The sequence below is a fragment of the Rattus norvegicus genome, chromosome 3, assembly GCF_021556685.1.
Source record: "Rattus norvegicus strain SHRSP/BbbUtx chromosome 3, alternate assembly SHRSP_T2T, whole genome shotgun sequence".
Taxonomy (NCBI): domain Eukaryota; kingdom Metazoa; phylum Chordata; class Mammalia; order Rodentia; family Muridae; genus Rattus; species Rattus norvegicus.
Window position 1 is genome coordinate 161,736,910 of NC_141536.1, and position 141,880 is coordinate 161,878,789.

A 141,880-nucleotide genomic window follows, 5' to 3' on the forward strand; every position below is an offset into this window, starting at 1 on the left:
CTATGGGTGTGACTAGCTGCTTTAATTTCCTGCCTTGACTTCCCCTCAATGAGGAACTGCAACCTAGATTTGTAAGCTGAAGCAAACGTCTTCATCCTCTAAGTTGTTTTTTTGTCAGAGCATTTTCTCACACCAACGGAAATGAGACAGGGCAGAAGTGGTACTGAGGAAGTGGAGTTATTGATGTAATTAATCTGAATTTTTAAAGAAGCTTTATGGGGCTGGAGAGAGGGCTCAGAGGTTAAGAGCACTGACTGCTCTCCCAGAGGTCCTGGGTTCAAATCCCAGCAACCACATGGTGACTCACAACCATCTGTAATGGAATCCAATGCCCTCTTCTGGTGTGTCTGAAGACAGCAACCATGTACTCAAATACATAAAATAAATATTTTTTAAAAAAGAAGCTTTATTTATTTATTTGTATGTGCGTGCTGTGTTGCCTACGTGTATTTTTATGCGCCATGTGCATGCAGTGCCTGGGGCAGCCAGAAGAGGGCGCCAGATCTTCTTGAATTGGAGCTAAAGATGTCAACTTTCGAGTAGGTGCTGGGAACTGAGCCCAATTTCTCTGCAAGAACTCTTAACCATATTTCCAGCCCTCCCTAGGTATCTATCTTGAGGGGAGGAATATGGAAGACTTAGGGGTGGAAAAGCCATGGGATTCTGTGGGCAGGGAGTTTAATGCCTTTTCTGCCAGACCATGGTAGTCAGGAGTACTGACAGTGTTGCACACAGGGGAAGCCCAACTTATGAGGTTTTAGAGGGGAATGAAGCTGGAAGTCATTTGTGTGATGTTTTAACTAAGATCTGTGCGTGTTGATCTGCTGGGGCTGAAAAGACATCTGTGATCATCAGGGAGATTAGCACCAGTGAAGTGAAACTTTGGGCGTTTCATCAGGACAATAGGGTCCAACTAGTCTCTATGTATCCACCCATCCATCCACCCACTCACCAACCCATCATCTACCCATCCATCCATCCACCTACTCACCCACCTACCCACCCATCCATCCACCCACTCACCCACCCACTCACCCATTCATCCATCCACCCACCCATCCACCCAATCATCCATCTACCTATCCATCTATCTATCCATCCATCCATCTATCCATCCATCCATCTATCCATCTACCTATCCATCTACCTATCCATCTACCTATCCATCTATCTATCCATCCATCCACCCACTCACCCACCCAACCAACCAACCAACCATCCACTCACCTACATGAATGCATCCACCCCCTGTCCCCATCCCAGTGTCCATATTCCCTCCACCCTATAAAAGGTGAGTGCTCTTGGTGGCTGGAGATGTTGGGGTAAAACAGGGAAACACACCTGAAAGTTCTGAAAGTCTGGGAGGGGTGAGTGCCAGGGTGCAAGTGAGTGTGGTGGGAGTAAAGTGGGGGAACTTTGGGAAAATGACCTCACTTTAGGCTCGGGAAGGTCTTTTCTTTTTCTAGAGCCAGGGTCTCACTCGGTAGCTCATGCTGGCTCTCCATGCGCCTGCCTGCCCCAGGCTCTGATACAGTCCACCTAGTCAGCTTCTGAGTGCTGGAATTACAAGTAAGAACCACCCCCTCTGGCTCTGGGGAGGTGATCTTGAGCAGGGGACATGCTACTGAGCTTGGACCTAGGGTGTGTCAAGTGCCAGGGGCGAGTGCTACCTTCACATCCACCAGCAAATGCTGTTTGTCCCCCTTGCTGCTGTTAGCCTCATTGGTGTGGGGGGCGGTGACCATAGCATGATCTGTCACCTAGTCCTTGGACTCTGAGCCTGCTGCTGCTGCTCTACAAGCACAGGTGGCTTCTCTGACCCCTCACAGCTGCCAAGGACAGTGGCAGACCCTCAGTTCTGCTGAAGCAACTTTCGCCTCCTAGTAACCAAGCTGTGTCCTGTGCTGCTCCCGGTGCCTCGAGGGGCATGAAGCAGCAGGTCTCCCCACTCCCCTTTCCTCCTAGCTCCCCATCTTTGTTGGGCCTTCCACAACAACAAAGATGTTGACTTTGCCCACTGAAGCCTCTCAAAGATCCTGAAATGCGATTCGCATTTCAGGATCACACAGGAAGTGGTAGAATCAGGGTTTGACCCCCCCAAACAGTCTGGCTCCCTAGCCTGTGCTGCAACTACCTGTGACTTTGGTTTCCGACTGGAAGTCAAGATGGCGCTCAGTGTGCACAGACCAACAGACGAAGTAGCAGCTGGTGGGAACCCGAGGGGAGCTTGGGAAACCTAGCGGACTTGGGAAGGAAACCTTGGGCATAGGATCTCCCTCCTGGACAGGACTTTGGTGAAGACGAAGGACTTGGTATTTGTAGGTCATGGGGAGACAGCAGGGGTGGCTGTGCTGCAGGAAGGGACTTTAGGGGGACAGGACTAACTCAGACCACATGCTGGAGGCTCTACCCACAGATCTGGAGACAGGCAGAAAGCTAGGTGAGAAGGAGAGGCTGGGAGGGCCACAAGGTTTTCTTGGCCTTTGCTACCAGTGGGCCCAGGTTCCAGTAGGTCTCTGGGGTGCATATAGAGCCCAGTGGTTAGGCTTCTCTGTGGGTGCCTCGAATCTTCCAAAACAAAGATCTCTCTGGAAGACCATCTGCCCTAGAGCACAAAGCTCACCCTGAGGATCTCAGATGGGGGGGTGTGTGTTCATGCCAGAGTCCAGCATCTAACTCCTGGCCCATGAAAGGGTGGAATTCTGCCCAGGACCTCTGCTCCCAGCAGGGGCAATCTGGTTAGGGCTGGCCCATTCCAACTGCTGTGTTGTCCTAACTGGGCAGTATCCTGTGCTCAGAGAATAGCAAATGTCCTGAGAGGGTTGAAGACCCAGGGCTGAACTCAGAAGCCACATTTTAGCTTTGCAGCAAGTTGCTCACATTGCAGAATCTTCTGGGAGAGCCACCTGCTGGCTGTCCTGTGACACATGGACTGAAGCAACCGTGAGTGTCCACGCTAGCGGGTGGATTTGTCCTTAGGTTTTGATTAAAATGCTATTGTTATTATCATTGTTGACGAGGTTTGCTATGTATCCCTGGCTCAACTGGTACTCATTCTGCAGCCCAGGGTGACTTTCAACTTACGGTAATCCTCCTGCTTCAGCCTCCTGAATGCCAGGATCAGGAACATGTACTACCATGCCTGGCTTCAAGTGATCTGATTATGCTTTTAAAACATGCTCCAGGTGGCAGAGTGGTTAGGAACACTGGCTGTCCTTCCAGAAGACCGGGGTTAAGTTTCCAGCACTCACTTGGTGGTCCACTATCTTCTGGAACTCCAGTTCCAGGGGATCTGTCACCCTCTTCTGGCTTCTTCAAGCACTAGGCGTGCAAGCGGTGCACAGACATTCAGGCAAAACCCATAAAATAAAATATGCAAAACCCATAATGTAAAATAAAATAGGCAAAACCCATAATACAATATAAATAAAATTATAAAATAAAATATGCAAACCCCATAATATAATATAAATAAAATATGAAAACCCATACTTTAAATAAAATATGCAAAACCCATAATGTAAAATAAAAATATTCTTTAAAAAGTCATTTTGTGGATGGAGGGTACTAGTCAGACACCCACACATGCCACCTTCAGTCCTACGCCCTGACCAGTGTAGGCAGTGAAGAGAGAGGAGGGATGGGACGGGGAGGAGTGAGGAGAAGCTGCAGGCTGGAGATAGAGAAGGCTGGCCACCAGGGTCAGGAGGGATGGTTCCTGTTGCCTGAGTACAGGGTAGGTCTGCCCATGAGTGTAGAGAGATGTGGCCCTGCTGGGGTGCACAGGCATGCGAGTCTTGGGGCAGCTGGTGGCGAGGCTGGTGTGAGGTACCTTAGGAAACATCTGAGCTTGTGTTAATTGACTAAACTTCGTGGGCACATTGACATCTGGTGACAGAGCATGCCCCCTGCTCACAGGGCATGCACCTGTGGTTTGCAGACCCTTCTCAGTGGCCTGGAGGGCCAGAGAGGGACAGGATCTGCCAAGGTCACATGAGGCAGACAGACCTCCAGACTGCCTGCTCCGTGGTAGCCCTTGCAGGGGAACTTCTCAGGGACCTACTTCTGGACCCTGGGCCTCTTGACATTTTTGCAGGCAGCAGAGTGAGTTTTAGGCAGAGAAGGGTAGCCCGTCTTCTCCATGGATTCTTCTAGAAAAGACATATTCTAGCTGCTAGTATAACTTAGGTTTTGGGAAAAAAAAAACTTTCTTTTTTATCTTCCACCGAAACCATTTCTCAGTGTGGGGCAGAATGTGAGAGAGAGGGTAGAGGTTTACGCTGGTCCTCTGGAGTCTGTGCTGTGTCCACAGTAGGCATGGATGAAGTCAGGCAAAAGGAAGGGCCTGCAGTCAGGGCAATTCCGCTGGGGCTACAGCTGGCTCAATAGGAGGGTGACACACAAGGCATTGGGAGAGAGAGAGTCACCGCGTACAAGCACCTCTTCTCTTGAGACACCCTTATGGACACAGATGCACTTTCTGCCTTGGCAGGCTTGGACCTCCAGGCTGGCCCTGTAGACCCTGGTGCATCCTGGAGAAAGCCAACAGAAACAGGCTGCATGCACAGCACTCCCTCCCCACTCGCTGAGGGGCTCTCGGTCACTGCGTTTCTGATACTCCTGCAGCTGTCTCAGAGGACCTAGCTAAGTCCAGAGATACCACGTGACAGACACAGGAAGAGGCCTCGTACCTGGTAAGCTGACAGGCTCAACAGATGGGGAAACTGAGGCCCGAGAGAATTAAGAAATGAAGCTTAGATTTAGGACAGAGTTTCTGAACCTGGTCTAGGGTTCCTCAGAGCTGAGTCCCAGGTACCCTGGTTCCTGCGCAGTCCAACGGAGGTGGTTAAGTGAAGTTCCACACTTCCAGAGGCATCTAGAACTCTCCCTAACATGAGGAAAATGGGCATTGTCTTCTTGACACACACAGGGTCAGCTTGACTCAGGAGACCGGACACCGCCTGGGGCTGGGGAAGGAGGTGGGAATTGAACTCAGTTCTCATACAGCAGTGCACTCATCCCCACAACCACACAGTACCATCCATGCCATGCTGCTCTTCTCTGTGGCAGACGTCAGCCACCCACCCAGGCAGGCTTCCAAGGGTGCATTCTCTGCTGACAGACCTAAAAGTGGCCCTGGGTTAGACCATGTCACCAAGAGTGGGCTTCGGAGTGCTGATGGGAAAACCCATGACTGCTTTCATGTTGTGTGACCAGGACCAGTGGTCTGCTGTCTCTGGGCCCTGCGTAGGGGGTAGTGGAGCAGTACAATGCTTCAAGGGAGCCCCTTAGGAGGCCCAGGCAGGCTAGTCAGAGAAGGATGTGTGAGCCAAGACCTCAGAGGCCTGTGACCCACAGTCGGGTAGAGAAATCACAAGAGGCTGGGAGACAGGACCTAGACAGGTGTGGGGGAGGCAGGTCCTGGTCAGGTGTGTCCGGATCTGGCTGAAGCAGTGTGGCCAGCCCACCCAGGCTGAGATAGAATCAAACGAGAGGGTGATGGCTGGATCTGCACAGCTGGAGGCCCAGTTTAGGGTCTTAGGGGGTCTGGTCTAGATCCAAGAGGTCATAGGTGGTTAAAGAGAGAAAGTGACTAGATCTGAATTCCTGGCTCCCTGGTTGCTGGGCAGAGAGTGAAAAGAGAGGAGAAGAAGGATGAGGAGGGCAATGGAGGCTGCCTCAGGGAGACAGTGGTGGCCTGGTCAGTGTGCTGCTTCAAGCTGGGGGAGGGGGAGTCCGAGGACTGCAAGGGGGGGAGGGGGATGTCCAGACCATGTGATCTGAGGATAGCCTGAGGTCTTCTTACCTCCCCAGGAGAGAGCCAGGTTCCCCTGAGATACAGGAAGATCGTGGAAGGGGGGGTCAGCACCCTGTTTTCCCAAGAGAGGCAAGCTGGGGCTGAGGGAGGGTGCACAGGCTGGGCTGAAGCTTCTGAGACAGAGGTGAGGAGCAGTTTGCCAGGAAGATAGGAGTCAGGGGATGCCACCCCATCCCACCCCATCCCACCTACCCACCCACCCCACCTACCCACCCACCCCACCCCACCCCATCTACTCCATCCCATCCCATCCCACGTCCTTTCATTTCAGGCAAAAAAATCTGGAGGTGGCGGGATCCCATCCACCTGTGACCTCTGGCTTTTGTCACCGGGGCTGCCCTGAGTCAGAATGGGCCAGAAAAGTTAATGCTTAACCCGGAGGTTCTGAGAGAGCCGCTGGCCACTACGTCAGCACTCCGAGGGGACTCGGGTCATCGCAGACAACCAGCCCTGGTTCAAAGTCCGGAGTCCCCACGAGGTTGCCTGCCAGTGGGAGAGTGAGTTTAGGGACTGTGGGTTTGCAGGGTGCTGTGTTCTTGACAGACACAACAGTGGCCTGGGGTCCTGGCTGAAATGTCTCCCCAGGGATCGCAGTGGGTGCTGGGGATGGGAAGGAAGTGGGGAGTCCTGCTGGGACGAGAGTGAGAAGGAAAGGACTCGCTCCCTCCAGGATGAAGGGAGACCCAGAGCTAAGGGATTGGGTTTCACGCTGCAGACTTACAGAGAGGAAGCTGGTAAGGAGCAAAGTGTCCCCTGGTCCGTCTACTGAGGCCCAAAGCCAGGAGGACGGAAACCCCCAGTAGAGACAAGAGAACTAAAATGGGGGTTCAAAGCAGCTCCTGGCAAACAGACAGCAGAGCGGGGTGTGGCCAGGTAAGCCACTACTGCAGGCTCACCACCTCCACCCAGTGCAGTTAGCTTTCTGCAGGCTAACTTCCTGCCCATCAGACACTGTTTGGCTTCTGGGTCAGGCCCCCTAGAGTCCCACACCTCCCTGCATCGTCAGCACCAACATGAAGCCAGGCGCTGAGGGAGTGGGCACTTGCTTAGGTTCACACAGTCTAGGGGAGGACTTGGGTCTCCCAGGCAGCTATGGTGCATGGTGGACCAGGGGGCTTTCACTTACTCTTGAGTAGCAGGCCCCTGCAAAGGTCAAGGACAAAACCCGCCCCTTTGTCCCCTAACTCACCCCCAGCTTCAGGTGGGTCAGATGACACCTGCATTAGGAACTCTGGTGGTATTGGGAAGTCTAGGACATGCCCCCTGCTGGGCAGTGTTATGGCGTGGACTGAGGGGACCCTGTCATGTCCTTTGACAGATGCTGGTGTTGATGCCCCAGAACTTGAGGACTGTGGTTCCAGAATGCTGACCATGGTGGGCAGCTACAGCCTCAGGCTGAACCTGTGGGTGACCGTGTGGCTGGTATCCATGGGACAGGTCCATGCTGACTCAGGCAAGAGCTAGGGTATCATCATAGATGAAGGGTGGTGGAGGCCAGGCCTCATGGTGGGAGGTTGAGGGCGGAAAGGAAGGATGCCCAGGGGAGAAGTCACTGCCCAAGTTGGGCCAAGATGCCACTTGGAACTTTCTGAATGAAGACCATGGATCCTGGGAGAACATGAGGAACAGATGAGAGAGAGAGAGAGAGGCCATGGGTGAAGTTGGCCGGGCTTCTGGATCCATCAGATGTCATGGTCACCTGCAAACGTCATTCTTTTAGTAGCTTCTGAGTGACCACTGGTGGGGCAGGTCCTCTTGGCATTGGAACAGGCTAAACCAATAGAGTGATGCTCACAGGGTAGCTAACGATGTGTGGGGAGAGGGGTATTCAGGAAGCCCCAACCGGTACAGTGCACGGAGCCCCAAGAGATGAGCCAGAGGAAGCTGAGGAGGAAGGGCAGGTGACGTCCCTGCAAAGGTCCCCAGGCAGGAGAACTTAGGAGAGGCTGAGGGGCCTGGGCCTGGGGCTGAAGATGGAAAGACGCCAGGGAGAGGGCACAGCCAGCGGGGTCTGGGAGAGAGCGAGGTCTCGGGCTGGTGAGATGGTTTCGCAGGTAAAGGTACCTCTTGGACAGGATCGACAACCAGAGGGTGGTGGTCCAGCACTCAGGAGGCAGAGGAAGGTGGAGCTCTCTGACTCAAGGGTGGCTTCGTCTACAGAGTGAGTTCCAGGACAGCCAGGACTACAGAGAAAGCATGTCTTGTTGGGTGGGGAGAGATTGACAACCTGAGTTCTATCTTGGGGACCCACATGGTGAAAGGAGATCTCTGGTCTACACACACACACACACACACACACACACACACACACACACACACACACACACACACACACACACACACAGTGGGGTGAGGGGTGGGTATGGGTTGCAGAGCTGACCTAGAGTCTGGGGAAGAAATCACAGCAAGTCACCGGCCCCATGTGATCTTGTGGCACAGACAGACCCCTGCTGGTAGCCTCTGCAGGGCCAGGGGCATAGGCAAACCTCACTTCAAGGCAGCAGCACGTCAGGCGGAACTCACAGCAGAGCACGCACCCTTGCTCCACAGAGAGCTCTCAGAGCTCTTGGGAACCCTCCTGGCCTGGGCCCTGGGCTAGTCTGACCTTTGCCCACCTGTTAGCCTCGTCCGAAGTTGAACCATCTGTTTAAAAATAGATCAGGGGCGCCACCTGGTGGCCGGAGTCTCAGCCATGGAAGCCTCGGACCAGACCTCTGTCCAGGTGTGCCAGTGTCCCGGGTGGGCTCAAAAGACACTCAGGTACGCTTCCCAGTTAGCACAGGTGACACAGGAAGCCGAGGGACCCTAAAGAAATCCACACGGGGCTGGAGTTTCACGCCCAGTACCAGCCTCTCTTCCCACACACTTCGGTTTCCTTCCAGACTTTTCTCCACACACCCAGGTACTTGCTAATGTAAAAAGTGAGTTGCAGCCCACAGAATCAGGAAGCTGATGGGCTCCCACGCACTTCAAGATGGGGGGGTTCTCCCTCTCTGTCAGCTGAGATTTCTTCTGGTGGGCAGAGAGTGGCGGCGAGATAACACCAGACGGGGGTGTGACCAGGAGCCAGGTGAGCTTCTAGACGTCTCCTCCCCCCCTTGTTCTCCCTCCACTGAGGAAGATGAGGAAGACGGAATGACCACAGACCTCACCAAGGGGATAGGGAGTGGGACTGGGGGCAGATGTCACCCTACAGAGTTCCTTCTGTCCACAAAGGTGGCATCTCACGACAACCACCGGCCTTTGCCTGTCCCAGGGCTCCTTGACCTGTGGTCTGCCTGTTTGCCTGCTGGAGGTGGGAATGTGGTAGCCAAGACAGAGCAGATCCACCTGGAGGCACCTCAGCCCCAGGGACTGTCAGCGGGTATCTGCTGTGCTTCCCCTGGGATGTGCTTCTCAGTGGGGGCTCCCTGGCCACTTGTCCTGTTCTCTGATTCAGAGGGCTTCGGAGCACAGAGGCCACTTCCACATCGTTGGCCGGGGGAATGAAGCAACTTCACAGCGACCTGTCTGCTCTTGTCACTTGTGGAAGAGGCGAGGCGAGGACCTGGTGGGAGGTCATTGTCACACCAGGCGTACCTACCCATTGCTTCCGTGAGACTAACTTTGAGGGGACCACGACATCCCGACAGCCTACGGCCCCTTCCAAGGACACCCTGGGATTCATTTAAGCTTCCGTTTTCCAGATGGGGAAACTGAGGCTTGGGGAGGGGAACAACAAATAGAGCTGCACATATGCTGAGTGTCCAAGGACCCCGTCAGTCACTTTCCGCTCGGGAAAGTTAGGGGTGGGGGTGGGGGCTCTCCCTGGCTGTGTGACTCGTGGTTCCTGGGCTAGTGTGTAACATGTCACTGGTGCAGCTGTCTGTGTGGAGACGTTTCCCCACCCCAGGTGCTGCTGTGTTGTGAGTTGGGCTGGAGTACAAGACGGGCCATTCAGGGTGTCACAGCCCAGAATGCAAACTGACTGGAGGACAGCCAGCACTAACCAGGGCCTACTGAGTTCTGTTCCATAAGTCCTGTGTGACTGTCACACTCAAACCAGGTGTGGGCTGGGAAGGAGGGAGGGCAGGGGAGGAAGGAGGCTCCCTGCCAGTCCTGGGTCAGGTTTGGTGACAGTAGATCGTTAGGATGATTATAGCCAGTCACCTGGCTAGACATTTTCTCATCTTGTCCTAAAAACAAACCCCCAGAGGGAGGAAGGTAATGGCCCTATCTAACAGATATGGAAATAGAGGCGCAGAGACTAGGAGTCCAAGGTCACACTATCTTCCTTGTGGGCTGGTTGTGTGCCCTGGGACCCCACTCTCAGCTGGTCCCTCCTCATCTTTGTCCCTCCCCCTCATCCCGGAGGTATTTCCACAGTACAGGGGGCTTTTTCCTACCCACGGGGGTTGTGTATCCTTGCTCCTGGGTGTAATCTTGGCGGGCTTTTTGCAGGCCGTGTTACCCCTGGCAAATAGTTCAACTTCCCCGAGCTCCTTGAAACGGACAGTTCTTCACACATAGCCATGGTGGGTAAGCTGGTCTGATGCTGTCAGCAACTACCGGACAAGCTGTGCGCTCCAGGAAGGAGCAAGCAGGTCTTGCGTGGGTGGGAGCTCTTTACAAACACGTTGCAGGGTTGTCCCGGAAAGGGCGCAGGTCCTTCAACTTTGAGCATGGGTGTCCGTTGGAGAAAGCTCGCGTAAGGAGAAACCTAGCTTGAAATGTCTTTATAGGTTTGGTGTCGTGATGCAAGACTCCAGGAACCTACTGGATGCCTAGCCGCACGAGTGCAGGGCACAGGAGTCCTCTGCCTGGCCCACCTGAGACCCTGAAGTTCACTGGGTAAGATGACTGTGTGGGGCGGTGGCCAGACATTACGTGCCAGCAGAGGGCGCTCGGCCCAAGGCTGTGAATCTGTAGAGCCAGGACACCATCGAGGTGGCCACGGACAGTTGTAGCCAGGAGAACTATGGTCCCTCAGTGCTCTCAGCGTGCAGAGCTGGTGGGAGCGGGGGCGGCTGAGACATTTCAGCTCTGGGGTTGGGGAGTGGGCAAGGATGTAGCAACCCTTCCTACCCATACAGTCAAGCCTGTATCTTGTTTCCCCCTACCCCGTCCCTGCCCTGGTTCTGGGTGTCTGCCCTCACTCCCCCCAGAGTGGACTATGTGACGAAGGCATTGTCCTCACCTTTGTCCCACTTTACCAAAGGGTCAGAGGAGATGGGCAGGGTCCCCCTCGAGTCCCCTAGACTCTGAGACACAGTCTACCTCCCTGGGCACGGGACTGTACTAGGCTGTGGGCCACAAGTGGCTGTCCAGGGAGCCTCAAATCAGGGGCCTCCTGTGGGAGGAAGATTGTTTTCAGGGAGTGCAAGACTCCTCTCAGTTCTCTACTGCACACTGGAGCCCTCCACTCTCCTCAGTAGGGCCCAGTGGAGGGGCAAGGCTCAGGCCTGGGTAGTGGGATGGCCAGGGGGCAGGTTCAGGTCTGAATTGAGGGTTGGCCATGGGGAGAGCTCAGGCCTGGGTGGGGGTTTGGCCAGGGGCAGGGCTCAGGCCTGGGTGGGGGGATGGCCAGGGGCAGGGCTCAGGCCTGGGTGGGGTTTGTCCAGGGAGACAGGAACATCTCACCCCACCTGCCAGCAGTTCACTGGTTTTTCCTTTGTATTTAAGAGAGCTAATTTTATATAGTATGTTCCGATCTGTTTCCCCTCCCTCGTCTCTTCCCGTACCCCCCCCCCCCAACTCCATGCCTCTTTTTCCTCTGTCTTTGGAAAACAGACAGGCAAATTAAAAAGGCAAAGGAAATAACAAATGAAGGGAAAGACCATGAGAAATGCACATCACACACATACACGCTCACACACGCATGAATGCACACACATGTACACATGTGCATGCGTGCACAGACACACACAAAATTGGAAACCATAATATAGAAGTAAAAGACCAGTAAAGTTTTTTATGAAGTCCAAATAAAACAACACAAGATAATAATAATAATAATAATAATAATAATAATAATAATCTCCAAAAATACCTTTGAATAATTTTGTGCTGGCCATCTACCTCTGGGCATGGGGCCTACCGTTCAGTGTGGTTTGAATACCTAGTGAGACTCCCTTGGAGAAACTCATTTTTCCCTTGAAACAGGTTGTCAGTTGGGGATGGCTTCTTGGTTAGGGGTGGGAGATCGTGTCCATTGCCCCACCACAGCACTGGAACCCCATCTGGTTCAAACCTGTGTAGGCCCTGTGTGCGATGCCACAGTCCCTGTGAGTTCACTGTACATCACTGGTCCTGTGGTGTCTGGAGACCATTTCCTTGGTGTCTGCCATCCCCCCCGTCCCTTATAATCATTCTCCCTCCTCTTCCCCAGAATCCCCGAGCCCTGGAGGGAGGGGGTTGATGGAGACACCCTGTTTAGGACTATAACTTCCAAGAGCTCTCACTCACTGTGCCTTGCCCAGAGAGTAGGCTCTGTTCATTCCCCTCTACTGCAAGAGGAAAGAAGCTTGTCTGACGCAGGCTGACCTATGAGTGTACCATAGGAGACATCTATGAGTGTCATCAGGAGTCATTTTATCGCCGTGTTCCTTTAGCGGAACAATAATAGTATTTCTTCTTCCCATAGGCCCACAGCCTATCTGGTCCCAGATTCTTGACCGTGCGAGCAAAGTCAGGTGTGGGTTTCAGCTCACAGAGTGGCCCTTAAATCCACTCAGACAGCGGCTGGTTACTTCCACAACCTCTTTGCCACGATTACGCCTGTGTATCGTGTCTGCAGGTCAACCTTGCAGATCAAAGGTTTGGTAAAGGGCGTAGTATTCGTGTCCCTCCTCTGGCCGTGTGCAGAGTCCCGTCCAGTACCATGAGCACTAGTCAGTAGCACTACAGGCTTTGGGCCAGGCACCAGCTCGCCTTCTGCATTCAGTGAATGGTGTACGTGTTGCTTCAGCAACAGGGCTTTGCCGTCCTATCGTGCGAAGCCACCAATAGCCAAGGCAATTCCCTGGGATGTTTTGGAGTTCCCACGGGACCCTTTGACCAGCCACTCAGTTAGATGTAATCCATTCGTTGTTCTGGATTTCACTTGGTGGCAAGAGACATCTAGCTGAGACTTCCCTTTTACATAGAGGTCGTATTTAGATTTGCTTCAGGCTTGTATATATTCTTAAAGGCATCGACTATAGTAGGTTTCTATGATTCTTCAACTGCCCCTTGGTGTTGGCTCTCCCTCCCCATACTCCTACCTTACTCTGATCTTCCCTGTCATTCCCTGTAACCCTCTCATTCACATATAAAATATAATATAGAATATAATATAGACTAAATTATATGCTACAAAACTTTACAAAACCTTACCAATACCTAATACTAACCTTTGGGGTTAATCAGACGTCAGCACAAATATCAAGTAACTTGAAAGCTAACATCCACGTATCAAAGAATACATACCAGAGTTGTCTTATGGGGTCTGGGTTACCTCATTCAGGATAACTTTTTTTCTAGCTACATCCATTTGCCTGTAAATTTCATGATTTTAATAAAGAGCTGAATAGTATTCCATTGTGTAAGTGTACCACACTTTCCTGACCCATTCATCTGTTCACAGGCATTGAGCTGTTTCCAGTTCCTGGCTCTTATGACTAGGGCAGCAGTGAACACGGCGGGGCAAGTGTCTCTGTGGTAGGATGAACAGCCCTTTGGGTACCTGCCCTGGCGAGGTGTAGCTGGATCTCAAAGCATGAGGAACCTCCTCCATGGATTTTCACAGAGTTTGTACTCACACCAGCACTGGAGGAGTGTCCCCTACCCCCACATCCTCATCACCACGAGCTGTCGTCTGTTTTATTGCCCTTGGCCAATTCTGACTGGTGTGAGACTACATTTTGAAGTAGTTTTGATTTGGATTTCCCTGATGGCAAAGACGTTGAACATTAAACAAAAAACTTTGTCAGACACCGGTGTTTAATCTGAGAATTTTCGGCTTAGATCTGTATGCTGCATATATATCCGTTTTCCTTAGGTCCTGTTTTTCGAGTTCTTTGCATAAGCTGGATAGTATCAGATGCATAGGTGCTAAACATCTTTCCCGTTCCACAGGCTGTCGCCGTGTCCGAATGCTGGCGTCCTCGGCCTCAGTAGCTTTCCACTGCGCTCAGGTCCGTTTATCAAATGTTGACCTCAGCACCTGCTGATGGCGGTCTGTTCAGAAAGTCTCCTCCTGGGCCAACGCGTGCAAGGCACCCCCATCTTCTCTTTATCAGACTCTGTATCTGGCTTTGTGTTGACTTTTGGATCCATTTGGGGTCGAGTTCTGTGCAGGGTCATAAGTATCTGCCTTCTTCCACATGCGGACAAGTTTGGCCAGCACCATTTATTGAAGATGCTGTCTTTTTTTCCCCCAGTGTGTATTTCTGGCTTTTTTTTTTTTTTTTTATTTTTAAATCAAAGATCAGGTATCTATAGGTGTGTGGACTTATGTCTGGGTCTTCAATTCAATTTCACTGATCAATGGGTGTTTTTAATGCCAATGCGATGTGGTTTTTATCACTATAGCTCTTTGGTACAGCTTGAAATCGGGAATGGGGAGATCTCCATCCACCTACTTATCATGCAGGATTGTTTTAGAAATCTTAGATTTTTTTTCTCCATATGAAACTGGGAGCTGTCCTTTCAAGTGATGGGGATTGCATGGAATCTGTAGATTGCTTTTGGTAGGAAGGCCACGTTTGCTATGTCAGCCCTACCCATCCATGAGCTTGGGAGATGTTTCCAACTTCTGATGTCTTCTCCAATTTCCTTTTTCAAAGACTTGAATTCTTTTACTTGCTTGATACTTGATATGATCTGAAGCTATTGTGAAAGGCCTTGTTTCCCTGATTTCTTTGTCGTTCGTATGTAGGGGGGCAACTAATGTTTTGTGAGTTGGTTTTGTACCAGCTACTTTGCTCGAAGTGTTTCTCGGCTGTAGGAGTTCCTTGGTAGAATTTTTAGGGTCGCTTATGTATACCGTCCTACCATCTGCAAATAGCGATACTTTGACGTCGTCCTTTCCAACCTGCACCCCCTTGGTCTGCTTCAGTTGTTTTATTGCCCTGGCTAAAACCTCAAGCACTGGATTGTACATATGGAGACTGTGGACAACTCTGTCTTCTTTCTGATTTTAGTGGGATCACTTCGAGTTTCTTTCCGTCTACGCCGAGGCTGTCTACGGGCTGCTGTAAATCGCCTTTATTATGTATAAGTGTCTTCTTTGTATCCCTGATCTCTCGGAGACTTTTATAATGTCTTATGTTATTAAACTTTCGAGATGTAATACAATCCCAGCTGCACAAAGAAACTTAATTCCATTGACCTCAACTCAGGGCGCATGTCATCTCTTCCAGGAAGGTTCTAGAGAAACCATACCTGTATTAGCTTAAGGGTCTAAGGGTCTAGCCTGGTCTCTGTCAGACAGATAGGGTAGAGGTCATTTGAGCCACCTCTTGTAGGCATAAATTTTTTGCAACCTACTTTTTTTTTTTAACTAACTTGAGTATTTCTTATTTACATTTCGAGTGTTATTCCCTTTCCCGGTTTCCGGGCCAACATCCCCCTAACCCCGCCCCCTCCCCTTCTTTATGGGTGTTCCCCTCCCAATCCTCCCCCCATTACCACCCTCCCCTCAACAATCACGTTCACTGGGGGTTCAGTCTTAGCAGGACCAAGGGCTTCCCCTTCCACTGGTGCTCTTACTAGGATATTCATTGCTACCTATGAGGTTGGAGCCCAGGGTCAGTTCATGTATAGTCTTTGGGTAGTGGCTTAGTCCCTGGAAGCTCTGGTTGCTTGGCATTGTTGTTCATATGGGGTCTCAAGCCCCTTCAAGCTCTTCCAGTCCTTTCTCTGATTCCTTCAACGGGGGTCCTGTTCTCAGTTCAGTGGTTTGCTGCTTGCATTCGTATGTATTTGCTGTATTCTGGCTGTGTCTCTCAGGAGAGATCTACATCCGTTTCCTGTCGGCCTGCACTTCTTTGCTTCATCCATCTTGTCTAATTGGGTGGCTGTGTAAGTATGGGCCACATGTGGGGCAGGCTCTGAATGGGTGTTCCTTCTGTCTCTATTTTAATCTTTGCCTCCCTATTTCCTGCCAAGGGTATTCTTGTTCCCCTTTTAAAGAAGGAGCGAAGCATTCGCATTTTGGTCATCCTTCTTGAGTTTCATGTGTTCTGTGCATCTAGGGTAATTCAAGCATTTGGGCTAATAGCCACTTATCAATGAGTCCATACCATGTGTGTTTTTCTGTGATTGGGTTACCTCACTCAGGATGATATTTTCCAGTTCCATCCATTTGCCTATGAATTTCGTAAAGTCATTGTTTTTGATAGCTGAGTAATATTCCATTGTGTATATGTACCCATTTTCTGTATCCATTCCTCTGTTGAAGGGCATCTGGGTTCTTTCTAGCTTCTGGCTATTATAAATAAGGCTGCTATGAACATAGTGGAGCATGTTTCTTTGTTATAGTTGGGGCATCTTTTGGTTATATGCCCAAGAGAGGTATAGCTGGGTCCTCAGGTAGTACAATGCCCAATTTTCTGAGGAACCTCCAGACTGACTTCCAGAATGGTTGTACCAGTCTGCAATCCCACCAACAATGGAGGAGTGTTCCTCTTTCTCCACATCCTTGCCAGCATTTGCTGTCACCTGAGTTTTTGATCTTAGCCATTCTCACTGGTGTGAGGTGAAATCTCAGGGTTGTTTTGATTTGCATTTCCCTTATGACTAAAGATGTTGAACATTTCTTTAGGTGTTTCTCAGCCATTCGGCATTCCTCAGCTGTGAATTCTTTGTTTAGCTCTGAACCCTATTTTTTTAATAGGGTTATTTGTCTCCCTGCAGTCTAACTTCTTGAGTTCTTTGTATATTTTGGATATAAGGCCTCTATCTGTTGTAGGATTGGTAAAGATCTTTTCCCAATCTGTTGGTTGCCGTTTTGTCCTAACCACAGTGTCCTTTGCCTTACAGAAACTTTGCAGTTTTATGAGATCCCATTTGTCGATTCTTGATCTTAGAGCATAAGCTCTAAGTGTTTTGTTCAGGAAATTTTTTCCAGTGCCCATGTGTTCGAGATGCTTCCCCAGTTTTTCTTCTATTAGTTTGAGTGTATCTGGTTTGATGTGGAGGTCCTTGATCCACTTGGACTTAAGCTTTGTACAGGGTGATAAGCATGGATCGATCTGCATTCTTCTACATGTTGACCTCCAGTTGAACCAGCACCATTTGCTGAAAATGCTATTCCATTGGATGGTTTTGGCTCCTTTGTCAAAAATCAAGTGACCATAGGTGTGTGGGTTCATTTCTGGGTCTTCAATTCTATTCCATTGGTCTATCTGTCTGTCTCTGTACCAATACCATCCAGTTTTTATCACTATTGCTCTGTAATACTGCTTGAGTTCAGGGATAGTGATTCCCCCAGAAGTCCTTTTATTGTTGAGGATAGTTTTAGCTATCCTGGGTTTTTTGTTATTCCAGATGTATTTGCAAATTTTTCTGTCTAACTCTCCGAAGAATTGGATTGGTATTTTGATGGGGATTGCATTGAATCTGTAGATCGCTTTTGGTAAAATGGCCATTTTTACTATATTAATCCTGCCAATCCATGAGCATGGGAGATCTTTCCATCTTCTGAGATCTTCTTAAATTTCTTTCTTCAGTGGCTTGAAGTTCTTATTGTACAGATCTTTTACTTGCTTGGTTAAAGTCACACCGAGATACTTTATATTATTTGGGACCATTATGAAGGGTGTCGTTTCCCTAATTTCTTTCTCGGCTTGTTTCTCTTTTGTGTAGAGGAAGGCTACTGATTTATTTGAATTAATTTTATACCCAGCCACTTTGCTGAAGTTGTTTATCAGCTTTAGTAGTTCTCTGGTGGAACTTTTGGGATCACTTAAATATACTATCATATCATCTGTAAATAGTGATATTTTGACTTCTTCTTTTCCAATCTGTATCCCCTTGATTTCCTTTTGTTGTGTGATTGCTCTGGCTAGAACTTCAAGAACTATATTGAATAAGTAGGGAGAGAGTGGGCAGCCTTGTCTAGTCCCTGATTTTAGTGGGATTGCTTCAAGTTTCTCTCCATTTAGTTTAATGTTAGCGACTGGTTTGCTGTATATGGCTTTTACTATGTTCAGGTATGGGCCTTGAATTCCTATTCCTTCCAGGACTTTTATCATGAAGGGGTGTTGAATTTTGTCAAATGCTTTCTCAGCATCTAATGAAATGATCATGTGGGTTTGTTCTTTCAGTTTGTTTATATAATGGATCACGTTGATGGTTTTCCGTATATTAAACCATCCCTGCATGCCTGGGATCAAGCCTACTTGATCATGGTGGATGATTGTTTTGATGTACTCTTGGATTCAGTTTGCCAGAATTTTATTGAGTATTTTTGCGTCGATATTCATAAGGGAAATTGGTTTGAAGTTCTCTTTCTTTGTTGTGTCTTTTTGTGGTTTAGGTATAAGAGTAGTTGTGGCTTCATAGAAGGAATTCGGGAGTGATCCATCTTTTTCAATTTTGTGGAATAGTTTGGGTAGTCATGGTATGAGGTCTTCTATGAAGGTCTGATAGAATTCTGCACTAAACCCGCCTGGACCTGGGCTCTTTTTGGTTGGGAGACCTTTAATGACTGCTTCTATTTCCTTAGGAGTTATGGGGTTGTTTAACTGGTTTATCTGTTCCTGATTTAACTTCGGTACCTGGTATCTATCTAGGAAATTGTCCATTTCCTTCAGATTTTCAAGTTTTGTTGAATATAGGCTTTTGTAGTAAGATCTGATGATTTTTTGAATTTCCTCTGATTCTGTAGTTATGTCTCCCCATTCATTTCTGATTTTGTTAATTTGGACACATTCTCTGTGTCCTCTCGTTAGTCTGCCTAAGGGTTTATCTATCTTGTTGATTTTTCTCAAAGAACCAACTTTTGGTTCTGTTGATTCTTTCTATGGTCCTTTTTGTTTCTACTTGGTTGACTTCAGCTCTGAGTTTGATTATTTCCTGCCTTCTACTCCTCCTGGGTGTATTTGCTTCTTTTGGTTCTAGAGCTTTTAGGTGTGCTGTCAAGCTGGTGACATATGCTCTCTCCTGTTTCTTTCTGCAGGCACTCAGAGAGCTATGAGTTTTCCTCTTAGCACAGCTTTCATTGTGTCCCATAAGTTTGGGTATGTTGTACCTTCATTTTCATTAAATTCTAAGAAGTCTTTAATATCTTTCTTTATTTCTTCCTTGACCAGGTTATCATTGAGTAGAGCATTGTTCAACTTCCATGTATATGTGGGCGTTCTTCCCTTATTGTTTAGCCCGTGGTGGTCTGATAGGATGCATGGGATTATTTCTATCTTTCTGTATCTGTTGAGGCCTGTTTTATGACCAATTATATGGTCAATTTTGGAGAAAGTACCATGAGGTGCTGAGAAGAATGTATATCCTTTTGCTTTAGGATAGAATGTTCTATAAATATCTGTTAAGTCCATTTGGTTCATGACTTCTCTTAGTCTGTCTATGTCTTTGTTTAATTTCTGTTTCCATGACCTGTCCATTGATGAGAGTGGGGTGTTGAAATCTCCTACTATTATTGTGTGAGGTGCAATATGTGTTGTGAGCTTTAGTAAGGTTTCTTTTATGTATGTAGGTGCCTTTGTATTTGGAGCATAGATATTTAGGATTGAGAGTTCATCTTGGTGGATTTTTCCTTTGATGAATATGAAGTATCCTTCCTTATCTTTTTTGATGACTTTTAGTTGAAAATTGATTTTATTCGATATTAGAATGGCAACTCCAGCTTGCTTCTTCTGACCATTTGCTTGGAAAGTTGTTTTCCAGCCTTTCACTCTGAGGTAGTGTCTGTCTTTGTCTCTGAGGTGTGTTTCCTGTAGGCACCAGAATGCAGGGTCCTCATTGTGTATCCAGTTTGTTAATCTATGTCTTTTTATTGGGGAGTTGAGACCATTGATGTTGAGAGATATTAAGGAATAGTGATTATTGCTTCCTGTTATATTCATATTTGGATGTGAGGTTATGTTTGTGTGCTTTACTTCTCTTTGTTTTGTTGCCAAGATGATTAGTTTCTTGCTTTTTCTAGGGTGAAGCTTGCCTTCTTATGTTGGGCTTTACCATTTATTATCCTTTGTAGCGCTGGATTTGTAGAAAGATATTGTGAAAATTTGGTTTTGTCATGGAATATCTTGGTTTCTCCATCTATGTTAATTGAGAGTTTTGCAGGATACAGTGACCTGGGATGGCATTTGTGTTCTCTTAGGGTCTGTATGACATCTGTCCAGGATCTTCTGGCTTTCATAGTGTCTGGTGAGAAGTCTGGTGTGATTTTGATAGGTCTGCCTTTATATGTTACTTGACCTTTTTCCCTTACTGCTTTTAATATTCTTTCTTTATTTTGTGCATTTGGTGTTTTGACTATTATGTGATGGGAGGAGTTTCTTTTCTGGTCCAATCTATTTGGAGTTCTGTAGGCTTCTTGTATGTTTATGGGCATCTCTTTCTTTAGGTTAGGGAAGTTTTCTTCTATGATTTTGTTGAGGATATTTACTGGTCCTTTGAGCTGGGAGTCTTCAATCTCTTCTATACCTCTTATCCTTAGGTTTGATCTTCTCATTGAGTCCTGGATTTCCTGTATGTTTTGGACCAGTAGCTTTTTCTGCTTTACATTATCTTTGACAGTTGTGTCGATGATTTCTATGGAATCTTCTGCTCCTGAGATTCTCTGTTCTATCTCTTGTATTCTGTTGGTGATGCTTGTATCTACGGCTCCTTGTCTCTTCCTTTGGTTTTCTATGTCCAGGGTTGTTTCCCTGTGTTCTTTCTTGATTGCTTCTATTTCCATTTTTAATTCCTTCAACTGTTTGATTGTGTTTTCCTGGAATTCTTTCAGGGATTTTTGTGATTTCTCTCTATAGGCTTCTACTTGTTTATTTATGTTTTCCTGCATTTCTCTAAGGAAGTTCTTCATGTCTTTCTTGAAGTCCTCCAGCATCATGATCAAATATGATTTTAAATCTAGGTCTTGCTTTTCTGGTGTGTTTGGATATTCAGTGTTTTCTTTGGTGGGAGAATTGGTCTCTGATGATGCCATGTAGTCTTGGTTTCTGTTGCTTGGGTTCCTGTGCTTGCCTCTCGCCATCAGATTATCTCTGGTGTTACTTTGTTCTGCTATTTCTGACAGTGGCTAGACTGTCCTATAAGCCTGTGTGTCAGGAGTGCTGTAGACCTGTTTTCCTGTTTTCTTTCAGCCAGTTATGGGAACACAGTGTTGTGCTTTCGGGTGTGTAGTTTTTCCTCTCTACAGGTCTTAAGCTGTTCCTGTGGGCCTGTGTCCTGAGTTCACCAGGCAGGCCACTTGGAGCAGAAAAGTTGGTCTTACCTGTGGTCCCGAGGCTCAAGTTTGCTTGTGGGGTGTTGCTTATGAGCTCTCCGAGAATGCAGCAACCAGGAGGACCTGCGTCGCCCTTTCCAGGAGCCCCCATGCACCAGGGTCCCAGATGGTGTTTGGTGTTTTCCTCTGGAGTCAGAAATGTGGGCAGAGTGTAGTCTCTTCTGGCTTCTCAGGCATGTCTGCCTTTCTGAAGGTTTAGCTCTCCCTCCCACGGGATTTGGGTGCAGAGAACTGTTGATCTGGTCAGTCCCTTCAGGTTCCGGCGGTGTCTCAGGCGCAGGGAACCTACCTGCAGCTCCAGTGCCCTTATCTACTGGATCCCAGAGGCCGTATACAGTTTCCTCTTGGGCCAGGGATGTGGGCAAGGGTGGGCAGTGTTGGTGGTCTCTCCTGCTCTACAGTCTCAGGAGTGCCCACCTGTCCAGGTGGTGAGCTCTCTCTCCCACAGGGTTTGGGAGCAGTGAGCTGTGGGCGCAACTTATTTTTAATAAGGGTTCAATCTCTCCTCTAGTCCCCGCCCCAAGCAGAGGTAGTGAAAGAGAAAAGTTATTAGGATATGGGGGAAATGGACCTGTTTATCAATAGTTCTTTGGGGGTGAGCTTGATCTTCCTTGGCAGCAGTTCAGTCCCATGGCAAACACCAAATACAACTCAGCAGCTGCAGACAGATCTAGGCAGGCAAACACCAGGCATGAACCAGCAGCTATAGTCCAGTCCTATCTGTAGGTAGACACCAGGCATGAACCAGCATTTGCAGGTAGACACCAGGTGTAGTTCAAAACTGAAAAGACCACCAGGCTCACCCACTGGCCTGAGCTGAGGCCAAGGAAGCAGCAAGCTACCGCAGGAGCCTCACGAGCAGTTCTTAGGCGAGCTGACGGCGTTACCACAAGTTGAGCTCAACCATGCTATGTAAGGCAAACCGATCATGGGTGTTATCGAAGAAAAGCAAGGTGGAACAAACCAAACCAATGCTCAGTGCTTGTCTCCCCCTGTCTGTGGGCTCATGTTTATACTTCTCTATCAAGTGTCCTTTCATGTGTCTGCTCTCTCCAAACAGCCTTTCACCTGCGTGTGCTTCAGGAGAACAGTCTTTCACATGTCTGCTTCAGCAAGACATGCTTTCACCTGTGTGCCCCTGCGAAACATCATTTGACATAACTGACATTCTAAGGAAACTACAAGTTTCCACTTCGACCTCTGGTCCTGGTTGTGGGAGCTGGGGGAACCTGTGCCAATAAGAGTCGATTAGATTAGTAGGTATCTTCAATCCTAGTTGTAGGAGTGTGATATGCCTGACCCAATAGATAATGCAGATCACTGGATCACCAGGCCATTAGCCAATTCCCAGCTTTCTGGATGGAAAAATAGGCCTTTCCTCTTTCCCACTGGAAGCACAATCCTGTGCGTCTAATGTTGCTGGTTTCCCTGGAGATCTGTGGGCACAAGGACCTCCATGCTATGCTCCCAACAGATCACACTAACTTATTATCATATGTTGAACCATCCCTGCATTTCTGGGATGAAGTCTACTTGACCATGGTGGATGATCTTTTTGATGTGTTCTTGGAGTCGGTTTGCAAGGATTTTATTGAGTGTTTTTGCATCAGTGTTCATAATGGAGATTGGTCTGTAATTCTTTCTTTGTTGGGTTTTTATGTAGTTTGGGTATCAGGGTAATTATGGCCTCATAAAATGAATTGGGGGGCTGGAGAGATGGCTCAGTGGTAAGAGCACTGACTGCTCTTCCAGAGATCCTGAGTTCAAATCCCAGCAACCACATGGTGACTCACAACCATCTGTAATGGAATCCTCTCCTTGTGTGTTAAAGACAGTGACAGTGTACTCATAAAATAAATAAACAATAAAAAATGTTTGAAGTTTAAAAAAATCTCTCTCTCTCTCTCTCTCTCTCTCTCTCTCTCACACACACACACACACACAAACGCTGTAATAAAATCAGTGTGACTTCATGATCAAACTTCTATAGTCAATAGGATTAGAGAGAACACATGTCTGTAAAATAAAAAGCAGAACCTTTTAAAAAAATAAATAAAATTAATTGGGCACTGTTCCTTCTGTTACTATTTTGTGGGGTAGTTTGAGAAGGATTGGTCTTCCCTCTTCTTCGAAAGTCTGGTAGAATTCTGCATTAAAATCATCTGGCCGTGGCCCTTTTTGTGGTGGGGAGATTTTTTAACAACTGCTTCTAGTACTAGGGGTTTTAGGTCTCTTTAAATTGTTTATCTGGCCTGAATTTAATTTTCATAAGTTGTACCGATAGAGAAATGTATTTGTTTCTTTTAGATTTTGCAATTTGGTGGACTATAGATTATTTTTAAAGTACATCCTTATGATACTCTGGACTCCCTTGTTGTCTGTTGTTGTATCCCCCTTTTAGTTCCTGATTTTGTTAATTTGAATATACTCTCTCTACCATTAATTAATTTGAAGAAGGTTTTGTCTTCTTACTGCCTTCATTTTTATTGACTTGTAGGAGGTCTTTAATTTCTTTATTTCTGTCTTGACTTATTTGTTCTTATTCAATAAAGTTCTTCAGTTTCCTAGGAGCTTAAGGTTTTTTTTTTTTGTTATTATTTCTGTCATTGTTGATAACCAGCTTTAATCTGTGGTGGTCTGATAGGATGCAGGGGGTTGTTTCAATTTTCTTGTATCTGTTGAGACTTGCGTTGTGTCCGAGTATGTGGTCCATTTTGAAGAAAGTTCTGTGAGGTACACAGAAGAATGTATATACTTTCGTGTTTGGGTGAAGTGTTCTATAAATATCTGTCAGCACCGTTTGGTTTATGATGTCATCTCTCTCCAGCATTCCTCTGTCTAATTTTTGTTTGGATGGCCTGTCTACTGGTGAGAGTGGGGCATTTGAAACCTCCCACCTTAAGAGTGTGAGGGTCAGTATGTGATTTAAACTGTAGTAGTGTTTCTTTTACACACTTTGGCGTCCTTGTGTTTGGGGCATAGAAGTTAAGAATTAAAATGTCATCTTGGTGTATTTTTCCTTTGATGAATATGTGACATCCTTCACTGTGGTGGTTTGAATAGGATTGGTCCCCATACATTCATGTATTTCAATGCTTGGCCTTGGGGAGTGGTACAACTGGGAGGTGTGGCCTTTATTGGAAGAGGTGTGGCCCTATTGGAGGAAGTGTGTCACTGTATAGGTGGGATTTTAGGACTCCTATGTTCAGACTCTGCCCAGTGTGGAAGAGTACCTCCTTCTGGCTGTCTGTGGAAGACAGTCCCCTTCTGCTGCCTCTGGATCCAGATGTAAAACTCTTGGCTCCTCCTGTACCATGTCTGCCTGCATGCTCCCACCTTGATGATAATGGACTGAACCTCTGAACCTGTAAGCCAGCCCCATTTAAATGTGGCCCCTTATAAGAGTTGTCTTGGTCACGGTGTCTCTTCACCATAATGGAGACCCTAACTAAGACTTCCCTATCTCGGTTTTGATTTGAAGTCTGTTTTGTTGGGTATTAAAATGGCTATACCGGCTTGCTTCCATAGGTCCATTTGCTTGGAACATCTTTTCCAAACCTTTTACTCTGAGGTAATGTCTATCCTTGAACGTTGAGGTGCGCTCCTCTAAAGCAGCAGAAGGATGGAGCCTGTGTTCCCAGGATCCTGTTTTCCCATCCATTCTGCTAGACTGTGTCTTTTTATTAGAAAATTGAGATCATTGATTTTGGGAGATATCAATGACCCATGATCACTGGTTTCTGTTTTTGTTTTTGTTGTTTTTGTTGTTGTTGTTGTTGTTGGTGTGTGTGTGTGTGTGTGTGTGTGTGCATGTGTGTTGCCTGCCCTGTCCTTCTTTTGATTTTGCTGGTTTGATATTGTTTATTCCCTGTGTATTCATGGTTATAGTTAACCTTCTTGGGTTGGAGTTTTCCTTCTAGCACCTTCTACAGGACTAGAGTTATAGATAAATATTGCTTAAATTTGTCTTTTATCTATGAATATCTTATTTTCTCCATCTGTGGTGATTGAAAGCTTTGCTGGGTACAGTAGCTTGGCCCAGCATCTGTGGTCTCTTCGAGTCTGTAGCACAGCTGTCCAGGCCCTTCTGGCTTCTAGAGTCTCCATTGAGAAGACAGATGAGATTCTGATGGATCTGCCTTAGTAGCTGACTAGCCTTGTCCCCTTGTAACTTTTGATATTTTTTTCTGTGTTCTCTACGTTTAGTGTTTTTATTATGTGCTTTCTTTTCTTGTCACCTATTTGGTGTTCTGCATGCTTATGGTACCTTGATAGGCATCTCCTTCTTTAGGTTAGGGAAATCTTCTATAATTCTGTTCAAAAATATTTGATCTGGGATTCTTCTCCTTCCTCTGTTTCTATTACTCTTAGATTTGGACTTTTTCGTGGTGTTCCAGATTCCCTGGATGTTTTTTTGTCAGGAACTTTTTCCATTTAACATTTTCTTTGACTGATGTATCTATTTCTTCCATTGTATCGTCAACACCTGGGCGTCTCCCTTCCATGTCTTCTGTTCTGTGGGTGTGGCTTGCCTCTTTAATTTCTTGTTGAATTCCTAAAATTTTTATTTACAGATTTTTTTTCTGGTTTGGATTTTCTTGATTGACCCTATTTCAATTCTTGGGCTGAACAGTATCCTTCCTCCCTTTACACTGTCCGTGTTTTTATAGATTTCTTTAAGGGATGTATTCACTCCCTCTTCAAGGACCTCTATGATCTTCGTATGGGAGGTTTTTAATTTTTTCCTTGAACTTCAGCTGTGTTGGACCTGATGTGGTAGAGTTGCTGGGCTGTGGTGGAGACGCGCTGTCCTGGGTGTTATTGATTGTGTTGACGTCTGCCATCTGGGATTGGATGACTGCAGGTCTAGGTCCTGATATGTGGGTCCTGATCTGTGCTTTTGTCTTTGTTGGGTACATGTTTTGCTTCTTGGTTTTTGTTTCTTCTGTGGATTTCAGGCAAGTACGGTGTGCTGCCCGGTAGGGAATCTGCTGTGGGCTTGTTTTCCTAGCCTGCTCAGTTGCTATGCTCCTTAGGAATGCCTGATGGTGTTGGAGGGTGGGATAAATGGGTGAGTGGGAGAAGGGAGTGGAGGGAAGCTATTTGTGATCCCTTGGGGATGGTGTCAAGAGAGGAAGGGGAGGTCAGTCCGGGTTTTCTGCTGCACAGTCAGGGAAGAGGCAGGACATTGGATCAGAGGAGAGGAGAAGATCTTTAGTCATCCTACCTGCTTCCCTGGCGGGACTGGTAGGGTTTAAAACATTTAAATTATATTTTAGCTTTTTTGTTCTGGGAGGCAGACATGTGGAGGTCAGAGGACAGTCTGTGGGTTCTGGGGGTCAAATGCAGGCTGACGAGCTCCTTTACTTGTGAAGCCATCTTGTCTACCCCAATCGAGATGGTTAAAATTACATCCAGGTGCTTTTAAAAACAAGCCAGAGTTCTGCTCGGTGGGAAGGACTTTGGAATTAAGACGCAGAAGAAGTATTTTTTTTTTTTTTGCCAGTGTTTCTGTTTGACTGTTGTTGTTGTTGTTGATGATGATGATGATGGTGGTGATGGTGATGATGGTGATGATGATGGTGGTGGTGGTGGTGATGATGGTGGTGATGATGGTGGTGGTGGTAATAGTGATGATGGTGGTGATGATGATGATGTTGTTTGGGAAAAAGCTTTTCTCTTTGTGTGGCTTGACAGCTCTCAGGTGCTACACGGAGTCCTTCTAACCACAGAGTTCTGCCCTTCAGGGAGCACAGTGACTGTGCTCTACAGTCCCACAGAAGGCAATGCATCTTCAAAAACTAACTCAGAATCATTAACTCTAGTAGGCCCTGGGTGAGAATCAGTAGCTATGACCAGTCCGGAACCCACCACACATGGGACATTTTCTTTGAAACCATCAAGCACAGGAGAAACCTGAGGCTGAAAGTGGATAAACTGGAGTGGGGACTCCTGGCCTGGACTCAGGGAGGTGATTCTACACTCTATCCTGCCCATGACTTCTACCTCTCCACTCTCCTACCCAGCCCTGTAGCTGACACAGCAGGGGCCTCCTCTCCCCCATACTGCCATTCCCAGGGGACTCCTCTAACCCTTGTTTGGAGGACCCAGCTCCCTGCTTCCAATTCCTTTGTGTCAGGGACAATACCTAGAAACACTTTCTACCCCAGGCCCCAGGTGGTCACACCTACAGGGCCTCAGGTCTGTGAATCACACTTTCCTTCATCTCCTCCATTAAGATGTCTTCATCCTTCTCAGCCTAGTAACAACCTTCTTTTCTATGCCTTCTTCTCGCTTCAGCTCCATTCCCTGGAGACTCACTCAGCCTTTTCATTGTCTCCAAGCAATGCATCGCCTGACTGGCAGGAGCCCCTCTTTCTACCACACCTCCAACTCCCTGGGGACCCACTTCTACTTGTGAACACAATCCACTTAGCGTTTCCTGAGGCCCCTCTCGGCCTTTTCTCCTAGTCCGCCTCTATTGCTCTCTGTACCCACCAGCCAGCAGAAGCACTCCCTACAGAGCAACCCACAACCATCACAGTTTCCTAAGATCCAGAGAACATAACTGAAACCAAGGAACAGAACACCCACCCAACAGAGACAAGACCAGACATCAACATCCAAAATGACCTCCGTTGTCCCAAGTCCATAAAAACACAATAACAGCCAGGACAATGTGCTTCCTGTAGAGTCCAACAACCCTACTACAGCAGGCCCTGAGTAATACAGCTGAAGCACAGGACGAACACTTCAAAATAGCTATTAGGAGATGACTGAGGACCTTAAAGAGGGTAAGAATGCATCCCTAAATGAAGTCTGTGAAAGAACAAACTGTGGAATGAAATTGTGAAAACAGTTCAACACACAGAAATAAAAGAGGAATCATTAAAGAAAGCCAAGGTGAAACTGGAAATGAAAACCTTAGGAAGTCAAACAAAAACTCCAAAGGAAAGCCTCACCAGTCCAGTACAAGACAGGGAAGAAAGGATCTCAGATGTTCAAGACAAGGTAGAATAAATGAATACCTCAGTCAAAGAAAATGTTAAACAGACAGACAAACAAGCAAGCAAACAAACAAAAATCTCCAAAAACAAAAAAAAACAAAAAACAAAAACAAGACAAATGACAATGACAACAATAACAACAAAACTATCCAGGACACTATGAAAAGACTAATCTATGAATAATAGGAATAGAGGAATGAGAAGAAACTCAGGTAAAGGCATAGAAAATTTCAACGAAATCGTAGAAGAAAATTTCTTTAACCTAAAGAAAAAGACACCTATCAAGGTACAGGAAGCACATGGAACACGAAATAGACTCAACCAGAAGAAAAATTCCCCATGGCATGTAATAAAACAATGACCATACTGAACAAAGAATATTGAAAGCTGCAAAGAAAAAAAGACCAAATGGCATATAAAGGCAGATCCATTAGAATAACACCCAATTTCTGATTGGAGACTCTAATCCAGAAGGGTCTGGATAGATATTCTATGAACTCTAAGAGATCACAGATGCCACCCCAGCCTACTATACCCAGCCAAACTATCAACCACAATAGACAGAGAAGGAAAAACATCCCATGATGGAACCAAATTGAAGCAGCATCTGTCTACCAGCTGTACAGAAAGCACTAGAAGAAAAACTTCAGTATGACCAGGTTAACTTCACTCAAGAAAACACACAGAATAACCCCAGACCAGTAAATCAGGGTGGGGGACACACCATAAACAACAAATTAACAGGAGTCAATAAACACTATCATTGTTAATTCTCAATATTAATGTTCTCAACTCTCCAACAAAAAGATAGAAACAAACAGATTGGATCAGGAAACAGGACCCATCTTTCCACTGCATCCAAGAAACAAACCTTTCCAGTAATGATAGGGATTACACTTTAGAATAAAAGGGTGGATGAAGATATTCTAAGCAACCAGACAAAAACTTAACCAAGAAGGCGGGAGGGAGCTAAAGGATGTTGTAAACCAAATGGACCTAGCAGATATTTATAAGACATTTCACTCAAACAAAAATGAATATCCTTCTTCTCAGCAGGTCATGGACCCTTCTCCAAAACTGGCCACATACTTGAACACAAAGCAAGTTTCAGCAGATACAAGAAAGTTGAAATAACACCTGGCATCCTTTCTGACCTTTATGGATCAAAGCTGGTTAACAACAACAATAGAAAATGTACAAATTCATGGGAATGTAACAACTTGTTATTGAACAAAAAATGAGTCAAGATAAAAATTAAGAAGGAAAATAAAAAAAACATTTTAGAGTTGAATGAAAATGTAAATGGAACATGGAAAAGCTTATGGGGTGCAGTGAAGGCAGTTCATAACACCAAGCAGAGATTGCATACTAGTAAATGAGGAACACACTTGAAAGGACTAGAAAAAAAGAGGGGATGGCAACCAGTAAGAGTGGAAGGCAAAAAATACACAAGAAATAATCAACCACAGGGTTGATACCAATGAAATAGAAACAGCATCAAAAAGACAAAGAATCAATAAAACAGTTTGTTGTTTGAGAAAGTCAGTAAGATCAATAAACTCTTAGACAATTTGACTAAAAGGTAGAAAACAATCCAAATTAATAAAATTAGAGATGTAAAGGGAGACACAACAAGAGATACTGAGGAAATCCTAAGAATCATAGCACATGCTTTTCAAACCTGTCTTCCACCAAACTTGAAAACCTAAAAGAAATGGATATATATATATATATATATATATATATATATATATATATATATATATATACACATACATACATACACATACACATACACACACTAACTTAACAAAGTTAAATCAAGGTCAGATAAATCCCTTAAACAGGCCCATAACCCAAGTGAAATAGAAACAGTAATTAAAAGTGTACCAACCAACCAACCAACCAACCCCCCCCCAAAAATAAAGCCCAGAGCCAAATAGATTTCAGCACAGTATGCAAGAAAGAATTATTGCCAATACTCTTCAAATTATTTTGCAAAATATAAACAGAAAGGATATTGCCCAGTTTGTTTCAAGAGACATAGTTACCCTGATTCCTAAATCACACAAAGACCCACCAAAGAAAGAGAATCACAGATTAATTTTCCTTTCAACAATGGATGCAAAAGTTTACAACAAAATACTTGGAGTCCAAGAACTCATAAAAAAGATTATCCTCCATGATCAAGTAGGCTTCATCCCAAAAATGCAAGCATGGTTCAATATGCATTAAGCAACAAATGTAATCTACCACATAAACACACTGAAAGACAAAAGCTACATGATCATCTCATTAGATGCAGAACAAACTTTTGACAAAATCCAACACCCTTTTCTGATAATAAGTACCGGAGAGTTTAGAGATACAAGGAGCATACCTCAATATAATAAAGGTGATTTAAAGCAAGCTTATAGCCAACATCATCTTAAATGGAGAGAAACTTCAAGCAGTTCCACTAAAATCAGAAACAAGTCAAAGTTGCCCACTCTCCCAATATCTATTCAATATCGTCCTTGATTCTTAGCTATAGCAGTAAGAAAACTGAAGGATATCAGTTAGGAAAGGGAGAAGTCAAAGTATCTTCATTTGCAGATGATATGACTTTATACATGAATGACTAGGAGAACCCTACTAGGAAACTTCTACATCTGAAAACGCTCTCAGCAAAATAGCAGAATGCAAGGTGAACCCACCAAAATGAGTAGCCTTCCTCCATACAAACGACAAATGGACTGAGAAAGAAATCAGGGAAACAATGCCTTTCACAATTGCCTCAAAAAAAGGAAAAATCTTAGGATAACTCTAACCAAGGAAGTGAAAGGCTTGTGTAATGAAAACTTCAAGACATTGAAGAAAGAAATTGAAGAAGACATCAGAAGATGGAAAGATCTCCCATGCTCATGGATCAGTAGGATTAACATTGACAAGTGGCCATCCTACCAAAAGCACTCTAAAGATTCAATGTAATCCTCATCAAAATCCCACGTGCTTCTCAGAACTGGAAAGGACAACCAACAGTCAGCTTTCATATGGAAACACAGAAAATCCAGCATAGCTAAAGCAATCCTGAATAACCAAAGAGGTGATAGAAGTGTTACCACCTCCGACCTCAGATTAGACTACAGAGCTATAGTAATAAAACCTACATGGCATTGGCATAAAAACACAGACCCGCTGATCAACCAAACTGAACCGAAGACCCAGACAGACAGAAGTCCACACACCTATGGACATCTGACTTTTGACAAAGGAGCGAAAAATGCATACTGGAAAAAGGACAGCTTGTCAAACAAACAATGTGGGTGAGGTGGATGGCTGCGTGTAGCAGAACACAAAGAGATCCGTATTCATCGCCCCGCATAGAAAACTCAACTCTAAATGGATCAAAGACTCAATGCAAAACCAGATGCACAGAGCCTGGTGGAAGAGAAAGCGGAGGATCGCCTTGAACACATTGGCACAGGAGACTTTCTGCACAGAACACTGAAGTATTAGGCACAAAAATCAACAATTAATAAATTAATCATGAAACTATAAAGCCTCTGTATTGCAAGGGGCACCATCATTTGGACAAAGCGGCGGCTTACAGAATGGGAAAAGATTTCTAAACAACTCCATATATGATAGGGGGTTAATATCTGGACTATATAAAGACCTCAAGAAATTAAATATCAAACAACAACAACAACAACAACAACAAAAACAAAAACAACAACAGAAGCAACAAATCCAATTAAAAATGGAGCATGGATAGAAACAGGCTGCTCAGTAGCGGAAACTCAAATGGCTGAGAAACACTTAAAGAAATGCTCAGCACCCTTTGCCTATCAGGGAAACACAAATCAAAACAGGTCAGACTCTATCTTGTACCAGATCAAAACCACTTGTGACAGCTCGTGCTGGGGAGGATGTGGAGCAAGGGGACCACTCCTCCATGCCTGGTGGGAGTGCAATCTTGTACAACCACTGTGGAAATCATTATGGCACTTCTCAGAAAGATGGGAATCGACCTTCCTCAAGACCCATCTATACTACTCTCGGACATTATACCCAAAGAGGACTCCATTCTACCAAAGAGCCCTCGTTCAGCTTTGTTCAGTGTTGCTCTATTCGTAATAACCAGGCGTTGGAAGCAACCCAGATGTCTCTCAAGAGAAGACTGGAAAAAGAAAATGTGGTTCATTCACACTATGGAGTAGTACTCATCTGTTTTGAAAAAAAAAATGACACCATGAAATTTGCAGCCAAATGGATGGAGCTAGAAAAAAATCACCCTGAGTGAGGTATTTGCTGGTATGTGGGTATTCACCACTAAATAAATGATAAGCAAGTGTGGTGGTTTGAATGAAAATGGCCTCCATAAGAGGCGGCACTATTAGGAGGTACGTTCTCATTGGAGTAGGTGTGCCCTTGTTGGAGGAAGTGTGTCACCGGGGATTGACTTTGAGGTTTCAGAAGTGGCTCACTCTTTTCCTGCTGCCTGTTGATGACGTAGAACTCTTAACTACCTCTCCAGCACCATGTCTGCCTGCACTCTGCCGTGCTTCCTGCCATGATGATAGTGGACTAAACCCCTGAACTGTAAGCCGATTGCCCAGTTAGACATTTTCCTTTATCAGAGTTGTGTGGTCATAGTGTCGAGAAATTCACAGCAAGAGAAATCCTAAGACACCAATCTCCAGTTTATAAACTCATAGAGGTTACTGTAGAGGAAGGAACTGTGAGAGACACATGGATCTACCTGGGAGGGAGAAATAGAATAGATTTTATGGGTGGACTGGGGCAGGAAGTGGAGGATCAAGTGGGGATGGGGAGGGGAGATGGGTTGAGGGAGGGGATGTGAGGAGGGACAGCTAGAGTTGAGGGGTATTTGAGGGGTGGTATGGAAAACTAGTGCAGTGGAAACTTTCTAAAGTATGTGAGGGAATCCTAATACAGTCGTCAAATAATGAGGGGGAGAGAGAGTCCCAAATGGCCATCTCTTGTCATTAAACAAAACTTCCAGCACCAGAACTGGGTTACATCCAATAGAGTTGTTGGCCAATAGATTACTCTTCACAAACTGACAAGGCCCCGTGACTGAAGACAACACCCACACATTGAACACGGAGGGGTCAAGTTGGTGTCTACATACGTTTTTACCCCCATGCTCTAGCGTCTTTGGTATGGGAAAGTACTCTGCAGGTTACCGAAAGAGAGCCATAAACACCAACCCAGTCACCAACCCTCTGCTCTACAATCTAAGCTGCCCGTGTGTTATGCTAGCGCAATGGTAGTACAAAGCTCGTGGGAGTGACCAATGTCTGATTCAACTTTCTACTCTGCTTGGGTGACCAGGAGTTAGAGCCTAGACAGTTCAAAGACCTGGGGTAAAACCAAATACTAGTGGTATAAAAATAGTAATAATAAAAGGACTCCTAATGATACTCATAGATCAGATGTCTTACTCAGCCATCACCAGAGAAGCTTCCTCCTGCAGAGAAGGGAACAAATACAGTTAGGAAATCTGGAGAGAGTGAGAGACCTTGGGACACACAGAGCTTAATGGGATGCCTCCATCAAATCCCTCCTCTCAGAGCTCAGGGAACCTTGTGAAAGAGGAGGTTGGATGTGTAAGGGCCAGAGGGGACAGGGGGCACCAGGAGAGCAAGGCCCTCTGAGTCAATGGAGCAAGCCTCATGTGAGCTGACAGAGACTGACGTGCAAGCCCAGGGCAGGCAGGTGTCTTCACCAGGGCCTCTGCATTTATATCATGGCTTTCAGGTTAGTATCTTCATGGGACTCCTTTGTGTGTAAACGAGTGGGTCTCTGATTTTTGTGCCTTCTCTTTGGGGCCAATGTTTCTTCTGTTTGTTTGTTTGGTTTTGTTTTTGTTTTGTTTTGTTTTTTGCCTTGATCAACTTTGCTGCGATGGTTTTGTTTCATCTTATTTTATTTTATTATAAAAAAATAAACAAACACATTGTACTGGCTGGTTTTGTGTATCCACTTGACACAAGCTGGAGTTATTACAGAGAAAGGAGCCTCCCTTGAGGAAGTGCCTCCATGAGATCCAGCTGTAAGGCATTTTCTCAACTAGTGATCAAGGTGGGAGGGGCCAGCCCATTGTGGGTGGTGCCATCCCCTAGGCTGGTGGTCCTGGGAGAGCAAGCTGAGCAACAGTAAGCAGCACTCTCCATGGCCTCTGCATCAGCTCCTGCTTCCTGACCTGCTTGAGTCCCAGTCCTGACTTCCTTTGGTGATGAACAGCAATGTGGAAGTGTAAGCTGAATAAACCCTTTCCTCCCCAACTTGTTTCTTGGTCACGATGTTTTGTGCAGGGATAGAAACCTTGGCTAAGACAAACATGTACAAAAACAAAAACAAAAATACCATTAAAAAAAAAACCCACCAAAACAAAGCAACCCACAAAGCTTAAACTATTGGCTTCCATTTTCCTGCTTGAAAAATGGAGAAAGCTTCTGTCCTAGCTTGCTTCCCGTGGCTGTGATAAGGGCCACGACCTAAAACAACCTAAGGAGAGGAGGGAGGGCTGGTTCACAGGTTACTGTCCGTCATCCAGCGAAGTTGGGTAAGAACTTAAGACAAGAACCTGGAGGCAGGAAGTGAAGCAGAGGTCACAGATGAACGCTCTTGCTCCCCATGGCTTGTTCAGCCTGCTTTCCTATACATCCCAAGGCTGACTGGCCCAGGCTGGGCCCTCCCACGTCAGTCACCAGGTAAGAGAATGCCCCACTGGCTTTCCTACAGTCCAGTCTGAGGGAGGCAGTTCCTTACTTGAGGCTCCCTCTTCCCAGGTGGCTCTAGTTTATAACAAGCTGACAAACAGAGCAGCACGCCTGTCGCCCCACATTCCCCGTCACCTCAGCAACCACCTTTCTGATTCTCCACACAGCACCTGCCTTCCCACGTGGCGCCTTCCTTCTGCTCCAGACTCTCTCCAGGACAGGAACAGAGCGGAACAGCCCTCATAAAGCATCTGGATCTCACTTCCAGTCCTGTCTCCAGCCCTCTGCAGGGAAGCCCGTGGCACCATGTGTCTGCAGAGCCATACTATGCCATTTGAATTCCAGAACTTTCTTGCGCATGACCATTTTTGTGTGCCTGAAGTCTTTTCTAAATGACGATTTATTTTAGTTTATGTGTATGGGTTTGCTTGCATGTATGTCTGTGTGTCGTGTGCATGCCGGGTGCCTGTAGAGGTCAGAAGAAGGCATAGGATCCCCTGGAACTGGGTTTATGGGTGGTTCTTAGGAGACCTGTGGGTGCTGTGTAGTAGATTCTAGTTCTTCATAGGAGCAACAAGTGCTCTTAATCACCAAGCCACCTCTCCAGCCTAACTCTTCCTCATCTCTGGTTTTGTGGTTCACCCAACCCGGGGCTACGTTGCCCCGAAGAGCTGAAGAGCAGAGAGACTTGCTAAGTAGAACACTGTTGGAAAATGTCCCTCCAAAGGTTCTGATTGGTCAAGCATGGGTCACATGCTGATCTTTGAAACAATCAGAGGGTAGAGTTTTTCCCTCTAGAAATATGAGCATCCCAATTGGAGAAATAAAATATCTTTTAAAGTATAATTCACAAGTTTCCAACTTTCCACATTGTGTTTAAGAGACCTAGAAACCTAAGTTCTTAGAAACTTCACACACACACATACACACACGTGCACACACACGCGCGCACACACACACACACACACACACACACACACACACACACATTCACTCACCCATCTCCACCCTCACCCATTTGTATCCATCTTGCAAGTAAAACTTTACCATCTGATCTATTTCTCTACCATGACAAAGTACCCTAAAAACAATTTAGGGGGAAAGAGGATTTATAGGATGTCATACAGGTGAAGGCAGGTACAAGATAGAACGAGGCCTGTCATTGGATGAGAAGGAAGGATGGGCGGGAGAAAAGTTTTAGAGAGAGGAGGAGACTGGAGCGAGAGGGAGAGGCAGCTGAGAGAGCGTGGAGGCAGATGTTAAGATTCCTCTCTGCACATTTACAGGTTGTTATGAATATTCTCAAGGGATGGATGTGTACAGAGCTTTGAATGTCTATGTGGGCAATTATATCTTATCAATTGGGTCAGAGGTTATTGTGTTGTGTGTTCTTTCGTGTGGTGATTTAAGTTCAAGAGAGTGTGTGGCGGCTGGAGACACTAGGCTGCCACGGAATTGGGATGTGTATGTCTGGCATGATGGCAACCTGCCTTGGGAACTAGATAGGTAGAGAGATGGCTGCCAGGCTCAGAGAGTAGCCATCAGCAGTGTGATATGGGATGGAGCAGAGCAGGTGAGACGCTTTGCTGACTGAGATGAAGATAGCTATCAGATATCTTGGGGCATGGAGGTGCTGGACCTAGTGGGGTAAAAGATATATATATAATTTTACAGCAACAAGAATTTATTCACCTCACCATTCCAGATTATAATCCATCATTGTGGGAAAGTCAAGTCAGGGACTGGAAGCAATTGGTGATGTCACATCCAAAGCCACAAGCAGAGAGAAGTGAAAGCATGTTGGCCTGCTTGCTTGTGCTCAGTTAGATTTCTCTACTCTCACACAGTTCAACTTGCCGTGCTTAGGGAATGGTGCTGCTCACAGTGGGCTGGGATTTCTATTAACTCAATCAAGACAATCCCCTAGAGACATGCTCCCAGGTCAACCTGACCTAGGCAAATCTCACTGAGACTCTCTTCCCTGGTGAATCTAGGCTTTATGGAGATGACAGTTCAAGTATCCAGGGTACTGTCTGACAAACCTTTTGTGAGCCATTGCTTCCAGCCCTTATGTCACACTGAAAATGTTTCCTCTTCTGCACTGTGACAGGCAGGCTTCCATCCTTCCCCTCTGGGCATTCTGTGCCAGCCTGACTGCCTGTTTCAGGGGGTTAACCTCCCCAAAGGGTGCTGACACAAGAGCTCAGAAGCCACTGCACCTCCCTCATTCCTCTTTCCAAAATCTTAACTTTGCCTCTGCCCTTCATATTTCGAGTTTTTCTAAAAACTCCTTTTTAGAGAGATACTCTAAGGGGAGTAGGGTTTTCTGCAATTTTTGGGCCACTTACCCCAACTCCCACTGTGCACACAGCCCAGTGCAAAACTTCAGTTAAACATCAGAGTTACACCCCTAGCATGCACAAGTGCCAATGTGGAAAGCAAACCCTCCCCCAAATGTCCGGTCTGTCATCACAACCCCCAGAGTTCTGCAGAAGATACATAAGATGAAGCTCTGGTGTGGGACAAGAAGTGCGAGAGACTGAGGGAGGGCCCTGTCACAGGAAGCTGTTCTCTGAGCTACTGTCTCTGGCACCTGTTGTCTCAATGGAAGGCTGATGACCCTCCCCTCAGAGCAGCTATCCTGAAGCCTGGGCCAGCAGGGAGGCCTCAGCTGACTCTGAATCTGCTTTCAAGCCTGCTCAGAGCGCCTCACATCCCCACTGCTTTCAAGTAAAGATGTTTCCCCTTGCTTTAGGAAGAACCACAGTATCAACCAACCAGACACCTCAGAGCTCCCAGGACTAAACCATCAACCAAAGAATACACATGGAGGGACTGATGGCTCCAGTTGCGTATGTAGCAGAGGATGGCATTGTCAGGCATTAATGGGAGGAGAGGCCCTTGATCCTGTGAAGGCTCGATGCCCCAGTGTAGGGGAATGCTAGGGCAGGGAGGTGGGAGGGAGATATTGGGTGAGTGGGGGAGTATCCTCATAGAAGCAGGGGGAGGGGGGCATAGGATAGGGGACTTCCGGGGGGGGGAACCGGGAAAGGGGATAACATTTGAAATGTAAATAAAGAAAATATCCAATAAAAGAAAAAATAAAGCTAAAAAGAAAGAAAGGAAGGAAGGAAGGAAGGAAGAAACGTTTTCCTTATTCTGTGGGCTTCTAGAAACATCCACAGCTGTACGGAGAATGGGTCCTGGTTTCTGTCAGTCTAAAATTGCTTTCCTCTTTCCTGGGACACACTCCACAAGGAAATCTCACCTCTCACTACCATTAGGGAGTGAATTTGGCGTCACAGGAATCATGATTGGTTCAAGAATCAGCATGTGACCTGTTCTCAACCAATCAGAATTCGCCGTGGGACATTTTCCTGGTATTTTTCTATTTGAAGTCTCTGCTAACAGGCGGGACTCTGCCGTAGGTGGCTGGCAGTCACACGGAAGGCGAGCTGTTGATAAAGAAGGCCTGGGTGCCTGGATACAGCCATTCTTGAAATCCTGCATCCTACGACCTCTGGGATACCTAATTTTACCCATTTCCCCAAAGCAACAGGATCCCGGATGAACTCCCCGTTCCCTTCCCTACGCTCAGCTTCCCGTGTTAGCTGTTTCCACCCAAAGCACAGGTGAAAGGCCCCTTCAGTGCCCAGGCTGAGTGGATGGCACACCCCCAACCAAAGGCCAAATTCTCTCCTCACCCTGAGGGAGGGGCAGGTGGGCTGAGGATCGCTGACTCAATCACTTCTTGCTTTTAATGGCGCCTCGTTAATTTCCTCTCCTGAGAGATGGCTTCGCCCTTCACCTCCAGCCTCCATTAGCCGCGCAGCACTTTATCAGCGCATTTATGAGAAATTAATTGCAGAGGGGGAACCGGCGCTGGGCAGCAAGGCCTCTGCTTGGGCAAGCTCAGGAGCTCAGTTTGTTCCCCATAGACACTGGGCTGGCTTCACTGTGGACCTCAGGCTGGCTCTGAGATCTGCCTCTGGCTTTCAGCTGGGTGGAGAAGGAAGATGAGACCAGCCACCTGCACTTAGCTTTCGTTGACAATGGGATGCCCCAAGGCAACATGCTTTCCAGACTGTCTGTGACCACAGTGACCAAGAAGACTGTGCCGTGGTACAGGATCCCTGTCCACAGCGAGCCCCACGGCCCAGCTTCCAGGGAACACATTTGCGGGTAAGCTGGCTTATGGCTAAGACTTGTACAAACAACCTCTGGCCTTGACTCCTTTGTCCACCGACTTTCTATCTCGGTTTCCTTTGCTCTTGACTTTCTTTCATCCCCAAGTGCCCCCTTATCTCTGTTGCCTTCCTTAGAGTCCGATCAGGTCTCAGACTTCCTCACCTGACCTCAGAGACCAGAACTTAGAGTCCTCAGCTCCCCAGCGCTGCTCTGAGGCTCAGAGGCTGCGGGCCAATTATTCATTGCAACCATCCCCTCTGAGGTGTGCCATTGACATCCAGCTCTTGGTTGCCACGGTTCCCTCTCTAGCCTCAGGGCCCAATGCAGCCTGCAAAGTCCCCAGAGGCCCCAGGGGATTGAGAGTGAGAAAACCAGGCTACGGGCCATGGTTTCTCCACCCAAGTGTCTCCTGAGCCTCTTGTCTGCGTAGCAACTCTTTCCTGAATGCTTCAGAGATCTGCCCATACACCCTTGGCCCATCCCTGCCCTCCACCTTCCCACAGCCTTGACTTCTCTGACAGTTTCTGTGACAGCTTCTCTCTGGCTCTGGGGGTAGCCTTTTAACACTAGAGGCCAATCAAGGAAGTGTCTTATTGCTCTGGCCCACGACTAGTTAGGGGGTGGCTTTCAGCTGGGTGGAGAAGGAAATCAGAGCTGTCATATGCACTGACAGTCATACTGGGGCCAAGGGCCATCTTCACTAGTACGGGAGAAGCAGAATGAAAGGAGGCGGGGGTTGGGTCAGCCAGAGCCCCTGGATGCAAATATTCCTGAAGCAGGACTTAAGCCTGGAACAATCTACAGCTCATCCCTTGTGCAGGCACACACAATCCAGCTTTCTGTCATCAACAAGCAAGCCAGTCTGCTCATCTGTAGAGGTGAGTGGTAGGCCTGGCTGGAGGAGAGTAGACAAGGATGGAGAGAGAGCCTGCAGGGTGGGTGGGGCCAGAGAGAGTACGCAGGATGGGTGGGGCCAGAAAGTGAACGTACTGGGTGGGTGGGGCCGGAAGAGAGCGTGCAGGGTGGGTGGGGCTAGAGAGAGTATGATGGGTAGGTGGTGCTGGAAGAGAGCAGTGTTGGTGGAAACAGAATAGTGCACGGAATGGATGAAGGTGGCCAGAGGTTTCAAAGGCCTTTCTGAGCTCAGAAGCTTTTGGTGAACAGAAGGTTCTGGGTGTGTGGGAGAGAAGAGAGGAGCTGCACCGGCTGTCCCAGCTCCAGCGCTAAGGGAACCACTGGGTTTTTTGACAAGTGCAGGACTAATCTCTGGTTCAGGGGTAGCTGGAATCACCAGACACCACATCCCAGCACTCCCTGCAGGAACAGGCTATCCCACTGGAGTGCTGTATGGATGCCTAAGATCCTTCTTAGGTATGGCTAAGGCTGGGGAGCCTTAGGATGGCTGGGCTGAGGACACCAAGAGTCCCTCTGAGACCCTGTGCTGAGTGAGCTGCACCAACACACACACCAAGACAGACGGACCCGGGGACATAGCTTCTAGGTACAACAGCCTACACCTCACACGAGAGGTAGAGCAAAGGGGGAGAAAGCACGCGGCACTGGGAGGCTGCACATGACCTGCACACACTAAGAGTCACTTGGTTCCACTCGGGAGCTGCCTTCCTGGCTAGCTGATTCTTCCTTTTTTTTTTTTTCCCGTTCATTTCAAAGCTCCATTACCCTTCCCCCAGCACTCAGAACCCCAAGGTTTTGGAAAACGTTAGCTATCTGGCATACGGTAAATGATTCCTGTCTGTTGACTGGCCAAGGCTGGTTGATTGACACATGGGCCAGCGAATCACTGCTACAGGGCCAAGGATTGAGGCGAGCCTTGCCTGTTTAGGCTGCTATGATCAAGCACCCTGAGCTGGGTGGGTTATGATGGTAAGAAAGTTGTTCGCGGCATGTGGATCCTGGAGAACTAAGGTCACCATGGCAGGTTCAGGGTCTAGTGAGGCACTCTCCTTAAAGCGATGCCTCATAGCCTCCTAGTGGAAGGCCGAGGAGACTAACGAGGCCCTCAGCTTTGTGTATGGCATCAACTGGGTGCAGTAGGCTGCCCTGGTCATGGGGCTTGGGAGGCAAGAGCCTTTACTTCTGAGCCGTCTCGCCCGCCCCTGGTTTAATTCTTTAAATCCGTTATCTGAGTGGCCTGACGCTCTTTAGTTTCAGAGGCACACCTTTGTACGAAAGTGCATCGCATTCATTCGGCCGTGAACCCCCACGACTGTGATACCCCCACAGCCATGAACCACTTTGGCCATGATCTCCCTTCCACCGTGAACCCCATGGCTGTGATCCCTTCTCACCCATGACCCCTCCTCGGCCTTGCCCCCCTCAACTGTGACCCCCCCCTTACCTGTGACCCCAATTGGCTGTGATCTCCCCTTGGCCATGACCCCCCTCAGCTGTGACACCCCTCCTTTGGACTTTACCCCCTTGGGCTATGACCCTGCCTCTCTCTCCCCCCATCCTCCTGTTGGTCCCTTCATTCCCTGGCTGGTGTCACGTGTACTTTAATGTCACATCTGTGTATGATTCCAGGAATCTATCATAAAGTCCAGGAGCCACAAAAGAGAGGAAGACGTGACCGTTGTCATTCTAAGATGGCTTTCATTCACTTAACGTGGTGGTCTCTGGTGTCATCTTCTTCCAGCCAATGACAACCTCAGTATTTTTCATGGCTGTGTGCTACTCCACATTCGCCCATCTTTTACTGCGGGACAGCAAGGTTGGTTCCATCTCTTATCTGCTGGGAACAGGACCACCGTCTGCATGGATATGCAGACGTCTCTCTGTGTTGACTTTTCCCTTCCGGTGAACACCCAGGAGTGGTACAACTGGCTCATATGGTTGACTGATCGATGTATTGATTGATTCATTGATCTTGAGGCAGGAAAGGTTGGTTTGGCTCATGGTGGCAGAGAGGTCTATGGTCTTGTGGCTCCATTGCTTTCTGGCCTATGGTAGGGCAGAAGGGCATGACAGGAAGAGATGACTGAGAGACTTGAAGGGGCATGACCCAGGCTGGAACTGGGGCTGCATGGGTAGAGCCTGTGAGGCATGCATGAAGCACTTCATGGGTAGAGCCTTGTGAGGCATACATGAAGCACTTCATGGGTAGAGCTTTGTGAGGCATGCATACATGAAGCACTTCATGGGTAGAGCCTTGTGAGGCATGCATACATGAAGCACTTCATGGGTAGAGCCTTGTGAGGCATGCATGCATGAAGCCCTACATTGGTAGAGCCTGTAAGGTATGCATGAAGCCTGCATGGGTAGAGCCTGTGAGGCATGCATGAAGCCTGCATAGGTAGAGCTTGTGAGGTATGCATGAAGTCCTGTATACACGGAGTTTCCTCCTTAGCATCTCATAAACTGGACTTGGTGGTCCATGCCTATGATCCCAGCACTCAGGAATTGGAGGCCAGGAGATCAGAAATTCAAGGTCACCCTTGGTGACATGGTGGATCAAAGCCGGTCTGGACTGAATGCACTGATTGTCTTCATTGACTCATTTTCTTTGCCCTCCCAAAGTCTCTACCCCAGCCCAATAACCTCATGAGGCAGCGAGCGAATCCATCTAGAGACTGTGTGTGGATGACTTTGCAGCCAGGACAGGACCAAGTTGTCAATACAGTGTGAGAATATCACATCTGGGTCACACACACACACACACACACACACACACACACACACACACACACACACACACATCTAGTCCAGGCCCTGTGTGCAGCCACAAACAGCCCCACAGGCCTCTCCACCTGTGCCTGTGCCCTCGCCACCTCCCTCCTCTCACCTCAGTCCTGCGTCTGACAGGTTTCTGCGGCCTGCACTTCATCCTCTCTAAGCATAGATTCTGTGATCTGGGGGCTGCCATCTCCCAGAGCCATAGCTGTCAGCTCAGAGGTGAGCAGGGTGGAGTCGCTGGGTGTGTGCAAGCAGCTTCTGGGTGGCGTGGCTTCAGAACTTGCACCTAGGGGACAGGGAGAAGAGGAAGGCATCCTTCAGACTCTTGAGAAGTATTTATCTGGCAACCACTGTGATGGGTTTCTGCTTGCCCGTGTGTTCCCATAGGACAGTTTGGAGCACAAATTTGACAGTTTGTTCCCAAACTGCCAAAATCCCCCGCCCCACACACATGGATTCATTCATTCATTCATTCATTCATTCATTCATTCACGAGTCTGTGTGTGTCTCTCTGCCTGTCTGTGTGTCTCTGAAGTCAGAGGACAATGGGTGGGCTCTCTCCTTCCACCGTGTGGGCCGTGGGGAGTGCAACTCAGGTCCTCAGACTTGGCAGCAAGTGCGTGCACCCACGGAGCCATCTTGCTGGCCCAGGAAGACTTAAATACTACACTGCACACATGCCTTCAGGCTCTGAAAGACTGGGCAGGCATCCACTACGGGTTTTAGGCTCCTGGGTCCCTCCCATTTCCCAGACTCCCGCCCCGTGCTGCTCCACCTCTCCCCTCAGGGTCTTGGCGCCTGCCTTTTTGTCACTCGTAACCCTTCTGCAGGACTTGTTGGCTCCTTATCTCCCACAGAGCTTCCTTGATGGCAAGGCTCACAACTTCCTCTCTGGGAGCAACCATGATGGCTCCCTAAAGGGTTCCTTACCTGGGCCTGGTGACTGTGACCCTCGACACCCCACCCATGGCCTGTTCTCACTGTGTGAGTCATACAGCACTTCACCGGATACCAGGACTTCCAGACATCCTGGCCCTCCTTGTTAATCTAACCATCCACGGGTAGGACTGTGTAGGATTCTCTTACTCCAGATCCAAAAGGTCTCTGCTTCAGTCCTGCTCGAAACGCTCTGTGGCCCTTTATTACCTCAGCGCCTGCACCTACATCCTCCCATAGCCTGAGCTACACGCTGGCTTTTGGTCCACTCGCTGAGCTCCAGACCCTGTGTCCTCCCACCAGGCCGTTGCCTTGACCCTTGAGGGCAGATGAAGAAATGAGGGCGGGCCACACACAGCCACCTGTGCCCAGGCTCACCTGTGTCTTCTTTCAGTTCTTGGCTGTCTGCAGACTCCTTGGCTCCACCCTTTGACCTACGGTGGATGGTCATCTTGTTGTTGTTGCCGACGGTCGTGTCCTCTAGCAAGCAGGATTTGATGTGGACTATCTGGGTTGTGCCTCCCTCAGGGTGAGGGCCTGGCTCAGGTGTTTGCATGTTGAATGCAGTTTCTGGGTCTGCAGTGGTGGTTGACTCTTCAAGTAAACCAAAGAGAGAAGCCAGGAGAAGCGAGCAATTTGCAGAGGGACTTGGCGTGTACACCCATCCTCACGGCTCAGTCTCACCAGTGACCTTGCAGATCTGGCCCATAGCCTCTGCTTAGCCACTCTACCTCCATGTCCTGGCACAGGTCCCCACTGGACTGGAAGCCACCCCCACCCCCACCCCTACCCTCCACCCTGAGCCCAGCAAAACCACTCAGGACTCAGCATCATCTTCTGAACCTCAGGAGGCTTCCATCTTCTCTGTGGCCAGTTCCCAGGTGGCAGATGAAGGGCATGCTGTCCTACTATGGTCCGTAATATTTCATGCTGTCCTACTATGTTCCGTACCATTTCATGTTCTCCTACTATGATCCATACCATTTCATGTTCTCCTACTGTGTTCTGTACCATTTCATGCTGTCCTACTGTGTTCTGTACCATTTCATACTGTCCTACTGTGTTCTGTACCATTTCATGCTGTCCTACTGTGGTCCATACCATTTCATGCTGTCCTACTGTGGTTCATACCTTTTCTCTCCCAGCCCCAGCTTCACCTCAGCATCCCCCTGAACCCTGATGTCTCCTCTTCACTTTCACACTCAAAAAGTCAGGAATGTCCTTGCCTGGCTTCCCTCCCTCCCCCTACATGTAGGTTCCCTTCACTCTAAGAAACAGTCACAGAAGGCCAGCACAGAGTCCTGTTTGCTGGTCCCACTGCTGTGCCCTGTCTCCCTGACCAATTTCTTTCTGAAGGCACTTCTCCCTGGCTCTGTTTGTCCCCCGAGACCTCATCATCTAAGAATCCACAGTTCCTGGCAGGGTCCTCGAGTCACTGTACCACCAGGACACTGTTATTACCATCGACTACCTGCTTCCTTCTCTGTTTCCCTAGACCACCATCCAGGCCTCTGCTCGCCCCTGTGATCTGGCTTCCTCCCACTCAGCCTCCATATGTAGGCGCTGACTGGGGTTTGCTGCACGTGGGTGCTGGGAGCCTGGGGACCCCGAGTGCCAGATCTAAAAGCTCGGTACTATTCAGTGATACCCCTCCAACGGGTCAGGGTAGAAATGAGTTTTCCATCATTGTTCTCTTCTGGCAAAGACTCTGGCTTCCGGTCCTTTCTAGATATGTGGGGCGACAGAGGCCACCTTACCTGGGGGGCTACTACTAAAGCTGAAAATGGGGTGTTCCACTGGATCCCTCTCGAGGTTCATCTCGTTGCCGTGGCCGAGCTGCACACGTCGGAGCATGGACTTGTTCAGGTGGATGAGTTGAGCTCCGTGGGTACCAGGGGGCGTGTCCTGAGCAGCAGCATCCTCTAGCACGGGTAGAGGGGCGTGGTGAGGAGTCCCGGGACCTGGGCGGGGCAGAGAATCAAGGATTCTCTAGAAACTCCAGATCGCTCTGTTCTCAGGCTCGAGCACCAGAGGCAGCTGGAGTCAGGCAGTCTGTATTCTCAGCGGGGGCTCAGGGTACTATTACAGCACCTGCCTGCTGGGTCTCCTCAACCTTTGTCTCCCATGGAAAGGAAGGCCGCCGAGGCCGGACAAGTCCTCCACAGCCTTGAGAAGGGTCCTGGCTGTGTTTATTTCTCAAGTGTTTTTAGCCTCGCTTTTATGATTTTTCAAATTAAAGGAAACGCAGAAACTTTGCGAATACACCTGAGTCTGAGAAATGGCGATGCATTTAACATCCCTAAGTAAAATAGGCAGACAGGAGGGCCATCAGAGCCAGGGGAGTCACGCTGGGGAAACGAGCCTCCTGTGAGGCAGATCTCTCCTGATAGCATGGGGGAATCTGGGTTGGGGCTGATACCCTAGTGCGTGGGTGGCAGGGCCAGAGTGTGAGGTGGCCCCACACCCTCTGAGCCATATGCTTATTCTGAGGAAACACTCTCTGGACAGTACCAACATGCGTCAAAACCAAATGCTGAGGCTGGGGGTTGGCTGGGAATGCTAAGAGCACTGCCCAGCAAGTGTAGGACCTGGGCTTGGATCCTAGCACCCATGTAAAAGGCCAGGCCAGACTGCAGGCACTTGCACCCCAAGGGCTGGGGGGACACTGAGACAGGATCTCTGGGACTTACTGTCTGCAATTCTTGCTCCAGGTTCAGTGAGAGACCCTGGATGAATGAGGTATGACAGAACAGGACACCTGACGTCATCCTCTGGTTCTGAATGGGCTTCAGTAAACACACACACACACACACACACACACACACACACACTTAGGTAGATAGGTAGACAGACAGACAGAAATAGGTAAATAGGAAGCCACTGAATATAAGATGACCCCAATTTTTTGTGGCATAATTTGAGAGACAGAAATGTGCTCAGAGCAGAGAATTGCAGTAACCCTCTCACCATGTCCTGCTGAGAGAGGGGTGGGGGAGGTGAATTATTTTCTTGCAAAAAAGTTTGATATCCTTGAGAAGGAGCAAAATTACAGGGAGTACAGGTGAGGTGTGGCCCACGGGTCTCTCTGAGGAAGGCTGAGTCTAAGGAGTGCCTAAGGAGATGGAGCAGTTGCCTTCTCCTTGGAGGACCAAGTCCCCTTTCAGTACCCCCCTTATCCAGGACCCTCCTCTTCCCACCACACCCCCCGACACCCCACCCCCCAGCTGAGGACTGACCCAGGGCCTTACACTTGCTAGGCAAGCGGTCTACCACTGAGCTAAATCCCCAACCCCTCAGGACCCTGCTCTTACCTGGGTCACCACAGATTGTCTGTCTTGACATAACATTCCCATGGCCAATCTGGATGGCTTTTGAGTTGGAAATAGAGATGAGGCTGTTGGGTCCTTGTTGGCAGATCATGTTGATCGGATTTTGCTGGTAAATAACCGCAGGGGACTCTTGTCCGACTCCGGAACAAGCTATGGAAAAATATCCCATTGAGTTCTTTGTCTCAGCGACAGAGGAGGTCTCTTATCAACAGCACTGAACTTCCATGGGTGTCTGCTGCTACAGGAGCCCAGACCCCCTCCTGGGGGCCTGAGAAAGAGGGTGTAAGGTAAGATCCAGGAGCTGCCTGGCCACAGCATCCTTCCTCCTGCTTGATGGACACAGTGGTAGATTGACAGGAGCCTCTCCTGACATCCCTGCAGCAGGCGATTTACCTGTGTGTCCCTGCCTCAGTGACTCACCGGGAGAATGGTGGAGACTCCCGCTCTCTTCCTACCCTGTCCCTGCTGCCAGAGCCCTGCAGGGCCCGTAGTCCTGAGCCCCAGGCTCCTTTCACTTCAGCAATGGCTAGAAAATGCCCCCTATGGTTGGTTTTCAATTTGGGTTTTGTGGGGAGTTTGGTAGTTTAGGATGATAGATTTGAACTTGAAGTTCTTCTCCTTCTGCTTCCTAAATGCTGGGATAATGTCTGCCTTCTTTGAGTGACGAAAACCCCCATGTTGGACAAAGTGTTCGCAAAGAGTCATTACTAATTCAGGCTGACCCCTGTGTCCAGGCTGAGCAATTCCAGTGTGTCCCTCCCTCCAGACTTTCTGCATCTCAGCCCTCAGAAGACTTCCAGAATCCTCTCAGTTGAACCACCCCCCCACCCAGGCTCCTCTCTCCTCACCGATGGCTAGAAGAAACCTCTTATGCAGAAATGTAAATTTTATTTGCCAGATATAATTGTCTCGGAGGCTTACTGCGGAATAAGCTCATCCATACTAGTTCTTCTTGAACTCTGGCTGGCTGGTTCAACTCAAAACTCCTCTCCAAGCTGACTTATTCAGTCTGGCTTCTCTCACTGAATTCACTGCTTTGCCTCAAACAACGGCAATTTGTTCTAATCTTCGGGTTCTTTTTCATTCTCTGGCTTCAGCCGCCTCTGCTGACCTCCCCTGAACTGCGTGAACTCAGGAATGAAGTCAGCTCTACTGTACTGAGCTCGCCACACTGACTTCCAACAGACTCAACCCCTGTCCCCTGTCAGGACAGCCATGTTTCTGGATTAAAATCCCTCTTCGCATACGTGGTCCTTAGGTTCCACTGACTTCATTAAAGATTTGGATGGCTCACTCTTCTGCCAAAGGCTGGAGACCTTACGGGCACTATGAATGAGGCGGGCAGGCTCATACCAGTCAAGACCAGCCGCTGGATGACCCTCCCTGCTTAATCCTGGCAGCAACCCTCCCTCCCAGAACACCTCCCTAAAGAGTATCAGTAAAATCGGACCCGAAGGCTGGAGGCCTTGCCCAGTGGTTAGAGCATCAGCTGCTCTTCTAGAGGATCCAGGCCTCAGTACCTACGTGGTGGCTCACAGCTATATCTGTAACTCAGATTCCAGCCAGGTCGATTCCCTCTTCTAACCTCTGCAGGCAGTGCACGCATGTGGTGCGTGTACACGCAGGCAATGCACTCGTACAGATAAAATAAGATGCACAAATATAAAAGAAAATCTGCAACAACAACAGCAACAAAAAAATCTGTCCCTAGACCATCCAATCCTTATCCTTGATTTTTTTCTTCAACCTGACCCTCAGTGACCTAATCCTGACCCTTGACCTTCCTGACCTGAAACTTGACCTTCCCAACCTGACCCTTGACCCCCGACCTCCCCAAACCGACTTTGACCTCTCATACCTCGCTCTTGGCCTTCCTGGCTTGAGCGGTAGATGGTCCACATCTGTGTGTCAGACACGGTCAGAAGGTGCTTATTCCTCATGGAATACAGGATGGGGTTCACTTCTTTGGCCGTCGTCATTCCCAGAGCCTTGGCGATATGCAGGGCCCTCTGGGGCCCTTTAGTCTCCAGGAATCTTAATATCCTTTCTTCTGCAAAGCAGGAGGCAGGTGCTTCGTGGGAAGAGAGCCCTGGGCTTGCATCTACCCACCACCTACTGCCTGTGGCCTGGGATACTCGTGAAGCCCAGGGACATGGCGAGGGTCTGTCAGAAGCACATATTGGGTCATCTTGGGGACAGTGGTCCTCTGGAGACCAAGCGGATGAGGCTCTCACCCTAGAGACTGGCGCAGACTGACGCAGGGGTGTCAGAGCCCACATCTCACCATTTAGAACCTCTCTCTTCTAACAGTGAGTCTGGCCTCTGACACTCCCATGGAGCTTCAGGGGTCTGGGGAGGCCTCCAGCATGCACCGAGATGCAGGCCAGGACTCTCTGGAGCTGCACCCACATCTCATTAGGGTCTTGGGACTGGAAGAAGGATGTGTCAGTTGAAGACAGGAGATGCCCTGCTCCATTAAAAACAGAATAGTTTCTCCGGAGAGCTGGGGGACAGCACATTAGGCTGGGTCCCAGGGCTTCCGATCTGCTTGGGTCATGGATGCTGTCTGTTGAAGGTTGAGGCTGCTTCCTTTCCTGTCTCTGTCTGAGGGTTGAATGAAGGCAAGATGGCTCTGGTGTGGGGGGGGGGGGGGCGGGGGCAGTGTCAGCACTTGGAACTGTGGGTCCTTTCTTCTCCGTGGCTCTCAAAGTCACCCGAAGGCTCTGAGTGAATCCTTACTTACCGTCAGCCCTCACTCTCGCTGTGACTATTGCCTGGGTTGTGTCTTTGACCCTGCTGTTGTCTACTGCAAGCCTTCTATGGCTAAGCCCTAGGCTCAACATTAGCTCCATTGGCCGGGAGAAATCCAGAGACAGAGAGGGGATGGCCGAGCTCAGATTTGAAGCCAAGCCTGAATCTGGGCTTGCCTATGACAAGATGGCTCTTAAGGGGTGTATGTGGTGGTGGGGGGAGGGGCTTCTGCTCTGCCGACGTGACAGATTACCAAGGCTAGGCTGGGCAGCGGAGTCCTCAGGGATCTCGGGAGCCCCATCTCCGGAAGCCCCATCTCCACCTAAGGACCACGTCGCTGGCGCCGGCGAGGACACTCGGCCCTCTTTCTTCAGGCGGTAAAGGACTTGGTTGAGGATTTTCTTGGGCACTTGTAACTTCTTCAACAGCTGGTCGATCTGCACAGGACTACCAGCATCACTCAACACCTGCAGGATCTTCTGCTCCAGGTTGTCTCGGGGAGGAACACAGAGAAGAACTGAGTCAAGCCTAGTCCCCGGGGACACCCTGCATCCAAGCTTCCGGGCACAGGAGGGATCTCCGGAGAGACCCTAGAGCAGAGAAGGCACCCGTGACCTGGGCCAAGCAGACAGTAAGCGAGGATACCAGTCGGAGGCGAGGGTGTCAGTCAGGTGAACGCTGGCTCCACAGATAGATGTCTGGAGTGGTAAAGTCATATGCAGCCTGCCCTGTGTACTATGTGGAAGTCAAGCAGGTAGGAACCCTCAGCCCTCAGACGATGGAGCAAGAGGGAGAGGTGTGAAACCAAGTCTGGCCCTGAAGTCCCTCCGTGGTGTCTTGATGTCTCTCCCAGCCCGGCCAGGGACTCCCTTTCTCTCCAGCTCAGCACCCACATCTATGGTGTGGGTGTTCCCAGGTCAGGAGTCCAGCAGATAAGAGAAATGGGTCTCTCCTCCCATGCCTGATAGAGCAGGAGCCCCGGAAAACCCAGCTCAGTTCTTTTACCTGGGCCTTGAAGCCATCTTCCAGATGGCCACCAACTCCAGAAAGCTTGCCCCCAGATCCCTCCACCGGGAGCTTCGATGGGCCTCTGCTAGCCAACCAGCCTCCTCTGTGCCTAACCCCGAGGGTCCCCCAAGTCCCACCTCATGCTCCTTTCAGCAGGTTCGTCTGCTTGTCCGTGTGTCTGCCTTTAACTTTCTTTCTTTCCTCTCCTGACAAAGTCTTACCATATAGCTCAGGCTAGCTTGAAATTCACAGCAATCCTCCTGCTTCAGCCCCAGATCCACCCCCACTGCAGTGCTGGAATTAGAGGACTTAGCATCTCTATTCCTGGGTTGGCTTTGCCTTGCCTTGAGAAACCTTTGCTGGGGAGTGTGTCGTGTAGCAGGCTCCCCTCCCCTCCCCTCCCCCACTGACCCCTAAAGACACACAAGAGAGGCAAAGCCTTCCCCAAAGGGTGGGCTTGAAGGACTGGTTGCAGGGTCTGAAAGCGGGACGTTAGGAAGCAGAAGACTGGAGTTGGTAAGGCTGGACAGGTTAGTAGTGTTAGGAAACTACAGGAGTCAGGCGAGTTTTAGTTCCTGGTCTTCTTTGCCCAGGAAAGAAACTGGCACCTGGCCTGGCCCCTCCCTGATAGCTTATGAGCAGCAACTTCTAGTATGTTTCCAGGTCTGAAATAAGAAAGGATAACCCAGAAGGACCTAGACAAGCAGTAAATTAAATCCTGTCCACAGCATCGCAGCCTCACACAGCCCTGCACCCCGTAGCCTCCCATAGCCCAGAAGCCCCTAGATGGACTACATGATTGCAGCAAGGATTTGACTAGGGCAGGAGAAAAGCTTGACTACAAAATCAAAGTCACATCTTCCTATCAAAGCAAAGTCCTCTCTCGAGATGACAGTTCAGAGCCCCAGGCCTGTCACAGGCCTTGGTGACCTCATCTATGAGGTAAGAGGACATGAAGGATCTGGGGCACAGGATCCCTGAAGCAAGCTGACTTCTCTGTGGTGACCTCAGAGTCCTGCTGCCGTCTGGGCTAAGGAAACAGCCAGGAGCCGTAGAAACTTCACCCAGGACCCAAAGGTGGTGAAGGAAGAGTTTAACTTACCTCCCGTGCCCAGGTCCACAGAAGCCTCCGCCATGCTCCCAGCAGCCGTGGGGCACTTTTAGGGGTGGGGGTGGCAGGTCCCAGCACTGTGGCCAGGCCTGGGGCTCTGAGTCCACAAGAAAGAATGCTTGTTTGGACCTGCAGACACCAGCTGTTACCACCCCGGAAACTAATACCCATCTGGCTGCACCCCTTCCCCGCCCTCTGGCTTTCTGAAGAAACAGAAAATGAAACTTTGGTGTGATTCTCGAATGAAAGAATTGTCAAAATCAGGGTGGATGAGGAAGCTGGAGTTGGACAGACCATGTGACAGAAAAGAGCGGGGTCTTGGCCTCTGGGGTGGGACTGCCCACGGGAAGAGTGAGACCTGAAGAGGACTCTGAAAGCCCTGTGAGGAGGAAGATGGTGATCTAGGAAAAGGCACCCACGGTGCCTCTCCTGCCTGGTCTAGTACTGTCTACCCACATATGTTTTAGAAGAAGAGACAGACTCCTTTCACTTTCATAAATTCTCAGCGGCCCGAGAACAGTTCAGACACCTCTCTGTCCATATTACGGGAGAGGGGGATGGAGACTCACAGAGATGGCCTTGTGTTCACCACTCAGCCCATAATAATCCCTGAATCTGGGTCCCAGCTACAGGGTGGGGGGACCTGTCTGGTGTGCAGGTCCCTGGTGCACAGGGCGGGACAGGAACAGTCAATGGAGACCAGAAGGAGGTGATGTCTGCAAAGCAAGCAGCTGGCAGCAGGTCCCCAGTCAGCTTTACCTCTCGGAGCCTGAAAAGGTCACCAGGCAGGCCACCATCAGGCCAGATCCGCACAGCTTGGGAAAACTTTAACATTTCCAAGTGCTTTTTATGACTTCCAGGGAGGAAAAACAGTGCCTGCAGAACCAGCCAAGGAAAACAGAAACTGCACTGCCTGTGGCACCCAAAATAAATAAGGTGGCTTTTAAACAAGCTCTCAACCTGGCCTGTTGGGGGACATTGCCCCAGTTCCCTAGAGATGTCATTTTGGAGACTGACCACTAGGTGGTGCCTGCTCACCAACCGCCTGTTGCCCAGGGGGTCTTGCTTGATCCCTGGCCAAGGTGGCTTCAGACTTAACCGGGCTTCAGGACATGCCCGCTTTCCTCGCTTCTTTCTTGAGCATCCTTTACAGGTCTTCCCTTCTGTTCCTTACATTAGCAGACCTGGAAGGAGTCAGGGCCTCCTAGGTCAGCGGTTCTCAACTGTCCTAACTCTGCAACCTTTTAATACAGTTCCTCACGCTGTGGTGATTCCCCAGCCATAGGAATTACCTTCGTCAACACTTCCTGACTGGGATTTGGCTACTGTTATGTAACTGTAACGTAATGTAAAGATCTGTGCTTTCCAAGGGTCTTAGGCGACCCCTCTAAAAATGTCCCTCAACCCGCAGAGTACTCTATACATAATATATAAATCTTAAGACTATGAAAGATTTATTTATTGATTGATTTTAGGTATGTGAGGGCTCTATCTGCATATACCCTGCAGGCCAGAAGAGGGCATCAGATCCCATTACAGATGGTTGTGAGCCACCATGTGGTTGCTGGGAATTGAACTCAGGGCCTCTGGAAGAGGATTCAGTGCTCTTAACCTCTGAACTATCTCTCCAGCCCCAATAAATAAATCATAATTTGTTTTTCAAAAAATTTTTTCTTAAAAAAAGAAAAAAGAAAAGAAAAGATTCCAAGCTAATTTTCAACATTGGGCCTACCGTCAGCACCTGTGGCCGTAGACTAGACGGTGCAGATGTGCCTTTTTGTTATTGTTTTTGTTGTTGCTCTTGCTTGCAAATGGTTGGCAGGTACCCCAGACTTGGTGCTGTCAGTCACCCAGGTTCTTTTTATCCTGTCGCTCTGCCATTTATAGCCTGTTTGTGGGTTTGCCTTGAGTTTTAGAAAGGTTGCTGGAATTCTACCTATCACGAGTGCACTCCTCAAAGGAAGGAGGAGTAAAGGTTGGGGATGGGGATGGGGATGAGGGAAGGGGTGGGTAGCTTCATCTGTCAACTGAGGATTGCCCAGAGTGGATCGGTTGTGAACACACCATGAGAGAATATCGTGATTGCTGACTGATTCGAGAGAACACGGACCACTGTGGGCAGCACCATTCCTAGGCTCATTGTCCTGGGCCCCATATATCAAGAAGCTGGGTGAGCATGGGAGGGTAAATGGCATTCTACAAGGTCTCTGATTCAGCTTCTAAGGTCACTTCTCTCTGGGATGGGGCTGTGAAGTATAAGCTGAATAACTCGTGTGTGTGTGTGTGTGTGTGTGTGTGTGTGTGTGTGTGGTTTTCCCTGTATTACAGCACCAGAACTAAGTGAACACAGTAGATATCCCCCTTTGAAGAACACATCTCGCAGGCGGCCCATACTTTCCACTAGTATCCTATCAGACAGAGCTTAGTCTTAGGGTTCTGTCCCCCATGGAATGCTGGGGAAGGAGGTCTGTATACCTGATCACTGTGTACCCAGATAAAATTGGGGTTGCATCACTTCAGTTCAGTGATATCTACCACAGTAGAGGGGCTGGAGAGATGGCTCTGCGGTTAAGAGCACTGACTGCTCTTCCAGAGGTCCTGAGTTCAAATCCCAGCAACCACATGGGGGCTCACAACCATCTGTAATGAGATCTGATGCTCTTTTCTGGTGTGTCTGAAGACAGCTACAGTGTACTTATATACAACAAATAACTTTTTTTTAAAAAGGATACTGGCAGAGACCAAGGTGCCCTTACCAATTCAAAGCTCTCCCTCAAAGAGAGAGCAAGGACATGACTCTTTGTGTCTGGGTTTGAGACCATCTCCTGCCCACCCAGCGCCTCCTGGCCCTTTCTCTAGCAGATCCTGGGTGGGGTCTGATGAAGCCGTTTCCACAGCCTTGCATCCTGAGAGCCTCTGACAGTGTTCAAGGCTAATGGGGGCAGGGGGTGGGGAAGGAAGGAAGGAAGGAGCTTTCTCTTCTAGGGTAGGGAGGGCCTGGATATGTATGATGGCATGCCAAGCCGGTCCCTTTTTATCCTGGAGAACACACTCCGTGTTTTTCTGAAAACTATTAGAATTCTCCGCCCAAAGCAGGGGATAATTACAAGTTACCCATCTCCAGTCTTCAGGTTTCGTGATCTCTCTTTAAAAAGAGATATATTTTTACCACACATTGTGTTGGCAAAACCCCATCCCCTTCCCTTCCCTTCCCATAGCCAGGACTGTGATGGAAGACTTGGGGCGAGGAGGGAGGCTACGAGCTAGCTTTGGTCAGAGGTGGTTGGCGACAGTGAGGGTGTCCGTGGTCCCCACCTAGAGCAAAGAGAAAAGATCGTTTATGGCAGGTGTGTTGGGGGACAAGCTTTTCTGAAGTCCTATGGAGGTGTGGGTCCTGTGAGGCAGAGCGGTCAGTGGGCCTCGACGTTCTCCTTTGTCCACTGAGCACGTTTGGACGTCTCCCCTTGTTGGCCCTGGGCCTTGAACAAGGCCCTACTCTTTACGGCTTCCTGTTGACGCTGGCTGCATCAGAGGTCCCTTCAGAGAGCTGAGCATGTGGCACAGGCCTCCTGTCTCTTTGCCTCTGTCCCTAGCTGTCCCTCTGTGTAACGAAGCCATCTTATTTATCTACCTGGTCACCCACCGAAGAATTTAGACACCTGGTTTGCCAGTGGTGTTGTGAGACCAGTCCAGGGCAGGAAGCCTAGGTACCCACCCAGGCCCTCCGAGAAACAATTTCTCAGAAAGTCATACACGGGCTAGAGAAGGCTTCCTTTTGAGTTGGGAAAGGTGGCCTATCTTGACCACAGGGGTAGCTATCAGCAGGAAGTGGGCCAGGGGACAGGGAAGGCTACCATTGGTCAGTCAATGTCCAGGAGAGGTTTTCCCTTTCTTCCCCCTCCCCCCCAAACTGTTTCAGAATTACTCTTCTGCCTTTCCCACATCCACACAACTGCCCTGGGGGATCAATTCACGCCTCATGTGAATTTTATAATTGCAACTCTCCGAGTTTTTCTTAATTTATATTTTTGTTTTGAGCTGTTTCCTAGGATGGCCTCAGATTTGCATCGAATCCCAGCATTCTGGGATTACAGGCATGCACAGCTGGACTTCACTGTGTGTGTGTGTGTGTGTGTGTGTGTGTGTGTGTGTGTGTGTGTGTGTGTGTGTGTGTGTGTGAATGGAATGTCTGGTGTCTTCCTTTATAATTCTCCACCTTATTTTTGAGTCATGGACCACTGGGTTCATAGATTTGGCCCCAGCGAGCCTCAGGATCCCCAGGCTCTGTCAACCCCAGCTCAGGAGATCTGGAGCTGCAGATAAGAGAAGCCATACCTAGCTTTTCTGTGGGTGTTAGGGATATGAACGTGAGTCCTTATGTTTGTGTGACAGACGCTTTACCACCGAATCACCTCCCTAGGCCCAGATAGACTTTAAAAAGACAAGAAATACACTCAAAGTTGACCATGGCCACACTCGGGAATGCTTCGTGGGTGAGAGAGAATCAATCCCTCACTAGGAACTCTCCCCAACTACAGCAGAGGCTCATGAAATTTTCATGACAGCTGAATGGAGTGATTAATGAATTTGACAGGACGCTTGGGTTCCCGGATGGTTAATTAAACATCTACTGTGGTGTTTTGTTTTTCTGTTTTTCCTCTTCTGCATAGCTGGAGGCTCAAACACTTCCTTTTCCTTCGCACCTTCAGACCCTCACCTGCCTGTGCTGTGGCCACTCAGTCTGAAGTTGGGCCTCTAGGAGGCACATGGCCAGCACACAGTCAGCCCACGGCTGGGCTAGCTGTGTGGGCTAGCTTCTTCCTTAGTGCTTGTGCCTCTCTCTGTGAATGACCCAGAGGCTCAAGGAGCACCTGGTTCTGAGGAACCTCAGAGCCAGTGTGGTAATAAGAGCGGCTGACATGTGTGGGGACACAGATGAATTGTGGGAGTGACCCTGGAGAAGAGATGGCCCAGGAACCAGATGTGTGCATGTATGCAGGTGGCCCTCTGGTACTCCTCACAAGTGGTGGGGGAGCAAGCTCTTTAGGCTCCTCCTGAGTTCTCTGAAATGCTGGGGTTCCACCACCAGGAATCTTGTATTGAAGGCGGGCAGCCAAGTGCCCCTGGTCAAGCTGGCAGCAGTCCCCAAAGAACCGAGACATCCCATACCGTTAGGTAACCCCAACCTGAGGCCAAGTGGCAGCCACCCCTGGGCCATCTACCCCGTATTGACTGGAAGTTTTAAAAACCTTTAAGATGACTCTGTGTGAAGTAAATGGTGTCTGTACTGGGTACTGTGTGTGGGTGGTGGGTGATTAAAACCACCTACGTGCCCCACCCCCAGCTTCCGAGAGCCTCATGTTGAAGCCTAGCACCTAGGAGTAGGGCACCCATGTACTGCTAGGACTTTTGGGCACTGAGGACCAAGAGGGCTTGGTACAAGGTACTCCTGGGTGTAACTTACCCTACGGGCCTCACTGGTGTCAACTGAGGTTGGTCTTCACCTTCAAACAGCTTGCTCTCCCCTCCTCTGGGGTCAGGGGGCAACATCAAACCTCCTGCACACAGCCTGTGTGTTGACTGAAGGCTGTCTGAACGTGTCTGACCTTAGCTCACCTGAGCTTTCCTCAGGAAGTGGGGGAAGTCGTTATTGTTTGGGCAACTCCTTTAACCCCACCCTTCCTTTATTACAGCCACTTGAGGAAGCAAGGGTTCCTTCTGACACCCCCATCCCCCAGCACCAAGTGACCTCAAATAGGGGCCGAACAAACTGTCTAAGGGTCCCCAGCAGCTACTGAAGCGTCTGTCTGTTACTCCGTCGCAGAGGCTGGGAGTGGGCAGGAAAGAAGAGCTACACAGCCAAAAACAAGGGAAGAAGATCCACTCTCCAAAGAGCTGTAAAATTTATTGTGTATTGTGGCTTTTCAGAACGTCAACATTGGCACTGAGGATAACAGATACACAGAGACCAGCTTCAGTCTCCCGCTTGTCAGCCAGGAAGAGAAGGTGTGGGGCGGGGACACAGCTGCAAAGAAGGGCATCCCAGAGCCAAGCAGCAGTGCAGTCAGACAGACAGACGGACGGTGTGCTGGGGGAAGGGTGGCTGGTGACATAGGAGGTGTGGCCCACTAGACTGTGGTGTGGTAGCATTTCTGGCTCTCAAGTCCAGAGCACAGATGAGAGCATTTTTCACATCATTACAATATTCTGTGGTTCTGGAGGCTGAGGGACATGGGAGTCAGCCACGCAGGTCACAACGATGACCAAGAACAGAGAAAAATTGAACAGAGAAGGCCTGGAATCTGCCTGACCCTATCCAATGTGGGTATGGGGGTCACGTCTTAACTCTTTGCTAACACAACAGACTTCTATAAAGAAGGTTCTTTTGCAGCAGTCAGTCATGCAGACCCTAGCTCTACAAAGCTAGTCTCATAGCCCCAGACTCTGCAAAGCCTTTCTGCTTTTACACAGCCTGGAGCTCTGAAGGGGCCGTGACCTCTCTGGAGCAAGCACTGGAGATGGCAGTGTGGGCCAAGGGAGCCAAGAATTGTCACTTTCTCAGAACCTCATGGAGCAGCAGACCACCCTCCCCCTCCCTCCACGCCTACCAGGGGGTCTGTCCTAGTCCCTCTCCAGCAGCCACTTTCAAGGACTGGCCTAACTGGCCATGGGAAGAGATAAAGTGTGGTCCAGCATCTGGAGTTTGGCCAGAGTTGAGGGTCCCACAGCCAGCAGCCTGCAGGGGCACTGTTGGTTTGCTCAGGACACCATGCCTTTGACAAGCCCCTCCCTTCGAGGTCCTATAGCCCACATCCAAGGGATCCCACTTTTCAGTCCAGGGTTGTTACCCAAGAGGGTAGGTGTGCCCCTAAGTCAAATGAATCCAGCAAACTCCTGCATCAACCCATACGCAGAAGCAAGGACAGCCAGTTCAGCCCCAGAGGACAGTGGGCACATTCAGCCTGGCTTTCGGCTGAAGCCGCATTACACACATGAGGTTTCTTGTCTAGATTCCCCACCTGGATTGCAGCCGCATGCGGTCCTCCATACGAAGGCTGCAGGGACAGCTGGGGGCCTCTGCAAGCAGGACACATGCACGGTGGGGAAGGGAAATGGTGTGCACAGTTAAACTCCAGCAGTAGCTCTTGACGGACTGGCCCCATGAGTGTGACACTGGATGGAGTGCCCCCACCCTGAGCCCAGAGGGAGATCTCTTCCTCAGTAAGGCAATTATGTGTACAGGGGAAAACAGGGGACATCTCGGTGACAACAAACTGATATCCCAACGTGATATTTCCCAAGATTCCTCTGAGAGAGGATCCAGTGTCGGGCCAACGACTCCTTGAGAAGTGGGTGTCCTGGGAATGTTCTGTCAGGACAGATCTGCAGGGCTCAGGGTCCAGCAGGGCACCAGGGTAACCTATACTTTAAAAACCGTATGTGCATACACAGGCATGGTGGCCTGAACTCTAAAAGATTTTCAAGTAATAAAAAAAAGTGCTGTATACAGGTTATCACCTCTTCTCCCGTTAGCTTTCTGCAGAAAATGGGAACACCCTGCAGATGGGGAGAGGTGGCAGGGTCACTCCAGGAATTCCAGCAGATTCACCGAGGGAGGGATGAACCCTAGGAGATCTCACTACACACGCACACCTCTTTTTTTCTCATTCACAGAAGACACAATGGCAGGCCCTCTAGGGGACCCAGCATAGCCCACATACTAATTAAATCCTGGCCAATGAGACCCCAACCCCGAAAACGTGATGAGGCAGTCAAAGGGGATGGGTCCAGGAAGAGAAGTTATGCCAGAGACTGAGGGATGATGGGCTGGTGTGTTGGTGGCAGTCTGTTCTACCCTTTTGGGCTTCCTGGGGGGAACAGCTGGCCTTGTCCCTTTCAATCTTGGGTTGACTGTTAATTGGCTTCTTGAACTGAAAAATCAATATTGAGAAGAAATATATGGTCTGAGGTCAAGCAGCCATTGCCCCCCGGCCTTTCCTACGTGCCAGTGTGGAACTGCGTACATCCAAGGACGCTGGGGTCCAACCTGCTTCTGCAGGATGTGAGCCTCTGTACCCGCCCCGCCCTGCACCAATTTTGGGGAGTTGCTTTGGCTTTAGGGACACACCTTGCCCCCAACACTGAACCTTTATAGAGTTTCTGTGTTTTAAAAGAGGAAGGAAGAGAAAAAAAACTAAAATTCCTTCAGTAACAGTTTATTTTCATATTGGGAAAGGAACTGGGTGCCTCCGTGGGGAGGGGGCGGGGGCCGGCGGTCCTGTCTCAGCTGTAACCCAGAGGGACGACGACATGGGTCCCCTTCGGCAGGGAATGTGTAACTGTTCACAGCCTGTCTGGACAGAAGCATCCATTGGCTTGCAGGAGCATGGCCCTGGGGAGCCTGGCTTTCCTGCACAGTGGGGGGGTCCTCTGAGCCCCGGGGTGGGGGTGGGGGAGTGGGGGGACACCCCCCCTGCTGCTCTGTTCAGACTGAAACTCAACATTTCTCCAAGTCTCAACACACTCTCTAGACGTTTCCATCAAACAAGCACTGATATATTATATTAAAAAATAGTGCAAAATATCAACATTTATATAAATAGCTCTAAACCCCTGCTTTGTAGGGTCTTTTTTTCTTTACAAGGTAATACACACTTTCAGAGTTGGCACTCAAAAAATTGCCATTTTTTTTCTCTTCTAGTTCAGAAAACAACTTTTTTTTTGAATAGGCCTCTTCTAATACAAAAATACTCCTGCTCTCCCACATACAGAGTCTCTTATTTTATATATATTTATATATATATATAATATTGCAGATCTTAAACAAAGGTTTTGTGCAAATATGTCTTTAAAGTTAAGTAAAACCTTCATAAACAAAAGGAGTTAAGCATTCACGCACAGAGCTCAACTAAGAACAATGAAGAAAAGACTGGTGGAGCATTTTCTCTTTTGCCTCCAAGACAGGGCTCAACAAAGAAACATGGTATCTTTTTCATTTTTTCTTTCTTTCTTTCTTTCTTTCTTTCTTTCTTTCTTTCTTTCTTTCTTTCTTTCTATCTTTCTTTCTTTCTTTCTTTTCTTTCTTTTTTTGCAAGCTTTCTGAGCTTCTGCATTCAGACCACACAGAACATGTAAATATTTATACACAGACCGGAGAACTAGCACACGCCTTACAGCCTGTGTGTCCCCTGCCTTCCTCTCTCTTCTCTCTTAAGAAGTGCGGAGTGTTTTTTTTTCTTTTTTGCGGTTTTGCCTAGAGGTGCCCCAGGCCCCCGCTCCTAGAGAGGGTGACCTTTCTGTTTCTCCTTCTCCTTGTTCTCCAGTGGGGCAATGTGAGGGTGATGGAGCCGGGTCCCTTCTAGCAGGGAGGACTGCCCGTTACTTTGCTGGTGCTGCTGGAAGGAGGAGCCCGGGTAGTGACCAATGACCTCACTGTAGGTGGGAGGAGGCCCCTCCATGCGCCCGCCGCTGCTATAGCAGGTAGCGCTGATGCCGGAGTTACTGCTGGGGGGACAGGGGCCCCCCAGCATGCTGCTGTCTATGAGGTCACTGTCGAAGATGGTCCGGTTGGGGGGCGCGCGCACAGACTCTCGGTTCAGCTCCAGCTGTTGCTCCGGGTCCCGTAACTGGAGGGTGCAGGGGCCCTGGTAGGGTGGGGGCTCCTCCCCATCAGACAGCGAGATGGTGGGTGGCAGGGCAATTTCGTGCTGCAGGTAGGGGTAGGTGGGCTGGAAACGGCTCCGCTGGACGAAGGGGGGCACAGCGAGGCGGTCAGTGGGCCGAGGTGGGGCATAGACCTGTGGCTGGAGCGGGTAGAGTAGGGAGAGAGACAGATTGAGATTTGATGCCCCGGGTTCAGAGTTGTGTGGGCTTGGGAGGGGTTGCCCCAGGTGAATCCCCGGAAGCCCTTAGAAACAGGTCTGGCTGAAGATGCCACTGCGAGTGTGGGGGGTAGGGGGCAGTGAGGGAGCTCCTGGAGTCAGGGAATGCCTGGACAAGGCCAGTCCATTGAGAACAGAGGAAGGGCAAGGCTTGGTCTTAGTCTTACCTCCGGCATTCCGCCTGACACCGTGCTCTCCGACGGCCAGAGGCATCCTTCCTACAGGAGGGAAAGGGATACAGGGTCAGCAACAGACAGGAGTGACGTCTTGGGCGCATACACTTCTCATCCTCTAATCTAACCCCATCTGTGTGGTCCAAGGCAAGGCCACACTGGCGCTGTTGCCTCCTCCCACAGCTCCTTTCTAAGGCACGAATCTGATCTGTGGGGCACACCCTCTCAAAGCCTGCAGGCAGCTTACCTGGGCATTAAGCAGATCTCTACTTGGCTTATAGGAAGCCCAGTGTGGCTTGTCTGACTGCCTGCCTCCTGTCTCTACCAGGACTGCTTGCCCACAACGTGGGTGTTGACTGTGCCCACGGTGCTTAACTCTGACCTCACAGGTTCAGCATCTGAACATGTAGACGCATACACTTGGCTAGAGAAGTTAGTGAATTGGATGTTGAATGTCACAATCCAGCTGACCCTCAGGGGGTAATCAGAAAGTGACAGGCGCTACACACCTCCCCGTACAGAAACCGGTTCTGACATGCCTCAATATGCTAAGCCTATGCCACAGGCCTTTGGACTGGCTACTCCACGGTGGGGCCAGGTCTCTGTTGACATTCAGTGCACGGGTCCCTACAGACTCTATAATTTAGAGCCTCTCACATTTTTATTATTAATAAACAGATATGGAATCACTTGCGGGATGGCGGTCACTCGTGAGTGGGTCCTCAGCAGTGGGGGGGGGGTGTCCCAGGAAGGGAGCAAACCCTCCCAGGAAAGAGGGTGTCCTTGCTAGGGCCAGTTCTCTGAGCAGTCCTGAATGGTTCTAGTGTAACTCCTGGCCTGCGGAAAAGCCGCAGGCTTTAATTTTGGCTTTATTGAGATGTACCTACAGGAGTAACTCTCAAACATTCAGAGCCTACAACGTGGTCAAGCATCAACATCCTATCACCACAATCCAGGTGAAGAAACATCTTCCCGCCACTCTAAACTATACTGGGCTGCCATTTCTGCTGAGTTCTGAGAAGTTCCTCCCAGAGCTGCAGAGGGCCGCAGTTCACCCAGTGGCCACTAGGCGGTTCTAGGGCTTGCACGCGCAGAAGAGTATCTTTCTCTAACAGTGAATAACCCTGGCTGCCCTGAAATCATAGAAGCCAGACGCACAGGTGTCTCCTGGGGTCCCACCGACTGGAGCCTCCCTCTCTCAGGTCTCCCCTAATATGCAACCACCCAGTCTACCTTGCTTGAGCACCTCTGTCTGCTGGATGAAGACGACAGAGCTGCCCTCCAGCCCTGCCTTGCAGACGTACCAGGTTTACACACCTAGACAGATGTGACTTCTGCTGGAGGAGTCAGTGGGGTCCCATAAGGAGGCTCCAACAGGTCTCATATGCTACACCCACCCCCAGGGTCCTCCCTCTGCTCTGGCTTGCCCGTTCCCACAGGGCCCGCTCCTTCCTACCCACATTCTCTCCTGTATCTGCTTCTTTCAACGCCAGCCCCATCTACCCACTGCCAGCTCAGCAAACCTCAGAGCCCTCAATCTTCCCTCAGTGATGAGCTGTGACCTGGAAGTGTAAACTGAAATAACCCCTTCTTCACCCAAGCTGCCTTAGGTCATGAGGTTTTATCACAGTTACAGACAAGCAACTTAAAACACCAGCCCTTTTCCTTCCTACACCCAGCCTCGTCTCTGCTCGCAATCCCCTGTCTGCACCGCTCTCTTTCCCTGCAAAGCTGCGGTTGTGCCAGGAGGGACTACCATATCCCCAGTGCCTACGATCTAGCACATGCTTAAGTTACAGCAATCGGTTAACCGTCTCTTAGCATTCCCTAACCCTGGGGCTTCGGGCAGCCGCCGAGGGGAGGTGAAAGGCAGGGTTCGATCCTGTAGTCAATGGTGCCAGCCCCAGTCAGCAGTGAGGACAGCCCCTCCCTCCCTTCTTCTAGAAGTGTGTTACTTGCTCTACGATGGCTTTGGGGCTCCTCGGTCCCTCCACACTGTCTGGGGGAGGGGTGGTGGTGCTGGCTCCTGTTATGCGATCATTTCTCAGTTAGGATACCTGAGTTCACCGAGACTTCTTCACAGTCTCTCCCTCTGCACCTCCCCAAAGCAGGAATCTGCCGGCCATTTCTACAAAGGGTCCGAATGAAAGTCTCTGTATGCATGAACTCTCAAAGAATAACTAAAGACATTTATACCGGAGGGGAAAGAAACCAATCCCAAATGGTCTCTGCTTTGTTAAATCCTAATGGCTCACAAACACTAACAGGCGTGGCTGTGTGCCAATAAAACTTTATTTACAAACCTAGGCATATAGCCCTTGGGCTAGGCCAGCTTGTTGAGGCCTGACATGCCCTCCTGGCTGCAACTCCAGACGGAGAGCTGCTGCCTGCCTGGAAAGTCCCTTTGGTCTGCTTCCAGATGTGGCTTTGACTGTCCCCTCAACTCCACAGTGACAATTGTTCCCTTCCTGTGGACAGGTGGTCACCATCGATTTCTACAAAGCAAACCTCTGGCAGGTGGAGACCTGAGACCCACCCTGCCCCAGGCTGAGAAAGGTCTGACTGACTCCCTCTGAAGCTGCGTACAGATCCACACCAGGGCGTCTGCCCTGGCTGACCCCTGCATCTGGTTTTACTACAGTTTTGTCTTTGGCCCCAGAACAAGGATTCGTGGCAGGCAGCCCTCCCACGGGGAGCAGGAGACCTAGGCCAAGGGTTGACCAGAGTTTAAAGCATGGATCTATCTCAGACCCTAGCTGAGCTCCTGAGGTGACCTCATTGAAGAACCACACATCCCGGGGGCGATACAGGGTGTGTGGAGGTAGGAACCAATTGTCTCAATGAACACTTGAAGTTGCTGGACTATGCGGGTTTGTGGGTCATCCTTGCACCTGACCCTCATGCTGATCACCCTTCGTACTGTTTGCCATGTGGAAAAAGCATCTCACGGAGAGATCGAGAGATGGGGCAGCGGGGATGGGGGGGTGGGGAGGACTTGGCCTCTATGACACAGTAAGGGGAGGGTGAAGCTGAGACCTGGGTTTAACCAGGCAGGCCCACCTGCTCCTTCTGTTCCAGGCCTGGGGAGAGGTGATCTTCCCGTAAGGGGGCTGTGAGGGGATGGATCTGTGGCCCTACTCACACAAGTAGGAGGGGAGCCTCCACCCCAGTTGCCAGTGATATCCAAGGGGCAAGGCGCTGGGTAGGCAGGCGAGCCTAGTGGGACACACGGAGCCCAAGCAGACAACAGCTGTATCTAGGTCTCTCTGGGATGGGAGGTCACAAGGCCTGGAGACACCTCAGATGCACTATGTCGGAAAGACAGGGAGTCCCAGGGGAACTGTCACCTGTTCCAGGCCTCCCCTGGGTCCCCTGTTTATCCAGCCAGGTGGCCCTGGGAAGACAGTGAAGGAGACGCTCTCTTTGAGGCCCAGCGTCTGGGGAGGAGGGCCAGGTGCTTGTCTGAACTACAGCAGCTGAGCTAGGGTGTCCACGCAGCCTGGGCTGCTCTCTCTGCCATCTGTACCCAGGGCCTCCCTTTTCGCAACCCCGCACTCTAGGCTAACCACGCCCCACAATGGGCTGGGGGATCTTCACAGGGCACCTCCGTGAAAGCCTGTTTGGCCTTAGGCAAGCACCCCACCCACCTCTCTGAGTCCTCCTTTCTCCTCTGAGAGGGTGTGAGCCCCTCGTGCTGCTGCTGAGTGAAGAACACTGACCAGGCAGCTGGCAGTGTCTATCGCTAGGTAACAGACACAACAAAGGAGCCAGGTGAGCCAGGGCCCGGCAGGCAGGATTCCTATACAGCAGGTGGCGGCTTTGCCCTGGGGCTGTGTCCTGAGCCTCAGTCAGGAGTCCTGCTTCTCTGTCACAGCTCTTGCCCTGATGAACTGGTGACGCACTGAAACTGCTCTTGACGCAAACAGAGATGCCCAAACCTGCCAGGAACAGCCCTGCTTCTCGGGCGACGGCCAGTCCTGTCTTGGCTTAGCCCTCAGACTCTAGGTGCCTCTGCCAGCCTGGGGCACTCCCCCTCCCCAAACGGGGGCACCGTGCCCAGCATGGCTCAGCTCACACCGTCCTCCCTGCACCTGCTGGGCCATCCTGGAGACAGGGCTGCGTATATGCTAGCTTCCTCCTGTCTTAGGTTTCCTATCAGGCACTGTGAGCCTCCCTTCACCCCATGTGAATGCCTGAGGGCTGGTCAGAGCTTCCCAAAGGAGCCTGAGGTCACAGTCAGGAGGGGCAAGTCCCACCTGCAGGAGATGACTACCCAGGCACTGGCTCTGGAGTCCAGAGAGGACGCTATTGGATCCCAGGTAGCCCCTGATGCTCACAGCGCTAAGGCATCAAAACTCATGCTTATAATGTCAGCTAGGAATCCTCTCTGGTACAGTGAGTGTCCCTCAGTAACAGAGGGCAGTTTTAGGATTCCCAGCTTTGCTCGGTGTGTGTGTGTGTGTGTGTGTGTGTGTGTGTGTGTGTGTGTGTGTGTGCGCGCGCGTGCGCGCGCGCACGTAACTCTTGCTTGCTTGCTTGCATAGAGATCAAGCAGTCCTCTGGGTACATTAAGTTACTCTAGGTGACTGCCCTTGGTAGGATATAAATGAGCTAGGACTAGTTACACAGTCTCACTCAGGTTAACAAGGGAACCGGCGGGCTGGGGATTTAGCTCAGTGGTAGAGCGCTTACCTAGGAAGCGCAAGGCCCTGGGTTCGGTCCCCAGCTCCGAAAAAAAGAACCAAAACAAACAAACAAACAAACAAACAAACCAAACAAACAAACAAAAAAAAAAAAAAAAACCAAGGGAACCGGCACACATGGGAATGCTTGCCGCCCCAGGACACTGAACCCTGATCCCAAGGCTGGCTATGTTTCGGTCCTCCCTCCCTCCTAAGAGTGTCAGGTCTCCAGTTCTAAGGCTCAGAAATGTTCGCCTGCACTTCTCATGCACAGCTTCCCCCAAAGCTGGGAGCCCCCTGCGTGGGGGCCCCCGCCTGAGTATGACTTTCTGCCACCCAGTCCTAGGATGGTCCTAGGATGGTCCTGCCTACAGTCTCTTGTGCCAGGGGAGCTTGGGCACAGAGAGAGTGCTCAGCAGAGAGCTAGCGGGTGAGGCGTCACATGGATGAGGTTGCCTTCCAGTCAAAGATGGCTGGCTCACTATGTCAAGCCTGGATTGCCCAGGAGGCGCCCAGTGCTGGTTCACCACACCTGAGGAACCAGATGAGGCCCAGGCTGTGGGAGAGGCTTCGGTGTCTGGTTGCTTCCCTGGCCTCCCAGGACACTTGGACTACACGGGCCCAAGTGGTGTGTTGGTGAGAGGTTGGGACCGCCACCTCCTTCCATCTAGGTCACAGCCCTAAGACCTGGGGGCATCTTTCCCACACCTCTGTCCTGGTGGGCACCCAGTCAAGCAGCAGCTGCCTTCTCTTCACTCTGTCTCATCTGGCTTCTCAACGGCCTCAGGAGACCTGACCTGCCACCCTAAAGCTGTGCCTACTCTGCCCACAGCTATGGAGACCACGCCAGGTCCCACCCAGCCCCGCCTCACACAGTGGGGCTCCTCTGGGGAGCCCGCAGAATCATACCTGACACTTCCTGATCCCTCTGGGAAGGCACTGGGAACCATTTCTGGGGAGCAGTGCTGGGCGCACAGGCTCAGGCACACCCTCACTTCTCCCTCAGAGGGGCAAACCCATAGCTTCCCTCCAAACCTTCGCGTTCCTGGGCCTCCTGCACCTCCGAGCACACGGAGCCTTATCCGCCTCCAGTTCCTGCTCCTCTGACTAGAGGAAGCGGCAGGCTTCTGGGCCCTTCCTCATCCCCATTCCCATGAGCGCCCAGATGGGGGGTGGTGACGTGAGCGGTCTGTCAGAGTGTTCTGCGCACATGTCTGCGCAGCAGCCGGAATCCTAGGCCAAGGACCCGCTTACCGAGGACAGTCCTCCGTCGTCTCTCCTCCGGGCCTGGCTGTGTCGGCTGATGAAGGAGCGGGCTGACAGCTTGTAGTGGCTCAGCAGGCACGTGATCATCACCACCATCACCATCATCACGACCACGATGACCACGATCTGCACGAACTCCAGCTCCGCTGTGGGGCAGAGGGGCGCGTGCGTGAGACTTTCGGGTCAGCAGCCAAAGGCTCCCATCTACATAAGGCTGAGGACTCGGGCACAGGGGAGAACACAGCTCAGAGACTCTGTCCGGAACACGGCACGGTCCCAACCATGGACGTTCATGAAGACTCGGTCTGACCCTCAGAGATGCTAGGCCTGGCCTGGCTCTCAGAAAGGGACTTGTTTTTGAATCCCTGTGCCTAGGGTCCTTTTACTTCTGGGGCCTGGAGAGGGACAGTGGGAAGAAGAGGGGCTCCTGTGGGGCTGGAGTGGGATGTGGACATACTGCAGAGGCAACACATGAGTGCGCATATGTAATACTACAGCCCAGTTCAGGGCTCTCCAATGCCCTGATACTCGCACATCCCAGCAAGCAATATGTCAACCTTCCCACCCGCGAAACAACAGCCCACTGCTCCCACATACCCCAACCTCTCCAACACCAACCATACAGAATCCTCCTCCACACACCAGCCATACCCAACCCTCCCCGCTACACCAGCCATTCCCAACCCTCCCCTCCCACACACACCAGCCATTCCCAACCCTCCCCCCTATACCAGCCATTCCCAACCCTCCCCCCTATACCAGCCATTCCCAACCCTCCCACACACCAGCCATACCCAACCCTCCCACACACACCAGTCATACCCAACTCTCCCACACACACCAGCCATACCCATCCCCTGCCACCAATATCCTACCCTGCCTGTATATTCCCCAAAAGACTATCTCAATACTCCTACATAGTCCAACTCCCCACCAGCACCCCAACCCTTCCACACACCCCAAAAACAGCCCAATATTTCAGCTCTCAACCCTTCTTCATCTACCAAATAGCCAAGTTCCTATGTCATCACTCTCACACACTAATGCCGAAAACCTCCTGAACACCCTGAAGCAACAGTCCAACACCCCAAAATAATAGTCCTGTATCCCAATATTCTTCTTTACATCAACTTTCCAACGCTCTTACGGGCTCTAAAACAACAGCGTAAGGTCTATAATCCTGTATGCCCCAACATGGCCACGATGGGGTCAACACTCTTAAATCTCAGATGCTCCACAGTCTTGACACTCCTCAAAACAGCTCACCACCCCTACACACCTCAGCACCCCCACATGCAGCCCCCCAAAATACCTCAATACTCTGACACCCAAAAAGATAGCAGAAAATGGGCCAAACTTGCTACACACACACACCTCAGACACCCCAGGAAACACAAGGTCTCTCTCTCTCTCTCTCTCCTCTCTCTCTCTCTCTCTCTCTCTCTCTCTCTCTCTCTCACACACACACACACACACACACACACACACACACACATACACACACTCACACACATACACACACATACACCATTAGCCACACAGATAACATTTAAGAACACACACCACACAAGCACACAAATGGGCTCCTTCTAGTGAAGGCCTTAGACACGTTCCTGGTGCTGCTCTGGTTGGGATTCTCGTTTATTTCAGAGGCCCCATCCCTGGGCCCCTTCCACACCCCTCCCCGTTTTCCGACTTATTTTATTTCCCCTCTAGAAGGAGGAAAAGCCCTCCGGTGCTGGGAAGGGAAAAGGCTATTTTGATACTGCTTAAGCGGGTGCTTTTGCTGACTCCGATGGGCCGAGGCTTAGCAGCTGGCTGCAGCTGGTGCCAGTAGAGCCCCCCAGCAACAGGCAGGGTGCCAGGAGTCTTGCAGGGCACTGGATTCAGCAGAGAGACAGCAGGCAACCTGAAGGCCCTGCCTGAGGCGGAGGCCCAGGGATGAGCCTCCCCAGTCATGGAGGGAAGACCTTGGGGGAGCACTCCCTGCTGTACAAGAGGGAAGGGACCCCGAGGCCACCAAGTTCAGTTGCAAAGTGGCTGACTCAGCTCTGTGTTTACCAGAGAGAGGAACTGAGGAGAGGTTGGAAGCCAACACAGGCCCAAACCTCAAACCCAAGCAGGATTAGCTCTCTCCTGCCACCACTATGGTTTCCTTGTTGCTCTGGGCAGGGTAACACATCCAAGATGGGCACTTTACTGTGTGTGGATGGGTAGCAGCTCATAGAGTTTTCCCTGCCATCTCTGTCTCAGGCTACTCCTCAGCCCCAGCCAGTCTCTGGAACCCCACAGGTCTATCCCACCACTGGACCACTGCATGTGCTATGACTGACTACACTTAGGCAGGGCCCATTATGCTACTGGACACCTTAGCACCCAGGACGCTTCTCCCACAACAGAATGACCCCTGTGAGTCCGGTAAAGCTTAGATTGACCCTTCTCCTGACGTAAGTGTTTTCTCAAGCCCCTCAAGAGAAACAGAACCACAAAGGAAGTATCACAAAGTCCAAGTGCCCACGACTAGGGCTCCAACCCAAGCCCGGGTTTATACTTGGTGCTTCTGAGTCAGGCTCACCTCCTTCACCCTGGAGGAGCCAAGTGGGGGTGTTGAACTGCGAGGACTCTGTTGAGACTCACACACGACTCAAAGAGGGGCCCCTTCTTGTGGAGACTCAGGCACCCTTCTGCACAGAGCCCATGGGGCCATGGTGAAGTCCAAGACTGGGTCACTGCAGCTATGCTCCTGTCTCCCCAGGAGAGGCCGGTCCAAGGCTGGATGGTTTGACCTGAATGTGCTGGGCACTCCGGTCTGGCTGTCGGGACCCAATAAAGCCGTGCATTCAAGGGACACAGGGACTGCTTTGTGCAACGCCCCTACTTCTCCAAAGGGCCAGCAACTCCTCCTCCCCAACTCTGTGAGCTCCTCACCCTGGCCTGAGACACCCCTCTGGCTTTCTCTGGGGCTTCGGCCCACATCAGGCCTGAAAGCAATGGGGAGATGCAGGCGGCCTTTTGTTCCTGTCCTCTGGTGGCCCGAGGGACTGGATGGGCTGCCACACTCCTCCTAGGGTGGTCTGGGGCCATGGGAAGACTGGGGAGACAGGAGCTGAGGCAGCAAGGCTGGCAGAAGGCGACAGGACTTGGGGACAATGGGCCCTGCAAGGGTGTGTGGTTGACAAGTCTGGGTTCCTGTGTCCAGAAAATAGAATTGCTCCCCAAAGTGAGGGAGGACTCCTCACGCACAAATTTAGCCACTGGGTTCCACGGCTTATCAATTTTTGGGAGACACAGACCCAGACAATTCCTGTACCTCTGAGGCAGACACACAGACACACCAGAGTGAGGACAGCTTCCTCAGGATTTCACACAGGCCAGGTACAGCCGGGCAGACAAGCGAAGCCATGCTAAGGTGCCCACACCATGTTGCCTGCAGCAGAGCTGAGAAGGCACACTCTGGATTAGGGAGAAAATACAGGCTAAAAGCGAAGTGAAAACCAGCCTCACTCATAGCTCCTGTCTGCCGGCCCAGTACTTGGGAGGGTGAGGCAGGAGGGCTGAGGCTAGACCAAGAGCAGCCTGATCTACACAGTGAGTTCCAGGCCAGTCAGCTCCATAGAGTGAGGCCTGTAAGAAAAGGAAGCCGATGACATCCTAATGCAGTTATCAAACGATTAGCCAGGAGTGGTGAGAAGGGAGCCATGCTGTGGCAATGTGGGACACCTCCACGGCTGGGTCCTGAGAGATGATGGCCTTGTCTACGTGAGAACCTGTCTCAAAAGCAAAATGAGGCAGGCATAGTGGCACACACCTTAAATCCCAGCAGAGGCCAGAACCTGGCTCTGTGACAAGGAGGCCACAGACACTTTCAGTTCCAGCCGTTAAGGAGAAGGTGACCTCCTTCCGCCTGTGTCTTTGGCACCTGCTCTGGAGAAGGAACGGGGTTGGATGTGCTGCTCTGCCCCAGACTTCCAGTTCAGAGTGCAGCACAGTGGGGTCCGGAGAGTTGGGAAGATCTACCCGGCTCCCGCTGGCCTTGGTGGGGGTTTTCCTAGACCAGATGATCTCCCCTAAGTCTGCCCCTGGGGCTGCCTCTGGGGAAGGCAGCGGCCTCCTTCCCGTTAACGAGCAGCCTGCACCAGGCCCTGTCTGGCCCATGGGCCCCACACGGAGGAATTAGGAATTGGCGGTGTCTGAAATTTATGAAAATCTAATCTCGTTAGGCTTGCCTGGTGGAGACCCGGCAGGCGGCCTCATTGTCATTCCGAGGAGCCCCAGTCGAGGGGGTTCCGGCCACTCCATCAACAACCCTCCCCCACTGCCTCTTGGATTTGAATATGAACTGGCTCCCCATGCCCTTGAAGTAGAATTAGACTAGACGTCAAAGGAATAACTTTGTCACTTTGCTGGTGCCGTTTCAAACATCCCTGAAGGCGCGTTTGTTTCTTAACCTAAGAACTTTCGTCTTGTTTTATTGCTCCTCCCCCACCCCCGGAAGGATTGGCGAGCAGGTTCTGGTTTTCAGGACAGACTACCAGGCTTTCAGAAAGCTGCCAGGTTCTGCCAGGTACCTAGCTCTGGCCAGGTGACCTTGAATGACCACTCCCTTGTACCTCCAGTCACTGCTACCTTGAGAGCAAATAAGAGACGTGTCTCCTGAGGGTTAGGAAGGTCCTGGGTAGCCTTGTTTGTTTGTTTTTTCCTTCTAAGACAGTATCATTATGTAGCTAAGGCTGTCCTGGAACTCACTAACTATATAGACAAGGCAGGCCTCCAAACTCAGAAGTCCACCTGCCTCTGCTTCCCAAGTGCTGGGGCTAAAGGCCAGATATCTCAACACCAAGCTGGTTTTGCTTTGCGACAGGTTTTTACGCAGCCAAGGCTAGTCTAGAACTTTGATATATAGCCAAGGACTGTTCTGAATGTCCGACAGCTTGCCTCTACCTCCCACGGAGATTACAGACACCAAGCTAGGCATATACCCCAAGGTCCTGGGTTCTAACCCGAGCCTGTCACTATGTAGGGGTAAACAGACCCTCAGTGAATGATATGCAAGCTGCTCTTTGATATCCACCTCTCCTCTCCATTACTCCCAACACGAACTCTTGGGCTCTCGCCTCCGATGCCTATTTCTGTCCCCACCAGACAGATTCTGGTTCTAGGAATGTTCTTTTGACAGTCACATACATGCTTGTTCCCATCTGGAAATTTCTGGTCTTTGCCTCAACATCAGCACCTCAGAAAGGATTCCAGAGACAAGGTGTCCTCTCTGGGCCTCCACATTCTGTGGAACAATGAGGGTGACGAGGCTCCGAGACCATTCCTTCGCCGTCATGTTTCACATGGGTGGTCGGGACCTATCTGGCCTCCCCATATCTCAGTACTGTTCCACCTGTCTGTCTATCCACCCACCCACCCACCCATCCATCCATCCACCCACCCACTCATCCATCCATTCATTCACCCACCCACCCTTCCCCACCCACCTACCCATCCATCCATCCACCCTTCCCCACCTACTTACGCATTCATCCATGTTTACATCTTTTATCCGACCATCCACCTATCCAGTTTCTCATCCATCCTCCATCTTCCTTTCCCTCGCTAGAATAACGACTGACACTTGGGGCCCTCAGAAGCTCTATACTCAGATCATGACACCTACACATCCTCGCACCTCCTGTGGTCCTGGATGGAGCAAACCAGACCCAGTTCTCTCCTCAAGCTCCTGAAATGACTGGGGAAGCTCTGGGCTAACCTTTCCCTGGGCGGGAATCTTAACACAGGGTCTCTTCAGCCAGGGCCTGTCCAGAGGGAGTGGACAGCCCAGGCTCCACAGGGGCCTGCCCACTGAAGGAGGGAGAGCCAGCCACTTAGGAGTCACAGAATGGAGGCCTGGTTTTGCATGCTTCTCTCCCGGCTTCAGACCTTGTGTTGGCATGCAAAGGGCGGTCAGGTAGAGGTGGGCTGGCTTCTCCCTCAGCAGCGGAGGGTGCAGTCCAGGTCCCCACTGAGGAACACAGACCCGGATCCCCACCTCCGTGCTAAGCTGCCGGGGCTATGTTGTAGGAGGTGACCACACAGGAGGCCAGCATTGAGCCTACCTCATGTACATGCTGAGCAGGCAGGACTGTGAAATGAGGAGGCCCCGGGAAGGTGACAGACCTGTCTAATCACTTGAGAGCTTCGTGATTAAACGCTGCTTCAATAAGGGAGGGCAAAGCCGCACCTTTTATCTTTCTCGCTATTACCAAATGGAAAGAGCTAATGGGCTTTTTTTCTATTGTCACCGGCATCGAACGTCTTTAAACACCCGCTGTCAGCACAGTGTCAATCCTGTTCGTGAGTTATTGGCAGGGCAGAGAATTCACGGTGAGAGAGCGTGCTTCCACCCACGTGACTGGGGCTGTACCCAAAAGATGTCTAAAATAAGTCAGACGGACCTGGTTTATTGAGCAGAGGCGGTGGGGTGGCCCAGGAAGGGAGCCTGTCTGAGGGTGGCAGTGTGGATGGATGGCCACTGCTGCGGAAGGGTGCTCTGGCAGGGACTGCTAAAATCGAGCATTCTGGGAAACTTTCAGCCCTGCAAGTCTCCTCCAGAGTGGGAGGTGACAGAATTAACATTAGCACCCGCTGCTGATAGTATCCATGGGTTTGAGGGGGGGCCACACTGCATGGGGTATTTCTAGATGTCACCTAATGTCACCCAATAAACCCGGCATACATTATTACAGGATCCCATGCAGTAGTCAAAAGATGATCCCTGTCTGAGGACCTCTCAGCCTCAGGGGTGAGAGGTGTCTGGGCTCACGGTCCCCACTGTGGGGGGGGGGTTGTTCTGCACAGTTAGGGGTGCTCAGTGACACTCCTGGATTTGTTCTCACCACCTCCCTGGTGACATCTACATGTGGTTCTAGATGTGTGCAGACGTGCCCTGGGCGTGAAGTCACTCCAGCTGGGAGCTGATGGCTCACAGGTCTGTTAAGGGAAGGAGGCAGTCAGTCGTGGTCGGACAGGGGAAAAGGGTCACACAACAGACACCCATTTTACAGGGGGAAAAAGTGGAATTAAGAACGTTGGCTTTTGAAATAACGGGACTGTATTTTTATTTTTGTGTTACTCTGTTGTTTGCATTAGTGTATGCATGTGTATACACAGACAGGTGTGTGTCAGTACGTGCACGCTTGCGTGCATGAATGTTCACACCTACAGGAGTTCGGGGGAAGCTTGGAATCTAAAAGTGCTGGGTCCCCCTGGCGCTAGAGTTACTGAGAGAGTGACCTGACACAGGCGCTGGGAATCGATCTTGGGTCCTCTCAAAGACCGGAACACTATGTTAACCACTAAACCATTTTCAAGCGTCACATATCATGCTAAAGGTGGGCTCTGGCAACTGAATTCAGGCTCTCCTACTTTACTTTGCCCGCTGAACCATCCCTTAAAGCCCATCGTTGGCCCTTTTACGAGAAAGCATTTGTAATTTATTTTACCTTTTGGAGACAGGGTCTTGATATATGGGATCAGGCTGGCCTCAAACTTACAGAGATCCGCCTGCCTCCCCAGGGCTGGGATTTGAGGCCCGTGCCACCATGTCGACTATGCTCACCATTGTAACTTAAGAAATCCTAAGGACATGCTCTAAAGGTCCCTCGTACCTGTCTGTTTATGTGTTGGCTAACAACGTGGCTCATGATGCCCTCCCCGCTCCGTCTCGGGAGACCCCTGCCTGTGTCCTCTGGAAACCAGCATGTATTTTCCTCAGTTGCTGATCTTCAAGGGCCTGGCATTTCCCGGCAGGAGTCGGGGGGTGGGGGGCTTCGGCGCCCAGGAGAAGGGAAGTGAACCAGAGCTCTGTTTCCAAGGCTTTGGGATGAGAGGCTCAGCTCTAAAGCTGGAGCACAATGCAGTGGGCATTGAGCCCCTTCTTAATGGCTCCTCATTCAGTCCTAGGGGCCTCACGGAGACCTGCCGCGTGCTGAGGAGCCAAGGGTCAGCAGGGAGGAGGAGTCTCAGTGCTTGCGGGGGTGGGGTGAGGGTGGGGGTATGGGGTGGGGGATCGGGGGAGGGTGGCCCTGCCTTTCAGAACCAAGGAGGGAGGGGTGGCTGTTCTTAGTCTTGCCTGGGACAGAGGGTTGTGGTTAGAGAGGACGGTGAGGGGCTGTACCCCAACTCCAAATCTCTCCCAGTGGGCCACGTGCAAGTGCACGCCTGATATTGCAGGGCGCGGGCTCCTTCGCCGTGCCTCGGTTTCCACTTGGGAAAAGCAGAGATCTCCGTGCACCTTCTCCATGGGGCTGCAGTGCTGACAGAGTCAGCCACTGTGGAAAGCGCAATCTGACAGCGCCATCGTTACAAATGCTGCTGCTCTTGCAGGGACCCAAGTTCAGCTCCCGGCTCCTGCTTTAGACGGCTCACAATTAACTATAATTCCAGCTACAGGGGAACCTGACACCCTTTTTTGACCTCCTAGGGTACTTACACACACATGCGCACACACACATGCACACACACACACACACAGAGAAATAAACCTTTTTCAGTGCAAGGAATGGAGCCCTACATGTTGCTGTGGTGATGATGTCAGCTGCTCTCAATGAGGGCCACTGGGAAGGCAGGCCTGACACACCTGCCGGGCATCCCCCCCACCCCCATTTTCACCTGTGGCCTCCTGATGGCTTCCTACCAGTCCTGCAGCCTAGGCTACCCTCTTCCTGATGACCTTTCTGTAGCTGCTACCTCCGTGTTTTGCTCTCCTGGCACTCCTGGCAACTTTAAACTCCTCCGTGAAGGGCTTACTTTTGCGAACACCACCTGTTCCATCTGCCAGGACTTCTAAGGAAACGGTTCAGTCGGGAGTGACAGCCACTTGGCCGGTCTGGTGGCCTCTGGTAGTGGTGCCAGTCTGTCAGCATGTAATCTGGTCCAGCAGGCACCCTCAATTGGCATGAACCTGGCAAGCCAGAAACAGGCTACCTAACAGGACTTCTCACCACTGTGGTACAAAAGCAGACCACTGAGAAGAGACTCTCAGGGTCCCCCGACCCGGGCAGTCTCTCCCCAGTGTTGGGGGCTGTGATGGGGCTCAAACAGCAAGCATAGCAGGAGTCTATCCTCACATGGTCAGTTAAGCAGCAAGAACCTGCCCCTTCAGAGCACTGCAGGTGCTCACAGGCTACGCCTGGCTCCAACCTCCATGCTGTGTGGCCGAGGGACTGCCTCAGCTTCAAGAGCTTGTTTTTCGAGGTATAAACACTTTGCACCCTTGACCCCTTCTGAAGAGAAAACTTTACTAAATTTTATTTATTTAGTGGGTGTGGCACGGTGCACAGGGATTGAATTCGGTTCGAGTCGGGCTGGGTAGACAGTGCCTTTCACCTGCTGAGCCAACTCCCCAAACCTGGCGACTCCCTTTATTCATGAGAAAATGTTGCTTAAGGAACTCCGGGCATACAGGTACATAAAACAGTACACAGATATATGTATTGATAGCAAGTCACAAAGAAAATTTATTTGAAAGCAATTCTTTGGCATAAGTGTTTATCAAGTCTGAAGGCAATCTGCATACTAATCAGATGGGCGTGCCTATTTATTTCATGTAAGGAATTAAACCCTGGATGAATATCTGGTCCCGGAAGAGGAACAACCTCCTCCGTGTTTTCTAGGGTAGGCTGATACTTTGATGTTGTAATAGCCAACAGTACGAGGCATATTTGCATAAGTACTTAATACAAAATGGTAGGCAGTCCATTTCTGAAATTATTGAAAATTCTCTTTTAATCCCAAGCCAGAATTATTTAGAGATTTTTTTTCTTTTTCCTCTCTGGAACAAGCTGGAGGCAGGAGAGTGGGTTCATGGCTGAGAGAGGGCATTGCTGATCTCAGAGGACTTGGGTTCAGTCCCCAGCATCGGTATCAGGTGACTCAAGACTGTCTACAAGTCCAGACGCGCTCTTCTGGTCTCTATACACAGTGCATGCAAACAGAACAATGTATACTCACAGACCAAATGCTCACACACAAAAGAAAGGTAAGCATTTTACAGTGTAACGCAGTCTGACCCAAAGACACACTAATTTGATATGTGTTGAGGAATGAAGAGTAAGAAAATACTACAAGTCCATAATCAAACTTCCCTGCTCCAATCAGAGCAGGAGACAGCGTGTTCCGTAAAACACTGCAACCCATGACACACCGTAGTCTCAGATCTGAGCCAAGGCGTTTTTTTCAGGCCGCGACCGTCCACTGGTTGACGCATGCGTGACATCGCGCCCAGTGCGTAAATGCGCATGCTCTGTGTTCTGAGTCAAGGCAGCAGTGAGGCTGAGGAAGGCGGTGCACGGCATCCCGAGATCCATAACAACTCGACTGTTCCCAGTTAAGTTTCTGGTTTTGGTGCATTCAGAAACCTGTTCCTGTTGCCAGATTTTTCGCAACCCCCAAATCCAGTTATGCCGCACCATATGGGGTGACGACCCACAGTTTACAAAGCTGGGGCTTCCCCACCTCCGAACCCCACGACCAAATGGTGCTACCCTCCTTCAGTAGGCGTGAGAACCCCACACACAAAAACCCCCGGCAAAACGGACTGCATGCTGCCTGGCTCACAAGAAACCTACAAGATACCGCTTATTGCTGGAAAAGGAGACTATGTATCACGCAACCCAGTGTGCACTGGTGCCCACCCCCCACCCTGCAGCGAGCGACTGTATTTGGAGATGGAGCTACTCGTGTTCCTAAGGGTGGGGGCCTTGATTCAATAGGCTTATTGTCTTCACAGTGATACCTCTCCTCACCTGTGCACACCACAGAACGGTGAGGATGTGACCACAGGACAAGCCGGAAAGCAGTTCCCGTCTAGACACGACAAGCCAGTGCCCCAGTTTTAAGCAGCTCTATTCCCAATACCTCGGGAAGATACTTGTCTGTTGCCTGAGTCACAAGTCCCTGGGGGATTGTTCTAGTGGCCCGAGGTGACTAGTGCAGACAAAAAAGCTGGCATTGGCTGAGCAGGGGGTGTAGGAGCCTCTGCACTGGAAAACAGAGTGACACAAGCCAGTGGCACCTCTTGGGGACAGGAGACGGCAACGACCTGCTTCAATCTGCATGCAGGGATGCAGAGAACTCTCTCACTTGGATGACTTACGCCTGTTGACAGGTCCGTCCTCAGGACCCTGGCTGTGCCACTCTCACCTGAGTACCACTGACCTATCTAGACCCTAGAGCACAGTGACTCCCAGTTTCAGCCCCACCCAGCCCCGCCCCCCAGCATCTCAGCTGGCCTCATGTGGATATACAATCAGTGATCTAGAATCTTCCTACAGCTATTGACAACACCGAGTCTAACAGACAGGAGCAAGGGTCACTGTCACTTCAGGATTGTCTCCGTGTCTCTCCAGGACAGGCCTTTGTCTTCGAGACTTAGAGGGGCATCGTGATTTGTCCTGGGTCACACAGTTTAATGGATAGGGATGAATATTCCTTCTGCAGGGGCCACAGGGGCCTAAGGACGCAGCCCTACACTCTATCGGTGGGTGAGGCAAGGCATACTGGCGACTGCAGGCAGCGGGCACCATGGTCACTCCCAGGACAGCCTCTCCCCCGTCTTTCCCATCCTTGGTCTCTAAATGCAGCAGCAGCAAGAGGGCAGCAGCCCCTGTCTTACTGCATGAAAAGGCCAGGTCCTGGTGACACATGTCCTCAGGATGACCTGCTGACCCAGGCTGCACCTCTCCCATCCCCTTATGGGACTCAGAACCTGAGGAAGAACCTGGGCACAGGATAGCTCTTTCTGGCTGACACTTTGCTAAGGAGGGTCCCCTGGGGAAAGTGTTGGCTATATATTGCTAGCCATCTAGGGGGCCTGGTGCCACCTACAGGAAGAGGTGTGGCTAGGCTGGTGGCCTCAGCGACTTAAGAGCCAGAGCCAGAGCCAGAGCCAGAGCCAGAGAGAACATGGGAGGGTTTCCGGAGCCTGTGGGTCCCTCCCTCCCAGAGGCTACTCAGGTCTGTCCAGTTAGGTCCATCTGGAGTGTAAACCCATGGGTCTCTCCCCCCTCTCCAACTGTCTATGTCTCTTCCTGTTCCTTTAACTCTTCTTGCAGAGCCAACCCCAGAAAGAAAGTGCAGCCTCCCAGCTGCCAGCAACCCAGCCTCCTACAGTGGTCTCTTCTGGCCCCAGGGGTTGCTTCCTTTCCAGGGAACTCCCTAAGTAAAAAGTCTCCATTCCAGGTAGGGCAAGGCTGATTAGGGTCTCCCAGGAAAGTGGGGAAGCTACAGAGAAGCTTTTGTTCTAAGTTCTGAGATGGTGTGTGTGTGTGTGTGTGTGTGTGTGTGTGTGTGTGGTGAGCAGTGCCGGCAGGTGGCCCGGCTCTAGGTTGGAAAGCACAGGTACCTCCCACTCCAGGGATTGGGGCAGCCATTCGGCCCCTATCCTAGGAGGCTCACACAGAGCCATTGTATTGACCTCCTGTGGTTGCTAGGATTCCTGCTGTGTCACAGCCAACCATCCTAACACCAGCTGATAAACAGTAGGTGCACAATAAGCGGAGGCCAGCATTAGACAACAAAGCCAGCAGCTTGACTGACCCAGAGGGGACATGTGTGCTGGTGATGTCCACCACGTGTTTATTAATGACCTGCAGTGGCGGGCACAGGACGGGAGAATTCAGTTTATAGGACCATGGCTGGCATGGAGAGCAAGGAAGGAAACAGTGACAGAAAGCAAGAACTGGAACCTTTCGTCTCAGGATAGACCCACTGGGGCTCAGCCATGGCTACATACAGAGGCTGAGGTGGTCCTTCACGAACTGGGGACCCAGCAGTGCTGTGGTCCAGTCACAAGGAGACTGCACCCTATGCCCCAGTCGAAGGGAGAGGAGGTGGAGACCTCAAGAGCAAAAGATTTATCTACTCCCCTTTGTCACTTCCTTTCTCTGTTGTGCCTCCTCCCCCTCCCTCACTGTTCTGACCCCAGCACTGCAAGGATTTTTAATAACCAAGGGATTGTTGATTCCTCGTTACACATCAGACTCTGCAAGACCTCCGGCCCCCTCCTCGTCACTGCACTTCACAGACCCTTGACGGCTCACACCTGCTCACACCTTCCAGCTCTGCTGGTCTGGCTGTTACCCCCACCCCAGGACCTTTGAAGGTGGTTCTGTCTGCTAAGAGCACCCTGGCGGGCTCTCTCATCCCAGCTACACCCCTCTGAGTCAGTGGGAGGTCTGTTTTGCTTAGGAAGGACTTCACAATGTCTGTTCTGGAGTTTCTCTGTACCTGACCTTCCTGCTTCCTGGTAGAAATGGCAGCTGACTCTCTCAGCTTGCTGGAGGACGGCCAAATAGCCAGAGAGTAGCCACTGCTGTGGGAGCTCACCAGGAGATTCTCCAGCCTGGTTACTGGTGTTTGCTTATCACCTGCTGGGGGTTACATGGGAGGGGCCCTGTCTGTCTCAGTACACAGTGCCTGTGGCTCTGAGGTCCCACAGAGCACCTCTTGACATCTGAAGGGTTCCACTTCCAAGACCCAGAAGGGCACGGATGGGTGAGGGTGCAGCAGGGGAGTTCATGAGAAGCTAAGGGTCTTGCAAAAGCTGAAACTCACTCTCTTGGGCACTGATCCCCCAAAACAGTGACTCCATTCACCCCAAAACTTGGGCCCAGTATTCACAGAAGCTTCATCGACAGCCAAAACCCGGGCACAGGCTAAGTACCCTTCAACAGGAAAGGGTCCGCTGAGCACCCTACATCACACTCTGGAATATTACTCAGCAATTAAAAGGGATTGGCTGCAGCTGTGCCTGGCAACCTGGATCCATCCTCAGGGAATTACTCGGAGTGAAGAAAAGAAACAATCTCGGAGAGCTACACACCGCATGATCCCATTTATATAACATCCTTGAAATGACAGAATTATAGGGACAGAGAGCAGATTAGACGTTGTCAGGAGAGGAGGCGGCGTATGTGGCTATAAAGGGAAGGACGCAGAGTCTCTGGGATGGGACCATTGTGGGGCTCAATTGTGGCGGTTACGCAAACCTACACGAGATGAAAGGGCACGGGACGGGCGGGCGCGCGCACACTGCGAAGGACAGCTGCTCAGCGGAGAGCTGGAATGGTGGCCCTCTGGCCTTAGTGTTATAGCCACAGAGGATGCTGGGAGGTGGGTGCTATGGCCCCCAAACTGCCATCTCAAACGAAGATTTTAGGGTTTTCCCCACTAAGTGAATGGTCCAGGAAGGCACCATCCCTTTATGTCACTAGGACCACCCTGCAGAGGGTAACCCCGGCAACTATCCCTGGGGCACAACCCAGCCAACCCCCAGGATGGCAGTGTGCTATAGGAGAACAAATGGCCAACAGAGGCCCCTTCTTTCCACCCCAGCCTCTCCTCTCAGTCCCAGCCTCTCCCTCTCCCATTACCTCCCCCATCTCCAGCCTCTTCCTCCTCTGAACCCCAGCTGCCTCCTTTCTTCTCCCCATCCTCCCCCTCTCTTTCCATCCCCGCCTCCCCCAGCTCCCTCCCAGCCCCTGCCATCTGGCTGCTGCCGGCAACCACACGGAACCAGCCCTTGGCTGCCACCCTTTAACTTGAAGTCTGGCTCCAGGGTTTGAAGATTTAATTCTAAACACAACATTTAAAATTCAGAAACGAAGAGGGAATTCCAAGCCACCTGAGGGTGGTGGCTCCCGTGGTCTCCACCATGAGCTAAGAACCTTCATCCTCATTCCTAAAGGTGAACAAGAGCCTGAGGGCGGAGAAGAGGGTGGGATTCCCTAAGCCACGGTATCCTGGATGCACCCAAGCCCTCAGCGTGTCAAAGCTCAGCACCAAAGTACCAGCCATGCAAAGTACTTCGTGATGTGCCAGTGTCCGAGCTCCCCGTAAGCTGCAACAGTTACAACACTTGTAGCAACATGTGCAATGTGGCTCTATAAACTATCAGTGTAACCCCTGCACCAGCAAATCTCCGGAAGTGAAAGTGACTGGGACAGCCCTTGCAGCCCCCCCAGGGACAGGTCTCCCACCAGCTTCCAAGGTAACTCTCAGCACAGGCTCCAAGAGTGAGCACTGGGGAGAAAGGCGCCTGCACCAGGGGTGATCAGCTCTCTGAGCTGGTGAAAGGTGAGGGCACATGGGTTAGAGAACAAACTCGAGACTGGAAGTGCAAATGTCCTGAGGTAGGAGCACTGGCCTCATTCACAGGAAAGTGAGCAGTTCTCCTGCACACGGGACAAGGAGACAGCTACTTAGGGGCCGGGCAGTTGGCATTTAGTGCTTCCTGGAAGGCAGTGGTGGTCCAGTGTGCAGTCAAGGTACAGGCAGGACCGACAGTGGCGCTGGGAATGATTTCAGGTAGGACTCTGCAAGGTGGTGAGCTTGAATCTAGCTTACAGATAGATCAGCATGGCCAGAAGTCCCACGTCCAAAGCCAAACTCACTCTGCTCAAGTGACTGCTGTGGCCTGGATGGGCCCCACCAGGTTCCCCTCCTAAAGCAGACTTTAGGCAGCTCCGAAGTCCTTCATTGACCAAAGGTAGAAACACATCTCCTCTATGCCTGGAGGCCAGAGGAATCAAGAGAGGCCAGAGCGAGGAAGTCAAGAGCTTAGTGAGCAGCGCCAGTGCCTGGATAAGAAACGGTCTCACTGGTTCTCACACCAGAACCTTGCTCATACCAGGGAACCCAGGAGGGGTTCCACGCATCAGTACAAGACACTGCATCCACCAGAGAGACTGTAGGCAGCTCCTCTTTATGACCCGTGCTGGACAGGCAGGGACCAGATGGGCAGGCGTTAAACACCTGCACACGGGGACTGCCTCAGACGAACGCAGAGCTCTTGTGCTTTTAAGACACTCCCTGAGCGTTTTATAAGGGAAGGTCCTCTCTAGGCCGACACTGGCTGAGTCTTGGACACAAAGCAAGAATATCAAGAGACTTCCTTTTGGCTTCTTGATCTTGGGAAGCTCACTCCAGCTGCTACCCCCACACTGTGCAACGACCTCATGTGGCTGATCACATGACCTCAGACGTTAGGGCCTTTGAGCCTTTGCTTTCTTTCTGCCTCCAGGTCTGAGCTGCTTAGGGACAAGGCTCCTTCACCGCTGGCCCATCTCCAGCCCCTTCAGCAGCATACAGCAGCTCATTTATTTGACAAGCAAACGTACAACGGCCCAGTCTCCCAATGCCACCCTCTTTCCTTTCCCTGGCACTCAGACACGCATGGCCAGGTATGATCAAGCTGAGGCAGGGGCTCCTGCATTACAAAGTGATTCTTGGCATGGAGTCCGAATGGTCAGAGGCAGGAGGCCAGCTCAGTCATCAGACGACCTTGGGACCTCAGTCAGGCTACCCAGGCCGTTCTCACAGGAAGTCCCTTTCCCAACTTCATCACAATGTCTCTGTGAACTGGGGCCGATCAGACCTGCACCCTTCTAGATGTTAGGGCTGGGGCATGGTGTTTGCTGTGTTGTTTGCCCCAAGATGCACTTCCAATTGACACCACGCAACCCAGAAAACTAAAGGATTGATTGATAGCTGTGTCCCATGATTTTCTGAAGCAGCCTCCACCACACCCCTCCCCACATCCAGAGTCCAGGTCCCCACATCGGCAGAAAGCAACCCATCTTGGAGGAAGGCAAGTTCAATGGAGCTATAAATACTTCCAAAGCTGCCAGGGAGTTGGGCTTTCTGCATGAGCAGGCCCCGCTGGAAAGGGAGGCGGCTCGCCAGATTTGTTCCGAATTATGAAAATAGATGTTGTCTCCCCGCCACATCTGTTTTGCCTGACACATGGGCAGCAATTCGCCTCCTAAATACGGCAGTGCCCAGAGCCAGCTCGGCTCCTCAACTACAGAGAAGAAAACAGGGAGGGAAGAGGGGGGAAGCCCAGTCATCCCAGACTTTGCTCAACTCCTCTCTTGGGAGTCTGTGCTGTGAGTGGCCTTCAGTTCTCCTTGAGCAACGTGAGACTGAAGTTAAGGCGGGAAGGGGTCCCTTGCCACTTAAAAAGGGGTCACTAGACATGACTGTTATTAAAAAGTACATCACCACCACCATCCTGATGGGTCCCTCCCAGCTGCAGCCGAGGGCACACTCTTTTAAACATTTTATCAGGGGTTGGGGCGGGGGCGGGGAGTGGGGGAGATTTGCCAGGACAGGCATATAGATGGTGGTCAAAGGACAACTGAAAATCAGTTCTATCCTTTCACCACCTGTTTCCTGAGACTCAAGCTTAGTGGTAGGTGTCTTTGCCTGAGGGTGCATTTCTGACTAGGTGAGCAAGGCCAATTCAGGAAGAGAACAGGCGCACCACCCAACGTTGGCTCGGTGACGGGTCCCTGTCATCCGCTCCACTAATGACTGCAGGACAGACCTAATTATGGCCCAGTTGTGGCTGTCAGTGGCGGACCCAGCACTTGAGAGTGGCTCAGATCTTAAGGCATGTGCCCATGGGGGTTTTGGGGAGCAGGCACAGAAGTTAGGGCACACCTGCCTTCTAGACACACAGGTGCTGTCTGTCCACCCTGCGTTGCTCCTTAAAAGTCTCTTACCCTCAAACACCAACCACCTTTCAGAGTTTTCGATTTAAGGAAAAGCTCTCAGAGACATCTCAGCTTAATTACAGCAAACCCATCCTCTGCTGCCCAGGAGTCTGCTGACCTTTCAGCTAGGGGAGTGAGGGAGGAGAGAGGATGAGGAGGGAGAGGGAAGGGCCTCGGCCTGGGAGCACACTGGTGTGGCAAGAAGGCTGGAGCCGGTTCACCCCAAGTCACAGTCACAGCTGGAGACTCCTGCTGCAAGGAGGGTGGAGTTTATGTCTCACTATGTGAGTGAGAGTCTGGCTGGAGCTGGCCAGGACAGGGTAGGCGTCTATTCTCAGCCACCACTCTGGAAGAGGCCTGCAGGGTCTGTTACAACCCCAGCTCTGGGACTAGACAGACGGCTGGGCCTCAGCTCCGCTGTTTTTCCAAGTCCAGGGACTGTGGCTGCCTCGGAGGGAGGGGAAGGGCTAGCAGCCTTCCTCTTCACAGAGTTGGGGAGAGGTCAGTAGAGGAGACAGACTCTGGCTGTCTTGGCATCGAGGGACTTGACTGGTACCTCAGTTCCTGTGGGAATGGGTGGCTGGGGGACCCAGGCCTCTCCACCAAAGCACTCACCTCCTTTTTATCCCTGGCAACAATGATCCAGTAGCTACGGCAACAAGGCTAATTAATGACTTTATTTGGCGAAACAAAGCCCCAGACCCAAGTTAGTGGTCCCAATATTTACTTCCTTAAGGAGCCATTTTCTGGTATCTGTGCAAGGAAGAAAAGGAGGGAGGGAGAACAGAAGGCAAAAAATATTTGGCAAAACAAGTTACAGAAGGGAGTGTGTGCCTCGCTCACATTCGGAAAGGAGAACGCTGAGAATGACCTAGCGTGCACCCCCACTTGCCCCTGGTATAAAATTAGCACAGTCAAGTAAATGTGTTATAAACACAAAGACCCTGCCAGGAGGCAAAGTGCTTTAATTTAAGGGGGTAAGGAGAGAACATTCCGGGGAGGGGCAGGCAGTCCACCGGGAAGTGTGGTGTCTGCAACCTTCCCACTTAGCACAGGCGGAGGGAAAAGCCGTTTCCCCCGAGAACACGCATCTGCGGGACGTCTAGACAGTCATAAAGAGGACACTTACACAAGAAAGACGCTGTACAGCTCGGTCCCTTGGCCTTTGCCAGGGCCGTTGCACTCGTTGCTAACTGCCCAAGCAGGCGGAAAAAAAGAAACAAGAAAGGCTGGTGTGGGCTGGTGGAGGCAGGGCCCACGGTGCTTTATGAGCCAGTGTTTTGAAATCCTACTTGAAATAAGCCGGTAAGTGAACCCAACCAGGTCTCTCTCCCCTCACATAGACCAAATATTCCGCTGGCGTGCAGTCTAGACACACAACAAAAGACTTTTTACAGCTTGCAGAGACGCGCTGACAAAGTAGCCATTTACAGACCCCGGTTGCTTTCTCTGGCTACAATTTGTCAGATGGACTTAAAAGAAAATGCTAAGTTATGGGTCTGGTTTGGGTCTGCTGGTGGGCAGGGAGGGGGAGGGTGCTGGAGAGATAGAGAGGGAAAAAAATCACCTTACTGGGCTGTTTCTGGAGTCCCGGCAAGGCTCTGACTAATCCATCTGTGTTAATGTTGGAGGTGGTGGTGTTCACCTAGAAATGGCTACTAGGCAAGGGGTTCCATTAGAACGCACAGTAGGGCGCATATCTGACTTGGGGGAGGGGGAGTGAGAAGGAACTTTACACCTTCCACTTTGTAGATGGGGTCCTTGTTCTACTGTCTACAGAATCACCAGAACAAGGGTGGTCCTCAGTTCCCAAGAAAGTGGTGGCTTCTGTGTGCCCCCAGGGCAGACTCAGGGGGACCCTATGTTCCTGCACTCTCATACTAGGTTCAAAAGGAGCTGAAACCACACCCTGGAGGAACTGGGCTCCAACACAGGGCTGTGTGCCACCACCTGCTGTGTTATCAACCTAGTATCCGCCAGGGGCAGGGTCCCCAAATGGGGTCCTCTAATCTCTTCCCCTTGGGGTTATGGTATCTGAGGAAGACTAGTGCCTGGAAGGTGACTGAAGGAGGTCATTCCCTCCCCTGCTGCCTCTTCTACCTCCATTGCCACGTGCCAGACACATGATAGTCTACAGGAAGTGGCCTAGGGGTCTTGTCTGTCTTCCCTTTTCTCCTCCCTCACTCCTGGATATTGGCATGAAGACATGGGGGCAGATACACAGATCAAAGCCCCATTCTGCTACTTGCAGGCTGCTGTCTAAGCTCAGTCACCCCCAAGACTCAGTTTCCCCAACTGTAAGGCTCAGTTTTAACCATTGCTAGACCGTAGTCACAACTATTGCCTTCATATGGGCAGTCCCACAGGAAGCAACCCGTTGACCTCCTTCTGTAACTAAGTGCACAGCCCTCTGTACCTGGCTGGGATCATATGTAAGGTAGGTGACATAAAGTACCGGGGGAGGGCAACTCAGTGTGATGGTGGCCAAGGTGCTGGGCACAGTGAGTGCTTCTAGAACTTCCCAGCCTCAGGTACAGGATTCCTCAGGAGAAGTTGATTACACTAAGCCACCAGTGAGGGAGGCCATGCTAGTCCTAGGGACCCTCAGGGAATCCGTACTCGCTTCTGGAGAGCCATGGCCTGGGTGTTTTAGAACTGAGCCTCGAGTGCTTTTCTAGGTTCTGTTAAGGTTCCCACACTCTCGTTTTTAATGGCTTTTCCTCTGCACGTTTCTTCTGCAATGACAGCCACAGCTCTTCCGTCTGGGAACGGACTCGTGGTTATTTAGACAGATCCTCGGGTCCCCAGTGCATCCGCCAGGGAAGGGCACAGACCGGGCTCTGCCTGGGACACCATGTTCTTTTTGTTCAGGGACTGGGCGGGAGCAACTTCCTTCTTATCCAGACTGGACTTGCCCCAGGCCCTCCAGAGATGGAGAAACCAGCTACTGCAGCCTGTCGCTTAGCAATTGGTCCCCAAAGCCAGAGCAAAAGGGACATTATCTAGGGTGCCCCAGGCAGGATAAGAAAGAACTCACTTACATTTTGCACCTGGGGGTCCCCAATACATACACCCCAAGTCCCCCCCCCCCGAAACCCCCTCCTTGTCTAGCTACCAGAGGAGACAAAACTAATCGATTACCACACCTTTCTCAAACAGCCCAGCCCTGGCTTCAGAAGCTTCCCTTCCCAATGCCCTGGAAAGCTCTTGGCCAATCAGGCAAATAAAACCTGTCTGACAGGGTTGTCCTCCAACACAGGGTCTCTGGCCCTGGGTGGGGGGTGTGAGTAATTATTCAGGGGAGATAGGCTTAGGAATCACTTTGGAGGCAAGTGAAGCAGTGAGTTCCAGGAGCCACCCACAAGCCCAGCAAGAAGGGCCTTGTCTGCGCTCTCCCTCCACTTTGCACTCTGTCTGGAGACTAACCTCTTACCTCATACCTACCCAGGCCCTGGGTCTCATCCATGAACACTAGGCATGTTACCCTGGGTGGCCAGGTCTGTCTGCCTCTACCTTTGCCATAACCTCAGACTTTCCTTTCAACCAGCCCAGCCATCTATCACCAGTCTTGGAGCTGGCTGGATGACTGACCCCCCTCTGCCTTCTGCTATCCCAACAGCAGCTGTTGAAGACTGTGCCAACTGGCCTGCTACCCACCTCTGCTCTGAACTCCATAAAATTCCCCAGTAACTAAGGCACCCCAAGGCCTCCTGAGAGGCTGCAGGGCCAGGTCTTGGGAGTCCCAGAAGGCCAGGCAAATCCCACCTTGTCAAGATAATTGGCTCCTGGGACACTGGCTTAGTTGGTGACAAGCCCCTGTGACTGTCCAGTCCTTGGGGACTTCTGAGCACAGAGATCTTCAAAAGGACAGGTGACCCGAGAAGACAGGTGACTGGGGACATCACACAGCAGGTAGCCACAGATCAGCTGAGCACCATCAGCCTCTCATGGCCCTCCTGTCCAGGTGGCCCCATTCACTTTGGGAGCTGCTGTAAGCTGGCCATGGGGCTGTGGCCTCAGAACCTGTTTGAGTTCAGTCGTGCCCCAGGGTCTACCACGGAGGGCCGGCAGCTAACACCCTTCAAACACTGCTCCTACTTTTGACAAAGAAGTCCGCAGGCATTGACCAAATGCTGCCCGAGTTCCTAGCCAGGTGACTGAAACTCAAAGCAATGAGGCCCGCGGCCCACCGCTGAAGGACTAGAGCTGGGCGGGGTGGGGGGTGGGGGTGGGGGGGTGCTGCCTCTCCCTGAGCAGCTGCGGCTCTCACGTGGTACATGCTAGGCCCTCTTGTCACCAATGGGCACAGTGGCTCAGCACAGCTGAGGTTCCCGTCTCACTGGGGACTTTTCCTACTTGCTCTTCTCTTGCCAAGACCTCAGACGTCCTGGCCTCCCGACTGGGCAGAGCAGGCACAGAGTGCCTGGAGTTCCTCTGGCACAGCCCTGGCTCGACACTGCCTCGGGGCCTTTGTCTTCACTGGCAGCCAGCCCCAGACTTATTGGCACGGGCTGTGGGGTTTTATTTAGCCAGTGTCAGCTAAGCAGGCCTGGGCACACAAACCCAGTGGATGTCAGCTGGACTGGGCTACTACATGGGGCGTCTCTGTGGGGGGGGCAGCCTAGGTTTCAGTGGTGGTCTAGTCCCGTGCTGGGTTACCTCCCTGGCTCACTACCCACCTCCTTCCTGTGTCAGCCTACTTGGGCTCTCCCCAAAACTCTGACCCTTCAGAACCCAGGGGATTACTCCCCTGAGTGACATGTCTAGACTGGCAGTCTCGATGTGTGACTAAGCTTTGTGTGGTGGGGACGGGGCCTGATCTCCCCAAGGAGAAATGTTGGTTAGGGAACTTGACATTATAGAAGGTGATCGGACCACTTCTGGGATATACCACACATGGTCGGTCTGTCCCTTCTTGGGGACAGCCCTAACCCAGCCCAGGGATTCAGACCTGGGTCTCTGAACTTGGAAGCCTGGGATCTGCCTGCCACCGGTCAGTCCTCAGGACAGTACCCACACTCTCACAAATGACCACTCTTATTCCAGTCAGATAAATGCAGCCAGGCTAGGGTGACCGACCAGGCCAGGGGACTTCCTGAACCTGACTAGAAGACTTGAGTTAGGGTAGGGACCATATGCTGTGAAACCTCTCTGGCTTCTACTGACCCTCCCTGGTCACTTAAACCCCACAAGCAGCTCCTTCATCCCCAGTGGCTATTCAAGGCATAGGCCATTTCCCCATGGCCACCCATGTGACTGGTCAATCACTTCCCTGGCAGCTCATATGGAAGCTCATTTCCCTGTGGCCAACCACTCCACAGTGGCTCCCAATGACACCCAGGTGGCAGACAGCCTGTCTCCCCGTGGCCACCTAGTCCTCTCACGGTTATCCACTCCCCGTGACAACTCCAGGACAGTGCACACCCTACGGTGGGTCCTTCCTTCACTCTCACAGCCACTCCCAGGGCCCCCAATCCCCACAGCCTGCCCTCCTCCAGCCCTTAGGCAGCCACATCTGAGACTATCTCGTGTGGAACGGGCCCCGGCGACGGGCACTTTGCCTTTTGTCCTTATCGTTGTTCAGATTCTTGGGGTTTGGAGTTAAATAAGGAGCTCTCTGTTGCCTGTTCAGTTGTAAGAATCAGCCTATTGTTGCTGCGGACCGAGAGGTACACTAGCCAGCTCTGTCTGGAGCCTGTCCTTTGAACGGTCACTTGGACGCACTCTGCCCATGCCCACAGCTTTTAGTTCTTTTTCCCAATCCCGAGTAAGTGACTTTACGACACACACGTCAGGAGAGAGAGGGAGAGGTTGGAGGCAGGTCAGCGGGGGGAGCACACGCTTAGATCCAGGGCACCCAAATTCTATTCCCTGTGTGACCCAACTCTGTGAGTGCAGTCACCAACAGAAACCTTCAGATCTGTCCTATCTGCATGGACACCAGGGGCCCCCGAGCACCAGGTATGATATGCACGGCTGGGGAGTCTTTGGCTCCGAGGAGACTCGGAGGAGTGGGGAGGATCTGGCTTTGAGGCTCCTTAGCTGGTGAGACATCAACAGACTCTGTGGAGTGAAGCCCTGCGGCTCCTCCTAGAAACCTATGACCTAAGAGCTGTTAGAGGTGAAGACATCAGAGTCCTTCCCGCCCATCTCACGGCCACATCTGAGCTAAGAACCACTGTGCTCCCCCAACAGTGGCACATCCCCAACGTCTAGACTCCAGCTTACGACACTCTCGGGCAGTGGGGCGTCTACAGAGAGGCACGCCTAGAACCCTGGCTTTCCCTGGAGGACTCTGAAGCTGAGGCACAAACTCACTGGTCTCTTTGTTGGCTTGACTGTCACACTGTGTGCACTTATTATAGAAACCTGAGGTCTGGCACACAGTAGGTGTTCAAATAAGTGTAAAACATAATTCAAGCACGAAGTGGTACAGGAAAAGAGGGGAGGCCATAAATAAAGTCACAGGACCCCCTCCTCGGCAAGGGAGGAAAGTCTCCATCTCTTCAGGCCTTTCTCTGCAAGTCCAGAGAGCCCTTTACACAGCAGGGGCTAAGGTGGGCTCCCACGGCAAGGCCAGGGCCAAGCTCTGATGGGCTAGCTGCCTGCAGCCTCCTGGCCGTCCTTCCCGTGCTGATATAAGCTCCTCCCAGTGCTGATACAAGCTCCTCCCACTGCGGACTCAAGCTCCTCCCCCTGCTGAAACAGGAGCCTCCTCCTGGGGCAGGGTGGGATCAAAGCTTTTACTCCAAGGTGGTCTTTACCCTTTGTGAGAGACTGAACAGGTATCTCCTGCTACTCTCACTTCAACCCCCCAGGGTGGAGAACAAGACCTGCCCACCACGGTGCAGGCAGGGCCAGCCACATCACCTCCCACTTTGCATTTGGTCCTCTTGAAGCTTAATGCCATGGAGGCGCAGAGACACATGGAGGCAGCCCACCGCTTGGGTGCCAGCATTACCTCCCCACCACACAGTCTTGAACAAACGGAGACAAAGGAATCCCGACATGACCAGGAGCGGTGCATGCCTGCAAACTTACAGAGCCTGCTTCTCCCTAGGAAGACAACTCTTTTGAGCCCCACTTTAGCATCTTCTTTAGGAGCCTAACTTTCCCCCCTGGAGTCAGAGGCCCCTCAAACATTCTCCACTTCTCCTTCAGTCTCACCCACAGCTTAATAAAACAGACCCGTCTCTCGAGCGATAAGGTGCCCATGCCAACCCACTCGTTCTTGTTCTCACAAGGCTCTGAGAAGAATCGCCCCATTCTGAAGCAGGCCCTGAAGGGAGATTGACCTGTGGACATTCTCCTTGGGTGGGGACAGACTCAAATCCTCTAGCTCCAACAACAGGCCAATGGTACCTCTGTCCTGGGTCTGAACTGCTCCCCAGGGGCTCAGCAAGGACGCCTTTGGCTGGCAGACTTCAGCAGGTGTTGCCTGGCTGTCTAGAACAGCAGGTACCCTGATGGAATGAATGGTGGAGCTGCAGAGCTCACCGGTGCCGGAGCACAAGGCCAGAGGCAGCGGGATGGACTCTTGGAGGAAGTTCCCTCCTAAGAAGTAAAGATGGAAAGTTCTAGAAGGGAGTTGGTCTGGAGCCTGAGTCCCTCCATCCAGCCCTGTTGAAGTTCTCCTGTCCAGAGAGAAGTCGAAAACCCTGTGCCCTCTCCAAGGTTTCCTGAGCCACCATCTCTATCCAGACCAATACTGGCTGCTAAGGTCAATTCAACCTGGGACCGTCTATTGACTATTCACATAGCTACTTCTGCAAAGATGAGAGGGGGCTGGGGCTAACCGCGGGGACGTGAGCACCCCACAAGGGTCACTGTCCACAGTGGTAGGAGGGAATCCCCCCAATGCGGAGAACTATTAGAAATCTCTGGAATCGTCACTCCTGAATACTTGGTGATCTGCTGTGTCTCAGGAAACCGAGGGGCCGAACGCTGCTGCCACTGGACTTCAAAGCTTCTAGTGTTCATCACAGTCTCCCAAGATCGCCTCACCAGACAAAAGTCAAAGCACAAAGCAGGGCCGCAATTCCCAGACAAGCCCTGAGCCACACACCCAGGATGCCCAGACAGGGCTTGGGAGTAGGCCAGAGGCTCTTAGCATCTACTCCGGCCCAGGGCCAGGATCTGCCTACCCAGAGTCGGCTCCGCCGGCCGGATCCAGGCTTGCTGGCATTCCAGTCAGCCAGACCCAGTGCCCCTGTGGGCTGCAATAAAAATTCCTAGACAGGTAGTCAGGTCGGAGGCCAGAGCAGGATGAGCAGGAAGGTGGGAAGGGCCGGAACTCCCTTCTGGACCCACAGGGGCTGGGGTGTCTGTTGCCTGCCTGGATGCTCAGCTGGTTCTGGACTGGAGTTCAGGGGCTGGGGAAGAGTCTACACAGCGTGACTCTAGGCTGCTTGAAGCTGTCATGTTGCCCTCCCAGAGAAGGGAGGTGGAGATGAGGTTGGAGGAGCCAGGTTCAAAGTAAGGTCAGGAGTTCAAGGCCATACAGACCTCTGTCCACTTCTTCCTAACGGGCCTCCCGCTCCAGGAGGCCAGCCAGCAAGTCACACTTGTGGGCCACAAAGTCATTCAGACCCTAGCACAATGAACAAGAACATTTTTTTTTTACCCTACTCTGGAGAGGAATGTTTGGGACCTAACACAACCCGATTCTGGGGGCTGTTATGGCGAGCCTACATGTTAGGGTGAGGTTTGAGTTCTTCTGTGGCACCCTGAGATTAAAGTGACCCCAGCACCTATAGGAGGAGCCTTCGCTGCCCCTCTGCGGGAAGCCATGCACCATCCGTGTCTGCCCGGGTCTCCAGGCCCTTGTCTTAGGTAGGGCCTTGGCCATTTCCCTCCTCTATTGCACTCAGACACAAATCACAACCATCCCCTGGGATCTGACCTGGTGTGCGTGACTCTAACGGCTGGGTGACATTAGAAGGCAGAATAGCAATGTTTCCTTTTTAAGGGGTGATCTTACAGGGAGCCCTCATTGTTCAAGTGCAATGTTTTAAGACAGGATTTATCTATGTAGCTCTGGCTGGCCTTGAACCACAGAGGTCTGCCTGCCTCTGCTTCCCACATGCTGGGCTTAATGTGGGGCTTGGCATCCAGGACATGGCTTCCAGAAGTTACTTACGGCCTTCCCCGCTTTTGCCATTTCCAACTACGCTATGAAAGGGATTAAAATTGCTTAACATTTCCCAACTGGAAAAAAAAAACCAATTCAAGTGTACTTGGTTGTTTTTTTACTGTTGTTGTTTTTGTTTTGAGACCGGGTCTCATATAGCCCAAGCCAGCCTCAAACTCCCCCTGTAGTAGAGGATGACCTTGAACTCCTGATCATTAGGGTATGAGGTGCACACCACTGCACCACACCCAGATTATGCAGGGCTGGGGACAAAAGTCAGGGCTTCACGAACTGTGCCAGGCAAGCACTTACCCCTGAGCTGTCTCCCTGAGCCTCAGTCTCCCCATCTGTAAAATGGGCTCAGGGGGCACTGCCAGAGTAGCATGTAACATCATGCCTTGTATACAGCGGGCACTGAGCACATCAAGGAAGCAAGCGGCATGCTGTCTACACAGCCCGATGGATGGGGGCCGGGAGGTGGAAGGGGAGAGACAAAGGACTAACATGTCACATGTCCATTTCACAGATGATGGGTTGAAGTCTGAGAGGCACGCGTCTGAAGCCACGTGGACTCTGAGGCCACTGCTACTGTCATTTCCTCCTCAGAGAACAATGGAGTAGAGAGGAGGAAACCTCTGTCTGTCAGCCCCAGGCACTCCTGAGTTCTTTGGACTATCCACTTGGACAGCCATGCAACAGCCCAACCCCCACAAGACAGGCAGCTCCATCCTGCGGTCTAGGCTGTCTGGGAGCACAGCAGCCTCTGAGTTCACCACCTCTGAGTAACCGCTTCCTCAAGACATGACTCACATCTGTCTGGGGTCACCCACACCCTCATTCCCCGCGGAGGCACGCAGGCCCAGGTGAGGCGGGTACAGGCAGAGGCACTCCGGCCTGCCCACAGCGGCTTTTGGAACCACGGAGTCCCAGAACTGCCAAACCTACCATGACTACAGGCCCTGTCCTGTGAATCCTCTGGGCTGAGACCGAGCCTGAGGCCTTGGCCTGAGACACCATGGGGCTCAGAAGCAGGTTGCAAAATGTCTCTCACCTGGAATTCTATGTAGTCCATTCCCTTGCGGCCCAGCCTGGCCCAGCCCTTCTTCAGAAGTGGCTGCTCCTTGGGTCACCCACATTCCAATACAGGGGTCTCAAAGTCATGAGGCCGGGTCTAAGAGCTGACAAGCCAAGGGCAGTGCGTAGGACCACGGAACCCACAGGAACTCACAGCACAACAGCCTCTGGGGACACGTGTGTGTGTTGGGGGGGGGGCTGTGGGGGGCTTGACAGACACAAAATCCGAGAACTGGGTGACTTGGGGTGAATGTCACAGCAGAGGCTCAGGCTGCAATCCTTGTTGCTGTCCCCCCCACCCCCTCCCCACTGTGAAGGAGTTTAGTGTGCAGAGAGAGCCTTTCAAATCCTCTGACAGAAAGAAACTAAGCAAAAGGGAGAGGATATTGGGGGGAGGGGGTTAAAGCCTGGATTCAGATCCTGTTTCTGCCATTGCTCCAGAGCTTTTAGGACCTGCCTGCCAGCACCCTGCCTGCTGCTCCCTGGTTCCCTCTTGGCTTTGTCCTAGCACCCGTGGGTCACAGTGACCCCTTTTCCTTTGGTTGCAACCCAATACTGGACGGTTCCTGTTCTCTCCTGCTCCGAGCCATGGGGATCACTGCCCGCTGGCCCGGTGGGTGACCCTTCCAAGAAGGGAAGGGTGTGGCAGAAGGGCAGGCTTCTCAGCCAGCCAAAAGGGACACGCATAGACCCAAAAGTCTGAGAGGGTAAAGGGAAAGAGTGAGGCCTCCAATCAGGCACACCCCTGACACCATGACAGGTGGCTCTGACGCTTGGCTCTGCCTCAGCAAGCAAAACCCATGCTTCGGGAACCCTCAGCCCAGGTTCAAATCTGCCTTGCAACTGTGTGCTGAGTGGATCTTTGGCAAGTGACTTGGCCCCGCCTCCTCGTGTGCACAGAGGTTGCCAGGAGGATTAACGAGGTAGGGCATGCCAAACGCTGTGAGCGGCTGCCACTGCAAGGGTTTAAAAAGCCACCACTCGCTGTGGGGGAGTTGCCTAGAACAACCTCCCAGCAGACAGAGCCCGTGTGACATGTCAGGTTTGTTCCTTGAATCCTGACAACGTCTCCCAGGGTCCCCCCTTTCTTGCTCTCATTTCTGAAGCATCTCTGACTCTAGAGAAAAACAAGGGGCAAGATAAAAACAGAAGCTTCTATCAGTTGACCTGGGGTTCGGGGTGCTGGTTTAACCCTAACCCCATGCTTTAGTCCATGTCACCTTGGAACGGGTCTCTACAACATACTGGGGGTCAGGAAGACCCCAGAGCTGAGGGTAGCGCAGTTCAGGGACTCAGCAAAGGACAGCCTGTGTCTTGTTAAGCAGCCCAGGAGACCCTACATTGACAAGGAGAAGCCAGTCAGAGGGCCTGGTGACTTCTAGTGGGAGTAATCCCCCTCCCCGCCAGGACTCTGCACCACCCTGGAGCACTACGTCTCAGTGCTCCAATCCACTCCGAGGACACCAGGAACACCACTTGAGTAAGGATCTGAGCCCAGCAAGAGGGTGCTGCAATTGATTAGCAATGTCTGCCACGAGCAGCAAGTGGAGTACTTGATCGAATGGCAGGCATCAGACAGCCCCAATCTATACTTTTGAAAGTCACAAGGTAGGTCAATAAAGTTTACCAGCAAGTCTTCAAGTGAACTTTCTTGTGCTCCAGGCCAGTGACTGGACAGATACTGCTTAACATGTTCCATGCCCGGCCAAGGAGCTGGAGACCTGATAATACTCAAGCCAGGAGTATATACTGCAGAGTGGGCAACCCGGCAGGAAGCCATGCTGGCGAGGGATCATAAGAGGAGGTCAGCCAGGAGGAAAAATCACACAGGAAGAGAAAAACTCAGGTTATTATCAGCCCTCAGATCTGAACTTACATGTGGGGCCTCGATTCAAGGCCAGGAAGCCAGCTCTGTAATTACACCTCCGGGCCACGTGGCAAGCAGCTCTAATTGCCTCCAAGATGGCACCAAAGCGACCATTTTAATCTAGAGGCCCAAAGCAACTAGTAAAATTAGGTAACAATAACACAGCATGCAACATTCATAGGCCCGACAGCAGTGCAAAGACCCCAGCACAGGGACGCCTAGTACTTATCACCAGAGAGACGGGGCAGGCACAGTAGACTTCTTTCATAGAAGCCACACAGAGCTCCAGACCCACACTCTGACATAGTCTGTGGGTCTCCATCATCCTAGCTAAGGCAACTGCCACATCCAAGTCCGGGTTGTGGTACACACCCTTCTTCTCCTACTTCCACCCCATAAATAGATTAGAGAAATAGCTCCTTCCGATGGCTGTGACCCCGGGGCCCGCTGAGCTCACCCCTCCCATCCCCCATCCTCCCCCACCCCCCTGAATCACTGGTGGCTCACCACAGCTGCGTTCCCGAGTGACTGAACGATAAGGAGGCGGCACAGACACCAATAAATGAATCACGCCTTCCGCAAGACCAAACCTTTGGCTTTTGCAGAAACCACTTACAAAGTAGAAAGGAAAAGAACAAAGAAATCACTCTGGCTGTTTGCGCAAAGTTGATTCATGGGTTCGCAGAATTATTACCGGCTAAATTGTTTGTGGAGAGGCAATTTAGAGCCATGACCAGACGAAGCTCACCAGCCAGGGAACTGGGGACTTGAAAAATGGGAGAGGGGCTGGGGGTAGGGGTATGTGCACGTTCCTGGAGGAAGGAGGGTTCCAGGTCTGAGGAGCCTCTTCCTCTGTCACTGACTGCCTTAAATTCTGTGGGTGAGCAGGTACCGGGCATGTAGAGGAAGTCAGAAGTTCCATACAGAGTCTTATCAAGTCCAGACACAGAGGCAGAACTCAGCCCTTTGGTTGGAAGACACAGCGACCAAACCCACAGAAGATGGTTTAGAGCAGTCTTGTAACTGAAGTGGACCCCGTTCATTGGAAAGGGGGGCTCTCCAACAAGTCACCCCATGGGCTGGGGCTGGAATCTCATCAGGAGGCTTCTGCCGTCTGTTTATTCACAGTCTCCGGTAAGGGGGAGCCGCATTCAGGAGAATTCGTTGTATCTTCCACCTGTGTGCTCCCAGGCAGAGCCCCACTTGGCATCGGTGCCTACACCCCCACACCGTTCCCTGCACGCTCTCTCCCCTGGAGAGCTTCTCGGATAACTTCTCCAGTCACTGCAGCACAGGAGCTCGGAGGCTCTCAGGACAGCGGGACCTACAGCAAGGCGGGTTGAGCTTATCAAAGATCCTCTTGTTTGAGACTGTCGGGAGCCAGATCCCTTAGGGACCACTCTGTTCCGTGGGACACTCACTGTTCGGTGGGACACTGTTTGGTGGGACACTCACTGTTCGGTGGGACACTGTTCGGTGGGACACTCACTGTTCGGTGGGACACTGTTTGGTGGGACACTCACTGTTCGGTGGGACACTGTTTGCTTGGTGGGACGCTGTTTGGTGGGACACTCACTGTTCGGTGGGACACTGTTTGCTTGGTGGGACACCACTTATATGGTGGTGCTTTGAGGGACCTGAGGCACACAGTGCCTTTCTTGGAATCTAGTCTTGATGGGTACTGGGTGATCAGGTAGCCACGACCACTGCGACTGGAAGATCTCTCAGGGGAAGGACAGACGGTTTTACCTTTATTTTCTTAAAAATGGACTTGGCTTCCGACTGCCCTTCTTCTGCCTAGGACAGCCTGGAAGCTGACTTCACCTGCCCACGCTTATGGCAACTGGGGCGGATGGAAGGCTAGAGCCTGGTGGGAAACACCACCTCTTGGGGGAACCCACACACACACATACACGTTTAAACAGACGACACACGCACGTGTTTGTATACAGACATTCTTTTTTCATGATTATTTACAGACATGGAGCTAAGTCGTTACGAGGGCCAGTCGCATGGCTCAGCAGGTAAAGGTGTTATTTGCCACCAAGCCTGGACGTCTTGAGTTCCATCCCCTCCGGCCACAGTGGATAAGGCTAACAGACTTCCTCAGGTTGTCCTCGGATTCCCACACAGGCACCCTGACGGTCGCATTCATGCATACCAAAGATATCACTGCTTTAAGATGTGTACAGAGTCGAACCTGGACACACACACACACACACACACACACACACACACACACACACACACACACATCTCTGGTTCTCATCACTTTGCCTGCACGCTCTCAGAGCCAGATCCCTCAGGGACCGACAGAGCTCTTGCGGCCCTGGCTAATGAAACACTGTTGGTAGCAGCATAGGTGACAGATGCCACAGGCACACAGACCCTAGACGGTCCCTCTGAGAACACTGTCCCCTGGCAGCCATGGGAAACCTGGTGACCAGCACAAACCCACTCTCCCACCGGCTGTCTGTTACCCACATCTGTCATAGCGCCGATCGATCGTGGGTCCTGCGGGTTCAGCAGGGTCACACATCCTACTGTCGCCCTGAAGATGTGTGTTAGGGACAGGCAAAATATATGGTGGTTTCTCCAAACCCCAGCCACGTGACTCTCTGGATTTGGGCTGTGCCAGTCCATCCCGGAGGGAGCTCGGTGCTATCAAAAAGGGAGAAGGGAGGTAGACATTGGACAGAAGAACTAGGATTCTCTTGTTCTTGCCTCTGTGAGAAACAAGTTCCTATGAGAAAGCTGAACCCTGGGCTTGGGGATTTAGCTCAGTGGTAAAGCACTTGCCTAGCAAGCGCAAGGCCCTGGGTTCAGTCCTCAGCTGGGGGGTGGGGGAGTATGGGGGGGCAAGCTGAACCCGACAGGGCTACCATCTCAGCTACTCAAAGACTAAGGCACAAAGACTACAAGTTCCAAGCAGGTCTAGGCTACAAGGCCACTCTAGACAGATCAGTGAGACCCTGTTGGGCTCGAGGATGTAGCTCAGTGGTAGTGCCCATGATCACCGCTTAACTCCTTGAGTAACTCACAGAGTATCAAACTTTCTTCAAACTCACAGGGCTCTGCCTGCCTTTGCCTCCAGAGTGCTGGGATGAAAGGTGTGAGCTGCCAGGCCGGACTCCTCCCATATTACCTCAGGAGGTCAGCGGCTTGCTCTCCCAGTCCTTTCCTCAGGGTCTCCATGCAGGAGAGACAGTACTGTATTTTTGCCGTTCTGACACCTTTAGTAGGACCGCGACAACAGCTGGTTAACCCCAGGTTGGGAGTCATCTGGGTTGCGGAAGGAAGGCATGGGCGCAGATTTCAGCTCCTACACCTTGACTCAGCTTTGAAATCTCTTGAGGCAGGTGGGTAGGAGGACAGGGGCACAGCTTCCTGCCCCAAAGACTGGGAACTTCAGAGCATTAGACATAACTTGTACCAGGAGAGCTTAATCGGCTGCCTTCACAACCCCACAAGGTGGGTGTCTTGTCTCCCTCCACCTTCGTGGAGGGGTAAGCGGAGATGCAGGAAGGATCACTGCTGGCCTCAAAACAGAAGGTCTTCAAAGCCACGTCCTGACCTGCCTGGAGTATTCAAACAAGCAAGAATGAATGCCTCAGCTCCTAGACACTCTGCGAGTCAACACGGACTCTCTCATCAGTAGGATTCGGTGACAGACTACTGGGTGAGAGCAGTGGTGTGGACCCCAGCCCCTGCCACTCTGAACTCCCTCCCACCCTGCCTGCGTCCCTGGTTAGCCAATGCCTAGGAGGTGCCCCACCAGGCCCGGGGAGGATATTACAAGGAACAGACACAGACTCCAGACTCAGCCTCTTTGACACTGGTGACTAAAGGCAAAAAAAAAAAAAAAAAAAAAAAAAAAAAAAAAAAAAAAAAAAACCAGTTACCAAGTGACTGCACAAACACCTGACTTCCAGGGCAGGTGTGAAGGCACAGGACCAGAAGCCCAGTTGGGGCCCTTCCAATCTCAGCCCCAGGAATGGGCTCTCGCTGGGCTCTTCAGAGGAACATTCAGCGGCTCTTGGAGCGCTCCCAGCTGTCACATCACCTGAATGACAGCCACGAGAGCAAGGCAGGAGAGTGGGACAAATGCTATCAAGTGCTAGAAGGCATCCTGCGTCCTGTGATGTCCCCAATAATGTCTGGATTTGGTCCCTCTGGGGACATCTGTCAGTCCTGTGTCAAATCCAGCCGTAACACGTGCTGTGCTGGTGTCCCAGAGAGACGACTCCCCACACAGTCTAAGGGGCAAACACATTTCCAGGGAATGTCCGGGCCTGGCTAAGTGGAATGGCCCGGCCCTGGCAGCTTACTGTTAGCAGCTCATGGGCTAAGCACACTTACCAACAAATCCTACATAGGAGTTTGCTATCTGAGGGCTAGCGAGGCCCTGAAATGGTAAATCCTGCAAAGGACACTGGGTACGATGTGGGAGGGAGGCACCTAAGGGTGAGTGAGCATGGGATCCCGGCTGTGTGACCTCAGACAAGCGTCTTCCCCTCTCAGATCCCATTTTCCTATCTGCATATTGGCAGTAACAGTTGCTTCTCTCACTGGGTTGTTTTTAAGACCAAGGGGGCGGGGGGGGGGGAACGCATCAGTAGTACCTGGTGCACAAAAACCTCTTCCGGATCCAACCGGCAAAAGGAAAAGAAGGAACCATCTACCAGTCTCTCAGGGAACAGGGCAGGGAAGCCATTTCTGCAGCTCCTAGAAAGCTGACGCCCCAAACTTTTGCAGGTTCCATCGTGCTGGAAGCCATGGTATGAGCAAAAGTCACCCTCCTGGGCATCGTCCCCAGCCTGGTGACAGCGGCTTCTGCCAGTGACCGGAGAGCCACAGTGACAAGGCCCTGGTGAGACCATCCCACCCCCACCCACGGTGTCAAGGTTTGGCTTTGTAGTGTCACAGGATGAGAGCATGAGGCTTCAAGATGGGTCACAGCCCACTTTGGGAAGTAGGCCGGGCAGAACCAGAACAGAGGCGCTAGCCTTCCTGTCCAGAGCACCAGTGGGGCACTGAAGACTGGGCCTTTGTACTGGAAGCTAAGTAGGAAATCTCTTATCTCCCCCTGGGATGCCAGTCCCAGAACTGCACCCAGTGGGGTATCTGGACATCACTGGGAGATGTTTACTTCCTGACTCAACTTAGTGCCTCCTGCCTGTGCCCCAGCATCTATACCCCAAAGCTTCTGGTATTAAAAGACCCTGCTGGCGAGCCCTAAGACACTGGGCCTCCTGTGCCAGGGCAGGCATGCCGGGATTTCTGTCTGCGGTGGATCGGCAAAGAGAAGGATTATGACACCAATGTTCAATTACCCGCACTCAAGGTCAGCATCCCAGGTGGCCCTGTGGTTCAGTGGTGGGGGTCCCTGCCTCGCTTGTGGTCCCTCAGCCCAGAAAAATCCAACCTATTAACCAATCTATGAGTTTTCACGCCACTTCACCACCCAGGTGATTGAAAGGTCTGGCCCACACGGACATGCACATGTGCTCCCCAAGGTGGGCTTGAGTGGACGCAGGTAGGCTTCCTATGGATTAATTATGCACTTATTTTGTACTGCCGGAGACGGAACCCATGCTCTCCCATAGCGGCCCAGTGCTTGACCACTGAGCTATACTTCCAATCCATGGTGGCCTGAGGGACATGCCTCCCAGCTCCCTGACTCCCCGAGGGCAACACAGGGTGACCGTGATGGCCGTCAACCGTGCTACCCTGCTCTCTGATAGCCCGTCCCCCCGGGGGGCAGCATGGTACCTCCTTCAGGGTTCCCTAGGACACACAGAGAGCAGACTCACAGCTCTACGCGTGTGGGGGCGGCACCTGTGTAATGCTAGGACTTCGGACAGACAGCTGGGGGTCTGGCTCTGACAAACTCCTGCCCTCAGCTTGGGCACCTTCAAAGAAGGGGGTGCTGGGGGTGGGGTGGGGTGGGAGAGGGGTTCAGACTCTCAAATTCTACTGTAAGACTCCTAGGCCTGCCTGTGGACGGATGATGACACCCCAGAAAAGAGACGGCCACACCACACAGCGCTCTGCTTTGACTTTCCCACCAGCAGCTGCCTCCAGGACACTTCCTTCCTTTTAAACAACTGGTTGCCTGGCCACCCACCTAAGCCAAGGCTCTGGGTTTGCCAACCTCAGCCCCTCCCTCCCCTGAAGCCCCTGATTTTGGGGCTTGTCACACCAGTTGACACCACCTTGCTCTCCTCTTTACAAAGACAGAAGGAAAAAAAAACCCTCCAGCTTCCAGGAGGCTGGGACCCACCCTCCACAATCTCCCCATCCAGAGGGAAGGCAGCAAGGGACGAGATCTCATGCCCTCCCACGAGTGTGAGATCATCCCCAAGTGTTCAAACAAACAGTTATTTTGCACCTTGACAAACATTAAAACGGCCAGTCTGGCCCAAGACCACAGTCACAACACACGGCTCTCTTACTGCCTAATGACCTAAAAACCCAGACAGCAGGAAACCTGTGAGTTAAAAGCCCCAGTGCAGAAGAAAGCTATCTAACATACACCATTCACTCCGGACCTAGAAACACCCACCTGGGGCTGGAGAGATGGCTCAGTGGTTAAGAGCACTGACTGCTCTTCTGAAGGTCCTGGGTTCAAATCCCAGCAACCACATGGTGGCTCACAACCATCTGTAATGAGATCTGATGTCCTCTTCTGGTGTGTCTGAAGGCAGCTACAATGTATTTACATATAATAAATAAATAAAACTTTAAAAAAAAGAAACACCCATCTGCCCTGAAGCCAGAGTCTTCACCCAGGCTGAGACCATCTCCAGAAGGCACGTCTTTCCTCCCCCTGTGGTACAGAGTGGGTGCTCGGTAAAAGCAGAGCGCGGCTGATTCTGAAGGTCCCTCTCTAGCAGGCGTCTCCGCTGAAGCAATCAGTGCTTCCCAGTAGGGCACTTGCAGAAGGCCTGAGACAGTCTGTGTGTCACAACTAGGAGAAAGGTAATGACCTCTGGTGGGTAGAGGCCACCTGCATGGCCAACAAGAGAGCTTCTCCCTCCCAAAAAGAGAGCTCTCTGACCCAGTCTGGAGACCAAGCCACCCTGGATTCAAGCAGTATTAAACACAAACGGTGTGTGTGTCAGACGAACCAAGGGAGGGAAAACTGGATGTCCTGTGAGTGGCTAAGGGTCCAGAACTGTGTGTGGGTGGGGGTGAGTGCCTGTGGGTACAGAGGCGTATGCCTGTGGAGGCCCATAGGACAACCTTGAGTGTTAGTCCCAGGTGCTGTCTACCTGACTTTAAAATGTTTTTATTTATTTAGAGCGTGAGTGTGTCTGTGTGCACGTGTGTGTGTGTGTGTACATATAACTTCGGGGAGTTGGTTCTCCTTCCATCTTGTGGGTCCTGAGACTTGAACTCGGATCGTCAGTCTTGGCACCAATCGCCTTTACCTGCTGAGCCATTTTGCAGACCCCTACTTTATTGTTTTTGAGACAGCCTGTCTCAGTGGCCTGGGCTATCAGGCTAGAATGGCTGGTCAGCAAATCCTCAGTCCCCACCTCCGAAGCGCTGGGATTCAAAGTGCGTAGACATACAGGTGCGTTCTGGAAACACTGAGCCCTGGCATGGTTTGAGGTGGGTCTGGAGAAGGAGTTGGTGGCTCTAGGACCCTGGCAGACAGTGGTGTTAACAAACCGAGTTGCTTCTGTAACTCCTACCACCAAGAGCCACCCTCTAGGGCCCTGGTTAAACGAAAACCCACTGGCCCCAAACAGTCCCTTTGGAAAGTACCCTCAGCATGCATCTGCCTGCTGTGTAAGCCACAGGTAAAACAGGAGGAGAGAGGGGGAGCCAGGATTCAACTCTGAGATTATAATAGATTGGGAAAGAGGAGGGGAAGATACCAAGAAAAATGTGTTTGTGAGGCAAGTGGTGGGTTCCTCAGAACAGCTGTGTGAGCCATGGGCAGTGGACTCAGGTTGATTCCCATGGAACTCTCTTAGGTGTTAAGCTTAAGCAGGGCCAGCTCTGACACCCAAGTTCCAAATCAAGGAACAGCACATGTGGTCCAAGAGAAACAACTCCACTAAGCTTCCAACCTCCTTTTCCCTTGTGTCTACCTGAAGCACAAGAGCTCCAAGTTCGCTCAGCTCCTCCAGGATCTGAAACATGGGACATCTGAGGAGTACACGGGGGTGGGGTGGGGTGGGGTGGAGCAGTGGGCCACAGGGAAACCGCCAGCACTGCAGCAGATGCTAGAGATGGAATCAGAAAGACCGTACTTAGCCAAGAAAGCTTTAAAGTCCCTTCTAGAAGAGTGTCTTGAAGAGAAGCCCCAGGGAGAGTGTGCCCTTGCAGATACTAACTTGCCTTCCATTAGGTAAAACAGCCTCGGGTCTTTCTTCCCACCCCTTTCCAAAATTTTGAAACAAAGAAATTCCAGGAAACACCAACCTAAGGCGTCGTCCACCCAGACTTTCAGGGAACACTAGCAATAAACTGTTACATTATTAAAGCAGAGAGCCCCTCCCTGTTTCACTCTCTCTTTTAGTAAGTAGACTGTGCATACACACGTGTGTGTGTGTGTGTGTGTGTGTGTGTGTGTGTGTGTGTACACGTGAGCACACAAGTATTTCCAGGCAGTAACCCTAAGCAAGCCTCTTATTCCAATGTTGATGGGAAAGAACACCCGATTCCAAGAGCTTCAAGCCATTTTGGTCTCAACCAAGACATCATTAGGGCCAATTACCAGTCTGTTCTCTCCTTCACCCTGTGGGTTCCAGGGACGGAACTCAGGTTGTCGGGCTCGGCTGCGTCTGGCTGTCACTAGAGTTGATTCAATGAAGAGGCAAAATTAAGAATGAAGTCTTTTGTTGTTTTTCAAAGTCGAGAAAGCAGAGGAAAGACAAGACCAGAATGTGCCTAGTCTTCGTCATCTGGAGTGGTTCTCTCACTTCCATGGGATGTTCCCTAAAGCAATTCGAGGAGGAGACAAGAGGAACTCACAGAGCTGGGTCAGCCTCTTCCTAGACACCTGAAGACAACTAACATCCTGATAGATTCCACGAACCCCTCTTGATCACAAAGGGGAAGCCATAGGATTTGGTTCCAAAGAAAGACCACAAACACTGGCTCCTGGCAGGTTTTCTTGGCATCTCCTGGCTTGGGGCAGCAAGGCAGCTAGGGAGAAGTGTGAATGACTCAGTGAGACCAAGGCTTTCAATTCCAGACTGGGAGACAGTGAGTCAAAGCCGGCATGAGGACCCCACCACCGAAACCTACTTCTCCTGCTCAGGTGGGGCCGGCCATGGGTTATTTTTAACCCCTTATGCTCTACTGTACATACCAGGGTTTTGGGGTGGGGGTGCAAACTGTGGCAGCTGCCTGCGGAAACCAGCCTATGAGTCACCTAGCGAATGCCCAGTTCTGTGGCAGTTGCCCCTGGGCTCCGCTAGAGGAACGTTGTCTGGGTTCGGGGGAGGCCGTGTGCCTTTTTGCCTGAAGTGCTTTAGGGTAAAATGAAGAAACTAAACAGAAAGGCAAAAGGTGCCCCCTCCTCCCAAAAAAGTGGGTTAGGGGGAGGGTGCAGATTGGAGGCAGATGGCAGGGAATGAGGTTTCAATTCTCCACCCAGCCCAACAGCCACCTGGGTGGGCCACAGAAGGAAGTAGATGCTCCCTGAGCTCAACTTCTGGAGGTGCAGGACGCTGGCCACAGCCTGAGCTTCAAGCTGGGCACTCACCACCCTGGGTCTACCACCTCCAAGGAGGTCGCAACACAAACAGTTCCAAAACTTTGACTCATTTGTAACCACCGTCCCAGGCAGAGTGAGCCAAGCAGTCCAGACAGAGGCTATTTATAGGAGTCCGGGACAGACATTCACAATGACACACACTGGGGATCCGCGGTGGGCTAGTCGCGCCAGCGCTGAGCCCGGGATTCAGACACCTGAACACAAACGGTCCTTAAATCTGGCTGGATTCAGTTCACAGCCTCAACCCCCGCCACGCGCACACACTACATCAGACACACTGCGATGCAGGGACACTCGGACACACACTCGGCCGGCACAGACCGCGACTCTGAACCAGACACCTAGAGACGCGCCGAGACTCAGACAGACGGACCAGCGCACTCTGTATACGCACGGAAACCTGGGACGCATCGCCATGGCCACTCCAGACACACGCCAGGAGCCCCAGACACCTCCGGGGCCAGACAGTGTCTCCTCCGCCCGCTCCCCCGCCCAAAGTTGATAAAGAGCCTAATTGCTCCATCGCCCCGGTCCCTAGGGAAAACGGAATGGAAACTTCCCCGACCCGGCCCGCCTGGCCCTCCCGAGAGGCGCGATGTCTCCGCCGAGCCCCGGGTCCGAGTCGGTCCGGGCGGGGCGCGCGCGGCGGGGACCGTGCCAGGCTCGCAGCGCCGCGGGACAAAGCCGGGCCGGCCGCCAGCTGCCGCGAGCCTCCGGGAGGGCGCGCCCGGGGCGCGGCGAGCGCAGCCGGGGAGCCTGGGCGAGGCAGGCGCGCGGCCCCCGAGTCCCCACGCGATCACCATGTCCCGGGCCGGGTATCCCACGGGGCTGTCCCGAGGGGAACAGGGCTCACTCACTGATCTCCATGCTGGGGAACAAAGAGCGCTGGCAGTTGCACGCGCAGGAGACATTGGGCTGCCCGGCGGCGGCTGCGGCGGCGGTGCCGTTGACCCCCATCAAGCGGTCACGGGCGGCGCGGGGCGCGAGGCGCGGGGCGCGGGGGCGGCTCCGGCCGGCGCGCGGGGCTCGGGCCCCGCATACAGCGAGCAGCGCGGCGCGGGCTCGGGGCGCCGCCGAGGTCCCCGGGGCGAGCTGGGTCCCCCGGCCGCCGAGCGGGAGCCCCGGGGCGGCGGGCCGTGGCCGCGGGCGGCGTGCGGGGCACGGGCGGGCGGCCGGGGCGCGGGGCCGCCGGGCTCAGCCTGCGCGCCGGCCGATCCGCAGCTGAGCGCCGCCGCCTGCTCCTCATTCAAGTCCAAGGAGATCGGGTTGCGCCGCGCGCCCGCGGTCGGAGGCAGGCAGACGGTCTGACGTCAGCGCTAGACGGGGCTGCCGGTTCCCACCGCGCGGGGGCCGCGGAGGGGGCGCGCGCTGCGCCAATCCCCGCCGACGGCCCCCGCACCCTCCTCGGCCCGGGGGGCGGGCCCGTCGCGCGCGGGGCGGGCTCTTAAAGGGCCCGAGCCTCGCGTCCGCGTAGAACGGTCTCCGGGGCTGCGTAAACTCGGCGCCCTCGGGAGTCCGCAGACCAAGTCCGAGGGGCCCCGGTGCCTGAGGCGGCCACAACCCAGGACAATAATCAAGCCGAAAAGTTAAAAGTGTTCTCTCCAACTCCCGCCCCTGGGGCCCTCCGCCTAGGCTTTTGGGGGCTCCCGAAGACTGTGAGGCTTTGGGGTCGCCTTGGAAGAGTTCCATGCATGGAAATCAGAGCATGGAGAGCCGGGAGTAAAGACCCACCCATGGCCGTATTTCTCAGAAGACTGAGAAATAGTCTGAGACAGACAGACAGACAGACAGACAGACAGACAGACAGACACACACACACACACACACACACACACACACACACCCTGCTCCCCCGCTCCCCCGTGCGTCTCTTTAACAGTAGTCAAGCCCCGAGAAGCGCCCCCTGGTCCTTGCCTTGTAAATTAGTACCCAGGACTGGGAGTGTGTGTGTGTGTGTGTGTGTGTGTGTGTGTGTGTGTGTGTGTTGCCACTATTATGGGACATCCAAGCAGTTACCCTCACCCCCTAACTGCCGCCCCAAAGGCCACCGACTGGGCTGTGTGGCTCAGAGTGTAAAAGGGGGTCATGGGAGTGTGCTTTTTGTTCATTAAGTTTTAATTAATTACTGGAGAGCTATGGGAACCCGTGCTCTGGCTTCAAAGATATTAAACTGTTACATAAGAGGCCTCACATCCCTAATCCCAGCCTCAAATGTCAAGTGTGTCTCTTTGACCCATTCGTAAACTTCTAGTCCTGTGGTGTGCCTACTGTGTGCTAGAAACACACCAGATAGTAATGTCTTTCATAGCAAGTTGGGGAGACAAAATATTATTTGGCTTCATTTCACAGTCAGGGAAAGCGTTCCCTAAGCGCAGGCTGAGGGCTCAGGAAGGTAGAACCTAAGTTCTACCCAGCCTCGGGGAGTACCTATCCCTGCCCACACATGATCCTGCTTTAAGTCTCTTCAGGCCTATCCCTTGTCTTTAGAGAGGGGGGAAGCTTTTACGAGTTATTGTTACTTTGTTTTTAATAGACTGGAAGGAGAAAGTGAAGCTGAGAGAATAGTTTGCAGAGGAGTCCAGGAAGTAGGTCCCTCTGCCCAACCTTCCAGGACTTCCCTGGAGGAGTCGTCCTGGAGCCCAGGGTCCTCCCAGAGGGAGATTCCAAGATGCTCTGGTTCATTCGTTTGAAATAGCAGCTCAATCTTGCTTTTTGTCTCTGATATTTATTTTTGGTATATGTATGAATGCTTTGCCTTGATCTATGTCTGTGCACTGTGGGCAGAAAGCCGTTGATGGTTACAGATGGTTGTGAGCCACCCTGAGGGTTCTAGAAACTGAACACAGGTCCTCGGGAAGAAAGTAAAGTACCCTTATAGGCTGAGCCATTGCACATGGTATAAGCTCAGTCTTAAAGCCACGACAGGACACGGCTATGTCTTCACCATGAGAGGCTGCCCCTGTTCCAGTACCAGCATTTTCCTCAGCGAATCTTTGGCCTGGGAAGGTCTGGCTGAGCTTTGACGCCTGTAAAACCAAAGGAGAAACTCTAACTAATCTTGCTGGGAAGGGTGCTAAGGAGGTGGACTGCACGTGGGTGGTCAGCCCAGGCCCACTCACCTCAGATGCTGGAACAATGAGTAACCTCCATGTTGCACAAAGAAACAAACTGAAAGAAACCCCCAAGGCAATTTTTTTTTTCCCCAAAAAGGTTGGGCCTTGACCCAAACTAGAGCAGGGAATTCATCTGTTCTTATTCTAACCCAGGTGCTAACTGTGTCTTTTCCCCATGGGCCCGGGTCCAACCTCACAGTCTTTCAAGACTGGCTAGTTTTAAAAGAATCTTGGCAAAGGAAAGGAAGTGGGTTCAGCTGCACCCGGGCTGTACGGTTCTGGGAAGGGGGTTGGAGGGATGCTTTGCGAAAACAAAAGGTGGGGGAGATTTACAAAAATACTTTACAAGTTGGAGGGATTTAAAGATTTGAATTCCTTTGCATAAAAGTTTCTACAAGGTGCGTGTGGTTTTGGTTGGAAGGTGGCAGGTTGTGGAATATTGGCCCCTAGCAGGCTACCTTTTATAGAAAAATATTAAAAGAGCATTTTTTTTTTCCATGGGGCCAATGGAGATCGCTATGGCTACGCCCTCCTTCCAGCAATTCATTCCATCAAACTCTGTGAGAGCCGGGGACTTTGGCAAAGGAATCCAATGGTGTAGATCTTGTCTTGCAGAGGTCTTGCAGGAGATCTGGCTTGTCCACCCATGGGAAATGTCTCGACCATTGATTTTCTTGGAAATAAGGCAGCTTTTAATTTAGTTTTTACGTGTGTGTGTGTGTGTGTGTGTGTGTGTGTGTGTGTACACATGTATGTACGTGTGTTTCAGACTCAGGACAAGAGGCTGAGGTGCCTGCTTAACATTGCAAAATTCTCCTAGCATCCCTCAGTCCCTACTGGGTATGGTGGGCATACCCCTGCCTTCTACCCTGAACTCTCCAACCCCTCCCCCAGAGGCTCTTCCGTATACAATGCACATACATTTTAGTTACCTGCTCTGCCCTCCTTTTGTACCTTGGTCCTCTTGGCTGCTCCTTTTGGTTGCCCCTCCCTTCTCCCCAATAGTTCAAGGTCATGACCATTCTGGATTCTCCCTGATATGTCTGCCTCCGGCTATTTTTCTCCCACGCATCTATATAAACGGTTTCCTACCTAGGAACATCTTGTTCTTTCTTTTCCTTTTTGTTGGCTTATTTTTCATTCAGGTCACATGCGCGTGAGGGTAGGTCAGAAAATGACTTGCAAGAGTTGATTCTCCTTCCATATGGGTCCCAGCATTAAACTGAGGTCCTCAGGCCTGATTGACAGCCAGTTCCTTAGGACGGAGCCGTCCCACAGGCCATTGATGTTTAATGCTAAGTATGAGTGGGGTTCCGGGGGAGGCCAGCAGGGGGCGTCAGATCTTCCGCAGTTGGAGTTGTCGGTGGTGGTAAGATGTTTCACGTGGGTGCTGGAAACCAAGCTCAGGTCCCCTGGAAGAGCAGTTCCTGCCCTTAACCACGGAGCCATCTCTCCAGCCCATGAGGTAGCTTTTACACAGCGGAGGAGGTTAAACGGTAGCAATAAATTCAGTGAGTTGGAAAACAATCATCCTTCCCTCCTCCCTGACCTCCCGTTGACCTGTCTGGGGTGACAACAACGACCACCGTCTACTGGGTGCTAGAGTGTGACCTTACTGTGTTGACCCATCATAGTAAAAAAAAAATGAGATGGGTTTCCTTCCTGGTGTCTGGGCCTACCTGCAAGGCATACGGTTTAGTGCACGAGGCTGTGTGGTCTCAATCGAAGTCTTCGCCTCAGTGTGGTTCCTCTGCAAAATGGGACCGCTGAGGGCAAGGTCATAACAGGGCCTCAAGGAGTGCAGAGCAGTTGAGCGTGTGTATGTGGGGGGAAGGAAGGGGAATCTTGCTTATTGGATTCTTGGAGGGAGAGAGGGAGGGAGGGAGGAGTCTGTTATCATTAACGTCCATTTTGCAGCCCAACAGACTGATGGCTTGCCTGTGGACAGGCCCTTCTTGGGTAAGGCAGGTAGGAGAGGGAAGAGCTCTGGAAGGAACATGGGCTGCGCCATTAGCACTCACGGTGGCTTTCGGGTGACGGGGCTGCCGAGAGAATCGAGGACACATTTTAAATCTGAATTTCAGGTATCCCTTGTGCAGTACCAGTATCTCACTCCCGGTATTTGGGGCACACCTATACTAACGTGTATGTCTTAGTTAAAGTTTAAAATTACCTACGTGGCTGGTATTTGCCCGCCCTGGTACCTCTGCATGTGCTGAGAACTTGGCTGTGAGGTCAGAGCCACTGCCGGGATGGGCGCATTCTGTCCAGAGGGAGTGGGGCAGTGTCAAGATGGTGTTAAGTGAGGGTGGGAGAGGCCCTCTGCCAGGGGTGGTGTGCTCCTCACCACCAGGCTAGGGGACACAAATCGGAGAAAGCGCTGCCTCCCTCCTTCTCTTTGTCAGGTACCCGGAGTTGACACCTCTCTGTGCAGTACCCGAACCACATTCGTAGCCTTTCTTTTCCCTTTTTCCTTTTTTTAAAAAATGGGTCTGTGTTGCCCTGGATGGCCTGGAACATGCAATCCTTCTGCCTCAGCCTCCCAAGTAACTATGCCATCAGGCCTGGCTAGTTCATTTGTTCGACAACAAAGTGCCCTCCCAGGCTATGCTGGGCTCTGTGTGGCCCACTGGGATCACAGATGTGGCAGCTGGGCTGGAGCCCAAGGGGTACAGACGTGGAGAGGTCCTCTTGCTCCAGAGGCCAGGTGGGAGCCATCTTGTGGGGTATATATTCTTGGAGGTGAGGCAGACCAGACTGTGCGTGTATGAACACATACGTATCTGCTGGTAACTCAGAGACAGATGCAAATGGGAGCTCAGACAGCAGAAGGACTGTGGCCAGGAAGTTGGGGCAGACAGCCTTTCTGGGAAGGCGAGCCAGGTGCAAGTGACACAGAGGCAGGGAATGCCAGGGTTAAAGAGCTGTGGGTGGTATTGGAGCTAAGGGCACTCTTGGTCTCAGGAAGTCTGGAGTTGGGGATCTATTTCCCAATCCAGCTACGGTCACGGGATTATGAAATGGTTTTGTGTCCCCAGGCAACTGCCGGGACAGGCCTTTCAGGGACTCCAGACAGCATGGCCCTGTGCCCTACCCCTGAGCTGGATCTGCTCCAGAGGAACATGCAGAGAGAAAAGGGCTTGTCCCAGCCGGCCATGAGGGGCTTTGCTTTCTTCTCAGCCAGCGTGAAACCAGCTTCAGGGGAGGCTCCTTCTCCGAGCTCTGAGCTCTACACACTCACAGGACCCCAGGTTCACCCCAAAGGTCTGGGATCAGCTCCCTGCTCCTCCCGCCATGTTGTCTCAAACTCTTGTGGTCGTTAATAATTTTTGAGCAAGGGCCCTCAGAAATCCTGCGGCCAGCCTTGTGCAGATGCCAGGCCCACACTGGCTGCCAGATGAGGGTGAGCAGGAGTCAGCATGGGTTTTGGCTGGGGCTGATGGAAGCTGGCAATGTCTTCACGGTGCCCACTGGCTGCCAGAGGCTGGGCTCTCTGTAAAGTCATGCGTTGGTCAACAAAAGGCTTGCTGTGAGAGGACTCACTGGGGCCAGTCCTCCCCCTTCACCTCTGGCCCACCCCCTTCATGGGGACCAAGCTGCCTTTGGAGAAGCAGTCCCAGGCAGCCCTAGGTAGTTGGGTGACTCACCATCCCAGTTCTTCTGGCTTATAACCTTTGAAAGTCCTTCCAACTGAGGCATTTCCCCCAGGTCATTCCCAGCATGCCTTAAGCCCTGCTTAGTCTCTCTGGACTTAATCCAGGGCTGTTTTACTTAAGGTTTATTGGGGCTTGCCTGCCTCCCCCCTCACATTTTTCCTCGTAATCCCATGAATATGCCTGGGGTCCCACCAGGAGCTAGTTCTTACGGCACTGTGCCCCACAAAACCTGGACTCTACACTATTCTTGTTCTGCTTTGACAGCGGAGGGATACTGGGGTTTGAGGTATGTATGAGTGAGTTTAGGAAGAGATGTAAAGGCAGGACGCGTGGGTCTGAAACCACAGTGGGGCAGGGTGGACTCAGTAATGATGGCCTCTTCTGCATCCCCGCCCTGACCCGACCCTTCAACCTCGGTGGTGTTGGACATCTCAGGCCAGCCACTCCCTTGGACCCCAAGGTCTCCATTTGGTTTTCTTCATGGTTCCCCTTTTACACAAGCTTATCTAGGAGCTGTAGTGGCTGTGTCTACAGAAAGGCCAGAGCATCTGGTAAGGGGAGAGACAGACACTTCTGGATGCCCTGTGAGTGACCTGGCCCAGTGACCGCACCTAGCCCAACCTGGGTGGTGGTGGGACAGAATTTCACAAGGAGGGTGAAGAAGAGTAACCCTGCAGAAGCAGCCTATGCGTGCTTGTGAGGTCCTGACTGCTGGCCATCCCAGGAAGACAGGCTCATCTAGCTTCCTCCCTCTGGGTCCCCTTGGCCTTGACGGAGCTCTGTGGACCAGTAGAGGCTCTGTGGTACTCTGAGGAGGAGTCTGAGGACAGCTGGTCACACAAGCATGTGGACCACACTGGAGACAACTTCAGTCCTTGCTAATGATTCTTTTTTGCCCTCGTTTACTCATCTCCATGTTCTAGTTACTGTGTACCCACTACCTAGAAGCCTGTTCAAGTACTTGCCTGGTTATTAGATAGAGCTATAGAGTGTCTATGTGCATGTGTGTGTACGTGTGCATGTATAGTAAGCTTGTGCATACATGTTGCTCTCATGTGTGTACGTGTGCATGTATAGTAAGCTTGTGAATGCATGTTGCTCTCACGTGCAGGTATGTGCATGTGTGGTAAGCTTGTAGACACATGTTACTCTCATGTGCAGGTATGTGCATGTATAGTGAGCTTGTAGACATGTGTTGCTCTCATGAGTATACATGCGCATGTGTGGTGAGATTGTGGACACATGTTGCTCTCATGTGCATGTGTGTGTACCTGTGCATGTGTGGAGAGTTTGTGCATACATGTTGCTCTCATGTGTGTACATGTTCATGTGTAGTAAGCTTATGAATACATGTTGCTCTCATGTGCAGGTATGTGCATGTGTGGTGAGCTTGTGAATACATGTTGCTCTCAGGTGTGTACCTGTGTATGTGTGGTGAGCTTGTGCATACATGTTGCTTTCATGTGTGTATGTGTGCATGTGTGGTGAGCTTGTGAATACATGTCGCTCTAGGTGTGCATCTGCAGATTCATGCAGTGTGTTCCCTGTGTGTCTAGAGTGTGGAGTTTTCTTGCTTGCGTATTACACACGGGGACTTAGCTGTAGGACGAATGTCACCATGGCTGAAGGTCCCAACAGTAAGCCAAAGAGGCTGGACCCAACGGCCATGATGGCCATGCCCAAGACAATGCCATCTGTCTGTCCCCGTCCTTCCCAGCTTCCCCACTCCAGAGGAGAGATGATTCCATGAGAAGATGGGCTTAGGAGCAGCAGCAGGAGACAGAAAGGAGAGAGGAGGAGAAGGAAGCCTTTCAGACAGTCCTGTCTTCTCGTGAGTAAACCTTGGCCCAGGAAGGACACCATAGCTTAGTCAAGGTGTTTCTGAAAACCAGAGCTGGGGGCTGGGGATTTAGCACAGTGGTAGAGCGCTTACCTAGGAAGCGCAAGGCCCTGGGTTCGGTCCCCAGCTCCGAAAAAAAGAACCAAAAAAAAAAAAAAAAAAAAAAAAAAGAAAACCAGAGCTGAGCCCAGGCTCCCTCCTGTCTCTAGACCCAAACCCTCAGGCTCCCTGTTGGTTTTCAGTAGCCTAGTGTCTGCACCGTTATACCTCAGGTTGAGCCTCAGACCACCTAACAAAAAGTCCAGATGTTCAACCCGCGTCTAAAACTCTCCCCAAAGAACTACCTTCAAGTTGACTTCATGGGGCAGAAGTACTTGCAAAAACTACGGTGTCTGTTGCCAAGAATAATACATGTTACTGATTAATATCATAAAGCGGTTCTCACCTATGTGAATGACCTCCCTCCCTTCCTTGTTCCCCCTTACCTCTCTCCCTCCCCCTTGCTGCCTCCCACCCTTATTTTGTTTGAGGCAGGGTCCCCAGATTGATTTCAAAGTTTTAATCCTGCCTCAGTCTCACCTATGCATGCAGGGCGCCAGGGCCTTGCTGGGGCCGGGCATCCGTGGATGGGTGTTGAAGAAAGTTGGCAGTAAGTGCTCAAGTATGCAAAGGCATCCAGCTACAAGTCATGAGGTGAGGCTCTGCATCAGGCTTAGGGGTCAGGGCACAGTACAGTGACTGGAGTTATCTCTCAGTCTCTGCCTCTGCAGAGCTCGCCCTTTGAGAGGTTCACACTTTCATGGGCTCCTTTCCCAGACGTAGATTCTGACTTTCCAGAATTGTGAGGTTACGTAAGGATCTGTTACTACGACTAACAGTGTGGCCTTATTTGGAGATCTCGGGCCTCAGTTTCCTCTTTCAACATGAGCTCTGAAATGTGTCACTTACTGACAGGGCCACCGTTAGGACCCAGTGGGGACTGACATAGGACGGCCAGGCCTGCCTAGGAGACGCTTTGGAGGAAAGTCTCTCCGAGGCTCATAGCCCCTTCCCTACCAGACACACTAAGCCCCAGGTTCCCTCTCCCTTTCAAAGCATCCTTCCTGTATGTGCTATGAGCTTTGTTCTGTGTCTTTAGCCCCAGCTGGCTGTCCCTGCCTGTCCTTAGTGTCTGTCCCAGGAATAGCAGCTTAGATGTTCCCAGTGCCTCCCAAATTCCAGAGGAATCTGGCACCACAGAACCCCAACAACTCCTTCCTCCCCAGGTCAACACGCCAGCCACTGCAGCTGCAGCAGGAGCTTCCTGTGAAGGGACACTGCCCTCAGTCATCGCAGGGTTTGGGGAAGAGTATCGGGCTCTCCTGTCACAAAGAAATAGAGGCAGGAGGCTTCTGCCCTGTCCTCTGCTGCCCACGCTGCTCCTTGGAGGGCCTAGCACAAGGCAGGGCTCAGTGAAGCAACAGAAGGAAGCTCTGTGGACAGGCCTGCCCCAACACGCCGGCAATCCGAGTTCCCCACAGAAGGAGGCAGGAGAATTTTCACAGGTCTGACGTAAGCTTGGGTAGAGAGTTCTAGGCCAATGGGGGACGCCACGTGAATTCCTGTTTTGAACCACCCCTCTCCTCCAGAAAAGCGACGTAGACAAGGCCCTGACAAAAGCTTTCTATCTACCTCAAAAGACAAGAATGTTGGTTCTATTCACTCGTAGAAGAGAAAAGTCAAGATGAAGGGTGTGGGGCTGGCAGTAGTTGAATAGCTGAGTAAGGAAATCCAGAGATAAAGTCCTGGCTGGGTTTGGTGGCGCACACCCGTCACCCAGTGCTCCATGGCTGGAGGGAGCAGGGGGCTCAACAGTTCAGGGTCAGCCTTCACTACACGGCAAGTTACAGGCCAGCCTGGGCTATCCAAGACCCTGTCTCAAGCAAAACAAAACAAATTTTGAAAGAAAAAAAAATTGACTGAGGATTAAGCCTCTCAAATGTTGCCTGTGTTCTGCTTTCTCCAACGAACGTTAACGTAAAAGGTGGTTAAGGGTAGGCCCCATCGCTAATCTCCGTCCGTCCGCTAGAGGCAGAGGCAGGAGGAGCTCTGTGAGTTAGGACCAGCCTAGTCTGAAAAACAAGCCTGGGTTACACAGTAACGTCCTGTCAAATAAATACGTGGGAGAGTGTTGGCCAACCATGTACAAAGGCCTGGGTTCCAGCCTGGGCTACATAGCAAGCTCCAGGCGGGGCAGGGGTGGAGAAGGAGGGTCATCACCACCACCACCACCACCATCATCATCATCATCATTGTCAACATCGTCATCATCATCATTGCCATCGCCACCGCCACCCCCCACCACCACCAACTGTCTTTATAAATATTAGTAAGTAAACAAATGTGGTAGAGAGTTTGCAGCTCAAAGCCCTGGATTCAACCCTCAGTAATGCATACAATCGGCACATGGTATATAACTGTAATTCTAATCCTGGGAGGGCAGAAGGAGGTGACCGACAATTCCAGGACACCACAAACAAAAACTTAACTATGCTAAAGCAAGCCTCTTCTTCCCATGGCTCCTTTAACAAAGGTGAAGATGCTTTTAAAAAGCTAGGGTGCTAGACACTGATGACATCACAGGCAGCCCGGACCAATCCCAAGTTCGGATTCTGAGAGAGGCCAGTTCGATTGGACACAATTGCCGGTAGTCTGGACCAATGGAGGAAGAGAGCCAGGAGTGATGGCGGAGGCAGCCCAAGGCAGTTCGGGGCTTTGTTCCTTCCTGTGGGTGCCATCTCCCCCAGCAAGACTTAGGATCCCAGCCAGGCGACTCAGCCTGGCTGAGACTGTTTCTATCAGCAAGGACCCAGGAACGGCTTTTGACCTTCACCAAGCCCCTTCTTGTGTGTAGTTCCAGGAGCCTTAAACTTGTGACCCTCCTGAGTGCCAATATGACGAGCTTGTGCCGCGACATTGCTCTACATTTTTAGGGCATCAGGAAAAGTCCTAATGAGGCAGCCTGAGCTACTACGACACACGAGAAAGCAGCTGCTTGAAACTGCCAGCTTCTGCTGGGCCGTGATGGTCAGGGGAATGCGAGCGGACTAGCTGCCGCTGGGCAGCTTCCCTCAGATTCAGACCTTCCACAGACTGTGCTGGGCTACGCTATGCTGGACACATGACCGACACATAATCTGTCCTCACCAGGGGAGTGTTAGTTGGCAGTCACCAGCTGGTGGCTGGGGACAATCTGCACATGTACTTTGCATGTTGCCTGCATGACTTAAAAAAAACTTTTCCCCCATGCTGGGTATGGTGGTTGCACAACTTTAATCCCAGAGTTTAGGAGGCAGGGGCAGATGGATGTCTGTGAGTTTGAGGCCAGCCTGGTCTACATACTGAATTTCCAGGCTAACCAGGGCTACTTTTTCCAATAAGCTGGCACTGCTCGACTTTTCCTATTATGTCTACCCATCTCCACGCCTCCATCTCGAGTGCCTCTGTGCTTTAGTGTGTGTCTGTCCCTTCTTATACCTAGGGGAAAAAAGCCTGCAGGAGGTACAGACACCTCTGCAGGGGCACACTGGGACTGCCTTCATTTTGTCGCCTTGTCCTGTCTGGACCTGCAATCCCAGAATGTCTGCTGGCCCTGCTGTCACATGGGAGGCAGCTTGAACATGTAGGAGCCGTAACAGGCTACAGAAAGCCTGCGTCCGTGCATTGGGGTGACACTCTGCTGAACCTTGATTTCTCCTCTGCTAAGTAAGCATTTTCGGTTTTGTCCTCCTGGTTTATTGGGAGGAGACAGTGTGTGTGTGTGTGTGTGTGTGTGTGTGTGTGTGTGTGTGTGTGTGTGTCCCAGTGCCAGGCACACAGCAGACACTCCACCACGGCTTCTTGCCTTTCTTCTGGAGGCAGCCGGTTTTGAACAGGGAAGCAGATGCTCAAGACCAATGTTTTCCTAACGTGGAGTGAACTTGGCCTGCTTCATAGCTTCTGCAAACTTTGAACTCCCAGAGGCACGAATGGGTCATTCTTCCACAGAGCAGTCTAAAAACCGAGGGCTTAGCTCGACATTACAGGTGTGGAGCTCTCTGTCGACTAAAAACAATCTGGGCTCTCTCTAGACATCACGGGAAGAGCACTCACCTGGCATACACAAGGCCCTGGGTTCCTCCTCAGAACAATATAAACCGGACATGGTGGCTCACACCACTTATCCCAGGAGAATCAGGAGTACAAGGCCGTTCCCCAGTACACAGTGAGTGTGATGTCAGTCTGGAGGACAGGAGACCCTGTCTAGAAAGGAAGGAAGCAAGGAAGGACTTCAAGCCGGTGACAGCAATGACCAGAGTCCTGCTGAGGGCAGAGCCCTGTGTGGCAGAGTCCGCACTGCCCCAAGCTTGGGCAACATCTTTAAGAACAATAGACTGCATGGGGCTAGGGTGAGGGCTGTCTCTCTGGGCTCAGAGAGACCCCCCGAGCACCATGTTTGATTCCTGTGACTGTAGGTTAGGCAGGAACCCTGGTTCACAGGAGCACCCCCTAGTGCCATCTATGTCTGTAGTTGTTCCCCACAAACACAGTGACTTTAGAGTGTGTGGTGCAGTGCCACCTGAATCCAGGACATGTCCTCTTGAGATTTCTAGAAAGTTCTGGTGACTCCTGATGTTGAGAATCCGGAATCCGTAGTGGTTGGGATTCCGAGTTCTTCCCTGTGGGTGAGTTCCTGAAGGCATAATTTTTTTTCCCCAACCTACTTTTAATAAGGGTTTAACCGCTCCTCTAGCCCATCCCCGAGCAGAGGTTGTGGAAGAGAAAAGTTACTAGGATGTGGGAGAAGTGGACCTGTTCAGTGATAGTTCTTTGGGGATGAGCTTAATCCTCTTGGGCAGCAGTTCAGTTCCATAGCAAACGCCAAATGTGAACCAGCAGCTGCAGTCCAGTCCTCTAGGCAGACAGACATCAGGCAAGAACCAGCAGCTGTAGTTCAATCCCGAAGAAACCACCAGACCCGCCAACTGACCTGAAGTGATGCCAAGGAAGCATCAAGCTGCCTCAGGGGCCTCACGAGCAGTCCTTAGGCAAGTGTCTCTCAGTGGCAGCGTCACCACAAGTTGAGCTCAACAACGCTATGTAAGGAGAACCGGCCTGTGTCTTTAGTGAAGAATAGGGAGGTGGAGCAAACCAAACCAAGGCTCAGCGCTTGTCTCCCACTGTCTGTGGGCTCATGTTTAGACTCCTCCATCAAGCGTCCTCTCACGTGTCTGCTATCTCCAAACATCCTCTCACCTGTGTGTGCTTCAGGAAAATGTTCTTTCATGTGCCTGTCCCCAGCAAGACCTCATTTGGCACTGACTTTCCTAAGAGACTTGAAGTTCCCACTTCAGTTCCCTGTGCGTTCTCTTGGGTTCACCCGCCATCAGTGAGGGTCCTGTTGCTGCACTGGTATGTGTGGCCTCTTCACTGTCAGGGGTATTACTTGGATGGACTCTCCTAACATCCTCCCGTCTCCTGCTCACACCCTCGGCTGGCTGCCTCTGCTGGGCTTCAGTGAATATTTTTGGTTTTACAATATCCAGGCTCCGGGTCCCTGATTTGGGAGAGGAACAGCCATGAACTAATAGTGAGGCTTATGTCCTCAGATCAGAAGGGACTTCTCAGTGTGCGTGGACACACACTAACACCCATATACACAAACACACAGACACTCATGTACACACACAACCACAGATACGACCTTCATCCTTCTGAGAGCAGAACAGAAAACAAAGCTAAAACTGCCTGCTCCTGACTCAGCAGAAACCCTGCCTTTCTTTCTCCTTACCCTAAACATGACCAAGCAGCTAGCATTCCATACCTCTTGGCCATAAATGAGGAGGTCACCTTTCCCCTGATGAGCAACAAATCAGGCGTTACTGACATCTGGGAGGCGGACGGGCCTTCTTTCAACAAAACACCTCCAGGTGACCCAGAGAGAGCCCTTAAGGTTAAAATGATGTCCCCTTCCCATGCTTGGGGCTCAAGGTGCCAGCACCCGGTCATTACCTGGACAACCTGATCTCCTCTTGTCTTCCCTCTTAAGTAATGAGAATTCTGCATGGCCTTGGGTGTGGCCTGCTTCCTCTCCAAGACCTGCACTCCGTTCTGGAGTAAGTGCCTGGAGCGTTCTCATTCAAGTAGCCTTTCTAGGGTCACCAGCTTGGAATCCCCTCGTTTTCCTTTTTCCATGAGGGTACAAGAAGAGGGTTGTTCTTCCCCCTTGTTCAGGGTTTTCCTTCACCCGACTTGCCCCTTATGGAGACAAGAACCTGTATGGCTCACTTGTAACCCCAACCTCCAGCCCAGGGCAGAGAAAGCCCAGTGGAGGTTCTGTGGGGCTCGCTCCAATGAGAGCAGCCAGCCGCCCCAGAGGGCATTTCCATGTGCGGTCGTCTCCCAGAGAGGAGACCTTCACACCCCACATTTACAACACCATTTGCCTCAGCTCCTTTTGGTGAGGTCCCAGGTTCAAAAAGTGACCAGGGCAGCCTGTGTGGGGAGATGAGAGACAGCTGTCTGACCCAGGTCGGCATGGCTGCAAGTGTGTCTGTGGTAGGAAACACCCTCTGTCTTTAGAGGACTCAAGTCTGGGCTGGTAGCACGGGCCTGTGGTTGCAGCTGCAATGGCAGTGAGGCAGGAGGATCAAAAGTTCAAGGCCCATGTGGGCCATTTAATGAGATCCTGTCTCAAATAAAATTTAAAGAAAAATAAATAAATAAAAGGTAGGCCGGGGGGTGGGGTAGGGGAGGTGGGTAGCTGGGTGTCTGAGCACTTGCCTGGGATACTCATTGCCCTGTTCCTCCCTTGGTCCCACAAAAGTTATAAAAGGAAGGCACCAGTGTCACCGGGCAGCCAACAGCAAGGCTTTCGTGGTCCACTCTGGACAGTGTTTCCCCAGCATTGCAGGGACAGGCAGACAGACCTCCCTTCGCAGCATGAGGCATGCAGAGCTCTTTCTAGAAAGTTCTATGTGTAGCAGCGACATTGTGTCAGCACACACAGCCATGCAACCTCTCCATGTTCATGGCCAAGGACATCTAAGGCTCCTGACGCCATTCAGTTCACAAGCTTGGGAAGGAGACAGTGGCTCCCACGTAGACTGACACCCGGGTGCACCACGCATCTGCCTGTGTCAGCAGCAATACAAAGGCATCGGAGACCCAGCCTCTGTACCTACTGTGTACCGTGTGCTGTCCTAATACCTTCCCCGGCACGTCCATCTAGACCTCCCCAGGTCCCTGTGAAGTGGCTCTGATGACTGTCCTTGGGGAGTAAACTCAGGATTTGAACTCAAGCAGCTGATTGAAAACACGGAGGGAGCTGGGGAGACGTTCCAGTGGCGGAGTCACGGAATAAGCACCAGGAAAAGGGATACATACACGAATATGTACACACAGTGGATGTGGACGCCCCGATCCGTTAGTAGAGAATGTAGATTTGGAACCAGGGCACAGCAGCATGCAGTGATGGTGGCTGTGGTGATTCGATTGGGCACGGGTCCCTGTAGACTCCTGAGTTTCAATGCTTGGCCGTAGGGAGTGGCACTCTTGGGAGGTGTGGCCTTGTTGGGGGAAGTGAGTCACTGTAGGGGCGGGCTTCAAGATCTCCTAATATGCTCAAACTCCGCCCTGTGTGACTCAGTCTCCTCTGGTTGCCTGAGGTTCAAGATGTAGAACTCTCAGCTCCTTTTCCGGTCCCACGAGCTGCCCTGTCAGCTGCCCCTGTCCTTCCTGGTCGCAGCAGCAGCACCCCATCCCCACCCCTGTTACTCAAAGTTACCCAAGGCAGTATGCCAACAGAAAGCCAATGCCTGCAACAGAAACTCAGGTAGAGAATGAGGTGCAGACGTGGGTAGGGTGGTCAATTGTCCCAGAACTGCTTCTCTTTAAAAAGATATTCATGTGTGTGCGCAGGGGTGTGCCTGAGTGTGTGTGTGTGTGTGTGTGTGTGTGTGTGTGTGTGTGTGTGAGTTGTGAACCCCTGTCATGGGTTCATGGGTGCTGGGAACCTTTTTTTTTTTCTTTTCAAGATGGAGTCTTATTATCACGTAGCACTGGCTGTCCCGGAACACACAGAGATCCACCTGCCTCTGCCTCCCAAGTGCTGGGATCAAAGATGTGGCTCCCACAGCCAGCTTGCCGTAGCACTCTTAGCCACTGAACAGTCTCTCCCTCAAAGCGATTGATGGTTACAAATATGTAACAAAAGCAACTCACCTGAGGAAGGCTGTGCTTGGCTGGTGGTTGGAGGGGGTGCTCAGTCCTGGTTGCAGGAGCTTGGGGCACCCACAGTCAGGGGAGAGAATGTGGGGCTCAGCTCACATTTTCTTTTTTTCTATTGTCCCTGACCCAGCCAATGAGGTTCTGGTGTCTCCGTTTAGGATGGGATTCTCCCACCTCAGCTAACCCATCTGGAAATTCTCTCATAGACATGTCCCGATTTTTGTCTCTGGTGTGCTGGCTAGTTTTTATGTCAACTTGACACAAACTAGAGTCGTTTGAGAAGGGGCAATCTCACTCAAGAAAACACTCCCATGAGACTGGCCTGTGGAGAGCCTGTGTCATGTTTGTGTAGAGCCCGTGTCTATGGGGAGCCCCGTGTCTGTGGAGAGCCCGTATCTGTGGGAGTCCCTGTCTTTAGGGAGCCCCATGTCTGTGGGGAGACCATGTCATCCCCACCCCAACATTAGCTTCTAGGTGGTGGAGAGGAACACTGTGATAAAGACACTTCAGCACACAGAACTTAAAACGGTTTTATTCTCTGGCCCTTTAAAGAAAGCTTGCCGGTTCTTAGGCTCGACCCATAAGTCACATGTGGTTACTCACAGGAGTCGCCACACATGGTGTCCAGGGGCTGGTAGCAGAAAGTCTTACTTGGTTGATTAAGGGTGCAGCCTGCCCCTATGATGTCAAGGGCTTCCAGAAGACTGTAGTGGGCATCCGGGGAGTTAGACACTGCTTCGGAAGCTGCTGGAAGCTACGGCTCTTTGCCGTGGGTGCTGTAAGAGTGCATGTAGGGCACTGGTGTCACATTGAACCCTGACTGATGCCTGGGCTGTGGGGTTGCTGGAGGAACAGACACAGGTGTAGTGGGCAGGTGGGCAGGTGCACAGGTGAGCAGGCTCACAGGTGGGCAGGCTCACAGGTGGGCAGGCTCACAGATGGGCAGGTACACAGGTGGGCAGGCTCACAGGTGGGCAGACTCACAGGTGAGCAGGTGCACAGGTGGGCAAGTTCACAGGTGGACAGACACACACAGGTGGGCAGGCACACAGGTGGGCAGGCACAGGTGTCTCAGGCCTCACATCTCCTCAGCACGCACACAGCCAGCATGAACACTTTGCCTCCATGTGGGCTGCAGCTGCTATGTGCTGACCACCCAGGCCTGCAGCTACTCTGCAGTGATCATGGGCCTGCTTGCTGACCATGGTTAAAGTGGCTCCTGTGTCCAGTCCTGGAGGCTTGCTCTGTGCTCACCTCCAGGGTCCTTTCTGGGTGACTTTCCCCTTTTGCTAAGCACAGAAGGCCACCTTCTGAGACTCAAGGTGGCTAAGTAATCTGCTCCCTGCCACCGGCCACCTCAGACAGGGATCCTCGACCTGGATTTTGACAGCCCCAGGCCGGATCATGCATTCATGACCCAGGGCTCCTTGCACCTGCACTTGGTGCCCAGAGAAGAGACTGGTTTGCTTTGCAGATGACAAATGCTTTAGCAGTGGCCACAGCAACGTCCCGTGGCTTCCTTCACACAAATCTTTTATTTTTGGCCCAAGACAGCTAACGTGTGGCCAATATCTCCAAGGAAACCTGGACGCTCAGAGCAAGCTGTACCCAATCTCCATGCTAAAACCATCCATCCCACAGCTAATTCTGGCCTTGCTGGTATTTATTTCATTGTTTTTAGACCCCGAGTGTCATTTCACACACTTTTGTGACAAATGTTACCGCCAGACACACATGTGCAGACCTGAAATCGTGTGCCTGTTTCTGCATATGTGGTGTGAGCTATGCGTGATTTATATGCATGTGAGTGTTATATGCATGCGCTTTTGGATACAGACATATAAGTTATGTCCCTGACTATATGCGGTGCATATGTTGTGCTTATCTCTGTGTGCTTATATGTGGTTATGTAATGTGCTGTGTGTTTTCATGTTGTATACTGTGTGTCTGTATATATTAGCATGATTTTTGTAGGTATATGTTTTTGTATGTATATGTGTTGCATGTGTACGCATTGTTGACATTGTATATGTATGGTATGTATGTGAGTTTTGCATACTCTGAGTAGTATGTCATATGTGTGGTATACAGGTATTTGTTATATGTATGTGTTGTGTATTGTTGGCACTGTGCATGTATGTGCATGCTATCTTGTGTGGTTTTGTATTGTGTGTTGTTCCATGTGTGCTACCTGTTGTGTGGAGTAGATTGTGTGGGCTATATTGTGTGCTCTTTTTGTACATGTGTGTTACATGTCTGTTACATTTATGTGCTGTGTATGTTGTGCCTCTGAATGTGTCTCCCTGTTTCCATGTTTTATGTGTGATATGTTTTGCACTGGGTATGTTGTGCCTGTATTTGTATGTTTCTGCATTGGGCATGTGTGAGCTTTTAGACTTTTATTATGTTTATGTGTTGTGTATGTGTGCTTGTCATGACATATGAGTACAGGTCAAAGGGCAACCTATGGGAGTCATTTCTCTTTCCATCATGAAGGGTCTGGGGATCCAACTCTGGGTGTCAGGCTTGGAGGCACGTGCCTTGACCGTCTGAGCTATCTGTGTGTGAGCTCTTCGTATGTTGTGTGTATTGCTGGGGTCTGTGTGTGTTACTGTATGCCTGCATGGGATCTCTATGTTGTCCAGGTGTCTGTTCCTTCACAGCTTGGGTGTTGTATATTATCTCATGGTGTTTGTATGTGTGGTATATCAGTGTGGTGTGTGTGTATGGCATATGTCTGTCGTGTGTATTCTGCATGACATCACTGAACATTTCATACACTTTACCCCTCTGGGAGCTCCTGTTGTGACTAACAAGTGAGACACCACAACTCCCAGTTGCCTGACCGTTGGTCTCCATCTCTTCCTCTGGTTTTTCCTCCTTGCCTCATCTCCTTTCCCTTCTTCAACTCTTTTCTCTTTCTTTTTTATTTATTTTATTTTTCTGAGACACTGTGTTATGGCCTGGAACTTGCTGTGTAAGCAAAGATGACCTTGAATTCCTGATCCTCCTGCCTCCACCTCCCAAGACTAGGAATATTCACGTTCACTGCCGCAGCCTGTGAGATGACAGTGAACCTTGTGCTCTTGATACTGGGGACAAGCCTCCTCTCGGGTGAGCACTCTCCTGACTGTCAAAGTCTGGTGTCTCGTATCCCTTCTCAGTTTGACAACCAAAGTGTCTTCCTACTGCACCCCTGGTCCTCTGGGATTAGAGCTGTGCGATAAAACACAAGAGCCCTCGTTACATCTGCATTTCAGGTGCTTTTTAGTAGTCATTAGAACAGCGCCAGGATGTCCTACACCCGTCTTACAAAGGCAAGGAATTGTTTGTCTGGAGTTCAGGTTTAACTGAGTACCCTGTATTTTTATTTGCTAGTATAAACTGGGCGCAAAGGGCTGCATGTGGCTGCTGGATAGGTTGGAGCCTGAATTCTTAACCACAAGGCCTCCGTTTCCATTCCTGTCCAACGCATGCACACTCAGGGCCTGTGTTGTACAATCCTGGGCAGTGCGGGTGGTACGATGTCATTCAGAGAGCTCAGTGATGACAACTGCTGTTCTCTGATGCACATTCCAGGGGCCTCCACGATGCAGGCTGCGGCATTTTGTACCCCCCTCATTTTTCTCTCCCACTTTCTTCTGTCCAATGTCCTGGATTGCCTCGGGTGACCTGAACTCACAAACACACACACACACACACACACACACACACACATACACACACACACACAAACAAGCCAACAGAATGGGCAGTATGGCCAATGCCCCATAGAAACACAAGTAGAGGGCTGGAGAGATGGCTCAGTGGTTAAGAGTGCTAACTGAAGAAAGAAATTGAAGAAGACCTCAGAAGATGGAAAGATCTCCCATGATCATGGATTGGCAGGATTAACATAGTAAAAATGGCCATTTTACCAAAAGCCATCTACAGATTCAATGCAATCCCCATCAAAGTACCAATCCAATTCTTCAGAGAGTTAGACAGAACAATTTGCAAATTCATCTGGAATAACAAAAAACCCAGGACACCTAAAACTATCCTCAACAATAAAAGGACTTCCGAGGGAATCACTATCCCTGAACTCAAGCAAATATTACAGAGCAATAGTGATAAAAACTGTATGGTATTGGTACAGAGACAGGCAGATAGACCAATGGAATAGAATTGAAGACCCAGAAATGAACCCACACACCTATGGTCACTTGGTTTTTGACAAAGGAGCCAAAACCATCCAATGGAAAAGAGATAGCATTTTCAGCAAATGGTGCTGGTTCAACTGGAGGTCAGCATGTAGAAGAATGCAGATCGATCCATGCTTATCACCCTGTACAAAGCTTAAGTCCAAATGGATCAAGGACCTCCACATCAAACCAGATACTCTCAAACTAATAGAAGAAAAAGTGGGGAAGAATCTTGAACACATGGGCACTGGAGTAAACTTCCTGAACAAAACACCAATGACTTATGCTCTAAGATCAAGAATCAACAAATGGGATCTCATAAAACTGCAAAGCTTCTGTAAGGCAAAGGACTCTGTGGTTAGGACAAAACGGCAACCAACAGATTGGGAAAAGATCTTTACCAATCCTACAACTGATAGAGGGCTTATATCCAAAATATACAAAGAACTCAAGAAGTTAGACTGCAGGGAGACGAATAACCCTATTAAAAAATGGGATTCAGAGCTAAACAAAGAATTCACAGCTGAGGAATGCTGAATGGCTGAGAAACACCTAAAGAAATGTTCAACATCTTTAGTCATAAGGGAAATGCAAATCAAAACAACCCTGAGATTTCACCTCACACCAGTGAGAATGGCTAAGATCAAAAACTCAGGTGACAGCAAATGCTGGCAAGGATGTGGAGAAAGAGGAACACTCCTCCATTGTTGGTGGGATTGCAGACTGGTACAACCATTCTGGAAATCGGTCTGGAGGTTCCTCAGAAATTGGACATTGAACTACCTCAGGACCCAGCTATACCTCTCTTGGGCATATACCCAAAAGATGCCCCATCATATAACAAAGACACGTGCTCCACTATGTTCATAGCAGCCTTATTTATAATAGCCAGAAGCTGGAAAGAACCCAGATGCCCTTCAACAGAGGAATGGATACAGAAAATGTGGTACATCTACACAATGGAATACTACTCAGCTATCAAAAACAATGACTTTATGAAATTCATAGGCAAATGGATGGAACTGGAAAATATCATCCTGAGTGAGGTAACCCATCAGAGAAAAACACACATGGTATGCACTCATTGATAAGTGGATATTAGCCCAAATGCTAGAATTACCCTAGATGCACAGAACACATGAAACTCAAGAAGGATGACCAAAATGCAAATGCTTCACCCCTTCTTTAAAAGGGGAACATGAATACCCTTGGGAGGGAATAGGGAGGCAAAGTTTAGAACAGAGGCAGAAGGAACACCCATTCAGAGCCTGCCCCACTTGTGGCCCATACATATACAGCCACCCAATTAGACAAGATGGATGAAGCAAAGAAGTGCAGGCCAACAGGAACCGGATATAGATCTCTCCTGAGAGACACAGCCAGAATACAGCAAATACAGAGGCCAATGCCATCATTAAACCACTGACCTGAGAACGGGACCCCTGTTGAAGGAATCAGAGAAAGGACTGGAAGAGCTTGAAGGGGCTTGAGACCCCATATGAACAACAATGCCAACCAACCAGAGCTTCCAGGGACTAAGCCACTACCCAAAGACTATACATGGACTGACCCTGGGCTCCAACCTCATAGGAAGCAATGAATAGCCTAGTAAGGGCACCAGTGGAAGGGGAAGCCCTTGGTCCTGCCAAGACTGAACCCCCAGTGAACGTGATTGTTGGGGGGAGGGCGGTAATCCGGGGAGGATGGGGAGGGGAACAATCATATAGAACGGGAGGGGGGTTACGGGGATGTTGGCCTGGAATCCGGGAAAGGGAATAACAATCGAAATGTAAATAAGAAATACTCAAGTTAATAAAGATGAAAAAAAAAAAAGCGCTAACTGCCCTTCCAGAGGTCCTGAGTTCAGTTCCCAGCAACCACATAGCGGCTCACAACCATCCGTGATGGGGATCTGATGCTCTCTCCTGACAGTGTATTCACATGTATAAAATAAGCAAATCTTTAAAAAATGATAACATCAGGTTGGGGATTTAGATCTGTGGTAGAGCGCTTGCCTAGCAAGCGCAAGACCCTGAGTTCAGTCCCCAGCTCCGAAAAAAAGAAAAAAAAATGATAACATCATTATGTCTTAAAATCTGATAAAAACATCTAAAGCACAGGCTTCAGAAAATTGTGTCACAATAAAGGTGGAGGAATATCTAAAAAAAAAGAAAAAGAAAAAGAAACACAAGTGGAGAACTTGCATTTCCTGCACAGTCTTAGTTCCTGGTCCTGGGCCCTGGGGGTCAATAGTGATTCAAAAACACACCCAGGCCTTGACTCTGTGAGGGGACAGGTCTCCAGCCAAACAGAGAAAGGAGAGCAGTAAACAAGAGCTGTGTTTAAAGACATCCCCTGTGGTGGTTTAAATAAGAATGGCCCCCAGAGGTTCATGTATGTGACTGCTTAGTAATCATGGAGTGGCACCACTTGGGAAGGATTAGGAGGTGTGGCCCTGTTGGAGTGGGTGTGGCCCTGTTGGAGTGGATGTGGCCCTGTGGGAGTAGGTGTGGCCTTGTTGGAGTGGGTGTGGCCTTGTTGGAGTAGGTGTGGCCTGGTTGGAGTGGGTGTGGCCTTGTTGGAGTAGGTGTGGCCTTGTTGAGGGTGTGGCCTTGTTGGAGTAGGTGTGGCCTGGTTGGAGGGAGTGTCTTTGCTTGGGGGCAGCATATGAAGTTTCAAGTGCTCAAGTCAGGCCCAGTGTCTCTCCCTTCCTGCTGCCTGTGGATGCAGATGTGGAACTCTCAGCTACTCCTCCAGCACCATGTCTTCCTGTGTGCCACTCACCACCATGATAGACAATGGACTAAACCTCTGACCCTAGCCAGCCCCAATTAAGTGCTCTCTTTTATGAGAGTTGCCATAGTTATGTGTCTCTTCACAACATCATGACAGTGACTAAGTCACCCCCTCTTTCCCTACCCCTAGGCCCACAGATCTGGGGTCTCCTCGACACCTCCTTCTTTTCCCCTTGCTCCCACTCTGCCGCCCGTCTATATACCCTGGGTTCCACGTCTGTCTTAAGCAGCATTCCCGGGGCCCTGTTCACCTCTACGCTGTAGTTTGGTAAGTTCTGGTCTAGGCACACCACATGGACTCAACATCGCAAAATGCCCCACACACAGATGTAACCTCCGGAAGGTTCCTCACGTCCTGACAGCCCTGCTCTCCCGTTACCTGACTCTCCCAGCAAGCACTGGTTTGCTCTTGTGACACTGTAGCTATAACTGACTTTATTCCCTAGAGTTCAGCAAAGTGGGTTTGTTCAGTACGCACGGCTTGGGGTTTCTCTCTTCTCCATGATTGTTCTAAGCTTTGCTCATGCTGGCGTGCACATAGTTGCTTTTATTTCAAAATAGCCTCCGGTTGCGAGGTTATACCACAGCCAGCTGCCATGCAGTTATCTGAGTCTCACATTCCTACGGGACAGTGTGCAGCACACACGCAAGCAGGTGAGTGGGTTCCCTTCACGTGAACACCTGAGGTAGCTAATGCCCAGAGAAAGGGACATCACGAGAGACTGGAAGATGGCTCAACAGGTAACAGCGCTTTGGGTGCAAGCACAAGGACCTGGATAAGGATCTGCAGCACCCACATTAGGAACTGGGACCATCCACGGGAGCCTGTAACACCGGTGTTGGGTGGAAGGTGGAAACACAGTCCCTGGTGCTCACTGGTCACCAGCCTAGCGCCAGCTTTCGTGGAAGACCCCGTCTCAAGGGAGAAGGTGGGGAGCGGGGAAAGAGGATAATTGATGTCCTCCACCTCTGCATGCACATGCATTGGTGTGCGTTCCCCATGTGTATACACATGTACACACACAAACACACGCACACAATTACAAAAAAAGAATTGGACCAGCAAGACGGGACAAGTGGGTAAAGGTATTGGCTGCTAAGTTTGCAGAGTTGAGTTAGGTCTCATGATGGAAATCCTCTGACTTGACTGTCATACAGTGTGGTATATTTACATAAGAACACGCACGCACGCACCCACGCACATACGTACCCACGCTTGTACGCACGCACCCACGCACGCACACACGTACCCACGCTCGTACGCATGCACCCATGCACCCACGCACGCACGTAAGCGCTCACACATGCACCCACATACACACGTACCCACGCTCGTACGCATGCACCCACGCACGCACGTACGAACGCACGCAGGCACGCAATACAGATATTTTAAAAGACAGAACCAACGGGCACAGCACCCTGCCATACCTCTGTCCCTTCCAGTCCCCACCTCCTGTTCCAAAGCACCTGTCACTTCACCTGCACACATCACACGGTTTTAGAATTGCTCTGCAGTCCAGATGTGAACCAACCTCATCAGCTTGGTCACCCCAGGCCACTCAACCCAGGGAGGAGCAGAGCCCAGCTGCCACCCTCTGATGTCAGAGTCCAGCCTCCCCACTCGCTCACATCCTCACCAAATGTCAGCTGGGTGAGCTGTGACAGACTGAGGAAGATGTGGCTCTGAGAAGTCATGATACTTGGGCTGCGAGATGTGAACACACAGACTGTGGTGACGCAGAACAAACACCTGTAAGGAGAACCAACTTCTCACCCCAGACGGGTGTCAGGAACAAGGGTAGCCCAGTATCCACGGAAACACACACAGCTCAGGAATGAAACCCAGGGCGCATGGGGTCTGGTCTGCCTGTATCACTTGTGGGCTGAGGGACTCTGAAAACACCCTGTCCATTTTATGGTCCAGAGTCAGGGCCAGTACGCACTGGCCCGAGTTGACTCACACACCCACTCCTGACACAGTCACTAGCTGTGAGGAGGGAGTGTTCTGATTGGCCGAGCATAAGTCACACACCCCACCTCAAGGACTGAGCACACTGGCGGTGGCCGGAGTCCCCGAGAAAAACGGGCACAGCAGACCTGGTGCCTGTGCCTTTGTCTGTAGACGGATGACTCCCTAAACTGCTCTGCACCCCAAATCCGCATTTGCACCTCAGACCCACCATCCCAGCTCTGCCTGGCAGAATCTGTTTGGAAGTTCCACAGTGTCTCCCAACCAGCACTGTTCCTGTCCTCTCCGCGTAGGGAATCACCATGTCGTGTGGCCTCACGGTGTCCTGGCTGACCTGGAAACTTGCAGAGATCTGCGAGCTTCTGGAGTGTTGGGATTGAAGGCACGCACCACCACGCTCTGCATATTTTCTGGTTCTGAAGCCTTGTAGCATAGGTGAAGCAGAGACCTATCATTCCCTTGGTACCACCCCACCCAGCAAGTGTCCAGGCATAGCCTGTGGGTTTGAGTCCTCAGTGTTTGTGTGGCTTTGGGGTCTTGCTGAAAGGCTCTTGCCCATAGGGATCTATGGTCACTGGATCACTGGCCAGTCAACGGTGATGTTCCGTGTCTTCTTTAAGTGGACATCGTCCAGTAGTACCCATTCTACTAAACCTTGGGATCCAGCAAGTTCTAAGAACCACACGAATGGAACCGTCTGGTACATTGCTGCGCTTCCCCTGAATAAGAAGGCATCCGTTTAACCATCAGTATCTCCAGGAAGCATTTGCTCATCTCCCAGCCTGGACGTGTGCAGTTCCCATGATGCCCCGAGAGAAGCGGAAGGATGCGCCAGTCTCCTTCTCCTTCCCTTTCTTTTTCTGTCCTTCCTGCCTTCTGTTCTGTTCTTTCCTTCTCTCCCTCCCTGTCCTCTGCGGGGTTCTACGCCTGCGATGTGTAACTGTATCTTACTCACCCAGAACTGGAGCTGCAGGCCTCCAGCAGCTATGTGGCTGTGTGTGGCTGGCTTATTCCCAGAGGACAGAAGAGGGTTGGGTGGGAAGTGGCTTCAGCCCTCTGCTGGGAAACGAAGATCCAACGTGCAGGGAATCATCCACACAAAGGTACAGACATGGCACACTTTCCCAAAGTGGCCTACACAATTATCTTTAGGGTCCCTGGAAGTACTCACGAGACCGTGTGGGTAGAGATATCATATATTCAGCTTTCGAATCTCTTGGGCATCTTTATCAAGAGGACTAGTGGTGGGGTTATTAAATACCAGACACCAAGTTACATTTGACTTTCAGTTTAGGAAATGAGTAATGCACTTGCATAACTATGTGCCAAATATCATATAGGAAATGTTTACATTGAGAACAGCTCTTTGTTCACTGAAACCAATAACTAACCAGACATTGCCTGTTCTGATTGGCTGGGCTCTGATTTAGCCCTACCCAAATCAGACAAATCTTTAAGTATAATTTTGTATAAGCTATCTCCTGCTGTGTAACAAATTACCATGAACGTTGCAACTTATAGAACATGCTCTCCTGGTCTTAGAGCTCTTGAAATGCAGGGTCAGGGTCAGGGGCCAAGATGATGAAGGTCCTTCTATCTACCAGGTAGAGCAAGATGGTTCCGGGACTGTGGGATTCCCTGACACCGAACTGTAGGATAGGAAAGAATCAGTCTCCAGCTTTCCTGGGTTCTTGGTAAGATGTTGTCTCTGTGGCTGTTGGTTCATCCGAGGCCACCGAGAGAACGGATGTGCTGGGAACGTGTGCGTCAGACGACCTCACAGACATGCAGTGTAGACTCATTTCTAACATTGCCGTATTCGGCTGCTGAGTAGCAAGCCCAGGTCACTTGACCACAGTGGAGGGGAGTCTGACCAGAAGGAGACAGGGCCTTGGTGTCTGTCCTGCCCAGAGCTGTGCCCCGTCTCCTCAGTTTTGTCACTTGGGACAGAAGCATTGTTCTCCTTTTCCTCTAAGCAGAGTCTGAAGCAGTTGCACACCCTGTACAGCTGCTGACAGAGCTTGGGCTTCTAGCTGTGCTCCCTCTCTAACTCAGGCCCTGTCTGTCCTGCCTCCTCCTCCACCCTTTCTCTGCCACCATTTCACTGTCAGGAACTTCTGAGTCACAGGGTCTTGCCAGTGGAATGCTAGGCTTCAGGAGGCCACTCTGCTTTAGACCCTTTGACATCTGTGTTTATTGTTAACCTGACTGTGTTTGGAGCTACCTAGGAGACATAGCTCTGGGGGTGTCTGCAAGGAAGCTTCCAGAGATGCTTCACTGATGAGGGTTGACTCTCACCCTGCATGTGGGTAGCACTGTACAGGGGTCTGGGGTTCTGGGCTGAATACAAAGTGAGATGTCAAAATGAGTGGAACACCAGCGTTTCCTGCACTCTGCCTCCCAGTCTGTTCAGATAGAGGAGCACCAAGCTTCATCTTTCTGAGGCTGTGAATTCTGCCACACCTTTCTCACTGTGGAGGACTGTGTGCTCAAACCCATTAACCAAAATAAAACCCTTCCCTTAAGCAGGTTTCTGTCAGATATTCCGACACTCTGATGAGAAAAGTAACCAATACAGAAACTTGCTACCAGGAGTGGGGCTGTTTCGGCAATTAACCTGATCAACTGATTTACGGGTCTTTGGGACTGGCTTATAGGAGGAATGTGGAAAAGTTTGGAGAGTCAGACAGAGATGCCATTAAATATCATCATGGATGTTCTGGTGGGAGTCTGGAAGATGGGAATGCCAAGAGAAATGTGGGCAGAGGAGAAGGTACTTGGGAGGTTTTGGGGCAGGGCAGACGACATGAACGCAGAATCCGGGATGAGGGCTACTCACTTCTGTCCTGGTGAAGAGCACAGTTGCCTTCCAATACATCCTGAAGATCTGGTTGAGGCTAAGGTCAGAAGTAGTGACCTAGATTGTATGACCGAGGGAACATAAGGACAGCATTGCATTCGGGCTGAGGCGTGGCTGCAGGTCACTGTGTTTATCAAGGCTTATGGTGACAGTTTAAAGCAGAGACATTCGAAGAATGTGCAGTTTGTAAGGAGGTAGGTATGAATAATATTAAAATCTTTGACAGGGCAGACCAACAGGGTGCAGATGAGGTAGTGACAATTGTTTAAAAAAAAAAATAAAGCAGATACCATTAAGGGAAACTTTGTACTCTACATGAAGATAGGCATTGTACTTCTCCCCATAGAGGGTCTCCCCTTGAACAGAGAGAGCCAGAAATGAGAATAATACCATAGAGACTCTCTGCTCCAGAATGGCATGTAGGGAAGTGTTTTCCTTGTTCTGGTGGCAAAGATATTCGGAGAGTATCATAGTCACAGCTATGATCCAAGGGGACAAAGCTACATCTCAGACAGAAAGCAGAGTCTTGCACCTCTCACAGGCATTGGTTTCACAGGCGCACAAAAATCCAAGGGTCATGGAAACCTGCACCACGGTTCTGGAAAGTGTCTGGGAGCAGGACACATATGTAAGGCTGGAGTCCCCACAGGGGGTCCTAAGAGGTCACTGTGCGAGATGGTAAAGGTGAAGTTCAGGTGACAGTGGAGACCCTTAGATGTCAGAGATGCCAGGATCACGCGCTATCCATGGAGAAAAAGCTGCAAGCATGGAGGAGAGGTGGCTCTCGAGGGAGACTAGGTATGCTACTGGTGACTGCACCGAGGTAGGGAGAGTCCTGGGCAAGCTTGCTGGTGCCCAGACGCTGCCTCTGCAATCCTCAGGACACTGGCACAGAGCGGCAGGGTTTGGCGCTTGCTCTGCTGGGTTTTGTTTTGTTCTGCTTTCTCCTTGCTCTGCCCCCATTCCTCTCTGGCGCATGGAAATGCTCATTCTATTTCGCCGTGTACTAGAAGGAGGTAACCTACTTTTGCGTTTTACAAGGGCTCAGTTAAGAGGACACCTCGGGTCTTTTAAGGCACTTTGAACTTTGGTGTAGTGTGCGTGTAGCTGCAGCCCATCTACCACCAAAGCCAGAAGAAGCCCTGAGCTCGCACCGTCTAGCTACACCACCCTGAGTACCCAGACCACAGAAGCCATGTGAACAATGACTGCTGGTTGAACTGGCTGTTTGAGGAGGTAATACCTGTGTCCTAGAGTTCATCCTTGAAGAGAATGGCTTTAACGGAAGACAGTGGCTGTCCTGTCCCGGCAGTCTAAGAATGGCCTGCTGGACTTACAGAGAATGTGCGCTTCTGTGGATGGGCAAGAACCACCAGCCTGAGCCTCCTCCTCGGGCCTTGCTTGGCACATTCGGCCCCACAGTCAGGCCTACGCCTCCCACCTGCCCATCTGCTCCCTCTCTGCCCACTCTTCGCCCCCAGTCACCCTCTTTAGATGGGGGAGCATCTCACAGCTCCTCCACTGCCCCCACAACTCTGGCCATCAGTTGCTTAAGCGCAGAACAGCAGAGGTCAGGGGCCTTGCCCGCACCCCGTGGCTCTAGAGAGCCATGATTTGTCCTAAGTACGGAAAGTGAATTGCACATTTCTGAAAATGAAAATATCTAAGTTGGTGGGTTTTTTTAAATCCCCACCCGCCCCCAAATATAAAAGCAGTACATGCACATGGCAAAAAATAGACAAAACAGAAAATTATAAGGAGAAAGAGAGTGGAAAGAATCCAGAATCTCACTGCCCAGCGATGCTACTTTTAACATTTTGCTGTATTTTTTTTTTTTTTAAACCCAGGCTCATTTCTCTGCAGCTTTGCACACACGGGTATCTCTCTCTGTGTGTTTAAATATATATTGAAGCGAAAATAGAACCATACTACGAATGCTGGTTAGCGGATTGCTTTTTCCCCCACTTAACTATCACAGCTTTCCACGCCAGCGAACACAGGTAGATAGTCATCTTTCAGGGCTGGGGTATGCGCATTTGGCAGCAGGGGTCCTTGGGGTACTTGGCTGCCTGAGTCAGGGCCCAACTCCCTCTAGGTGGGATTGCTGCTTTGAAGGACATGCTCAGATCACGTGAACCGGGAAGCTAAGGATTCTAATTGAGGTTCTAGCGCCCAGGTCATGGAGTGGGTCTGCTCGGGTCTTAACAACCGTCTTGTCTAAGGCAGGTTGCTCCTGTGGTCTCCGAGCTTCAGTTCTAGTTTGTCCAGTGCTTGGGTTGGGTTGGGGGAACGGAACGGAGCTCAGATTCTCAAAACCTACGTAAATACAGGGTGAGTGTGGTGTAATTCCAGCCTTGGAAGGTGAAGATAGGGGATCCTCCGAGCAGGCTGGCCAGTAAGATTAGCCACGTCAGCAAGCTTTGGGGAGAGACTGCGTCAGTGAATAAGGCTGGAGATCGATTAAGTAAAGCTCCCAACATCAAACTCGGGCTTCCACACATGCTCGCACCATGCCACGCCCCACACCCCCACATGCACCTACCTAGTCCCGTGCAAACATGAGTACACACACACACACACACACACACACACATCATCATCATCATCATCATCATCCCATGTACACACATGAAAATGGGAAACTAAACTAAATGGGTGGGTTGATTGAGTTGCACCGATGAGTCCACAAATGGGAATGATTTTAGGATTCCGCAGGCTGAAGCCGGTCAACCTCTCGAAGAATCGGAGTCCCAACAGGCTTTCCTGCTCGGAAGGTGTTTCGGAGACTTTGGTACCTGCCAAGAGATGGATCGTCACAGAAGCGTAATGGGGGCCAACGTGTCAACACTCATCAGGGACTTGTTTGGGACTTGGTATGGCTACTTGATTCTTATTCATACGCTTCTTCTTCTTCTTCTTTTTTTTTTTTTGGTTCTTTTTTTCGGAGCTGGTATTCATACGCTTCTTGCATGAGCCTAGGCCTCAAGGCCTGTGTTCAGATGAGGGGCAGGTAACCCAGAGTTACCTCTGGCGTCGAGGGAACTGTGAGCTACGCCCAGCATCGAGGCTGTTCAGTTTGGTCTCCACCACAGTGGGAGAAAAGACCTGTGGAGCCAGAGTGATGTAGGGTCAAATCCTGACTCCTCTTCTTCAAAGGCTGTGGTGAAGGAGTCAAGTGAGCGTTCAGGGAGATGGAACAAACAATAAATAAACAAGGAGAAAGCGATGCGGCCATGGATCATGGTCTTGTCGGGACAGTCTTGCAGAGCAGAGGGGAGGGGCCTCGCTTTTTGTTGGCCTGTCTGGGAGGATCTCCCTGAGGCCAAGGCTCTCAGCTGAGACCAAAGCCTCCTACAGAAGGCGTCTTTTACGGAGTTGACTAGAGGGAGGCATATACTCTGTCATGGACAAAGGCCATGCAGGGGGTGAGACCTTGGTGAAGCAGCCACAGATGGAGGAAATACACCATCTTGGCATCCTCATGTCACCTCAGGAGGAGCTGAGGCACAGTGCTCTGTCCAGGTTCATGGGCCTGGGTAGCACGGAGCAGGGCTTCCAGTGTAGGCCTTTGTGGTTGTCTGCGTCCTTCACGGGGATGTGAGCCACACTTCTCAGTTTTCTGGATATGTAAAAGGAGACAGAATCCTGATTTATATGTGAAATGTCCTGATATTTCAATTTTGGCAACCAGTTTAAAGTAAGTTAAAATATCAAGTGTGGAGAGCCAGTTCTGTGGGCCAGATGCAGCCCTAGTCTATGATTTTGGGAGTTCAGTGGGGCCTCTCTGTTCCTCCACCCCTGTGGGAATGCAGCCAGATGGTTGTAATTAATTAAGGCAGGGTACTGGAGACAACTTGGATCCCTCCTTATTCTACCATGAAGCATGGGCTCTGAGTTGGTTACTTTGCTATTGCTGTGACAAAAGACACTGACAAGAACATCCCAAGGAAATGCAGGTTTAATCCAGCTCACAGTTCCAGGGTACAGCCCATCATGGTGGGGAAGTTGAGGCAGTTGGAGCCTGAAGCGACAACACATCCAGAGTCATGAAGCAGAGAGCAATGGACACATGCTGATGCCCAATTCCCTTTCTTTAATTAACAGTTCAGGATCCCAGTTAGGGAATGGCACCGCCCACAGTGGGCAGGTCTTCCCAGTTCAATTAAACACAATAATCTCCAGCAGGTGCAGATGTCTCCCAAGGGATTCTAGGTTCTGAGAAGCTGACAGTTAACACTAACTCTATGGCTTGTTTCCTTACTACATACCACATCTTGAGGGGACCTTGAGAAGACCACATTTCTGGAATGGCCTCTGCTCTTGTCCAAGCAGATGGGATTTCTTCCTGACCCCTCATCTTCTGTGCTGGGACATCTACCTTCACACCACCATCCACAACCCACGGCGACATTGCTGCCCTACCATTACCCAGCATGCAAGTGGGAGGACCACATCTACCTGGCACAAGTCCAGACACCAGGGTCAGTGTTCTGGAACTCAGACTCAGAAAACAACTTGAAGGTCCACCACCAGGTTGTAGGGATGTTAAATGCCAGTATGAGGTAATGGTGGACACTAGAATCTGTCTGCAGGAGGAGGAGGAGTAGAACTGCCCCTGTTTGCTGAGACTCTCAGTTCTGTATTCTAATGAGTTTTCTCAACATACTGATATTTCACAGTGCAAAATCTCGGGCTGGCTGCTAGCGCAACTCTAATGGCGGTAAGGTGATTAGGCGCGACAGACAACAGCGTGCTCATGGAAGGTGTTAAGAACCTCTAAGTGCCTTAACATTCCCACCCATCGCAGACTCTTCCTAATTGGACTGCTTTGTCCAAGAAAAGAAAGCAGAATCGATTAGAAGGTGGATGGAGTGTTCTAGAACATACAAAGAGCAGTTTGGGCCGATTGCGAGGCCAGGAAAAGTGCGCATGCTCCCTGCAGAGTCCCCTTCTCAGAGATAGAACCCTAGGTAGAAGGCTGCAGTGGGGAGGGGAGGAGCTGTGAGGAAGGGGAGGGGCTGTGGGAAGTGGGCGGGGTCTGAACTCCAGCCCTGCAGACTCCTCCCGGGATGCTGATGACCAACTATCTCTCTGCACAGGCCTAGAAACGGTGCAAAGTATCACTGTGGTACCCCCTGGAGCTGCCTCCTGTCCTGATCCACGCTCTGTGCCCTCAGTGTCCTTGTTTATAAAATGGCCCGAGACACATTTGCATTCAAACATTTTCAGTGGCCGTGTTTAAAAAAGTAACGCGGGTGGAACTGATTAAAAATAATGTTTTCTTTTTAAATTATGCTTTAATAGATAAAAGCAAAATAAACAACAGACAAAAGTAGTACTAGGCTTAAGGAACTTACTTCTGAGTTGTAGGTCAGAGTAGCCCAAGAACCCCCGCCCCCCAATCGTATAGGCTACCTTTGTTGCCCCTGGCAGCCTCCCTGTGGTAGAAGGTAAGCCCCTGTTGTTGAAGACACCATGCATTTCAGATCCAGCACTCAGAGGAAGATACAAGCTGATGTGACCCGAAAGACCCCTCCCTGAGGATTAGCTTGTATAGTACCAGAGGTGCTATGCAAGCTTCCAAGAGAGGAAGCCGCTAATAGTCCTAACCAGCTATGACAACCAGGCCTACACAGTAACGCCCAGGAAAAGAAGAAAGATGGAGCGATGGCATTCGTATCTTACTAAAAACTCATCGGACGGGGGGGGGGGGGGGGCTCACGCACGGTACTGGAGCCTAAGGCAGCTGCCTGTGGGTTAGTGAGGGCGTGGATCTTAGAGAGCCTGCCACCGACATGCTACTAAACCAGCATACTTCCCTAACCACATTCTAAAGCTTACACATATGCGTAACTCTCAACC

General features: G+C 51.0%; 3 protein-coding genes and 1 long non-coding RNA gene across 19 annotated transcripts in view; 2 read left to right on the top strand and 2 right to left on the bottom strand.

Moving 5' to 3' along the window:
- The window catches only part of LOC102550673 (uncharacterized), a 16,459-nt gene extending 2,691 nt beyond the window's left edge, over nt 1-13,768 (top strand). Inside the window, exons 2-10 of the mRNA XM_087655060.1 lie at nt 6,231-6,315; nt 7,137-7,271; nt 8,476-8,578; nt 8,701-8,888; nt 9,258-9,863; nt 10,259-10,332; nt 10,540-10,648; nt 13,422-13,495; nt 13,584-13,768. Of these exons, the coding sequence (XP_087511186.1) occupies nt 6,231-6,315; nt 7,137-7,271; nt 8,476-8,578; nt 8,701-8,731 (354 nt within the window). The 3' untranslated portion in view covers nt 8,732-8,888; nt 9,258-9,863; nt 10,259-10,332; ... (1 more) ...; nt 13,422-13,495; nt 13,584-13,768. The remainder of the gene's footprint in view (nt 1-6,230; nt 6,316-7,136; nt 7,272-8,475; nt 8,579-8,700; nt 8,889-9,257; nt 9,864-10,258; nt 10,333-10,539; nt 10,649-13,421; nt 13,496-13,583) is intronic.
- A 27,906-nt stretch (nt 13,769-41,674) lies between these two features.
- Nucleotides 41,675-52,027, bottom strand: Zbp1 (Z-DNA binding protein 1). The gene is made up of 8 exons (NM_133564.1): nt 51,994-52,027; nt 50,137-50,376; nt 48,991-49,182; nt 47,115-47,282; nt 45,561-45,764; nt 44,182-44,397; nt 42,977-43,153; nt 41,675-42,135 (listed from the first exon to the last, which is right to left on the bottom strand). The coding sequence occupies exons 1-7, from the start codon at nt 52,025-52,027 to the stop codon at nt 42,978-42,980; spliced, it is 1,230 nt and encodes a 409-aa protein (NP_598248.1). The 3' UTR covers nt 41,675-42,135; nt 42,977.
- Nucleotides 52,028-60,202: 8,175 nt separating this feature from the next.
- On the bottom strand, nt 60,203-108,660 carry Pmepa1 (prostate transmembrane protein, androgen induced 1). 16 transcript variants are annotated; one of them, XM_087652435.1, is made up of 8 exons: nt 107,746-107,829; nt 106,347-106,423; nt 104,181-104,322; nt 101,518-101,678; nt 100,761-101,193; nt 67,993-68,150; nt 62,051-62,101; nt 60,203-61,805 (listed from the first exon to the last, which is right to left on the bottom strand). In XM_087652435.1, exons 6-8 carry the CDS (start codon nt 68,107-68,109, stop codon nt 61,281-61,283), a joined length of 693 nt encoding a protein of 230 aa, XP_087508561.1. In that variant the 5' UTR covers nt 68,110-68,150; nt 100,761-101,193; nt 101,518-101,678; nt 104,181-104,322; nt 106,347-106,423; nt 107,746-107,829; the 3' UTR covers nt 60,203-61,280.
- Nucleotides 86,539-97,394, top strand: LOC147995849 (uncharacterized). Its single transcript, XR_015684062.1, has 2 exons — nt 86,539-86,849; nt 95,201-97,394. It is a non-coding gene; the product is annotated as an uncharacterized LOC147995849 (long non-coding RNA).
- Nucleotides 108,661-141,880: the final 33,220 nt, after the last annotated feature.

Excerpts from the sequence above, each read along its gene's own strand:
- Pmepa1 (XM_087652425.1), bottom strand. The coding sequence starts at position 108,262 with ATGTCTCCTGCGCGTGCAACTGCCAGCGCTCTTTGTTCCCCAGCATGG. Across the intron at positions 68,151-107,745 it reads GCGATGCGTCCCAGGTTTCC|CGGAGCTGGAGTTCGTGCAG; the intron begins GTGCGTATACAG and ends TCTGCCCCACAG. Across the intron at positions 61,806-62,050 it reads TGTCAGGCGGAATGCCGGAG|CCACAGGTCTATGCCCCACC; the intron begins GTAAGACTAAGA and ends TACCCGCTCCAG.
- Zbp1 (NM_133564.1), bottom strand. The coding sequence starts at position 52,027 with ATGGCGGAGGCTTCTGTGGACCTGGGCACGGGAG. Across the intron at positions 45,765-47,114 it reads GACAATCTGTGGTGACCCAG|GTCCCGGGACTCCTCACCAC; the intron begins GTAAGAGCAGGG and ends TGCCCCGCCCAG. Across the intron at positions 44,398-45,560 it reads CTTTAGTAGTAGCCCCCCAG|AGTCAACCACCACTGCAGAC; the intron begins GTAAGGTGGCCT and ends GTTTACTTGAAG.